This window comes from Aythya marila (genome assembly GCF_965140915.1).
Source record: "Aythya marila genome assembly, chromosome: 25".
Lineage (NCBI taxonomy): Eukaryota > Metazoa > Chordata > Aves > Anseriformes > Anatidae > Aythya > Aythya marila.
The window spans coordinates 3,718,312-3,853,123 of record NC_139066.1 but is presented as its reverse complement, the minus strand read 5'-3'; the positions used below and the strand labels follow the sequence as shown (position 1 = coordinate 3,853,123).

The window sequence follows — 134,812 nt, the reverse complement described above, 5'->3', positions numbered from 1 at the left end:
CCTAAGCCACACATTCCCACCCCAGCCCCGAGCCCTGCCTGCCCAGGACAGCTGGAAGATGCACACCAAGGACCAGCCAGCATGGCTGGCATCCCCCCAGAAGGGGGGGGGGGGGGCACAGCAGCACAGGCTGTGTGTGGACACAGCATGTCTTGAGCAACAAAGCACCTTGTGCTTCGGTTGTGCAGTGGTCTGGGAGATAGCTCTGCCTTAGTCTGAGCTAAGAGCTCAAGTGATGACTAGAAAACAAGCTTCAGGTGTCTTTTAGGTAAGGGACACTATTTCATCTGGTGCTGTCTTCAGCAATGTGTAAGTAAGGCAGCAGCAGGGACTGAAAACACAAGCTTGTGCTATGGGCTCTCATAACTCATCGTAAATTGTTACCAACAAGAGCTATGAGAGAGCAAGAGAAGGCAAGCTGGAATTCCCTTCCAGGGACATCCTTGGGGTTCTTAGCACGAATCTCAAACTTCATCACATCCCTCAAAGCAATTTGGACATAGACACCAAACCCCCAGATGATGCAAAGCTGCTTTCGGGACCGCTCAGGGAGCAACTGAACCAGGTTCCCACTTACCTGGAAGTCCACGGCTCTCTTGGTAGCAAGGTCTGCCTTGTTTCCTGCTAGTGCAATTACAATGTTGGGGCTAGCCTGCCTCTGCAACTCTTTCACCCAGTTCTTGGCTCGTACAAATGTGTCCTGGAAGCAAACAGGAGGCAGTCAGGAAGGGCAGCCTCTTATTAATGCTCCGTGGAGATATGTTTAGAACAAGCCTTTCCTGTAAGAAGCATTCTGCCTCTACAGCACTTTGTAGCAGGATCCTTTATCAGCTCAGACAGCCTTGGTCAGAATCGAGGAAGAGGCTGCTGGTTTTCAAGAAACCCAGTACCTGCAGGCTAGCATTGCCAGGGACCCTACACCCAACACCCCCAGGGGGCCAAGAAGCATCAGGTACAGATGTAGACGCCTCATCCCACCAAACAGGCAGGGCCCTGGTGCAGTACTCACTGTGTTAGTGATGTCGTAGACAACAATGGCTGCCTGGGCACCTCGGTAGTACATGGGTGCCAGGCTGTGATACCGTTCCTGCCCCGCCGTATCCCAGATCTCAAACTTCACCGTTGTGTCATCCAGACAGACCGTCTGCGTTAGGAAGGCAGCTGAAAGAGAAGGGCTGTGTTTGCCTCACCTCCAGCTGGAGAGCCCCTGCAGCGAGAGCCAGCAGCTCAGGGCACTTCTGCTTTTGCACAGGAGCTGGCAGAAGCCCCAGGTGGGCCAGCGCAGTGCCTCTCGCCATGGAAGTTGCAGCTCTGCTGAATTATCGAGCTACTCACACACACAAACCCAAGAGCCATCAAGCAGCCAGCAGGAAGGGGGCTCCGAGAGCCCAGCAAGCAGCAGCCAGCTGAGCAGCGCTGCTCCTCCTTCCCCAGCAGCCAGCACTCAGGTCACACAGTGCTGCTCCAACACCCCCAGAATTAGCTTTGGAGAGCAACCCCACCAAAGCAGGGAAGTCAGCCCAGTTACACCACGCTCCCCAGTTCAGAAACTGGTCATTTTCTAGTTCCAGTAAGCATAATACCACACTGTCATTGCAGTTGTAGCACAACCAGGCTCAGACACAGAGCCTGTACAACAGCAGGCTGCCCACATGGCCCTCCACAGAGCTTTAAGCCCTGCCTGCCCGTAAACTCTACTTTTAGCCCTACTTACCCCCTGCATGGGTTACTACAGACCGAGCCTTCTCATTGCACACCTCCTCACATCACTGCCCAGGGAGCTGGGTGCTGCCTGACCTTTCACTGGTGACACCACGCTAATGATTTTAAGCTGAAGAACCCTAAAAGACCCAAAAGAGCTGTGGAATTACAGTATCAGGCTAGAAACCACCCTGAGAACCCAGCTCCTCATCTGAAAACATAATTAAAGGGCTATAAACCAAGTTGAAGGCCTCGGTTCTAATTAGGAATAGGAATTCAAGTACTGGCAGTAAAGATACCTCAGAGGCAGAGCACTCGTGGTTGCCATAGCACTATTCTCTAACACAGATCTTCACACTACCAAATTGCAGACCAAGAGTTAAAAGTTGATAGCTCCTTGACTATTTATAGTCAAAAACCAGACTGAAGTAGCCATTAATACTCCTGATACCCCTGGGGGTCAGCATCTTGTAAGCACAGCCACTTGGAGCGGGCACTCACCTCCAATCGTGCTCTCCTGGTACTCGTGGAACTGCCCCTTCACGAAGCGCAGGACGAGGCTGGATTTCCCCACTGCTGACTCTCCTAAGAGAACGAGTTTGAACTGGCAGATTTTGTTCCCGGCGGCTGGTCCATTCGGTCGAGCAGCTCCACCTCGACCTGCCATTGTGGTCTAAGTGCAGGAGTGCCAAGAGTTAGGGGGGTGGCTGCAGGTCGGGCGCTGGATCCACCTGGAGGCAGGTTGCAACTGGAAGAGGAGGTCAGAGTTAGCGACACGCTCGGGGAGCAGCCCTGCCAGGTCCAGAGGGTGGTTTTTTTGACCTGCTGCCACCATCAGCACAGGCAGCTGCTGGCTCTTTCCCCCTGTGGAAGGTTATCTGGTAGTTTCCATCCATCAGCAGCGCCTGCAGCAGGATCTGAAGTTGTCTGAAGCCCTCAGAGATGGTAACGCAGCCCTTCCTCCCCTCTGTGTGATGTTCCACACACACCTTGCTAGGGCGAGGCAAGCAGCAATCAGCCAGGATGCCAGGCAGCTTATTAGAGCTCTGTCTGTTAAAAGAATTACTCAGTTCACGGGAGACCTTTAGCAGCTGACCTTTAGCTCCTTCCTCCTCTCCCAGGTTCACAAGATCGCAGCTCCACAGCACCACCGCAGAGCTGTTCAGGAGCTCCACGGACACCGTAACGGGAAGCAGAGCTGGCTGCCAGCCCCCCAGAGCACAGAACAGTCAAAATTTCTACATTCAGCATTGCTCAAAGGCCCTTACTATTAACTTAAAGCCCGTAGCTATCAAACACTGCCTCCTAAGGCAGCCTCGAGGATGCCTGCCCTGAGGGGCTGTGACAGCAGCCGTGCTCCGGGCACAGGCTGCGCTCACAGACAGAAAGCAGCTGCTCCCATCACTGCTGCGGACGGGTCCTTATCACCAAACGCCGTCTAGACAGCGTTATCAGGGTGCAGGGGCAACACCTACACACGGTGCAGCAGCCCCAAGGCTCCGGTGCTGTGCAGGAGCACGGCAGCACCGCAAGCAGCAGGCAGGCTGGTGTGCAGCCAGCTCAGCTCCGGGCATTTCAGTGCTGCCAGCTGGGATCTGCCTGCAGCTGAGGACAGGAATACTCCGGGAGCGCAGGGCGACAGGGATCCAGGCAGATTTCCTGTACCCATCACTACTCCCACTTCCTGTCATTGACAAAATGCTGCAACTGACTGCATCTGCTCCGGATCACCGCCTTCCTTCAGCTCCCGGAGCAAGCTTCTTGTCAAAGACAACTGCAAAAAAAAAAAAAAAGCCCACAAAAAGATAATTCCTCCTCTCATCAAGCTCTGAGCACATCCCCAAGGAAACACTTTCTATGCCTAGAGCAAATTTAGCCAGCAAACACCCGATTTCTGTGAACAGGAAACTTAAAGCACGTTGAACTGGGGCTGAACTGGAAGCAGCTCCGCAATCCAGGCTGACCAGGAGCAGACACCGAGTCCCAAATGCCTGCTCTCAGAGCAAACCCTGCTGGGCTGTGACTGCCAAGAGGCTGCCTGAGCCATCTCGAGTTTCAGCTCGGTCCCACGGTTCGACAGACAGCCTCAAATTCAGCAAATTCAGCCCAAGAGCTCACCCGAGAGCTCACCCAGCTCCACAGCTTCCAAACAGAAGCAGCGCAGAACGCTGCACCTCACAGAGACATTCAACACGAAGCTGCTTTGATCAGGAAGCAAGCCAGAAGCCTGCAGCTGCACCAGTCCCATCCGAGGAAGCGAGCAGATGGGAAAGAAACCTCCAGGAGCAACTTTGAGCACGGCAAGATGTTTGGGAGGCTGAGCCACGAAGCCACTGACTGGAGCAACCCGTCCAGCCCCGTGGTTGAGGCAGTGAAGGCACACATCACCGAGCATCAGGACATCCAGCAACACTTTCGAGTGCAATAAATGCAAAAACCTCCAAAATTTAAGCCCTGCAGACAGATCTGGAGCACCCCGAGTCAGATTTCACTCACTGCCCATGAAGTGCGAAGGAATGAACGCGTTCCCCTCGCAAGGTGAGCGATGGATTGAAAGCCACCACCTGGCACCCTGCTTGCAGCAGCAGTGCCAAGAAGCAAGCGTGCCCAGGAGAGGACGGGGCTCATCTGCATCACCCGGTGCTCGCTGGAGGATGAGGAGCTGCCAGACCCACCTGCAGCTTCAGGAAGAGTCCAACCACCTGGAGGCACGGCTTACTCCCCGCGTGCCTGCGTGGCTGTGGCAGCCCATCAGCACGTTTGCTTTTCTAAACGCTTTTTTATTGCCCCATTTGTCTGAGAAGTGCTATTAGGCTCTGGTATAAAAGGATTACCATAATGAAAAGGGTCATTAAGCGCAGAGCAGTTCATTAGGAGCAGCAAGGAGCCCGGCTCCTGATAAACCAGGCACGCCAGGAGCACCCCTGGCAGGCAGCAGCTGGCAGTACCAGTGCGCCCAGTGGCACCAGTGCGCCCAGTAGGGCTGGGAGGCGCTGGCCAAGCAGCTGAGAGCTGGGGCCCTGCAAGGAACCCACCCCCTCGTCCACAGGAGGCCAAATGTGTTTGGACAGGATGGGAAAGCCTGATAGGAAGCCAAAATGAGCAGCGCTGTGTCCTGCTGGATGGTGAGGAAGCAGCGGGGGCCAGGAGCTGCTTGAGGAGCACCCAGGGGTGAGGGCACAGCAGAAGCCCTCTGCCTGCACCCACCCGAGGAGGTTTCTGCCTCCTGCAGCTCCTCCTCAGCCCCACAGAAAGAAACATCAAAAAAAAAAGGCCACAGAGGAACAGTTTTTGCTCGTTTAACCTTGCACTCGCTCCCCAGGGCAGTCTGTCAGCAGGTGGGGGAGCTCCATCACCATTTGGGCCCAGCCCACAGCACCCAGAGCCACCTGAACCAGCCTCAGCTGAGCTCTGACCTCCCAAAACACAACAGAAAGGATTCCCGGAGCAAAAAAGGGCAAGGAGCCTGCTGACATCCCCAGGTCTCAGCGATTTCAAGCCTGCCTGCACAATCGTGTGGCTTTGTGCCCCCTGAGAAGCTGCCAGATCATCGGGATGCATTCAGGGGACCCTGAGGGTCTCAGGCTAGGGTCTCACGAGCAGCCTGAGCATCCCAGCACCTCCGCTGATGCCCACAACACCCCAAAGCACGGGCCAAGCAGACCAAAACCACCGCAGCAAGGCTCCAACAGCACCAGCAAGCTGCAGCCTACAAGGCCAGGACAAGGAGGGCAGGATGCTCACATAGCCAGGACTCACAGGTAGCTGTTCTCCAAGCCTGTTTCTTGTGGCTGATGAAGCTGAGCAGCTTGAACCTCACCAGATCCTGCAGGGGAAGGAAGGTGCTGCAGTTCCCCTGCCCCACCAGCCCCCAAATCCATACAGAAGTCCTGAGCTTCCTCCAGCAAGCTCCTGGAGCAGCCGGGGTGCTTTAAAAGCAGAGAGAGGTCTCCGTACCCGGTGCTGTCCAGCAACCAGGAGCCCCAGGGTCGCAGTTTCTGCTCCTCAGTGCCCCTCAGGATCTGCTGCGAGGGCTTGGAGGCTCCCGTGAGCGCTGAATTCAGGATTTGGCCTCCCTGAACGAGAAGGCTCCCAGCCCACCCCAGAGCAGGAGCATCATCCGGATGTCAGGATGTTCAAGATCAGCACAGGACTTCACCTCACCAGCCCCACACCACAACCCCAGGCTCTGCAGGGCAATTACAATCACAGCCCTCGTTAACACCCACACCAGCATCACTCCACAAGGCTCCCCAGCACAGGGAAGCTGCAAGTTTAAGGCACCAGGAGGCCCAGAACCTGGTTTTTTTGCCACCTTCACCCAGCAGCGAAGGCTGCTCGGAAAGGCAGCGCCGTTGAGAGGCCGCTCTGAAGGATCCAGTTACCCACTTCACCGGGGATTTGTTGGCTCCGACTCAAAGTACTCGAGACAAAAGCCCCAGTGAAATATTTCTCTGGTTAACCAGCTGACGGCGGTACACAAATTCCTTGGCAGAGGGAGCCCTGAAGGTACCGGGCGCTTTTTTGCTTCACCTGCCCCCAAAGGAGCAGCCAGCTCTGCCAGCAGGAGCCTCCTGCCCCCACTGCAGGGCCACTTTAGGGACCCAGATCCACAGGCTGAAGCCCTAAAAACTTAAATCCAGGCCCAAACCAGCCTAGACAGCGACAGCAGAGCCATTCCCACAGCTCCTCTGCAGCCTCTCACCTGAGCACCCCAAAGACTGGGGCACGTTTGTGTCAGTCTGGAGGTAATTGGGGTTTGTGCAGGAGAATTTGAAGCATTTTTGTTGCTCTCTGCAGCCCCGAACAGGCACAGTAAGCCTGTGACAGCAGCTCCTCTCCCTGCAGACCCAGCTTCAGCACTGGGGATCCCAAAGCTGCAGCCCGGCCACCTCTGAAGCCCCATTGCAGCCTCGCAGGCAAGAAGCCGTCAGCAGCTCTGGGCCTGGCTCCCTGGCCTTGGGTTTTTTTGATCATTAAAAGCTTCCCAGGCGAGCTGCCCTTCCTCCAAGGGGCCCTCTGCCCCCAGCAGCAGCCAGTCACCGTCTCAGCTCCAGCTGAGCAAACTTCAGCTGTGACTCTCACCTTAAAGCCACCTCAAACACCTTTTGTAGCCCCAGCCAGGCACCGAAGCTGCTCCAGACAAACATTAACCCTAAATCCCTCCATCCCCGAGCCCGCAGCGCTGCCGGGCAGTTAATCCCTGCAGCACCAGAGCCTGGGAGTGCTCAGATCCCACACCTGCGGTCCCTCAGCCTCCTTTTAGCCGGTTTAACCCCTTCCAAAAGGCGCTCTCAGCTGAAATAATTCTTCACCAAGGGTTCCTGAAGACACCTAAGGAGGCGAGGAGTCACTCCACACGCTGGTGCTTCCCTCCAGCTGCGGGTTTTGATGCTCCCTGGTGAATCAGGGCCAGCGGGGAGAGCTGTCACCACGCGGGCACAGGCACTGCAGGGAAGTTCCCTGCCTAATCCAGCAGGGTTTGAGCCCTGCAGGAGGACAGAACTAAGTGTTTTAGGGCTGCAGCTCACCAGAGGAACCACGTGCATGAGTAAACTCAGAGCAGCACGATGGAGGAGCCAGGAGCACAAAGCCCCCAGTCCTGCCTCAGCCAAGCTCCTCTCAGGCCAGCTGCAGGGCCAAGGTGCTCGAGAGATGCCCTAAAGGGAGCAGATGAGAGGTGGCAGCATCCTACTGAGCAGAAGTTACAGGACACCACTCCTGGAGGAGTTTTGCATCGCCTTCACCTCACAGAAGCTTCTCCCTGGCTGTAGGGGGTGAATCCTCCACGCCCCAGGCACCAGAACACCCCGTGTGCCCCCCATCGCCTCCCTCCCGCAGCTCCTGCCTGCTTCCCTTTATCCCTGACACCACCAGAACCCAGCCCTGCCCCACAGGAGCTGACGTGCTGCAGTTTTAGGTGCCCACGAGCACAGCCCGGATCAGCACGAAGCAGAACCCAGCATTTTTAATCCTCCAGGCGAGGCTCTCCCTACCTCCCGTGCTCAGTGCGGCCTCAAAAGGCTCGGCTCGAATTTGACCACGGCTCCAGGAAAACAAACCTGCAGACAGCACCTGCTCCACAAACGAGACAAGGAGCTCGTTAACGCGGCCCAGAACGGCCATCCTCGCTGCAACACGGCCCGTGACCTTCATGCTATCTCCTCCAGACTGCGCGGGCATCTCCTGCCTCCAGCAGTTCCTTTTTTTTGGAGCGCCACCAAAGAAAAGCAAACACGAGAAGCGGGGTTTTCTTATCTGTTTGTGTCGGGCTGCTCCAGCAGCTCGGTCCCGTGCTCCGGGGGGGGGGAAGAGAAGCCTTCATTTTGGGGTTAGACCGAGCGTTTTTTGTCCCCCGCTGTCACTTCCAGCGAGGCCTGCTGCTCCCGGTGAGCAGCTGGGACGTTTCCGTGGCGTTTCTCCGACATCTCCACCGGAGTTGCACAAGAGGACTTCAAACTCCGTGTCCCACGGGGAGGGAAGGGCTGACGCTGCCGTTTCTGCCTTCTGCCCTCTTTTAGGGACGCTGACCCAAACGCTCCAGGCTACACCCGCTGTGCTAGAAGCGTTCCCATCTCATTTCCCATCTCGTTTCCTGCCCCCAGCCCTTCCAGGAGGATGCCACCAGCACCCAGCAGCTCCAGGCAGCACCGGGGCAGGGCTGGGGGGCGACTTGAGGGCTGGGCCCCCTTCAGATGCACCAGAACTGGACGGGAAGGAGCTCGTTATAGCCCCCACACCACTCCTCACCCTGAGGTTCAGCCACGGGGCGAGAACACCTCTCGGTTTTGCTCCAGCAAACCCAAACCCAGCTCTGCTCACAGTAAGATCACACAATGTTGTGTTCCCCTACATCCCTGTGTAGGATTTCGCTGCATTCACAGCCAGGCGTGGAGCTGGCTGTCCCCTTGCTGCTCCCTAACCCCAATCCCTCTCCAGAATCCCCTTTTACCTCACTCCCTCACCTCACAGCCCGAGTCCCTGACCCTAAACAAGGACAGCACCAGAACCAGCCCGCAGCACCTCAGAGGGAAGCACACAGCGCCTCGTGGCAGCCTGCTCCCAGCAAAGCTCCTCGCCCTTCTCCACCGTTCCCCTTCTCAGCCAGCAGAACCAACAAACGGACCCCAAACCCGCTTAGAGTCAAAGCAGGAGCGAGCATCAGGGGGATATTCCAGGAGAGCTCGCTCAGCACGGCATGCCGAGCCCGTGGGAATCAGAAATCCCTCCCTTTGTCTCACCAAGCTGCGCGGTTCCACCTTGAGATCACTCTCAGGAGCTGTCACACCACAAGCAGAGCAGCTGAGATGTTTGGGGACCCACCACACGTAAAACTAAGAGAAGGAGATGGGAGTTGTGCCCTTAAAACAGCCCCCCCAATGCCCCTCTTCCCTCTAATTCCTTCATGTTCAGGAGCCATCGAGGTCAGGGCTGCAACAGCCACACGAAGCAACAAGTTGGGGGGAACGGGGACCAGGGGAGCATCAGGTTTGTCCCCTGGGCAGGGCAGAGAGGAGCTGGCATCAAGGGGGCAGAGTCTGGGGCTCCCCCAGCATCGCTGGGGATAACTCGAGCAGCACCCAGGGGACTTCACCAGCCCCCTGCACCCACTCGGTCAGCCTCAGAGGGTCTCAGAGAATCAGGAAGGAACCATTAGGGCTGGAAAAGCCCATTGAGAGCCTCTGGCGGAGCCATCCCCCTGCTACCAACGTCCCCTAATAAATCACATCCCCAAGCACCACATCCAACCTTTTATCCCACAGCAGGAGAGGCCTCGGGGGGCGTGGGGGGGGAGCAGCCTGGCCACAGCCCGACACCTGAGGGGAGGCTGGGACCCCCTCCAGGGCCCCCCCACCCCAATCCCTTCCCAGGGAGCCCACGCAGCTTCCTGACGAGCACAGCCCCCCCCCCAAGGAGCCCCCAGCTTGGGGGTGAAGGCTCAGCCCTCACGGGGCCCCGCTCAGGACCCTCCCGGCCCCACCTCAGCCCCGCACCCCCCTCCCCAGCCCCCAACCCCCCCGGAACCGCCCCAATCATGGCAAAAACCCCAATTACCGACAGCCGGCACCGGGAGCACCGAGCGCAGACCCCCCCCGGGCGGGATAAAACCCCCCAGGCCCAACCCATGGCCCCAGCCCCGCTCCCCCCCCTCAGCCCCTTCCAGGCCCAGCGGCGCCCCCCAAGCCCCGGTGCACCCCCCCCCCGCCGCCGGGCCCATCGGGAACCGGGCCCGTGTGAGGCAGCCGCGGCCCGGAGCGGAGCCGGGGAGCGGCCCGGGGTTATCGGGGCCGGGCAGGAGCCCCCCGGAGCCTCCCCCCCGCCCCTCCTCCAGGCCCGTCCCGGCCCCGCCGCCACTCACCGCCCGCAGCGCCGCTCCCCGCCGCGGCTGCGTCTCGCAGGCCCCGGCCCTCACTTCCGCCTTTACCCGTTCCGCTTCCGGATCCGCCCACCCCTTCCGCTCACGGCTTTATTCTATTGGTCGATCTGGCTGTCGATCATCACCGCCACTCCCTCCCCGCTGGGTCACCGCCCACCTCCCCGCCTAGCCGGGCGCGCCCCTGTCACGGGAGTGAGGGCGGCGTGACGTCACGGCGCGGCCCTCGCGGGGGGTGATGGGAGTTGTAGTCCGAGGGCGGGGAGGGGGTTCCCCAGTAAAGGAGGGGCGGGGGGGGGGGGAAGGGCCTGGCTCAGGGGAGACCCCGCTGTAGGGGGGACCCCGGTACGTGGGGGGGGCCAAATGGGGACCCCTTTTTTTGGGGGGGACCCCATTTTTTGGGGGGGATCCCGGTTTGGGGGGCGAACTCCGATTTGGGGGGACCCCAGTTTTTGGGGTATCCTGGTGCATAGGGGACCCCAGTGCATTGAGGGGGGGGGCAGTTGCCCCCCCCCCGCCGAGCTGTGCCCCCTCCCAAAACTTGGGGGGGCTGTGGTCGCAGCAAAGTTGTAAAAATAGTAAAAATAAAGCTTTTTATTTCCCGTTTCTGTCTGCTTTTTCGTGTTTTTCTTTTTTTTTTTTTTTTTTTTTTTGGGGGGGGGGGCACGGGTAGGAGAGGTCATGCCCGGGGTGGGGGGAGCACCCTCGGGGGACAAAAAATAAGGGGGCAGAAACCACGGAGGGGGGGGACAATGCACAGCTGCCTTCCTTTGGGGAGGGGTCCCAGCCCGGAGACCCCCCCCGGAGAGCTGGGGGGGGTCCTTGACTACCCAACCCCCCCCCCCCATCCCGGCAGAAGCCCCCCGGGGGCTCCCCAGGCAGCACCGGGCACGGGAGGGATGCGCGGCCCCGGGAGGGGGGGGATTTGGGGGGGGTTCGTGGGGGGGGGGCGGATTATTTTTTTTAAAAAAAAAGCCCCCGTGGGTAAAAAAAGTATCAAAAGCGGTATCAAAATCCCTGCTGTGGATTTGGGAGGGGGGGTAAGGCTGGGGGGGTCGGGACCGGCCGACCCCCGACCCGCGGGGGCGGCCTCCGGGGGGGGGTCAACGGGAGCTGGAGGAGCTGGAGAGGGGCTGGGGGCGAGCTGGGGGCCCCCCCCCGGCCGAGCAACCGGGGAAGGAACGGGCGCAGCGGGGCTGGGGGGCGGTGGGGGGGGACGGGCACGGCCCCTCCGTGCCCGGCCGGGGGGGGCCCGGGGGGGCGGAGGAGGCGTGGACCGAGCGGGAGGGGAAGGGCTGGGGCCGGGGGCTGGAGGAGGGGGAGCCCCGGAAGGGGGGGGGCAGAGGGGAGGGGCGGGGGGCGGTGGGCAGCCGGGGGGGGCAGCCGGGGGGGCGGCCCTGGAGCAGCTCCAGCATCCGCTGCAGCTCGTGGCCGAGGTGGGCGAGCTCCTGGGTGAGGCGGCTGACCTGGGGGGGGGGGACAGAAATAAATGAATAAGAGGAAAAGAAAAGAAAAGAAAAGAAAAGAAAAGAAAAGAAAAGAAAAGAAAAGAAAAGAAAAGAAAAGAAAAGAAAAGAAAAGAAAAGAAAAGAAAAGAAAAGAAAAGAAAAGAAAAGAAAAATGAAAATAAATACAAATAAAATAAACTATTAAAATTGAAATAAGAAATTTAAAGAATAAAAATTAAACATAAAAATGAGGAAATGAAATAAAAATAAAAATTGAAACTAAAAAGTGAAAAATGACATTTAAAAATAAAAATTAAGAAATAAAAATTAAAAAAATAAAAAATTAGGGATAAGAAGTAGAGAATTGAAATAAAAAATAAAATAACTGAAATAATAAATTAAAAAATAAAAATAAAGTGAAAAATTAAAAATAAAAATTAGGAAATTAAAAATAAAAAAAAATAAAGATTAAAAATTTTAAAAATTAAAAAATAGAAGGATGAAAATTAAAAATAGTAAATAAGAAATAAAAAAATAAATATTGAAAAAAAATTAAACATGAAAATAAAAAATAATTTAAAAAAAATATGAATCCAAAATAAAATTCCCCCCCCCCCCTCCACAGCCCCGGTCCCTCCGCACCTCGGCGCTGAGCCTCAGGACGCTCCCCTTCGCCTCCTCTGCCTCCACTGCCAGCACCGGGCCTCCCTCCCTGCACCCTGCTGGGAAAACACCGCAGGTCATTGGGGACCCCCCCTTGGGACCCCCCCCAAAACCCCGTTCCCCCCCATTCTGTACCTGGCAGGGGGGAGCCCCTCGGTGCGCTGCATGTGAAGTTTTGGGCTTCCCAGGGCCCCCCAGCATCCTCGATCCCGTCCACCACTCTGGGGTGGGGAAGGGCTGAGGATGGGTCCTCGCCCCCCCCCCATTTTGCCCCCCTCCACCCTCCCGAGACCCCCCGGCCTTACCTGGGGCCGAGCTCGGGGGGTTTGGGGGCGTGCAGGGAGGGGATGAGGAGCTTGGGGGGCTTCTTGGCCCTGCTGCCCCCCACCCCTGGGAGCTGCACCGAGGGGGTCCCCGGCCCCCCCCGGCGTGCGGGGCTGCTCCTGGGGGGGGACAGAAGCGGGCGGTGGGCGGTGGGCGAGCACTGGAAGACCTCATCCTGCCCTTCCTCATCCTCCAGGATGGAGGGAAGGGGCTTCTCCGGGCTGCCACCACTGTCCGGGCGAGGCTGCGGGTACGGGGGGGGGGGGTGTCAGCAGCCCCCTCGACCCCAAAATCTCTGCCTGACCCCCCCCTCCTTCAGCGGGGCCCCTGGTATGTGGGGAGCAGCCACCAGCGGCCCCCGTGCCCGGAACGTGCCCACCTTGGTGCGCAGCCCCCCCCCCCCAGTTCCCCCCCCCCCCGGCCTTTTTACACCTATTTACGCCTCTCCCAAGCTCCGGGTGAGGCCGTTTAGGATTTAGGGAGCCCCCTCCCTGCCTGTAAAGGTCCTGGGGGCGGTGGGTGCCCCCCTGGGGAGGACCCCGGCTGCTCCGTGCCAGCGGTGCGGAGCTATTTCTGCAGCACAACGCCCCCCCCGCAGCCCCCAGCGTGCTGGGGAGGGGGTGCACGCCCTGGCTGCCTTCCCTGGGGGGTCCCCAAATCCTTTAGAGCCCCGTTCCCAAGCCTCCTGCGCTGTGAACGCTTTTGCCTGCAACCTCCATGGGTTGCATGGAGCTGAGAGAAGCCGGGACGTACGTGCACAGCTCGGGGGGGGGCAGAGCCAAAGCCCCCTCCCCAACCCCAGAGCCTCGGGACCACGGAGCGGATAAATCCCCGGCGCTGGGGACGCGAGGTCGGGAAGGGGCCTGGGAGGGAGGCCACGCACCCACCTCCACCCCGCCGCCCTCCCGCAGGTTGAAGGTCAGGTCCCGGCGGATGTCGGCCGTGAACTTGGCGGCGTACTCGGGGTAGAGCCGCAGCACCTCGCGCAGCCCCCCCAGCCCCACGTGCTGCAGGTCGCAGTAGGTCAGCGCCTTCACGTCCGCCTTGCTCTTCATCACCCGCTCCTCGCCGGGCAGCTCGGCGCCGATCAAATCCCCCTTGCCTGCAGGACAAGGGTGGGCTATGGGCTATAGGGTGAGCCCCCACCTCGTGCGAGCGGCACGAGGTGCTCCGGGAGGACTCGGGGGGGGGCAACCCTCACCCAGGATGGCCAGGACCACGTTGTCCTTCAGCACCTCGAGGGAGCCGGAGCAGACGAAGTAGTTGGCCTGCAGCGCGTCGCCCTGGCGCAGGAGGTACTCGCCGGGGGCGCAGAACGAGGTCTTGATGTGCAGCGAGAGGGAGCGCAGGCAGCCCCGGCTGGCCGTCTGGAAGACGGGCAGCTGCAGGATGTCCTTGTTCAGGTGCATGGCCACATCGGCACGCAGCTCGTCGGGGAAGTCGTGCAGCAGCTGCAGGGAGAAGGAGCCGGCGTGCCGGTGGTGCCCGGAGCTGCCGGAGGGCTTCCAGCCCCGGCACGATGGAGCAGCTCGCCGCTCAGCAGCTCTGGGTGGTAAATCCAGCCCAGCTCCGGATGATTTAAGGCTGCCTCTGCTCTATCTGCACGTCCCCGCTCCCCGTGCTGCCAGGAACCTGCCCCAGTCCTGGCTCTGAGCCCTCCAGCAGCAGGGCACGGACACAAGCAAACGTGCACGCTTGCACACCCCCCCCCCTCCATCACCACCAGCTCCGTGAGCAGGGCGGGGGGCAGCGAGGAGGCTGCTCCAGCCCTGCCCAAACCCTCCTACCGACCTCGTTGGCGTCGATGCCGTTGTTCACCGACCAGGTGGTCTGGAAGTACTCCAGCAACCTCTGCTTGAGCTGCTGGGGCAGGCGGTGGACGCGGATGAAGTCCTTGAGGTCCTTCATGCGGGTGTGGTAGAGCGAGCGGCGGGAGTACATGCGCTGGATGATGGCCGTGACGTTGCCGAAGACGACGGCGTGCATCAGCGCTGGGGGCCGGGAGGGCAGTGTCAGACCCAGGGAAGGACCAGCACCCACACGGCCACACGGGGACGAAGCGTGCCAAAAAGGGGCTTCTCCCCCAACCCCACCACCTTTTTCCGCCACGGTTCCCTGCCCGGGGTCCCCGCGTCCCCGCCTCACCCCCGATGAGCATGGTGCAGATGGAGAAGATTTTCTCGGCGTCGGTGTTGGCGCAGACGTTGCCGAAGCCCACGCTGGTCAGGCTGCTGAGGGTGAAGTAGAGGGAGGCGATGTAGGCGCTGCGGATGGAGGGGCCCCCCACCGAGCTGTTGATGTAGGGAGCCTCCAGCCTCTTGCCCAGCTCGTGCAGCCAGCCTGCCAAGCACAGCCGGGGGTCAGCGCCGGTGCTCGGCACGGCCCCCATCCCCTCCCCGATCTCCCGATCTCGCTTCAGGGTCGGGAGCCACCCAAAAATGCTGCACGCCCCCCCTCCAATGCCGCCGTCAGCGGGGACCCCGGCGCTCACCGATGTCCCAGGTGAGCGGGTCGTTGCTCTCCATCTCCGTGCGGCCGATGACGTACCAGACGCAGGCCATCCAGTGGGCCAGCAGGGCGAACATGGAGGTGAGCAGCGTCAGCACCATGGCGCTGTACTGCGAGTAGCGCTCCAGCTTCTGCAGCAGCCGCAGCAGCCGCAGCAGCCGCACCGTCTTCAGCAGGTGAACCAGCGAGGTCTGGGGAGCAGGGCACCGGGGTGAACCCGGCGGTAGGGTCAGGGAGGGGACCCCCAGCAGCCTCCCCCACCGGGGCAGGGACCCTTCGCCACCCGCCACGGCTACGGGACAGGCTGGGCAGCGCTCCCTCCCTGAGCATGGATGAAGTGGATCCTCAAAAAATGGATCCTTGAGGATCCTGGACAAAGAGCCAGACACCCTGGCTTGGGCTGGGTCGGATGCGCAGCGGTGCTGAGCTCCCCTGGGCACTCCCACCGTGCCCAAATCTCTTTCTCTGTCCGTGTATCTCTTCCCAGCACCGCACCAGGTATGAGGAGGAGCCCAGGGAGATGGGACCAGGCAGGGGCATGGGGCAGGAGCTGAGCCATAGCAGACGCTGGGCTCAGACCCTGCTGGGACAGGGACAATGGAGAAAATCCCTGGGCAGCTCAGCTCGGCTGCCTTCAGCCCAGAGGATCCCTCCTGCCAGCTGCAGCCTCAGTTCCTTGTCAGCATTTTTAGGCAACTGCTGCTTGTGCTCTCGCACCGTGGCCTCCCCTCTCAGGGCACCGCTCCCTGCCCAGCCCAGCTGCACCCCGGGCTTGGCCGAGGTCGTTTTCCTTTTTCAGGAGGCTTCCCCCGAGAGCTGTGGTCTCCGTTTTTCCCCCGCTCCCCGAGCTGGCTCCCAGGCAGACCCGGGAGCAGTGGGTTCCTACGGCAGGACCCCCGGCGCTCACCACGGTGACATTGAAGACGTAGAGCAGGTCGAAGGGCAGGGCGGCGATCAGGTCGACGAAGAACCAGGTGGCCACGTAGTGGATGCAGATGGAGCGGGGCTCGTACACCACCTGGCCCGAGTGGCTCACGTACGTCGTCCGGAAATTCAGGGCAATATCTGCCCCGGGGAGAGCAAAACAGCCCTGAGCACCCCGCTACGGCCGGGGCAGCCGGGCTGGGGGGACGGGGACCGACCCCGGTCCCATCCGGGAGCATCCTCGTGCCCCCATGGGTGCTCAGCCCCGTGCTGAGCATCCCTACCCAGGATGAAGAGCATCTCCACCGCGATGTCGCTGACGATGGTGCTGCGGGCGGCCGAGGGGCTGTCCTCCGTGCCGGTGAAGCAGACGTTGTAGGGGACGGTGACGGCCACGTAGAAGGTGGCCAGGAGGATCAGCCAGTCCCACAGGGCCTTGAAGACGCTGCAGTGGAGCAGGATGAAGCGGGCCTTCTGCACCGAGGCCACTTTGTACTCGGGGACGGACGGCTTGCTCTCAAACACGTTCTGGGGGAGCAAACGGCGGCGGTGGCACGGGGACGGCCCCGCGCTGCAGCCCCCATCCCCCTGGTTCCTGCGGGTCTGGGGTGCCCCCGGCTGACCGCCCCGATGCCACGGTGCAGGCTGTGCTGAGGTCACCCACAAAGGCAGGCACAGAGCACTCGCTTACAGCCCATTAATTAATTAATGTCGTGCTAATGCCATTAGCAGGAATCCACCAGCAGCGCCAGCAGCTGCCCAGAACGCTCTCAGGTGCAGATGAGGTTGGGGGCAGAGCCCACCAGCACCCTCTGCATGGGCAGCGATAGCTTTGGTGCCCTCCCAACCCCATCCTCTGAGGCTCGGCCTCTCCTGACTGTGCCGTGGGGACCCCGTGCCAGAGCCCCACAGCCCCAGGAGAGGCTGGAACGGGGATGGTGCCGTGGGGACACCGCTGCTCCTGCTAACGGCGCTCCCCTGGGGCAAGCATGGCCCTGCCGGAGCCTGAGCAGCTGGGTTTCAACACAACTGATCCACGAGAAGAGGAGGAGCTCCCAAAAGCTGCCAAAAGCTCTGCTTGTCCCACGGCACCACCGTCAGGACCTGCTGCAGCCTCAGGGCCGAGGGCGTTTCGGTGCCTCGGGGGGCAGCGGGATGCATGGCACGGGGAGAGCCTCCTGGGGGGAGCAGGCTGTGCTCGCAGCCCCCGGCTCCTTACCCGGTTGATTTTCATCTCGCTGCGGTCGCGCCGGGCGAACTGGGTGCTGAGCCGGTGCAGCACCGTGCGGCCCTGCCGCCGCGCCGCCCGCAGGTGCGAGCTCCTGGGCTTCTTGCTCCTCTGCTTCTCTGCAACGATGAGACGTTGTCCTGGAGCAACAGAGGGGAGCTGGGGACCCCTCCTCGCGTGGGTGGCACCACCGAGCCGGGACACAAAACCAGGCTGGGGCTGGGAACCCCTTCTCCACGTGCCCCCTGCACGCGCTGCTGGTGCTCCCTGCTCCCCGTCCCCATCCCACAGCCACAGCTCACCCTCCTTCTTGTCGCCCGGGTGGCTCTTGCCCCGGCTCTCCGTGATATCCTTGAAGGAGAAGAGGAAGAGCACCACCTCCCCCTTCTCATTCCTGATGGGCATGATGTCCAGCAGGCACCAGAACGCCGCTCCTGGGCGGGAGAGAGGAGAGGAGAGGGAAGGCAGGAGAGCCCCTGCGCTGCCCGGCACGGGGCCGAGCCCCACCAGGAGCCTCCCACAGGTCCCCAGCGCCACTCACCACCCTTCTTGTAGAAGCAGACCTCGGTCTGGCACTCCTGCTTGCTCTCCAGCACCTTCTCGACGCGCTGCAGGACGGCCTCGCTGGTGTCGGCCCCACAGAGGAAGCGGCAGCTGCACTTCTGCTGCATCACCTCGGTGCGGGCGAAGCCGGTCAGCTCGCAGAAGCCGTCGGAGCAGTAGACGATGGGGAAGCCGCGGCGGAGCTGAGCGTTGGCCAGGATGAAGTTGCTGTCTGAAAGGAGACACGGCGACCCCTGAGGGCTCGGGGCTGCACGCATGGGCCCTGCAGCCCAAGGGGGAGCACAGAAATCCCACTCCATCCATGGGTCCACGTGGAAAGAGGAGCCGGGTCTCCATCCTGCCCACAGACCCCGCTCCATCTGTACCAGGGGACCCATGGCCACCAGAGAGGCTTGCCCCATGCCCCCCTGCTCACCCTGTGGGCTAGCAGAGCTGTGGAGGACCATGCCCCATGCTGTGAACTGGGGCTGATCCCTTATCCAAGCCGGGGGATCCCAAAAATGAGCTCGTCCCCCTGCCCTGCCACCCCCAGGACCTGGAGGTCCCCGCTGGGCTGGAAGGGGAAAGACTCCGACACAGCTCCTGGCTCCGTGAGCAACGCCACCGAGCCCCGAATCGGGGCTAAGCCAGGGCAAGAGGTGCAGGGGAAACGCAGCACCCTCGTGTCACAGCACCCCGGAGCTCGCAGCCTCCCTGGAGGCATCACCCAGGAAAGCTTTTGCCAGCCCTGGGCCAGGCGGGGGCTCTGCCAGTGGGGCTGTGGGCTCAGTGCCAGCTGGGCAGATGGTTTTGTGCTTTAGCCCCAGGAAGGGTGTGCAAGGGTGGCAAGGAAGCGGGGGTGCCAGGACCCCGCAGCCTGGGCTGGGAGCTGCACACAGCTCTGGTGTGATGGGAGGCACAGCTCGACCCAGGATTAGCTTGGAGAAGCAAAAATAACTGGGAGCTGTGACTAAGGCCAGATTTTGGCTCTGGGGAGCCAGGATTACCGCGGTGTCCAGGGTGTGGTATTAGAAAAAGGGGGGGGGGGAAAGAAAAAAAGAAAAGGGGCTGGCATGGCTTGCATTTGGGATTGGCTTTGCGGTGAAGGGGGGCACAGCCCCTGCGGCAGCAGCCAGCTCCCCTGGATGAGGGGCCCAGCGGCTGCGTGGGAGAGGCAGGGTTAATTCTCACCACGTATCGCCGTGGCTAAAGCCCCTCTCCATGGCAGATAAAGCCGATAAGAGACGCATCAAACCCGCAAAGCCGGCCGCTATTTAAAAGTGCCCGTCGGAAGCAGGGTGCCGTCAGGATGCAGGATGAAAGCAGGATGCTCTCAGCCACCCTCCGTGTAACCCCCTGGTGTCGGCACACCCCAGGCTCCGAGCATCACCTTCATCCCTCCCAGCACCACAAGGTGATTTGGGGAGGCCCAGGTGATTTGGGGGAGGCCCAGGTGAATTTGGGGAGGCGTGAGGTCAGCGCCGAACACAGCCCCGTCCCCGGGTGGCTGCGTGGTGCTGCCGGAAGCTGGCACGTGGCACCCCCGCATAATCCCCTCTCCAACGTGCCAGGGCTTTAATCCCTGCTGGCCCCAGCACGGGGGCACGGACACGGGGAGGAGCCCAGCTCCCGGGGATGCTCCAGCACCTCCAGCTGTGGGAAGTGGCCCCAAAACCGACAGCGTTGGGCCCCCGTCCCACACACAGCTACCAGTGCCCACCTTTTCCAGGGCTGTAGCTCCAAGCACACAGGACGCTTTGCTCCCTCGTGGTGGGCAGGGCCCTGCTCAGCACCTGAGCTCCAGCAGCAAGGAACCGGTGCCCAGCATGGAGCTGGCTGGGGCAACCCTGGGGTCCCCAGGGGCCATGCTGGTGGCTGCAGTGCCGTGTGCCATGAGTGTGACAAGCACGCGCTGTGCCACCGAGCCATCCCCTGGCACCGAGACCCAGCTCCGGGGGCTGCTCAGGGCAGCACCCAGCCCCTTGCTCCCCTCCCCGGACTGCTCCAGGCCCGGTGCTGACCGTGCTGGGGGTGCCCGGGTGGGGTCTCTCCCCCCGGGGACCCCCGTGCGTCTCTCACCCCGGGGACCCCTCCCGGTGCGCCCAGCACCGCCGGCCGCGCCTCTGTCCCTGGTGCTGAGCGGGACCGGGACCCTCCAGAAGCACCGGCAGCGCGGCACGGGACCCTCCCGGTCACCTCGGGGGCTTCACGGCGCCGGAGAACCGAAGCCGTCCGGGGGATGGAGAGCGCGGAGAGTCGCGTCCCGATGCGCCCCGGGGGGCTCCGGTGCCCCGGGCGCCCCCCGCCGCTTCCCAAACGCCTGCCGCTGCCCGCGCCCCCCCCCCCCCTCCCCGTCGCCGTCCCGGGGCGCAGCCCTACGTGTGCCATCGAAGCGGGTGGCGATGGTGTCCAGGAAGGTGTTCTGCGGAGCCAGCAACCCCTTCATCACCGGCATGGTCCCGCCGGGCCGCCCGCCCGGGGCTGCGCCTACGGGACCGGGCACCGCCGCCGCCGTCCCGGGGCCCCTCCGTGGGTTCGGCCCCAACGCCGCCGGTTAATCCCGGCTCGGCTCGGCCCGGCCCGGTCCAGCCCGCCCCGGGGCTCCCGCTCCGCCCCCCCGCTCCGCCCCGGGCTCTGCGCGCCGCCGGCACCGGGAGGGGCTTCGGCACCGGCAGGCACGGGCGGCACCGGGAGCCGCTCGGTAGAGCCCTGCTCGGCCCCGGGAGGTACCGGGAACCGATGCACCGGGACCTGCTGGGCACCGGGAACCGATGCACCGGGACCTCCTCGGTACCAGGAACTGATGCACCGGGACCTTCCCGGTACCAGTCCACCCGGCACCAGGGGACACCAGTCCCTGCTCGGTCCCGGGACCCGGTGCACCGGGACCTGCTCGATCCAGGCTCTTTGGAAGGGGCAGGATCCGACCCCCCCCCCTTGTCACCGCAGCCCCGGGACGGGACCAGCAGCAGGACGCCAGCCCCGCTCCTGCCACTGCCCCCTGGAGAGCCCAGGGGCTGCAGCCCCTTGGCGACCCCCCCGAGGGGGGGAACCCAGCGGGGACAACCCCCAACCGGAGCCCTCCCCAGGACCCTGTTGGGGGTGGGGGAGCTGGGAGCGTGCAGGCACCCCATGCACCCACCCCGCTGCCTGCCCCAGGCAGAGCTGTGCCCCCGGCCCCCCCCCCAGAGACAAGGCAGAGCCGGGCAACCTCAGGCTACCATTTATTGGAAAAGGCCGGCGGTGCCTGCGGCGCCCTGAGCAGGCTTGGCCAGGGCCCCAAGGAGGTATTTAAAAGTGCTATTTACACCGAGCGCCGGGGCAGCGTGCGTCCCCCCCCAGGGAACCCCTCTCTGCCCCCGCAGCCCCCCCACCCAGCTCAGTAAAAGCTCTTCGCAGCTCCCCGGCTCTTGGTCACCTCCTTCCCAGCGTGTCCCTGGCACTCCCTGGGGCTGGCAGCGGTGCCCCTCAGCGCCGGCGTGGGCTGAGCAGCGGTGCTGGGGTGCTCCCCGCGCTTGCCCATGGTGAGGATGCCGGCGGCGTGGTTGCCGGAGCCGTGCAGCAGGCGGTAGAGGCGGCTCTGGAAGGCCGGTGGGACGCTCTTCCTCTTGCCCAACGTGAGGATGCCGGCGGCGTGGTTGCCCATGCCGTGCAGGAGGTCGTAGATGCGGCACGAGCAGGTTTTCTGCCGGCAGCACTCGGGCAGGTTCTGGCGGGCGGCGGCCAAGGAGCAGAGCAGGAGCAGGAGCAGGAGGCAGGCGGCTCTCTGGAGCTGCCAGGTAACGGTTGGCATCGGCGCAGGGCACCCGCAGAGCCAGCCGGGGCTGCTGCTGTGCCCCCCCCCCGGGCTGCCAGCACCCTGCTGGTGGGCTCAGCTCCCCTCTGCCCCGCTCGCTGCAGGGGCTCAGCCCCGTTCCCGCAGCACCCCCCTTCAGCGCCCCACGGCACGGCCACCACCGCACCCCTGGGCACAAAGGGGACCCCAATGCTCCTCACTTCCCCACCCCAGCCCCCAAATCCACAGCCTCCAGCAGGAGCCATGGGTATCTTCCCCGTGCCACTTACCCCTCTCCGGCACACGGCAGCCCCAGGAGCACCCTCCCCTCATCACCAAGAGCCACGGGATGAGCACCCACGCTTGGCTGACGCTGGAGCAGCGCACAGCACGCACCCAGCTCCCTCCTGAGGAGCCCGGGAGGGGTTGAGCCTCCCCCCCAGCTGCTCCTTGTCAGGTTTGGGGAGCCCCTGGGAGCCCCAAGGAACTGGCCCAGCCCTTGTGCACCCCGAGACCCCAGCCCCACAGCGCCGGCCCCACCTTGGCGTTCGGCACCTCCATCCTTCCCGGCATCTTCAGGTGGCCAAGCAGCACTGGGGCATGTCCTGCCAGGGCCGAGGAGCGCAGCTGCCCTGAGCCGTGCACCCTACAGCGGGGCTTTATAGGGGCTGCCCCCCCCGGCCCCCAGCCCCCGGCACAATAGCATTGCCAAAAATACCAGCGGGAGCAGCGGGGCTGGTGTCTGGGAGACGCGCACCCTTTGTGGCCGGTAGCTCGGAGACGGGCCAGGCCTTTCCCCTCATTTGTGGCTCTGCATTATGAGGGTGCAGCGTGGGGCTGGGGTGCACGGCGCTAATGAGGCCGTAATTACCCGAGGGACCCGCGGCCGGGCCGGCACAAAGCGGCCTGAAGGTCAGCACCGGGGGAAGCGCCGACAACAGGTCCGGTCCCGGTGGCCCCAATTAGGCTAATTACTGCCCCGAACAAAGGGGTGCCAGGCAGCCGCGTGGCTCAGTGACGTGCGGGGCTGGTGCCCCCTGAACCCGGCTGGTGCCGGTGGAAGGAGGTGGCCCCCATCCCACTTCCATCCCCCGTCCTCCTCGGTGACCCCAACCCCGGCGTGGAGAGGGAGCGGAGGGCACGGCGTGGGTCTGGCACACTTTATAAACGCTCCGCAGCCCCGGTCCGACCCCAGACCAACCCCACACTCACCGCCCGCGCCTGGGGCGTGCTCGCCCTTGGGGACAAACCCAGGGCGATTTCCCTGATGCCATAGGACACGTCTGCTGGCAGCTCCGCTCTGCAGCGGCCCCTGCGAGCTGTTCCCCAAGTGCCTGCCCAGCCCCTCTGCACAGCGGGGGGGACACGGGGACACCGGGGAGGGGAGGGGACCCCCTGGAAGCAAATCCTGCAGCCCTGAGAGCAGGACCCCGCACCTGGGGTGGCTTTTTACAAGAGGGGGATCGGGCACAGCAGGCTGGGGGTGCATGCACAAGGCCAGCGGGGTGCCAGCAGCCCCCGACGGCCCCGCAGCACGGCGCCTGCTCTGGAAGCAGATGGGGGAGATGGATGAGACCCCAGGAGCTTGGGGGGGGGGATAGGTGGGAGTAGGGACCCCCCCCAACTCCCTGCCATGCCCAGAGCTGGTCCCCAAGCGGGCACACCGCTGCGCCAACCCCGCTGCACCCTGCCCATTTTCATCCCCGTCCCAAAATGAGCCACGGGCAGGCCGGGGCTCTCTGGTCCTGGTCCCCACAAGCGGGGGCTGCTCCATCGGAGGCCCCCCCATAACCCCAGGCCGGGGGTCAGCAGGATGCCGGGGTCAGCAGGACGCCGTGTCGCCGCCTCCTTCTGCCTCGGGGATGGGTTCCAGCGGGGGGGCGCGCAGCCGGGAGGCCTCGGGCGAGGCTGAGCCGTTCCTGCCGATGCCGCAGGACTGCCCGGCATTGTGGATCTGCCAGAGGTTGTCCAGCGCCTCCGCCTTGGCGTGCTTCAGGAGGTCGGCCTGGCCCTGCCACGGGAGAGAGGGCGTCAGGGGACGTGGCCACGGGCGCACGGGGTCCCCTCGTGCCACCTCCAGCCCCCGTTTGTGCCCCAAAGCCACGGGTCCATGAGGGGCAGAGGGGAATTGCTGGGTCCAGGCGCATCCCCCCGGTGCCGGTGCCCACGTTCTTGGCACAGGGGTGGTGAGGGATGGCGGTGGTGAGGGATGGTGGTGGGGATGGCCACGGTGCCGCCCCCCCCTCACCTTCAGGACGGTGATGTTCCAGGCGAAGCTCTCCAGCGCCTTCTGCAGCTTCCGACCCCGCAGCCCCTCCTTGGCCTCGATGCGGTGCAGCTCCTTGTGGAAGTCCATGCCTGGGCACGGGGCACACAAGGGGGGTCACACGCTCAGGGCCACGGGATACGGGGACAGCCACCACCCGCAGGGGATGGGGACCGGCTGCCTTTCTGCTGTGGCCTCCTGGGCTCCCCAGCTGGCCACCACGGGTGGTCTCGGCAGCCCCGAGCCCCCTCCATTTGGGGAATGGGGTCCCAGCACAGCCCCCACCACCCTCAGCGGGTTTGGATCCCAGGGGACGTGGGGTCTGGACGTTCAGCGGTTACCCCAGGGGGCAGATACACGGCTCCTGCACGCTGCAGCCCACCTGGGGGGGCACAGAGCGGGGACACCACCCCCCCCCCCCACCCCGTGCCGTAGCGCAGGCCCCCGCGCCGTGCACCGCGTGATGTCCTCGTGAGCGGGTGCTATATTTACCCCTCCCTGACGCAGCACCGGCTCCCGGCCCACACGAGGGCTCCCACACACTCCTGCTCGCCCCCGTGCTGTCAATCAGCTCGCCCCCACCCCGCACCCCCAGCCCTGCCACCAGCACCCCCAGATCCCCCCCCCCCCCCCCCGGTACCCAAAACCGTGCCGGCACCACCGAGGCTCATCCGCAGCGCAGCCAGGGGGGGTGAAAGCAGTGAGCAGCGCCCAGGAATGGGGGTCAGGGTGGCAGCCCCCCAACGTGGGGGGGTCGGCAGCGGCAGCAGCACACCCCAAAGACCCCTGCCCTCGTGCAGGACAGGGGGCACGGGGGCAATGCCCACCCCCAACAGCCCAACGGAGGGGTTCCTGCGGCCAAAGCGGTGCCGGCGGGCACAGAGCCCACCCGCAGCCCCCCCAACCTCCCTCTCTGGCGCTCCCCCCCTCGTCGCTGGCAGCGGCGGCGGAGCCGAAAGCCAAATGCTCGGCGAGGTTTCCGGGCTGCCGAGCCGCCAAGGAACAAACAGGGCTGCTGGCAGCGAGGGTTGGCACCCGCTGGGGGTGGCAGAGCGGGGCCCCCTCCTTCCTCCCCGGCCCCTCCAGCTCCTGGCAGCTCTCCCAGCCCCGCGGGGTGCCCACAAGAAGCAGCGGGGGCCGGCAGAACCCCGTGCACCCCGCAAGCATCCAAGGATGCCCCTACAGCACACGGGGTCCCGGTGCACCTTACTGGGAGCACGGGGACGTGCTGGGAGAGGGGTTGGGGTCCTGGGCAGCTGCGGGTGCAGGGGGCAGGATGGGACGGGGGGGGGGGGGACCGGGGCAGGCTGCCAGCAGCACCTGCCTGTGTGGGTTCAGCCATGTGTCTTTGAAGTCATAACATTCAGTTGCCACTTCTACCGTCAGCCCCAGTCTGTTATTTCTGATGCTAATTATATTCCGGCGTTTGGCAGCTAATGACTCTTCTCCGCTTCCTCATCAGCCTCCTCCGCTCCGCTCGCTCCCTCCCCGCCCTGCCCGCGCAGCCCCTGCAGCCCCCCGTCCCCAGCAGTGCTCCCCCAGGGTGGGGGGACACACCACAGCCCCTGCAGCCCCCCATCCCCAGCAGCGCTCCCGCAGCCCCTGCAGCTTCCCACTCCCTGCCCTCTCTCCTTGCAGCGAATCCAGGACGTGGGGAAATCACAAAACTGCCCCCCTCCCGATGGAAATCTCCCCCCACAGCAGCCGGGTGCTGACCTCCACCTGCAGCACGCACCCACCCGGGGCACCCCCACGTGCAGCCCTTGCCCCCCGCCACGCACGGCAGCACGCTTGGCGCTCCCCGTGCACGGATCCGGAGCCTGGTGCTGGATTGCTCCGATCCCTGCGGGGACACCCATCCCCGGGGGGCTCGGTGACATGCCCCCCCCCCATTCCTGGCACCCTTGGGACGTGTTCCAGCTCTGGGGTCACCCCCCCAGCACCCACCTGCCTGCTGCGCCTGGATGAGCTTGCTGTGCACCGCGTCGGCCGACTCGATCAGCGTCCGGCTGGTCTGGATCATCTGGGGACAAGAGGGGCAGCGCGAGGTGCTGAGCACCCCCCCAGCACCCCAAATCCCACCCCACGCACCCTGCCTGTGGAGCAAATGGGGAGAAAAAAGGGGGTGGGAGAGGGGTTGGCTGGGGGTCCCCCTGGCACGGCGCAGCCAGGTGCAGAGCGGCCAGCGCCTGGCGGGCGGCCAGGTCCCCCTGCAACACAAAGGAAGGAAGCGGCTCCGGGCTGCGGCTCTTAATGGGATTCCTCCCCCCCTGGGCGGCCCCGCAGGATGCCCCGCGAGCCAGATGGGGTCTGCGGGGTCCCAGGTTTGTGGGGTCCCAGGTTTGTGGGGTCCCAGGTCTGCGGGGTCCCTCGGGGCATCTCCCAGCCGGTCCCCCCCTGCCCTGCGATGGATCCAGTGATTTTGGGGGGACCCCATCCCGGGGCCGCCCCATGCGCACAGCTGTGGGCGAGGCAGGATGGTGCTACTGGTGCTACTGGTGCTGCTGGTGCCATCGGCCCCGCGGAGCGTCCCTGCGCCCCTGCTTACCGTCTCGTAGGCGGTGAGGACCTTGCGCAGCAGGTCGGGGATGGGGCCCTGCGCCTCCATGGCGGGGTACTGCTCCGCCAGGTTGAGGGTGACGCTGGGCGCGCTGTCGCTGTGCAGCAGCCACGCCGCCACCGTCAGGATGCACTGCTTCATGTTGGCGGCGGGCGTCAGGCCGCACAGCTCCTTGAAGGAGACCAAGGCGTTCTGCGGGCAGAGACCGGCGGTAAGGGATCGGGAGCACCCCCGGGAACCCCTCCCAGCCCTGCACCGGCCTCCTCCCCAAAAACCCGCCGTGCCCCTACCGGCTCCGGTACCTGCACGTTCTCCCGCAGGTCGGTGGCCTCCCGCAGGGGCTGGGTGGCCGTCCGGAAGACCTCGTCGATGGCCTTGATGCCAGTGGCCTTGGTGGAGGTGTATTCCCGCACCCGGCGGCCCCGACGCCCCGCCAGCCCCCGGCGGTGCCCCTTGCCCCCGCCGCGGCGGTCGGTGATGGCCACGTGCACGAAAAGGGTGGCGTGGGGCAAGGGCTCCCCGGCCAGAGACTGGAGGGGGACGTGGCGGTACCCGGGCTGCAGGCACTCGAAGGGGATGGTGTACTGGGCGATGAACTCGTCCCCGATGTAGTCGTCGTCCAGCACGACGAAGCGCAGCACGGCCAGCTCGGGGAGGTTGATCTGGAACTCCAGGCTCTCGTCGAAGACGGGGTTGTCCCCGCTCTGCAGGGCCGTCTTGGTGCGGTGCTCGGCGCAGTCGGCCGGGATGCCGTGGATCTCGGCGCAGACGTAGGGCTCCACCACCTCCCCCTTGGCCCCCGAGCCCTTGGGCTTGGGCAGGTTCTGCCCGCTGATGACCTTGAGGTGCAGGAGCTGGGCGGGCACCCCAGGCAAGGAGTCCTTGGCATTGGCACTGAAGTAGGAGACCTCCTCCCGCATGATGGCGGGGCGCAGGACGTAGCCGCAAGCCCCGTTCTGCCGGAACCAGCCCGCGTTCAGGTCCATCATGAGCCCCGGCGTCTGGTAGTTCATGGCCACCATCTGGCAGCCGCACTTCCAGAAGTCCTGCGGGTTCATGTTGCTGGCGTCGATGCGCATGGGGCTGGGGTAGACGCGGGAGAGGAACCGCTTGTTGTAGCTCACCAGCTCCGCCGGGCACTCGTTGGCGAAGCGGCCGGCCTCCACCTCGCTGAAGGAGCACATCTCCCAGTAGCGCTGCCCGCGCCGCGAGCTCTCGAAGTCCTGGAAGGGGACGGCCTGGCAGAGGCTCACCAGCTCCGACAGCTCCCGGCTGAGCCGCGCTCGCCGCGGGCCCCCTCCCTCCGCCACCTCCCGGTCCTCCTGGCCCAGCCTCCGCGCCAGCTCCCAGCCTTCCTCCTCATCCGACACCTCCCCTTCGCTGTCCTCGCAGCCGGCCGGCAGCTTCTTGCCCTTGATGAGGATGCGGCCCTTGAGCTGCTCCGGGGAGGGCAGGTAGGAGGCGGCGGGGTCGGGGGGCTCCAGGTAGAGCTTCTCGCCCAGCGTCTTGCGCAGGCACTGGGCGGCCAGGCGCTGCTGGGCGGCCGAGCAGCGCACCACCAGGCAGAGGATGAGGGGGTAGGCGGAGGCGGTGAAGGCGTGCTGGTCGATCAGCCCCACCACGGTGCGGAAGGGCACGCAGGAGGCCCCCGAGGGGCTGGTGTAGACCACGGGCTCGCCGTCGGGGCCGTCCCACAGCACCAGCTCGATGCTGCGGCAGCCCAGCCCCAGGGCGCTGATGTAGCCGCTGATGTCCGAGCGGCCCCAGAAGTTGTCCTCCAGCAGGCAGGCGCTGTGGGCAGAGCTGATGTAGTAGTGCGAGAGGGGCTGAGCCATGTCCTGGCACACCTTGCGGTGCTGCGGGTCGAAGATGGAGCAGTCAGAGGAGAGCAGGTAGCGGGTGAAGCCGTCGATGGCCAGGTAGCCCTTCTCCCGGCCCTCCTTGGAGGGCTCGTACTTGCTGACGATCTCCAGGCACTTCTCCTCCGTCACCCCCTCCATGCCCTGCTCCACCTCCAGGAACATCAGCAGGTCCTTGAGGCCCAGGTACTCCTTGTTGCTGGAGAACTGCACCAGCAGGAAGAAGATCTCGGGGCGGGTGCAGAGCTCGCAGTACGCCTCCACGAAGAGGTCGCAGGCCACCTCCGCGCCGGGGCGCTCGCTGGCTTTCTGCAGCTCCTTGAACTTCAGCTCGATGGTGGACACCTTCATGCCCGGGTTGAGCGCCTTGATGAGCTGCACGGCCCGGGCCACGGGGATGCGGCCGGACTTCTCCAGGTCGGCGAGGTCGAAGACGGAGGAGATCCAGGAGGTCCGCAGGCTGGGGTGGCCGGTGCCTGGCGCCTCGGGCGTGTGCTTCCCGTAGGACACCAGGTACCGCAGCCCCATCACCCAGGCGCTCACCACGTCGGCCGAGCTGGCCACCAAGTCCAGGGACTCATAGTTGTCTCCGTAGATGATGGAGAAGGCGCACTCATCGGGGAACTGGTCGGAGAGGCCGTTGCTGCGCAGGATGGGGGTCTTCTTGCCCACCCGCACCTCTTTCACCGACTTGATCTCAATCTTGGCCTTCTCCGAGTCCTTCTTGGAGGGCTCCCAGCGCACGGAGCGCATGTCGGCGTCCAGCACGAAGAAGCGGCTGTACATGCGGGAGTTGGAGCGCACCTTCTTCAGCTCGCAGCCCTCCAGCATGAAGGAGATGCAGGCGGCCGTGCTGTTGATCTTCCGGTCGTTGGGCATGGTGCTGAAGGACACCGTCTTCTTCTTCTGCATGGGGCGCTGCCGGGAGCCGTCCTACCAAGGGGGAGAAGGGGGCAGAGCCATCAGAGCCACGCACCGTGCGCCCACCCGTCCCCCCCGGGCTCCCCATCCCAGCTCCGATGCGCAGCGAGGAGCCTGGGGATGCCCCCACGTCGTGCAAAGCCCAGCCTGGCCCCACTGGAACCTCTCCCCCCTCCATCCCAAAGGCCGGGAGCTGGCTCCAGCCGGGGCCTCCCCCACTGCCGGGCTTATTTTAACTCCATGTTCCTTCCTTCCTTCCTTCCTGCTCCCGGCCGTGAGCCGGATCCTTCCCCACTGCTCGCTCACCCCCTGGGGCACGGCCGTGCACAGGCACGGTCCCCATCGTCATGGGGTCTGGGGACACCGGAGGGGAAAGGGCCTCATGGAAGGACCCCCCCCGTGCCCACACCAGCCCCACACCCACAGAGGGGCACAGCCACGGCCCCCCCCTGCACCCTCGGGACACCAACAGGGGGAAAAAAGGCTCCCCCGAGGCGGGGAAGGGGAGACCCTGTTACCAAAGGGGTCGGAGGAGGCGGGGGATAGGGGGAACAGCAGGGCTGGGAGCATATTATGGGTTGGATTTCATTAAGTAGTGCAGCAGGGAGGAGGTTTAATCCATTTCTTCAAGATTATGGTGAGTCACCTCTAATCTGGTGGTGCCTCCGGCACATGCAGGCTCTTCCCAGCTGCCAGGGCTTGGGGACTGTGGGGTGTCCCCTCCGGCACCCTGAGAGCTTTCACACCTCCATGGTGCAGCTGTCGCAGCCTGGGCTAAGAGCCCAGGCACACATTTCGCGGTGTTTCACCTCAAAAGGTCTGGATTTACCCTGGTGGGGACAAGCAGCAGCCAGGGGCAGTCACACAGGCAGCCAGCTCCAGCCACGGGTGCGCAGGGCGCAGCACCCCAGGGGAAAGGGGCGAAGGGAAGGGGAAACCAGCTCTAGCCCCCAGCCCCATTTTAGAGCTGGCTGGATGCTGCCGGGTCAGAGGGAAACACCACACCGGCCACATCGAGGGACCCAGCCCAGCCTCTGCAGGATGGGGAGACAGGCGCAGGGCAGGGCTCGGGTGGGAAATCCCCCTGGCACGGTCACCCCAGGGCCGAGCCGCCGTGCCGGGTGCGGAGGGTTCAGCAGCAGCCCCGCGAGGATGGACCCGGCGGCTGAGCCATCTGCACCGCCACCACGACGCTTCCTGCGAGCAGCAATCTGAGCGCGCCACTGCCTCGCGGCACCAGACCCGGCCCCGCGCCCGCCCCGCTGGCGGGGTGACCGCTGGCAGCGGGCAGCACGGGGCAGGACCCGCACCCGCACCCCTCCGTGCCCGCACCCCACCCCGGTGCGCACCCCACCCCTGCAGCGGGCCCCAGAGCAGAAAACAGGAAATCCATCCGGAAAGGAAACGCGGGGCGGGGGGCCTGCTCGCACCCAGCGGCCGCCGGGACCTGCCTCCAGCTGTGCCGGAGCCTGCCCTCGCCCACCGCAGCCAGCCGAATCCACCCCTCCCTCCAGCACCGGCTCCTCTCCCACGGCCGGCGAGCCCTCGGCGCGCGCCGCAGTGCCCGAGCATCTCCCGGTGCCTCCTGCGGTTGAACGCGTTCGCACCTCGCCCCTGCAGCCCGCTGGGTTCAGGCAGAGGGAGAGAAAAGCCGCTGCTCGCAGGCAGCCCCTTGTGCTGGCGTGCTCCAGGCTGGCTGCCCCGGGGACGCTCGGCGAGGCGCGGGTGCGAGCGGCGCAGGCAGAGCTCCCCAAGGTGCTAAGTAGGTCAGGAACGGAGGCAGGAGAACGCGGCGCCTGGAGTCGGGAGAGTCCCTGCCGCTGCCCACGGGGAGCACGGAGGGGCCCGGCTGCAGGGCACAGCTCTGGAGAGGGGCACGGTGCACGCTGTGCTGCCGCTCACATCGTGCCCGCGCAGCCCAGCTCGACAGAGGGGCGCTGCCAAACCCCACGCCGCCGGCGATGCTGCCCACCATGCCCACAATGCCTGTGCCAACACCGAGTGCTGGCAGCCGGCTGGGCACAGACGGCGCGTCCTAACCCCGCTCCCTGCACCCTGCCCAGCTCGGCGGCGCGTGCTCAGCGCCACTTTGGCCAATTACCCCCCTGTGATTAGTGCCCTGGCGAGCACGGCAGCCCTAATCCCAGCCGCCGCGTGACCCCGCTCGTTACCCAGCCCACGGGGATGCGCCCATCGGGCCACGGATCTGCCGTGCTGCCCCTCCCTTCCCGGTATCCCCGGGGGGTTCTCCATGGGCGCAGAGGCTTCTGATGGCAGGAGGTAGAGAAACCGAAAGCCTCTGGGGCTGAGGTGCCTTGGAAGGAGCTTTGCTGCCCGGCGGAGGGGAAGAGGACGCTTTGTCCCCACGGGGCTGTTCCCACGTCCCGTGCCCCACTTGTCCCACCAGCTGCCCCGGTCCCAGGGGGAAGAGCTGGGATGTGGGCAGGCAGCAGCGGAGCGGAGGCAGCGGGAGGCCAGGCACAGCCAGGGCTTTTCTACAGTCGTTTGTTCCCTGCCAAGAAGACAGAGAGTGACACATCCACTCCCCGCGGCACCAGCTGCCGCTACCCAGCGAGGGGCTGCTGGAGCCCGGGCCCCGTGCGGAGGCACCGGCTCTGTTCCTGGGGCTCGGGCAGGAAGGGGATGGCCCCACTCATGGGGGGCAGGACAGCAGGGTGCTGGGGAAGGGCCACATCCTGCGGCGGGGAGGGACAGACCCGGTACCCCCCCACCCCCAAGGCCTCCTTCCAGCATCCTCCCTACTCACCAGCCCCCCAAACTCTTCTGCTTCCAGCCTGGAGAAGAAAGCAGGGAACAGGTCCTCAAGCCAGGATGCAGGGACAGCAGCCTCCCCGCTCACCATCCCGCACGAAACCGCTCTCTGCAGTCCCATCGCTGCACGGGGCCAGCTCCAGCACCACCCCGTACTGGTCCCGAGCTCCCCCGGCCCCAGCACGGCCGCTGATTCTACTTTCAGATTCACTCCTCCAGCCTTTTCTGGAAATCCCATAAAATAACAGAGCCTGCAGCTCTTCCCACATGTGCTTCCACTTAGTCAGCAGCCGGTCTCTGCCCGTCCCGCTGCCCCACAGCCCGCAATCTGTGCCCGTGGTCCAAGCTGGGGGCACAGAGTCCCCCCCAGCCCTGATGGGCACAGCGGGGCGACGGCTGCGACGCCGGAGCAGAGCCCCACAGCATGGGAACAGCCTCAGCACCCCCCAGGGATTTGGGGCCAAACAGCTGCTCCCCGAGGTCCTGCCAAGCACAGCCCCTTGGGGGCAAGGACACGGGGTTCTGTGGGAACCCAGACCTCCTGGGGGGCCCCTGGGACCCTTCTCGATGCCACCACCCTCTCGCCAGCTGCTGTGCAGAGCCCTGGATGGGGTTTTGGGGAGGAAGCAGCTCCCTGCTGACCGTCCCCATGAGCTGGGGCAGAGCCAAGGCTTTGGGGTCCCTGCTGCTAACGGGACTGGAGGAGGACAGGCTGTCCCCTGTCCCCGCTGAGGGATGCAGGAGCCTCCCCGGGGACACAAGCAGGACTGCTGCGTCCAAAGGGGAGCGGCAGAGGAGGGCGAGCAGCTGGTGCCCACGCAGTCCCCCGGGCAGCGCGCCCACCTCGCTGTCCCCACAGCCTCACCCGATGGAGGGGCTCAGCCCAGTTGGGGTCCAGGGGAACTCAGGGCTGTGGGATCCAGCACCGTGGAGAGATGGGGACCTGCAGCAGGGAAAGATGAAGCCCAGAGGGTCTCAGAGACGTTCAGTGGACCAGAAGGGGTTGGGGGACACCGTCCCACGTTGGCATCCTCCACCACCAGCACCCTCAACCACCGGCACTTGCTCTGTGCCACCCGACCTTCCCTTAAGGCCAAATCCTGCGGTGATGCACAGCGGGGATGGGGGGAGGCACCCAGCGGAGAGGCAGGCGAAGGGGAGCAGCAGCCCTGCCACATTTGCCTCCAGCCTGCACAGCGCCCTGCAGCCTGCAGTGGAGGCAGAGCCTGGGCTGCAGGGGGGGGACAGGAGACCCCACGAGGTCCCCAAACAAACCGGGCACACACAGCACACTGGCACGGGCTTTTGTGGCTGCAGGAACCCGGGGAGGTCCCCTCAGCATCCCGGTGTGGGGCACAGCCCGGCCACCCCGCAGCGGTTTGCAGCAGGAGCCCCGCCAGGGGTAGGGGGTCCCCAAAAGGCACCCGACGCCCCCCGCCCAGGTCTCTGGGGCACGAGGCCAGGGCTGGGCGAGCAGCAGGGGAACAGCCCCCACGCGGGGTATTAATAGTACCGGAGCTCTACCGGCTTAAAATAGGCTGCCAGGAGTGGGGAGGCGGGTCCCGGGCGGACGCGACCTATTGTGTCAGCGAGCAACGCCGACGTAAGCACAATTAGGGGGGCTGATTTAGAAAAAACACACATGTGACCCCCTGCCCACCAGCATGGGGGGGTCCAGAGACCCCCCCCCAGACCCACAGCACCCTTGGTCCAACCGTGGCTCGGCTCTCGGGAGGTCACAGGAGCTGGGCCCAAGGCTCAGCGCAAGGGAACGCAGGAAGATGCTCAGGAGCAGGCAGCACCCATGGGTGCCCCCACGCAGGAGGGGGTGATGCTGCGATGCGATGCCCATCGCAGGGGCAGCGTGGCCGTGCAGGGAGCCCACAGGGGGGGCAGGGGGGGGTTACGTGGGGGCGATTCCCAGCCGGGCACAGAGGACAGGCCTGGCCTGGGGAGCGCACAAAGGGGTTTGCCCTTGGGGGACCCAGGCTGCCGGCAGGGCGAGGGGACGCGGTGCCAGCGCCGGTGGGAGCAGCACCCAGCACTGCACCAGCACCCAACCGGGTGGCATCCCCGGCCCTAAGCGCCCACCAGCCGGAGGGAACCGGGGGCAGCAGCTCCCCGCCACCGCCCCTGGACCCCCAGGGATGGTGTGGGGGCGCTCCGAGGGCACCGGGGGCTGCGGGAACCGGCGCAAAACCGGCTCCGGGGAACCTCCGCTCGCTCCGGCCGAGCTGGGCTCCGAAACACCGAGCCCCGCGCAGGTGCCGGCGGGTGCCCGGGGTTGGGGGCGAGCAACCGGGGCATCACCCGGGGTAGTGCGGGGAGGGGGGGTGGGGGGAGGTGAACCGGGAGGAACCGGGAGGAACCGGGAGGGCTCGGGGCAGGGCGCGGGCTCTCACCTTCATGATGCTGGCGCGGGGCGCGGCGGGCGCGGGGCTCCGCTCCACCGAGTCCTCGCGGCTGCTGCTGCCCGAGCCCGAACCGGGGCTGCCGCCACCGCCGCCGCCGCCGCCGCCGCCGCCGCTTCGGGGCCCGTTGGGCAGCGGCACGGCGGGGCGGGGCGAGCCCGGCGGCGGGGCGCCCCGGGGCCCCTCCGCCATCCCCGCCGCACCAGGGCAGCGGCCGCCGCGGGGCCCCGGGCGCCCCGGTGCCTGCGCCCGCCGCCGCCGCCGCCGCCGCTGCTGCTGCTGCTGCGGGCTCGGTGGCGGAGCTGGAGGGAGGCGGGGACGGGCCGGGGCCGGGGCCGGAGGCGGAGACGGAGACGGCGCGGTTCCCCCCCCCCTCCTCCTCTTCCTCCTCCTCCTCCTCCTCCTCTTCGTCCTGCCCGCCCCGGGCTGCAGCGGCGCACGGTGGAGAGCGGGGCCGGGCACCGGGCACCGGCACCCCCAGGGCCTCCGCCCAGCGCTGCAGCGCATGGGCTTGGTGGCCGCCCCAAAGCGCCGGGCCCCCGGCCAAGGCTGCACCCGGCAGCTTGGTCCTAAATGAGCCTGCAAGCTGGTACCCAAAGCCAGCCCCGTACCCAAAGCCACCCTGGCATCCTGCAGCCTGGCGCCCAAACCCAGCCCGAATCTTGCAGCCTGGTGCTCAAATCGACCTTGCACCCTGCAGCCTGGTACTTGCATCCTTGCACCCTGGCATCCTGCAGCCCAGTGCCCAAACCCTGCCCTGTCCCCAAACCCAGCCCGAATCTTGCAGCCTGGTGCTCAGACCGACCTTGCACCCTGCAGCAGGGTACCTGAAAGGAGCTTGCAGCCTGGCACCCTGCAGCCTGGCGCCCAAACCCAGCCTGCATCTTGCAGCCTGCTGCTCAGATTGATCTTGCACCCTGCAGCCTGGCACCCAAACCCAGCCCACACCCTGCAGCCTGGGGCTCCGATCGACCTCGCGCCCTGCAGCCTGGCACCTGAAACAACCTCACACCCTGCAGCTCGGTGCAATGCCCACCCCAGCGCCTTGCTCGTCCAAGCAGGGGGGGCTCGAGGCTTTGCTGCAGGGCACAGCAGGGCCCCCAGGAAGGGCTGAGGGCGTGCACGGCACAGGCAGAGGGATGAGCAGCGCCGCGGGGCTCCCCAGGCTGTGCGCTGCTCTCTGCCAGCACCGGGGAGCCAGGAGCACCCCAGAGACCTGCCAGAGCCCAGCTTCACCCCTCTGGCCTTTATCCTGCACCCACCAACCCTGCTTTCCACCAAGCTCTGCCAGCACCAGGCGCACCTGATGCACGCCGGCCCAGCACCAGTGTCCCTGCTAGGGCAGCAACCCCAAACCCTCCCCGGCCACGCCATTTCTCCCCTGCTTGCAACAGGAATTCTGCTCCAGGCTTTTCTTCCAGCAGGGGATGGGAGGGAAGGAGCCTTTGCATGATTCTCCTCCCTGGCAGGGAGGCTTTGGCTGCACCATGGGGGATGCTTCATGCCTGCCTTGTTTAAGACAATGTCTTCTGCCAGAGGCCCTGCTCGCCCCCACCCCGGTAACAGCTGCCTGCACAGCAGGCTCCCTAAGCACCACGGCTCAGAAGCCCTTAAAATAAACCTTAGCGAGCAGGAGAAAGGACCAGTCCCCGCCACGTGTCCCCACCAGACACTCCCAGAGCCCCAGGACAGACGCTGAACTGGTTAAATATTCATGGCTGACCCTTCCCCAGGACCGAGAGCAAACAACGGCAACTTCTCCTCAAAGCGGATGGTCGGGGTCGTCATCAAGAATCTCTTAACGAGGATTAGAAACGTACTATAAAAAAAAAAATCAATCCCAGAGCGCTGCCCTTTGTTTATGTTTGAGAGATAATCCTCCTTTATTTTGCTTCTGTTCTTTAAAAAAAACATTAAAAAAGCCCTCGCTGGAGCTGATTGTTCCCGAAGCAGTGGACAGGGCTGGAGCCAGGCGGAGGGGCTCCTGCTGCCACCGCGTGCCCTGCCTGGGACATCCATGCCAGGGGACAAAATGCCACCGGGCCCCGGGGCTCCCCAGCTCCTGGGGAGGTTTCTGCTCTCACCCCTGTGCTGCCCACGGGCTGTGAGCACCGAGGTGGCCCTCGGGAAAGGCACGGGCACCTGCCCCTCTGAGGGCCAAGCCTGGCACATCCAGAAAGCCCCCGGGGATGCCCACCCATGCCCACGGTCCCCTTCTGTGCTCCCAAAAAGTCCGGAGAAGGGCCAGCAGCGGGCTCCAGAGGTGTGGCAGTGGGCACCGGGTTGAGTTTGCCACCTCCATCTGCTCCGCTCAGCCAAACCCCGTGGGGCTGGGTGCCCTCGCCCCCGCTAGGGATGCGCCCTGGCCCCGATCCCTCCCCGGCGGGCGCACACCAAGCAAACCCCGGGCTGCCCTTAGGAGATAACGGTGCTCTGGATGACCGCCAGCAGCCGCTCCTCCCGCAGGACCCTGGGCATGGGGACAGGGGAGCCCAGGGCCTCCCGCAGCTGGGCGAAAGCCCCAGCCCCCACCAGGTGCAGGCGCAGGGGCCCGATGCTGCCCTTGAAGCGGAACGATTTATAGACGGGGAAATCCTCCTGCAGGCAGTGGTCCAGCTGCAGAGAGACAGGGAGGAGGAGGCCCTCACAGGTCCTAAAACCGTTTTCCCTACAGAGCAGCTGCCACCCTCCCCGTAACACCCTGACCCCCCAGACCTCGCCGCTCCAGGGAAGCAGCCCCTTTGCCAAAAGCCCTCCTGCACAGCCGTGCCCATGCACCCCCCCCCTGCATGCAGCAGCCCCACGGGCACTGCCTGCAGCCTCCTGCAGCCAGCACGGCTCAGCAAAGCTGTTCCCGAGGTGCCCAGGCTGCCGGCGAGCACTGCCACCGCGTGGCTGCGGGGCTGGCAGGGGGCAGGCAGGGAGCAGGCAGCAGGATCTGCAACTGCCTGCAGCCAGCAGAGCCCCCAAAACCCCGAGCCCCCCCTTACCTTGTAGCGCTGCCCCTCCGACAGGTCCCTCAGGCCCTGCAGCTCCACGAACACCTCGTAATGGGGGGCGCAGACCCCCGAGGAGGCGCCTGCAGCAGTGCCACGAGCACGTTAAAGCCACCCGCAGCCCCCAGCCCGGCTTGGGTGGTGCTGGCAACATTTCGGGGTGACCGGTGGGGCATTTTTGGGGGGTGACTCACCCAGCAGGGAGCTCTCCACGCAGACATAGTCGATCAGGCGAGCGCCCGGCCACATGCCCACGGCACGGCACAAGCTCTGGCAGAAGCGCTCCTCGGGGATGCTCTCGCCCCGCACGCTCAGCACTTGGCTCTCCCTGCCAGTTTGGGCACGGGTGGGTGCCCCGTGCCGGGGGTGCCACCAGCACCTGCCCTGCACAGAGACACCCCCCCCCCCCCGGTGAGGGATGCGGAGCTGGGGTGTCCTCACCTGCGCACAGGTTCCACCACGGGACACTGCTTGTTGAAGCCGGCCACCCTCAGCACCTCTCCGGCACGGCACCTGCGCAGGCACGGGGAGCGTGAGGCTGGTGGGGGGTGGCACAGGGCGTGCAGACCCCCCCCCCGGAGCATGGCAGCAGCACCTGTACTCCCCGGGCCGGGCGGTCAGGACCAGCCTGTACTCCCGTCCCTCCCAGAGCTCGCCCAGCAGCACCGTCCTCTGCTCCTCCTCATCCTCAGCCGGGCAGGGCAGGAACTCGCAGAAAGCCCAGTTGGGGCACAGCAAGAAGCGGGGCTCTGGCTCCTCCGGCCATAGGTTGACACCGAGAAGGGCTGGAGACAGGGTGGCACCAGTCAGTGTGACCCCCCCAGACCCCCCTCCCTTCTCACCCCCTCCAAGAAGAGAGCAAGGCACGGCTTTTTTTGGAGAGCTGAGAGATCTCTGTGGGGCAGGACGCTGCACGCAGCGAGGCACCCACCCCTGCCAGGCTTTGCGCTGCCGCACGACAGAGGTCCCCAAATCAACGTCCCCACGGGGACAGCCCTGCTCGGGCTGCACTCACCTCCTGCCGCCCGGTAGAAGGGGCAGTACAACGGCAGCCCCTTGCACTCGGCCTGGCGCAGGGCGTCGAGGTAGAGCCGCTCCCCGCCGTGCGCCGTCCCCACCACCACCACCTGCAGCCGCGGCCACAGGCGCTGCGCGATGCCCTCGAAGCCCCGGGCGCACTCAGCCCGCAGCTCGGCCGCCCGGGCGGCGTCAGGGACCAGCAGCTCCTGCAGCCGGCCCCGCAAATCCTCGGGCAGCCCGTTTTGGGGGCTCAACCTGCCCAACGCCAGGTCCTGGGCCAGCTCGGGCCAGCCGGAGCGCAGGGTCGCCAGCGCATCGTGCAGCTCGGAGGCCAGCCCGGCCTCCAGCACCCGCAGGGAGCGCGCCCGCAGGGCGAAAAGCAGCTGCACCCGCAGGGCTGCCGTCCTCGAAGGCAAAGCCCCCGCCTCGGGGGGCGAGCAGTACAGGGTGGGCAGGGGCCAGCCCGCCGGGGCGCGGGGGCGAGCGGGTGCCCAGCTGAGCAGCGCGGTGCTGCGGGGGGCCAGAGCCTGCGGGAAGGCGGTGTGGAGGGCGTCCAGGTAGAGCAGGGACCCCTGCGTGGGGAAGAGAGGTGAGGGATGCAGGGTGCTGGGCACCGTTCTGGGGGGGGCCGCGCTCCCCTCGGCAGCCCGGCTGCCCCCCTACCTGCAGCGGGGGCTCGCAGCTCCAACAGCCCCGGAGCAAAGCCCAGAGGCTCAGCGGTGCCACCGCGTCCCCCTGCTCCCCATCAGCGCAGCCCCCCGTTAGGGGGTGACGCTCCCGAAAATCATCCGACCCTGCGAACAGACGGGGCGGGCTGAGACGTGCATCCCACAGACCCCCCCCAGAACCCCAAAACCCCAAAACCTCAATTCCCCACTGCTTCTTAACCCCTCCCGGCCCACCCTAGCCCCCCCCCGGGCTCACCCTGTGCCGTGCCGGGGGGCAGCAGCCCCCGGAGCCGCCGCTCCTGGCTGTGGCGCACGTCGGTGCCCAGCACCTCCAGGCGGCGCCGGTGCCACCGCGCGGCGCGGCGGAGCGCGGCCAGGAGCAGGCGGGGGGGTAACGGGGGGGGCCCGGGCAGCACCGCGCACACGGCCACGGCCACGGCCACCGCCAGCAACAACCCGGTAGCCACCGGCAGGAGCAACCCGGGGGCCACCGGCAGCAGCATCCCCGGGACCGTCGCCAACAGCATCCCGGGGGCGCAGCGCAACCGGAGACCCCCCCCCAAAACCCAGCACCGCGCCGCCGCCGCCCCCGGGACCCCCGCCCCTTGTCGCTGTGCTTTCCCCCCCCCTTCCAGCCCCGTATCGGACCCGTTAGCACCGGGTCTGCCCCCCCCCCAACCCCCCCCCGGTGTTTTCCGTCTCCGGCAGAAATGACGGGCAATGAGCGCGACCGGGCCCGCCCGCTGAGTTTGTCCCCCCCCCCCTCGGGGAAATGACCACAGGGCGGCTCCGCCTCCGCGTTAAATGACGGGGTTTATTTCCTTTTGTTTTCTCCTTTCTACAAATTTAAAAAAAAAAAAAAAAAAAAAAAGACACAGCCCCGGCCCCAGCCTCCCTCTCCAGTCCCCCCCCCCCTCCCCACGGGCCAACGCAGGCAGAGAAATAAATCGCGGTGAAAAAAACAAGAGCGAGCCCCTCCCGCCCTCCAAACCCCGGCAAGAGGCGGCTCCTTTGCTTTAAAAAAATAATAAAATAGTGCCATTTGTTTTGCTTTTTCCCTGGGAAAACGCCCCCAGCCCCCCCCCATAAGCTCACCTGGGAGAGCATCACCTGCTGCCCGACCCCCTGGGGTGCAGACGAAGGGCTCCTTCCCCCCCCCCCCCATCCCCAAACCCCCAAATTTATTAGGGCGGGGGCCTGCGCCCTCCCCAAGACACACGTGAAACGCAGCGCTTTTGTGTTACAAAAATATTCCGTGCTTTATTTACTCTGTGGTAGAAAAATAACATCGCCAGGCAACCAGAGTTTCGGGGACACGGATGGGACGAGGCTGGGGTGTGGGGGGGGGAACGGAGGGCTCCCATCCTGCCCCCCCACACCCCACCCCGTGCCCGTCCCCGCCGCCCTCGCTCCGGTTCCCCTCCCGCTCTGCCCCCCCCCTCGCTGCGCTGGTGCTGGAGAGGCCAGAGGGGGACACGGCGGGGCTGGGAGCCGGGGGGGGGGGGGGGGGGCTCCCGAAATCCTTGGGGGGCCAAAGGAGGAGATGAGGTCCAGGAGGGGACCCCCGATGGCGCAGAGCACCAGCACGGGCTATATCCCCCCCCCTCCCGCCCCATGCTCCCCCCCCCTCCCTTGGGGAACAGAGTCAAGGAGCTGAAAACACCAAGGCGCACACGTACATTCCTGGTGACGACTGCAGAAAAGCAAATCCAGGCCCCCCCCCGGCCCCCCCGCCCCGAGCAACCCCACTTTTTTTTTTTTTTTGGGGGGGGGGGGCACAGGACAAGGCTACGGGAAGCGGGGCAGCTCCTGGGGGGGGCCGGTGCTCACAGAAGCAGAAAGCCAAAGCTGGGCCTTTTTGAAAAGGAGCATTGGGGGGGGTGGGTTGGGGGGGGGGGGGGGAACATGCGACAAATCCGCTGCCTTTTATACAAGGGCATAAACACCAAAAAGAGCCGGACACCACCCTGCGTTTCTGGACAGCACAGAGCAAATCTCTGGGGGCGAGACCCCCCCCAACATCGCCGCCTGACCCCCCCCACCCCAGCTGGGCACAGAGACACGAACACAGCACAGTCCCCGCAGCGCCGGGGGGGGGGGGGGGGGGCTGGCATGGGGCCGGGACGCCCAGGGGTCACGACTGGGCGTGGGGGATCCACTGACTGTCCATGGGGCGCCGCAGCAGCTCCTCCACGTGCCTGGCCACGTCCATGGTGTCGTCGAGGTCGAAGTCGCCCTCGGGGTCCAGCACGGCGTCGGGGCTGCGGGAGGCACGGGGGGGGGTGAGGTTTGGGGTTAGGGACAGGTTGCTGGAAGTTGGGAGGGGGACACACACAGACGAGGGAGCCGATACCTACTTCTGGGCATACATGTTGTAATGGGGCTGGGAGCAGACGGCGGGCGAAGGAGCCTGGTCCATGTAGGTGGCCCCCCCGGGGGCAGCGTCGCCTGATGCGCTGACAAACCTGCAGGGACGAGGTGGCACGGGCTGGGACGTGGGTACATCCCAGGAAATACACCCACCTCCCTGCAGGGATCCAGACCCCAAACCCTATCCTTATCCTCATAAAGAGCAGCGACCAACAAGGTCCCAACCCCGCTGGCTGGGGGGGAATTTGGTCTTTTTTGGGGGCACAGCAGCCCCCAGAAAGCCCCTTTGCTTGGCCACGGGCACCGTGCTCTCCTCGCCCCCCAGCGCTGACCCCTAGGGTTGGGGGGGGCAGGGATGCAAAGCCCCCGAGCTGGCTCCCCAGGGATGATCCCACGGGACCGTGCAGCCTCGTACTTACTCTGGCACTACTTGCTTGATCTGTGGCTTCACGTACCCGTCCACGGCTTTAGCTAGAGCAAAAAAAAACAAAAAAAAGGCAGCGCTGAGGCTTGGAGCAGGAGGCGGGTGCTGGGGGCTCACGGCACGGCGAGCTGCAGGGCCCCCCCCCGGGCTGGATGCGGCCCCGGGCAGGGGGTGCCGGCGAGCCCAGGCTCCCCCCCGGTAGGATGCAGAGAGAGGGATGCGTGAGGGGTGAAGGGGCAGCGCTACCTGGCGTGGACTCACAGAGAACCGGCGTGTAGTACTTGGAGAAGACCTCGTCCTTGGGCCGGTCGGGGAACACGTAGATGAGGTAACTGAGGTCCCCGAGGCGGTCGGCCAGGGAGCGGATGGAGAAATCCCTGGTGGTGAAAGGCATCAGGTTCCAGAACATCCTCTCAGCTGGAAAACAAGAGCGAGGACCGCGATGACGCCCGGGGCTCGCCGTGACTGCGAAACCAGCCCAGAAAATCCCAGGTTCCTGCGTTTTATCCTTCCTACAGCATTTAGGGACGAGGTGGGAGCTCAAGGGACCTGGGGGCAGCTGTGTCCTCACAGGGGCACCGTGTGCCCGGCGGTGACGGTGCTGGCACCGAGGGGACACGCAGAAGGTGCCGAAGGAACACCACGAGCCCCACGGACGGGGACGCATCGGTCCCCAAATTGGGAAAGCCAAGCACGGGGTGGGGGAAAAATCGAGGGCTGCGCTCACCGGAGTCGAACTTCCACGCGATGGTGATGCCGCCGATCTCCGAGTCGCTGAAGCGCAGGAGGAAGGTGCCGTCGGGCTTGTTGATGAGCAGGTCGTGCGCCTGCTGCTTGTTGACGAAGCCCAGAATGGCCCTAGGCACAGCGAGGGCGTCAGGGCGGGCAGGGGGGGGGGCACGGGGTGGCACGCACAGGGTGGGGGGGGAAGGCTCTTACCCGTCGTTCCAGTGCGGCTTCAAGTGCTTCTTCAGCACCTCCATCACGCCGTCGAACCACTGCCAGAAGGTGTAATTCCTCCCGGGCAGGTTTTCCTGGTGAAATGCCCAGAAAATGAGCGCTCTTGTCTCCAGACACACAGCTGCTGTCAGACAGCACGAGCCCACACGGAGACCTGGCCCATGGCACGGAGGCTAACGCTGCAAAGCCAGGCACCAGCTGGCCTTGTAGCAGCGCCCAGCCCCACGGCACAGCCCCGGGGGAACCCCAGCAATGCCTCCCCGAGGGCGCAGAGCACGGCTCCAGCCCCCCATAACCTTCCAAGCACGGCAGGCAAAGCCTCTGCCCCGCTGCAGCTGGCTCCTGTTTGGCTTTTGCACCACTCTGACAAAACCCTGGGAGGAACATGCCCCAGCCCATCCCTCGGCACAAGCGCTGGCACCGTGGGCGTAGCAAAGCCTCGGTCCCGGCGCACGGCAGCACCCCGGGGCTCCCCGTACCCCCCTCCCCCGGCACCGAGCCGCCCCCTCACCCGGTTGAACTGGGACCAGGACACCGTGGTGCTGCTGTAATCCTCCAGGTGGGTGCTGGTGCTGTTGAAGAGCTTCTGCGCCAGGAACACCAAGTTCTCCTTCGTCAGCCCGCGGCTGCTCTGCACCTCCGCCTTGAACTTCATGTTGAGCGCCTCGCAGAGCTGCGGCCACTGCACCTTGTCGGGCACCGCGAAGGGGACGCGGCCCTGGGGGGGGGGGACAGGACACGGCACAGGGTCAGCACGGAGCGCTGCTCCCCCTGCCATCACCCAGCCCCACCAGGCGAGCCCTGCTCCCTCCCGCAGCCCCCCAGGGGGGATACGGAGCCTCTCCGGTCCCCCCAACACAGGTGGTGGCACTCACAGGCTCCGCAAAGGCGTTGTCCCAGAGCACGGTGGCCGTGGCGTTGTTGTCCTGGCTGCCATGCACGATCACCACCACGGGCAGGGACAGCGTCTGCCAGGAAGGAGGACAGCGGGACGGGGCTGAGGTGGGAGGGGACGTGGGGCACCGCGGCTGCCCCATGGCCCCAGCCCAGCCCCACAGCGTGGGCACGGTGCCCCGCAGCTCGCCGGGGTTGGTGGCTTTACCTTCACCTGGAAGACCAGCTCGTTGCCACCGACGCTGAACTGGGACTCGAAGAGGATGGTGAACTTCTCCTCCGTCACCGACTCAGCGCCGCGGCGGTCCGAGCGCTTGATCCGCTTCAGGGACTGCAGGGACACGAGGGGTGAGCACGGGGGGGACAGCTGGGGACACAGGGGGACAAGGGACAGCTGGGGACACGAGGGGTGAGCACAGGGAAGGAGAGCTGGGGACACGACCTGCGAACACGGCAGGGATGGCAACACGAAGGGTGACCGCAGGGGGACACGGCACGGATGGGGACACGATGGGACAGGGGACGGGGTGAGCGTTGGGACAGGGGGACGGGGGGGGGGCTCTCACCATGTTGCGGAAGTGGGCGCTGAGCGTGCCGGTGGCCTGGTGATACTCCATCACGCAGCAGTTGTTGAGGATCTCCCCGCTGCTCTCACTGTGTGGAAACACACGGGGTCAGGGGGACCACCAGGACGGGGGGCAGCCCCCCCCCGGGGTCCTGCTGCAGTGTGTCCCCCCCCCAACCCCAGGGCATTACTTGCGGGTGCTCTCGTTCTTCAGCAGGGCCTTGGCTTGCTGCTCGCTGATGATGGTGGCCTTCACCTGGGGGGGGTTCATGTGCACGTTCAGCTTCCCCCCCACCAGGAGCCGCACGGTGGCCGCGAACTTGGTCTGCGTCTTCAGCACCTGGGGGGGCTGCTTCTCGATGATGAAGGTGCTGGGGGGGCACGGGGGTCAGGGGCAGGCGGGCACAGAAGCCCAAGGCCCCCATGCGGCCCCCCTAAACCCCCCCCCCCCCCGAGCCCACGTGGAGGCCGCCTCTACCTGGTGACCAGGGCAGAGATGATGTCGGTGATGGTGCCATTCAGCTCCGACAGCATCTCCTCCACGGGGCCGGGGATGGGCAGCTGCTGGCACAAGTGCTCGGCCCGGCGGATCTGCTGCCGGTTCTGCCAGATGATCTCCGCCAGCTTCTCGCACCTTGGGAGGGAGGCAGCGAGGCTCAGCACCCGCCGTGCGGGGCCTCAGCACCCCCCCCTGCTTCTCCCCCGGCGCACCCACCAGGTCTGCAACACGTCCAGGGTGCCCTCGGGGGGACCCCCGTTCCCCGCCAGCTGCTGCCGGCGCTTCCACTGGATCAGCTCGTCGTCCAGGATGGTCGTTTGCTGCTTGCGCAGCAGCTGCAGCGTCTTCTGGTGCTTCTCGGCCAGCTCCTGCGAGGCGGCACGGTGTCACGGGGCGCGGGGACGGCGGCACAGCCGGCGTGGGGGACGCTCCCCCGGCACTCACCACGCGGTACTGCTGTAGTGTCTGGGCCTCCCGGTGCAGCCAAGCCTCCAGCGACGCCTTCTTCTGCTGCAGCGTCGTCTCCCGCGACAGGCGCTCCTGGGGACCCAGCTGGGAGAGCTGGGAGAACTGGGCTGGGGGACGGGGCGCAGCGTCAGGGCCAGCGCCGCCGGCGCCCGGGTCCCCGCGTCCCTTCCCCGTCCCCAAATCCACCTTGGAGGCGCATGTTCTCCTGGTACTGGATGATGAAGTACTCCTGCGTCTGCTGCAGCTTCTTGAGCTCGTTCTCCGAGTCCTGCGTGATGAGCCGCAGCTCCTCGAAGGTCTGGTTGATCTGCAGGTGCTTCTGCGACATGGCATCCACCAGGGAGCCGGCCGGAGAGGGGCTCTGCACGGGCACCACAAGCGCTCAGCATGGGTTGGGAGACCCTCCCCAACCCACCTGGGTGCTGGGGGGCAATGGGGACCCTCCCCAATACACCTGGGAGCTGGGGGGCAGTGGGGACCCTCCCCAATACACCTGGGAGCTGGGGGGCAGTGGGGACCCTCCCCACCCCACCTGTGTGTCGGGCACCCCCTGCCTCAGTGCTGCTCCCACAGCCCAGGTGACGGAGACCCCCAGCACGCCCCCACCCCACAGGACCCACATCCTTCCCCCCCCCCCCCACCAAATGCTGATGCCCTCAGCCCCCACTCACGTTGTTCGCCTCCCGCACCAGCCTCTGCTCGTGGTAGAGGATGTGCCGGATGCAGCGCACCAGCTCCATGGGGCAGCGGTCGTACGTGTTCTGCAGGGGAGACGCAAATTGAGCCAGGCGTGGGGCAAGGACCCCCCCCACCACCACCACCACCTTTGGCCCCCACCCGCCGCATCTCCCCCGTCCCCACTCGCCTGCAGCTGCGTGGCGTAGTGCCCCAGCTTGATCTTCAGCAGGAAGCCGTCTTCACCCACTTGGTGATCCGCCTTCTTCTGCAGCTCCTGGATCAGCCCCTCCAGCAGCTGCGTCGCCTTCACGTTCTCCTGGGGGTTGTCGAGGTCGATGGAGTCCCTTGAGAGGAGGGGGGGGGGACACAAAGGGACACAGAGCGATGGCATCAGGCCAGCCCGGCCCCACGGGGGGAGCTCGGCACAGCGGGGACCCCCCGGCACGGATGCTGCCGAGGCTGGTGGCGGGGTGGGGGGCAGCAGGATCTGCAGGGACGGGTGCCCCCCCCGACCTACCATGCCTGGCTCTCGATCCACTGCGACAGGTAGTGCCGCACCTCGATGGGGAAGTGCTGCCCGTAGAGAGCCTGCATCTGCCGCAGGGCTTCGCCCTGGAGCTGCTGCGCCTGGATCCACACCGCCATGGCTCACCACCTGCCGGGGACACGCAGAGGGTGGGCATCACGCGGGGGGCGCCAGGCACTGAGCACCCCCCAAATTTGCAGGAGCTTCTCAGCTTCTCCGGCACCGAGCGCTGCCGGTGTCACCGCCAGGGAACAGGGGGACCCCGGCTGCGTGCCACCCGCTGTTTTCTAGGGACAGCCCTCGGAGAGCTCTGCTGCCAAGGCTCTGCTGCCTCGGCCACGCCACGCAGCCTTTGTTTCCCTTTGCAGCGCCGTGGGCGCGCGGCCAGGGAAGCGAGGAGGGATGGAGGGGCTGGAGAGGAGCCCCAGCGGCCAGGAGCAGCCCCCATGGTCACACAGCAGCACAGCCGCCCACCCTGTGCCCCAGCACCGCAGCTTGGGGCTCTACCAAGCACCTTTTGGGGTGGCCCTGGCATCCCCACCGCCCCTCGGGTCAGCACGGGGCAGCCACACACACAGCAGAGGCAGCAGGGAGACGGCACCTCTGAAAAGCCAGAGCTTTCCTCCACACCCTACCCCATGCACAGGAAGAGGAACAATAACCCAGTTGGCTATAAATGATTTTTTCCCCTATAAAAAGCAAGGAACATTTCCACATTCACGGAAAAGGCGCCGAGTTCCAAACCCTTCTGGTAAGGAGGACCTGGGGGAGGCAATAAAAACCGAAAGCGATGAGGGGCAGGGGAAGGGGGGAGGCCGACAGCAGGATGCCTACGGGCAGTCAGCAATTGCGAGCGATTGATAAGAGGCACCGATGGAAAACACTGCTGCTGGCAGAGCTGCAGGGAACGCCAGGAGCATTTTTTTCACTGCACTAGGAACAGATGAAACCCCGGGAGCAGCCCAAGCCCACCGCAGGGGCGTCGGCACGGACGAAACCCAAAGAAACGCTGCTCCTCCTATCCAAAGGGGGTGATGCATTCCCAGCGCACAGCAGCAGAACGCTTCCTATTCCACTTCAGCGGGTTGTTAAGCAACAAGTATTCCTCTGCCGCTGCGGTCAGCTCGCCGTCAGGGCGGACAAAAGGCTGCGGCCTTGGAGCAGGAGCTGTGAACGTTGCTGCTGGGAATGGCCGGGCGCAAACCGAGCCAGCGGCACGCCAGTGATGGTGAGGGGAGCAGGACGGCGGGGACAGCCCCAAAAAGCACTCGAGATGGGCTCCGACACACTCCCTATGTCCAAAAAGCATCACCAATGCATCCGTGGGCACATTTTGGTCTCCTGTGCCTCACCCCCAGACTGGCAAACCTCCCCGGGGAGCCGCAGGGTGCCCGCAGCCAGCCCCTGCCGTCACGAGGGGACCTTCCCCACCACGAGAGCCAGCCACGGCCTCAGCACGATCCCAAAAGGCCCAGCAAGCCCCACAAAGGGCATCCCCACCCCGCAGAGCATCCCGAGCCCGCAGCGTGGCCACACAGCGGCCGAGGTGCCGCGCTTTGCCAGCAGCCCCACGCTCCGGCATCCCCCGGGCAGAGCCGAGAGCAATCGGTGCCTCGGCCGGACCCAGGACCAGCACCGTCCCCCCCGAGCAGCACCCGGGGCCAGCTGCAGCACCCGGCCACATGCACGTTCCAACGATTGCAAGGGACGGGTAATTGCAGTGGTTTGAAGCTGCTTTGCATGTACTTAGTGCTGGCAGCGAGCTGTAATCCCACCCATTACCGCAGCTCGGTTAACCAGCAGCAGCTCAACAAGCCACAGCGACTCGCTCACCGGTGACTTAGCGCCTGCCAGGCTGCGCGCACGGCGGCTGGACAAGGGTCGGGGTCGGGGACGGCAGCCCCCAAGGGGACAGCTCGGGCAGGGGATGCCTGTGAAGAGGATGAGAGATGCAGACGATGCTTCAGTGTCCAGTGGCCCCACTGCCCAATCGGCATTGCCAAAGCGGCTGCAAAATGGGTGGAATTCACCTAAAAGAGTTTTCCCAGCGGGGTAAAGGTGGTGACATGGGGAGGAACAAACGGAAGGATGTGGGATTGCAGGTGGCCAAGGGACACTTGCAGGGCCGGGTTATGGCCAAAGCCCCCCCTTGGCAGCTCCGGAGCCTCCCAGACTTAACAGCGGGCCGGCAGCCAGCTCCGGATCGCGTGCTGCAGGAAAGCCCGAGCCCAGGGGCGAGCAGACAAAAGGAGGGAAATGTCTCACAGGGCGAGGCTGGCGGCGGCGCGTTCCCATGCACAGCGAGCACGGCAAAGCCCCGCCGCGGGCAGCTCCGGCCCCAGGGCTTGCACCTAGGGGCTGCTGCTGCCCCAGCGAGCCGTGGGGTGCTGATGGGATGCTCGTGGCGCAGAGCTGAGGGATGCTCACGGGGCGCTCATGGCACAGCCGTGGGATGCTCACAGGACACTCGTGGCACAGAGCTGAGGGATGCTCATGGCACAGCTGTGGGATGCTCGTGGGGCACTCGTGGCACAGCCATGGGATGCTCGGGGCACCCAGTCATGGGATTCTCGCAGGACACTGCTGGCACAGAGCTGTGGGATGCTCGTGGCACAGCCATGGGATGCTCGTGGGGCACTCGTGGCACAGCCATGGGATGCTTGGGGCACCCAGCCATGGGCTGCGGGATGTTCACGGCATACCCATGGGATGCTCGTGGGGCACTCGTGGCACAGCCATGGCACGCTCCTGACACTCAGCTCACACCCCAGGCTCATCCCCTGCCCTCACCCCAACACCTCCACCGAATGCAGCCCCAGCTCCCTTCCCTCTCCCCGCAGAGCCAGCTAAAGCCCTGGGGGGGGCCCCCCCAAAGGGCTCTGGCTACACCCCCCCAGCACGCCAGCCCCGTGCAGCCCCTCTGCCGCCGTGGCTCCCGCGCTGCCCTTTGCCTGGCGCTCCCCCGGCCCCGCAGAGGGGGGGTTCTGGGTGCAGCTTCCTTCCCGGCGGGGAGCGCGGGGCCCCACCAGCGGCGCCGGCTCCGTCCCGCCGGCACGTAGCAGCCCTGCGCCCGCCGCAGTAAACACAGGGACACGTGGTTTCTCGGCACCTCCGGGAGCCCACGATCGCTTCCAGGTCAGAGCCGGCCTCGCTGGCGGCCGCAGGGCCGGACCCTGAGCTCCCCGCAGGGTTGGTGCCGCTTTGGGGGTGTCTCCGGTCCTGCCCCGGGGGCATCAAGCCTGCCCCCGCCGGGTGGGAACCCGCATCCCCCCCGAGAAGGGCAGCCCCGTGCTGGCTCCCCTCTGGGGCAGGATGCGGCCCCCAGCCCCCAGCCAAGCCCTGGGAATGGTAACGCTGGCAGCCAGCGGTGGCTGCTCGGCACATGGATGGGCTCCAGGACACCCCCAGCCCCCTTGCAGACACCCGCTCATCCCCTGCACGCCACACGTGTGCCTGGGGGATGCACGGAGCCCCCTGGGGCGGCCCCTCTCAGCTCAGCCCCCCCGGGGCTGCCCCAGCTCAGCCCCCTCGCCTCGCACGTGGCCGCTGCGCACCACGTCCTGCCCTGCCCAGAGGCACAAAGGGCTCGGCACGCACCCAAAAGGGCCCAGAGCCCACGGTCAGCCATGCCACAGCCTCCCCACACACAAATTTGGGGTGTTGGATGAGCCCCCGGGTATGGTTCCTGGTTTCTCCACGGCACCAGACCAGCAGCAGCAGCTGGGTGCCCGTCCCGTGGCCGTACTCACCGGGGTCAGCGCTGCTCTGCCCGCTGCGGCCCCCCTACCCGGGGGCCAGCCCGGCCACGGCTCAGGGCAGGCGCTGCCGGCGCAGCCGGGCTCCCGTTGCGGCCGTTTCGCAGGCTGCGAGCTACAGGAAGGAGCCGAGAGCAGCTATTTCCTTCCAAAATGTCAGCTGCCTGCGCAGTCGGGCAGTGCTGGGCTCCGGCAGCTTCCTCCGCTGCCGCCTGCATGGTGCGGCCGGGGGCACGGGGCCGGCGCCCCCTGCTCCTTAACCCCACAGCGGGGCACGGCCTCTCCCCGTGGGGCTGAGTCCCCCCCCCAAGTGCCCCCACACCCGGAGGGCACCCGGGGAAGGACCCAGAGGACTGAGGTGGGAGGGATGCGGGAGGGATGGAGGGCTTGGACTCACCTGCGCCCCACGGCTCCGCTCGCGGCGCACGGCACCGGGGCAAAGCCCCTGGAGAGCAGCCCCCGGGCTCCCCCCTGCCTGCTCCAAGCTCCCCAGCGAGCTGTGGAGGGCAGCCGGTGCTGGAATTGGCGCGGCTCGCCCCTTCTACGCCTGCATGTGGTTTCCAGCTTTCGGTCGAGAGGTGGAGGCAGCGCCGGGCGCAGGAGGCGAGCTCCTTCTAGAAGCGCGGCGCCCTGATGGCTCCTGGTGGCCTCGTGCACCAGAGCGGCGGCGGCCGAGGGCTCGGCCCTGGCAGCATCGAGGGAGGCAGCGGGGTCGGTGCCCTGCCCGCCTCGAGCCTGCAGCCCCCTCTGGAAAGCGTCCGTGCTGGGGCAGGGGAACTGGGGGCTCACGGACGAGGCATCGGCGGCTCTGAAAATTCAATATTTCCTCCCCGGGGCAGGGCCGAGGGCTCTGGGCTCTCCCATCCGGCAGCGGCCCCGTGGGCCGGCGGCTTTGGGAGCCAAAATGGAGAACTTGAGCTCCGACAGGAACAAGGAAACCCCAAACACAGCCTGACGCTGTCCAGGGGGAGAAGCTGGCCGCGCACGTAGGTGGCAGCGTCCCACGTCCCCTGCGCAGCCTCAGCATGGGCAGGGAGCAGCGCTGCCACCCAAAAACCCGCTGCCGGTGACTCAGGGTGGCAGCAGGGACTGCCTTCAGGTGACACTACTCCGAGCCACCGGCGTCGGGTTTGATTTTGCCCTCTGGCATTTGCAGCCTTGGGGAACGCGTGGCTCCCCTCTGCAGATTTTCCCTCGCGACCACAAAGGGCCAGAAACCTGCGTAATAACAAAACCACCGAAATACCCAACGAAATCCCGGCGAAATCCCTCAAATCCAGGGGCCGAGAGACGACAGCTCCCGCCTGCTGCAGGAGCAGCCCCCCGCTGCCCCCCCTGGCTCTCCCCAACCCCGCACGTCTGACTGAGCAGGATATTTTCCCCGACACACCGAGCCCCCAGCCCTGCCCTACACCTCGGGAAGGCAGCGGCTGGGGATGCAGCACCCGTCGGACACGGTGCCAGCCCCTGCTGGCACAGAGGGGACCACCTGGGACCCGTGTCCCCCCCCACCCTGCACCCACGCGCCGCTAATTCCTGCTCAGACCCAGCACAAGCCCCGGAGGGCTGGGCTGATCGGAAGGCTGCGAGGATTAAGCTCATCGCAGCATCGAATTAGTCCCGATTTGGGGCTGGAGACACAATTTCATTTTATCTGCCATGCCTCAGCGAGCGCGCACAATCGGGCTAAGCCAGTTACCTGCCAAGTGGGATTTGCAGCGCGGAGCCCAAACGGGGCAGTGCAAGCACCCGCGGCCCCGCTGCATCCCGGGGGGGTGGACGTGCAGGAGCCACCGCCGGGGGACCCGCAGGGACCCCCCCTCTGCCTCCCCCAGGGGTCCCGGCACAGCTGGCAGCACCTGGGCTCCCTCGGGTGCAGACGAGCAGCCAATTTGCGTGCCCGGTCAGGAGGAAAACTGCCTGCTGGCGATGCCTGCATGCCGAGGCTTCCCGCCCTGCTGCGGCACACCAGGCAGGCACTTTAGGGTATTTTCGGGGAGTTTTTAGGAGCTGAGGTGCAGGTGCCACAACGCAGCCCCGCGGGGAGGTGCTCTGGGAGCGGGTCAGCAGGAGGAGGGGGCATGCAAACACCCAGGGAAGCCGGGAGCAGAGGGAACTCGTCAGAATGGGAACAAAAAGCCAAAACACGGATGTTTGAGGCAACAAAATCCCATTCCTAACAGCACCCCGGGGTCCCTCGCACGATGGCAGCGGGGCTCAGCGTTTGCCTTCACGCTCCCAGTGCCCGGCGCACGCCCCAGCCACCCCGCGGAGCGGCACCGTGGGGATGTGACCCCACAACCACAGGGATCAAAAACCAGCTGGGTCCTGTCCGTGCCGTGCTGTGGCTCCTGCTGGGGGTGTGGGCAGGGCAGCGTGACCCCCCCGGCAGCGTTCAGGAGGCAAAACACAGCCCAGGAGCTGGAGCCGGTGGCTCTCCGTGGGACGGCAGCGCCTGCTCTGCCCGCGGGAGCAGCACCCAGGGGCACCACGACCCCAAATTCAGCGGTGACACTGGCCACAAGAGCGCAGGCTGCGCCGTGAATCCCCCTCCTAAACATTTCTAAGAGGCCTTGGTGACGAATGGGTTTATAAAAGGAGCGTGCCGGGGCCGAGGCAGCTGTGCCGTCGAGCCCCAAAGCGCCAGGGCTGTGCCTGAACAACAAGCAGGCCAGGGATCGTTTTACAGCTGTGTTTGAGCCCCGGCGAGGGGCTGCGATGTGCCACAAGCGAGACCTGCCTCTTTTCCGTGTAAAAGCTTTGCAGACAGACGAACACAAAGCCACACAGGGGCACTCAGCCGCCGGGGCCGCGCAGGCGCTCCCAGCCCCGGCCGAGCACCAGCCTTTTCCCCAATTCCCTCCCCAGGCAGAGCCCTGCCGGAGCCCGGCCTTTACGTAGCGCAACGAGGAGAAGACGCGAGGTCACGGCGAGAAACGGAGAGATTGCAAAACTCACCAGCGAGCGCTTCAGACCGGGGAGCAGCGTCGTGACCATGTCACCCATCGGCTGCGGCATCCCAGGCGGCCGCGCATCGCTCCCGGGCTGCGTGGATGGAGAGCGCGCCCCGGGGCGAGAAGCACGCCCTGCTGCAGGCAGCCGGCGCTCCCGGCCCCTCTGGTGCAGCTAGATGGGTGGATTCTGCTTTATCAGCAACTCGGCTCACCCCTATCGGCCAGGAAGCCGTGTTCACATGTGTGCCTCCCCCTCGACATTTCCCAACGCGGCAGGGAGAAGCAGTTCACGGCAACCGTACCTTTTATCAGCCAGCAGATGTTGCTAGAAACTGTTGCTGCATGTAAAATACGGGGCATGCCCGGCACGGCTTGGATCCCTGCACCGGACACGCGGTGCCAGGGTGAACACCCCCGCCCCCCTTCCTCCCGGGATCAAAACACTTGGGGGTTGCAAAATAGACACCCCCATGAAAGGAAAGGCACGCCACAGAAACATTACAGCTGTCCAGGCTGCTCCTCCTGGAGCATGCTGGAGCCCCGGGGCAGGCTGAGCCCAGCCAGCAGCCGGCACAGCCTCTGGGGCCAGAGCCCAGCCCTGACCCCCAGCACGGCCGGGGGGGGAGCCAGGAGGGGCACCGGCACCCCCAGGAGCCCCTCGGGCAAGGGGACGGTGCCCCTGCAACGCAGGCACCCCCACTCCACCTTCCTGCCGTGCCCGGGGACTGCTGCGAGGCCCCTCGAAGGCTTACAGTAATTCCTTGCAGAGCAAAAAGTCATTTCCCAGCTGACGGGGCCGCTTTACTGTACGCAGCACGGCACAGTCACCGCTCACCGCCCGGCCGCCCACGCGGGGCAGGAGTACAAGGAGCAGGGATTTTTTCGCGAGCAGGGTATCTGGGTTTTGCTATCACTCGAGAGTTGAGCTGGGAAACCCCACGGCGAGGACCTCACAGCCTGTTTGGAGTCAGCACTTCCCCTGCGGCGCGAGGGGAAGGTCCCTGCAGCGGCTCCGTGTCACTCACGGCGCAGAGCATCCCCCGTGGGGCCACAGCCCACCCCGAGGCACCGGCGTCGTGCTGCAGAGGGACAAAACAGGCGCACTGAAGCCGGTGACACAGCTCCCGAGACAGCTGCCAGGGAGCCAGGCACCCCCCGAGGGACCACAGCAGAGGAAAAGCCACAAAACGCAGCGCTGGTGACAGCAGCCCCATCGCTCCCTGCTTCGCTTCCAGTGTGGGGACCCCCAGGGTCAGGCTGTTGACGCCTCTCGGTCTCAGCGGGAGCTCCTCCTCCCACATTGTGCAGCACAGCACAACCAGTCGCCTCCCCAGTGCTGGGGGCAAGCCCCGAGCTGCAGGGATGGTTGCAGAGCCCACGGTGAGGGTCTCCATCCTCGTGGCAAGCACTCGGGAGCCAAAACAAGTCAGGCTGGGATCCTGCCAGCTTTGGAAGCCCCGGAGATTGCTGCAGCTCCCCCATGGGTGCGTGAAGCAGACACCCCTAAAACCTTCACCTCCTGACCCCAGAACAAGGCACCGGGCCCCAAGCACCCTCCCAGCACCTCCAGGTAAGGATTGCTGTGCCAGGCTGCTTCCCCGGTCCCCACGGCACGGGCCAGGCTCTCCAACCACCCCGTGCCAGATGCCCCGTGCAGGAGCCAGCACCAGGGCTTGCACAGCTCCATGCTGCAGCCTCGAGCTCTGCTGGAGGTGCAGGGCTAACAGGGGGGCCAGGGGTGTCCTGCTGCACCAGCACGGCCCACAGCGTGCTGCTGGCGAGAAGCACGCATGCTCGCATCCTCTGGGCTTCCCAAGGACGTCGCCAAGAGCTGATGGCGTGTTGGGGTTTAACCCACCTTCCCCCCGAGCACGGGGGCCGGGCAGCACCGTGGCTCTGCTCCAGTCGCCATCCTCCAAAAGCCCCAGGTGCTCCACAGGCTCCCGGGGACTTTCTGAGCCGTGTCCTGCCACGGGTGAGCCCTGCTGCCCCATGCCATGCTTTGGTTGTGCCATGCCGCAGCACGGCCCATCGATGAGAGCCAAGAGCCGCGGGCAAATTGCCGGGGGTCACCTCCCCTCCCCAAGCCACGGGGCTCTCCTGAGCAAGGTGGGGCACGCGGGGCTCCGACCGCAAGCTCTCAGGAGCCAACGGCCTCAGCTCCGCGCTGCCATCGGAGGTGTTACCGCCGTCAGCAGATCAGGCGGAGGTGCCTGAGCTGGGCCGTGCCCCCGGGGGCACGAGCCCTCAGCCAGGGCTGGGTGCTGGCACCCAGGGGGGCCCTGCAGCGTGGCCAGGAGCACCCGGAGAGCCTTGCCTGGCACGGGCCCGCCGGCTGGCCGGACCCATGCGGGGCCCTGACAGCTCCTATATCCTATCTGACAGGTGGCTCTCGCTCCCGAGGGGTTGTAATTAGCCCTGCTGCTAACGCCGGCCGGCAAACGAGTTGGGTGAAAGGCCACCGGGCGCTGCACGCCAGGGCGCTCTCACCGCTCCCATCTTGGACGAGGGATTTATTTTCCATCCCGCTGAGGCTCTGCCCAGCGGCACGATGCCGCGCTCCGGAGCACCAGCGAGCAGGAGGGGGCTGCCCTGCGCCCCCCCCCCCACGCCCGGAGGGGCACCAGGCTCTCCAGGGTACTGCACAAGCAACCTCCCCAGACGTTATTTGAGCACTTTTCGAGTTTCCTCCCTTGGGGCAGAGCCACTGACAAGTGGCCCCTTCCCACACCACCGCGTCCTCGGTGGCTCCAGCCCTGTAGACGTCGCCCCCCCCCCGGTCCCGTGTGCCCCCTCCCGGTCCCGTTTCCCCCCCTCAATTCCGTGTCCCCCCCCGGGTCCGGGATGCGCCGTGACCCCCGCCGGGCTCCGCGCAAAGTCCGCGCCCCCCGCGGGGGCGTGCGCCCAGCCCGGCCCGCACCTGCCGGGCTCCGGGGGGCGCCGGAGGCACCCGGGGGGGACCGGGGAAGGCGGGGGCCAGGCGCTGCCGCCGCCGGGGCTCTCGGTCCCGGTTCGCCGTCGAAAGAAGCGAGGCCAAGGGCCCTGCGCCGGGCCCCGCCGCGAAGTTGCGTTTGGCCGCCGCGAGTTACGAAACAGCCAAAATATTTACCAAAAGGAGGGGGGAGAGAAAAAAATGTTAAAAAAAAAAAAAAAGCAAAAACCAAAAAACTAAATTTAAAAAAAAAAAAGAAAGAAAGAAACCAAACGGCACCGAAACCCCCGACGGCGCCTTGGCACGGCCGCAGGTGCCCCCCGCATCGCCCCCGGGGCCCCGGGAGCGCGGCGGCGCTGCACGGCACGGCCCGGCTCGGCACGGCTCGGCCCGGCCGCCCCCCGCGCCCTGTTTACGGCCGCGGAAAGCGAAAGCGGGCCCGGCTCGGCACGGCACGGCACGGCACGGCCCCGTTCGGGGGCCCCGCGCTCAGCCCCTACCTGCGGCCGCGGCGGCGGCTGCGGCTCCGCTGGCTCCGGCGGCTCCCGGCGCTCGGCTCCGCCGCCGCTCTGCCCCCTCCGGCCGCCGCCGCCGCCGCCGCCGCTGCCTGCGCCGCCCCCCCCCCGCCGCCGCCCGGCCCGGCCCGGCCCCGCTCGGCCCCGCTCGGCCCGCCCCCGCCGCCCGGCACCGCCCCGCTCGGCACCGCCGCCCCCCCCCCCCGGCACCGGGCACCGGGCTCCAGAATGGGGATTGGGAACCGGCACCGGGCACTGGGTACTGGGAACCAGCACTGGGTATTGGTACTGGTACTAGGTTTGGGCACCGGGCACTGGGTGTTGGTACTGGTACCAGTTTTGGGCACCGGGCACTGGGCACCAGCACCGGGCATCGGTACCGGTACCGGGTTTGGACACCGGGCACTGGGTATTGGCACTGGCACCAGTATCGGTACTGGTACCGGGTTTGGGCACCGGGTGCCAGCATGGGGACTGGGAACCAGGTGTTGGTACCGGTACTGGGCACCGGCCCCAGGCATCAGCACCAGTATCAGGTTCGGGTACTGGGCACTGGGTGTTGCCACTGGCACTGGGCACCTGCATCTGGGCATTGGTATCAGCAGTACTGGTACCAGGCACTGGGGATAAGCAGCTGTACTGGGCACTGCCACTGGTACCGGGTACTGGCACTGGGCACTGGCACTGGTACCCGGCACTGGCACCAGGCTCCGAGTGTTGGCAGCAGCACTGGGTGCTGGTACCAGCACTGGGCACCAGCACCGACACCGGCACCAGGACCAGCACCAGCAGAGCCCCAGGAACTGGGCATTGGCACCGGCACCAAAGGAGCTGCAAGCTTTGGTTCTCGCTACAGGGAGAGAAAAAAACAGCTCCAGGCATTGGCACTGGGTACAAGGGGAGCCCCAAATAGTACTGGGCGTTGGTACTGGGCAGGGGGGTGTCCAAAATGGTACCGAGCATGGGCTCCAGCCTGCACCAGCACTGGGATCTGGCAGCGTGCACGGGATCCTTCTACCAGGGGATCTGCTCCAACACCAGCACCTAACGGGGGAGCCCCCAGCAGCACCGGGCACCGGTCTCCAGTATCCCCCTCACCACCACCCCTGCCCGCAGGACGGGCTCTTCGCCCCTCCACCAGTGCCAGCCGGCCCCTCTGCGCTGCATCCTGCTGGTTTTGGGGCTGTGGCAGAGCTGGGGACGCTGCCTTTAGCCCCAAGAAGTGTTTCTGCCTGGTTTCTTTGTGCTCCGCTGCCTGCAGGCCTGGGCTGCTTCCTGCTCACACGGAGCCTCTCCCCAGCAGGTCTCCTTCGGGGCCGGGGAGGCCGTGGCAGGGTTTGCACGCGAGAAAGGAAATCGCTGCTCAGATGCAGGATGAGTAACTCCAGCACCCCAAATCCCACTGGCTATGCAGACTTCCTTATTTCTGGTAAATCAGCGACGAGCACGTGAGGGCTGCCCCATGCCAGGAGCGTGGTGGGGTTGGGGCTGCTTGGGCGGCAGGGAAAGCTGCAGTTGCGCCAGCCCAAGGAGCTCCGGGGTGACTGAAGCAACCCAAAAGGCAGCACTGGTGGGGACAGCACCGTCCCCAAGTGCCACCAGAGCTGCAGGTCCCATCAGAGCACGGCCAGGTTCAGGCAGTGGCTGAGGCTGGAGCTGCTGCAGGACCAGAGGCCGGCCCTGCACGGCAGCACCTGCAGGGTTTCTCAGCACCCACTCTGCCAGGACACGGTGCCCGGCGTCCCCTCCTCGCTGCTGCAGTACTGGGCGATTGCACTGGGCCCACCACGTGAAATGAGCTCGCCCACCCCGCTGGGATGGCCGTGCCCTCTCCTGCTGCAAATCCCCGGGCTGGCACCATGAGGACCACGGGCACGGCCGGAGGGGGTCAGCTTGGCTCCGCACCGCGGCCGGCAGCAGGTCCCCAACCCTGCCACAACCTCTTGCACCAGCGGGACAAAGAGGATGGGAGCAAGGGCAGGGGAAAATGGGGCACCCAGGGCAATGGGACACCCAAAGGCAAGAAGCCACCCAGGCCAATGGGGCACCCAAGGGTGATGGGGCACCCCGGCAGCAGGGCAGGCTGCTGCGCGGCACAGCGGTGGCGGGGCAGGAAGCAATACGTGCCGTGCTCATTTCTGCTTGAGCGCTCTCGCCAGCCTCATGGGATCTCCTGGGCTTTCACTTTCGTTACCGGTTAATCTTCTGCGGCCTGAAAAAAACTCTGGAGGGAACTTCAGCGGGGCGCACAGGGCTGCGCCCGGCCGGCACCGCGCCGGCCACAGCAGGGAAGCCGGGAGAAAACGGCTCTGCTCTCCTTGCTGCGGTGGTGGGAGTGCTGGGGCAGGATCGTTACCAGCCTGCTTAATGAGCCAGCAATTGCAAATCGCTCTGCAATCGTATAGGAGCATGGCCCCATGTTCTCACCCCTGCGTTTTTATTTTTTGTCTGTTGCTTTTGTGTTTAAGTCTTTCTCTTGCTTTCCGAGGACTGCAGCAGTGGGAGCTGGAACCCAGTGGGATGCTCTGGACTCTCTTGTCCTGCAGCCACAGCTTTGGTGAGCCAAGGAACAGCTTTGCCCTGGCCTCCACAGCCTCCAGGCCCTGTGGCTGGGTTTTGCTGCCCATGCTGACACCCCCAGCCGCAGCCCATCTCCAGTCCCAACTCGCAGCATCCAAAATATCCAAAAAATAAACATCTGCGCAGCGAGCAGGCACCACCCCAACACCTGCTCCATCCAAAACCAGCTGCAAAATGTTGCTTTGCAGCTCATTTTCCCCTGCAGTGGTACTCTGGGTACGCTGGGGAAGCACCTCCTGCACCCGGGGCTGACACATCGCTGCTGAGCTGCTGCCAGCCAGCCCTGGCCGCCTTCCCCAGCACTCCCACTGTGATCCAGACGTCGTGGGGAGGTGAGCCGGGAGCCCAGTGAGCCACAGATGGACTTTTTTTTCCACTAAGACAAAGGAAAAGAGAAGAAATCAGAAGGCTTGCTCTCCCTGCCCTCTCTGCCTTTACTAGGAAAGCTCCTACTCCATGAGTTGCATCACACGGCCAAACGGCTTTCACAATCCCTGGCCTATGAAACCTCCCAGCGCAGTCAGCCAGGCACTGGCTGCTCTGGCCGAGAAAATCAAGGTCGCCGGCACCACCAGCGAGGGACGGGCCCTGGGGCAGCGGCTCCTGGTGCTCAGGAAGGGCACGAGGCACATGGAAAGGCCGGGAGATGAACACAAACCTTTGTGTGTTCACTCTCCTCTGACTTCTTCCACCCCTTTTTAGTAGGGAAAAAAAAAAAAAGGAAGAAATTAATGATGGGAATGAAAGCGGAGTTCCTCTATCCTGAAAGGGCAATGGAATCAAATCACATGAAAGCAAATCCCAGGGAAAACTCTGAGCTGGCTGGCGAAAAAGTTCCAGGAGGGAAATTTTCCTTTCTGGAGGGAGGACAGGACCGGGCACACCGCGCATTGCGAGAGGGCGGCCCCAGCCCGGCCCTGCGGCTGCGCTGGGGGAGGCTCTCCAGGATCCATCCCGGCAGGACGGATCCTGCAAACAGCAGGGGAGGCTCCTGGGGCGTGAGGCTAGCCCTCGGCTCCCACCTCTGCCATTTAGGGCTGGAAGTCACTCAGGGAGACCCCACAGACGGGAGAGGTAGCACTGGGGCTGAGCTTCGGCATCCCCAATGGCGCAGCGGCACAGCGGCGCCTCGGAGAGGGCTGGAGGGGTCATATCCAGCCCACCCCATGCAGCAAAACACCCAGCTCCTCTCACAACGGCCCTCGGGAAGCCTCAAAAAGCATCTGGAAGGTAAACGGTGTCCAGGCAGAGCTGTGGCCGAGCGCTTTGTCATCTCAGATGAGCTCAACAGGATGCCGGGTGATGCTGCGCATTGAGGGGAGAGAGGGAGCACGGGGCTTCGTAATTGATTTCCTAGAAAATTGCCTCTCCTGCCTCCTCTGTTTGGAGCATGAGCGTGAGGAGCACAAGCGCAGCGGCCTTCTCCTCTAAGTGGCATCTCGAGGGTCTTAATTATTTTTCAGGACTGGAAGCATTTATTTAGGCAGCTGCTGGAGAGGTCCCAAGGGGGCCGGCTGCTGCCCTTCCCTCTCTTCCCCAAAAGCCCTCCCAGCACATCTTGTAAGCGAGGCTCCTCTGCAGCCCTCGGTGCCACTCGTGGGATGTGCACGGCACAGGGCTTCATGTTCTGAAGCACAAAGCCCATCAAACGGGGCAGCTGCAGGCTGAGCCCCTGCTCAGCACCCTGGTGCTCATCAGGAGGATTTGCCCAGAAGCGCGGCCTCGCCTCCGCCTGGGCTCCCACCCGGTCCCAGATAGACAAGTCCAGAAAAATACACTGTGATAATCCAGCCCGGGTAACGAAAAACAGATGAATCCCCAAATTAGTCACAGCTTCATGCTTTCCCACTCCAACATCCTTGGTTTAAAATGCTCGGCGAGGACGCAGCCGCGGGGAGGCTGCGCTGGCACTGTGGGGTCCCGCTGCTGCCGGCACAGCGCCCGGGTGCTGCTGCTCTGGGTGCTGCTGCTTCGGGTGCTGCTGCTTTGGGTGCTGCTGCTTTGGGTGCTGCTGCCCTGGCTGCACCCACCTGCAGGCAGGACCCCGCAGTGGGGCTGAACCCTGCGGTGCCCTGCGAGCCCCAAGCATTTCCCACCCCGTGTGGGTTTCCCGGCACTGGAACCTCTTGGTCCTGTCCCCATGCCCCAGCCCTGAGTCACAGCTGATTCCTCCCAGCCCCCTGCACCAAGCAACAGGACCCGGGGACCCGGTGCCACCGATTGCCAGCAGCCCCCTCCTCGCCGTTTCTCCCCGTGCACCCACCCTGCTCACAACAGGCCCCAAAGCTCTCCACGTGCTGCGCTCGGGGTCTGCCTGACCCCGCTGCGGCGCCGGGGGCCACTCTGGCGGGCGAAGCCTGCGGGCTGCTCTCATTTTTTTCGGGCCTCCTCACGCACACACGCACTTGGGAAGGGGCCATTTCCTGCAGCGCCGACTTAGTCATTCTTTGAGGTTCTTCCCACCCAGCCCGTGCCAGCCGCTCTCAGCAGCGATTTCCCCGCCGCGGAGCACTGGGGAGCCGGGCACCTCCACGGCCCTGGGGAGGGACAGGGAATGGGCTCAGCAGGGCACGGAGGGTGGGGATGAACCCGAATGGGGCAGCGAGGGCACCAGGAGCTGCTGCTGGCTTCACCCTGCTGGCTTGGACTCTTCACTGCTCCAACCCTGGCTGTGCAGGAGGAAGATGCTGGAGGACAGCATGTCCCGGGCACAGAACAGCTCTCAGGCCTCCAGATTTAACTAAATTGGGCCATAAATCACCCTCTGGGGAGCAGGGGGGGTACACTCAGTGCTGCCAAAGATGGGGTAGCCGCTAGGCGCAGCCTGGTGGCCCAGGGCATGGCCGTCCCCAGGGACCGGAGCCTGACGCCGTGGGGTCGGTGCTGGGAGCCGCCTGGGTTTATTTCTGCTGTGGCCTCTCCGGGAGCCACATCCTGCCGGCCACCACGGCTGGGAGACGTGCAGGAAGATCTGCTTGGAGGCAAAACCCTGCGGGTGGACAGGGGATGGAGGCCATGAGCTGCTGGTGGAGAGCAGGGGATGGAGCTGGGAGCACGGAGCTGCCGTGCGGGGAGGAGAGCGGGGGGCACCGCCTGGTGCAGCGCCGCAGGCTGGGCCCTGGGGTGCCTCGGAGGAGCTGCTGCAATGGAATACCTGGAAGGGCATTTGGCCCGAGGGGGAATTTCCACAGGAAACCTCTGCTTTCATCCTCCCAGATACGGCTGAAAGCAACCCTAGCGAACTCTTGGGCTCAGCAGCCAGGAAGCGTTGAAGCCCGGGCAGGAGCTCTTTGTTCCCTCGCATCGTTCATCCAGCTGGGGAAAAAAAAAACAAACCAAACCAAACCAAACCAAACAACAAACAGCCAGCTTTCTGCTCACGGAAAAACACAGAGAAACAACAGGCAGCGCGGGGGCCGCAACGCCACCAGGAGCCCTCCACCAGCCCCATAAATGCTGCTGCACTCAGGGGTCCCGTTCAGCACCCCCGGCCCAGCCGGCACCAAGGGCAGGAGCATCTGGCTGGGGGTGTCGGGAGCGGGGGCTCAGCGGGAGCGCTCGGCCCCCACCTCGCCCCGGTGCCGCCGCGCATCCCCGCGCTCCCCAGGTTGCCACAGAAACGGCTCCGGCTCGGCCGGCTCCTGCCGTAAACACGCCACCACCACGGGTCAGCCCGGTTCAGCACCGCCAACCCAGCCCACGGCGAGGCCTCGTGGAGCTGGGGGTGCCCGGTGTGGGGTGCACGCGGTGTGGGGTGCACCCAGTGCGGGATGCACCCGGGCTGAGCATGGTTGCGCTCAGGCCAGGCTGCAGGAACGGGAACCGGGGCCAAGGCGGAAGCAAGAAAAGCAGCAAAAAGCAGGAACCCGAAAGCAAGAGCAGCCCCGAGTCCCCGTCCTCCCCCCTCCCTGGGGACCCAGCGCTGCCCCTGCAGTGGCTGAATCTGGAAGGAGCAGCGCGGGGACAAGCCGAGGTCCCGCTCACCCTCGTGGCGCAGCGGGATGGGGACGGGGGCACAGCCCACGGGACCGGCACCCGCACTGGGGGGGCCACGGTGAGAGCCCAGGGTGGGCGAAGCTCTGGGAGCAGCTCAGGGGTCCCCCATGCTCAGGGAGCAGCTCGCAGCCCCCTTGCCCCACGGACGGGCACGCAGAGGGACGGCCACATGCGGTGGCACTCGGGGACCGCGCTGCGCCCAGCTCTGACCTCCGTCACAGCTGGCAGCGGGCGCCGCCGCCGCCGAGACCTTGCTTGGCTCTGCTCTGCTGCGTATTAAAGTTTGAGCGTGATGCAATGTTTGCCTGTTGCTTTAGGAGGCTGAGGAGGCAGGGATGGCGCTTGGCTCGGGCAGCCGGGGCTCGTGCTCGGCAGCTCAGCACAAAGCCGCCCTTGTGCCTCGAGCTGGCGGCGAGGAGGGAGCTCGGGCGGGCGGCCCCCTGCCCACTCCAGGTTTCCCCTCGATGGGCGACAGAGAAAAAGGATGGAGGAGACGGCAGAGCCTCTCCCCCTTCGCAGGGCAGCAGGTACGGAGCGTTTTGCTCACGCAGAAACCTCGCCGAGCTCGGCAGGGCTGCAGGCTCCGGGACGGGCACAGGCAGCGCAAGCTTCGGCGAGGGGGGCACAGGAGGATGGGGGGAGCTGGGGCCAAGCACTGAGATGTGCACAGAGCCAGGGGCAAGTGTCCCTGTGTCCCTTGGGCACACGGCGCCCCGTGCCAGGGAGGAGCGAGGTGCCCAGGGGAGCTGCTCCTCAACCTCCAGCTGCTCCTCAGCCCGCTGGAGGTGCCCCGGGCTTTGCAATCCGAACCTGAAGCATTTTGGAAACCCCAACGGCACCCCAGGGGTACGGGGACGGGGTCCTCTGGGAGGCCGGCTCCATCGGCCGGAGGAGCAGGAACCCTGCTGGGGCAGCTGCCCCGGGGCCGGGCTGGGCGAGGGGCAGGCTTGTGGTTTTCCTGCCTCATTGGAGCCGCCGGGGTCATTGCAACAGCAGTCAGGGAGCGGAGGTGCACGGCCCAGAGGCCCTGCACGTGCCCTTCTGCTCTCTCCGGGCTCACGCAGGAGCTGGGCACCCCCGGGCAGTGCTGCAGAGAGCACGGCAGGGCCGGCGCTGGCACCTCAAAACAGCCCCCGGCCTCCTCCAGCCCAGTACGGGGTGGGCACAGAAACCCTTTGGGGTGCAGGAAGGGGATGCAGCGTCCCCCCTAAAAACAGCCCTATCGCCCCGACGTCTCCGCCACGCGGTGCTGCCCGCAAGTTTGAGCTTGTAAAAAACAGCCTGGGGATAGCAAAGAGCATGGGGACAGGCAGTGATGGCACTGCAAGAGCACCCCAAATCCCGGTCCCCACCCCCCAGCATGACGGGGACCTCCTGGAGCACGGTGGAGGCTCGGCTCCAGCCGGGACCCCATGGGAGCTGCCGGCCCCGCTGTGCCCACAGCCACTTGCTGCAGGGCTGCCCTGGCAGGTGGCCGCCCATCCCCACGGGGCCACCCCTGTCCCTGTCACGCGAGCGTCTGCAGCCCAAGCAGCTTATCCGCATTTGGAAACCCCTAATCCCTCGATCGACCCAGACGCCGTCCTCGCTCCCACCCCGCTGCGTGGCCAGGGGCCGGAGGGGAGCAAAGCCGCTCCAGTGACCTCAATTCGGAGCCACAAACAACCCCACACCCTACAGCCCGCCCCAACGCTCCCAGGGGACAGAGCCTATCCCCGACCAAACCCCCGGGGTGGTTTCGGGGAGCGGGCTGACCCTAAGGTGAAAAGAGCCCCCTCCAAGCTGAGGTTTGCCGGGTGCTCCCCAAAACCCAAGCCCTGGGGGTTGCAGCAAGCCCTGCCAGACCCCAAATCTCACATTTCATGGTGGCTCTGTGCTGCCACGGCCCCATCCTGTGCCTCTCTTGGGGTCCAGCCCCGTGGCAGAGCAGGTTGAGGCAGGGATGCGGTGGGGCGTGTGGGCACACGGAGATAAGGGAGCTCTTATCTGCTGCGGGGTGGGAGGGGACGCCGCGTTCCTGACCCCCCAACGGTTGGGGCAAGCCCGGGGTTTGCATATCAGGGAGAAAATTCCCTCTTCTGGGGTTTTCCGCCCCATCTGGCAGCTGGGAACAGAGGGGCTGGGTGGTGCAATCCCATATGGGCCAGCTGGGCTGCACCGGGTGCCAGGAACGGGCTCTGGGACCCCAAAGCAGGGGGCTGCGCGGTGACACGAAGGGACAAGGGGGTCCCCAGGGGCACACAGTGGGGTTCATGTCTGCCCCCAAGTTTGGAGCGGGATGCTGCGGGGGGCTGGCAGCTCCAGGGCCCCTCCAGCACCTCAAGGGAGTGCAGGGCGGAGGGGATCGGGGGATTTGAGCGTGACCTGCATGAAAATCCCCTGCTAATCCTGCCCCGACGGAGCACTAATCTCTCCCTCTCGGCCCCACATCCATCCCGCTGCTGCCTCCACCCTCCTGCTCTGCAGGGGACATGGACGGAGATGCAGCAGCTTTGGGGTAAAGCCCTGCAGGAGACTGGGGGGGCTCAGCCCAGTCCTACAAAGCCCTGGCCCCATAAATTCCCCCCCCCCAAGGGCTGCAGCTCCCCGGCGCAGGAGCGCTCGCTGCAGGCTCCGGCACCTCCCCACGAGAGGGCAGGGCAGGCCCACGCTGCAGCCCTGCAGGGCCCCAATGCAGCCACCTTGGGCTAAAAACCCTGCAAAAAGGGGCGGGGGGGGGGGGCCCAACCTCATCCCTCCACCCGCAGCCTCCCCGCCAGCGCTGCGCCCACCCTGGGAAGCGCCCCAAGGCCCGCAGGTTCCCAGCTGCACGGGAGAGGAGGTCGCTTCAGAGCCTTTTATTTTGGAGAAAGTTCAAGCCTGTAGATACAGCAATACAATATACAAAAAAATAAAATTTTTTACAGTATTGAAAGTTGCCCGGGGCTGCGGTGGCTGCGCCAGCAACGGGGACAAGCGGCCGGCATCCCCCGCGTCCCCTCTGAGCACCCACCGACTCCAAAGGGCCCCCGTCCTGGCCCCAAGGGTGGCCACGACCAACCCCGCAGCCCTCTTTCCCCTTTCCCAGGGCACGGGACGGATCCTGCCCTGCCCACGACGCTGCTGTCTGGCTCCCTGCCTGATCCTGACCAGCGCAGCCCCGGCAGAATGGGGTAGAAAAGCCGGAGCCGTGCCCCAAAGCCACCAGAGCGCCCCCCAGCCCCACAGCATGGCCATGGGTACAGCCAGGTGGGCATCTCTCCCCCTACAGAACCAAGACCTGCACACCCCCTCGTGCTGCCACCAGTAAGACATCTCTGCTGGTACCAGCACCTCTGGGTCCCACCGCTCTGCCCCAAAGTGCACGCACCCCCCCTGTGCCACCCCACAGCCCCCGGTACCGCAAGGGGCTCCCAGCTGCTCTCTGGGGGGGGTCAGCAGCTCTCAATCTGCTTCTCCCCCCTCTTTCTTTGCCCCCCAGGCAAGGGGCTGAAACAAAAAGCCTGGGTGGGAAGGGCAGGAGGGCTGCCCCGGGCTTGGGGAGCACGGAGCAGCTTCTCCAAACCCCCCCCCTTCATCCACCCCGCTCCCTTCCACCCTCGCCCCCTCCTAGCCCCACAGCCACAGCCGACCCCAGCCCGAGCACCTCACAAAGCCCCCGAGGAGCTGCAAGCCCCCTGCCCCAGCCACCACGAGCAGTTTTAGAGGGGAAAGGGCCGAGCCCGGCCACCCAGCCCCAGTCCCAAAAGGGACCCGAGATGCAACCACTGCGCGCTCAGGGGCATGCACCGGTGCCGGGACGCTTCGCCCCCCTACCCCAGGGGGCTCTGCCCAGCAGGGAAAACGGCCGTGCCCGGGGCTGCTGCGTCTCACAGCATCTTTCTGCCCACAGCAGGAGGGCAGCAGCAAGCACGGGGAGCTACCAAAGCTCCCTGCTCCCAGCAGAGCCCCCGAGGACGGGGATGGAAAACTGGGCTCAGCGCAGAGCCACTCGTGGGTGTTGGCGGCCACGAGCAGGGGCACAGAGGGAGGCGCAGAGGTGAGCCCCCTCTGCCAGCTCCTGGGGGGCTTTCGGGGGACCTGTTGGAAACCGTTGACCCCCCTGGAGGAGGTTTGGGCTGGTTGGTGCCCTCTCGGCCCCCCAGAGGAGAAATCCAGGCTCGTGCGATGGCCGCGGGCGGTCGGAGAGCAGCGTTCAAGGGCAGGGGCTGCGGAAGCGTTTGTAAGAACCGAGGCTGCGATCGGAGACTAAGAGGCACTTGAATGAGCAAAACAAGGTTAAAAAAAAAAAAAAAACATTACGGAAGGAAATAGAAAAAGTTTTGACCCCCCCCTCCTCGTCCCCCCCCCTCCCACCAGAGAGACAACCAGCACCACCGCCGAGAGGTGGGGGTTTGGGTGGGTCACAGGAGGAGTCGGTGGCAGGGATCACGGCCCCCAGCTCCTCCCGAGAACAGGCCCAGAGAGGACGAGACCTAACGGGGTGAGATTGGGGGACGGTGGGGGCAGGCCGAGCTGGGGGGGGTCCCACGAGCACGGGGCAGCGCGTCACATCGGTGAAGAAGCGCACTCCGGGGTCAGCTCCATGTCGAAGGTCAGCGACTCTGGGGGAAGCAAGGGGATAGGGGGGGAGGTTATGGGGGGCACATCCTAATCCCTCGAGGATCCAGCTGCCGCCAGGTTGCCCCCCCCAGGGGTGCTGGGTGCCCCCCCAGGCTCACCGAACTGGCCGCCCGCGTTGGCCTCGGCTCCCTCGCTGCTGTTACCGAACTGCATGAGCGAGTCCAGGGTGCGCGGGGACATGGGCAGGTCGATGGTGTTGCTGAAGGAGGTGCTGGCAGAAGGAGGGGAAAGCAAAGAAACCACCCGAGTCAGGGCATGGCCGGAGCTCTCCGACACCCCCCTGCTCTCCCCCGGAGGGCCCCAGGGCGCAGGAGCTCTCGGGGAGGAAAGGGGCCCCCGGAGGGGGAGAACGGGCTCCAGGAGCCTGGCTCAGCACCGCTGCCTCTCCCCCTTCCCGGGCAGGGAGCCCCAAGGCACCCGGGGAAAGCAGCTGTGAGAATGAACCCCCCCCCCAGCCCAGCACACAAATGCGTTTAGAGACACCCCCGGGAACACTTACGGGGTGACACAGATGAACTTGGTCTTTAGATAGGGAGCAGCACCTGCAGGGGGAGAGAGCGGCCTCGTCACCAGCTGCTGGAGGAACAGCTCCTGTCCCCAAGAGGGGCACAGCCCTGGGGACAACCCCTGCTCAGTCCTGGATCCTCCCCAGACCACACAGGACCCCCAGACCCTCCCCAGACCCCGCAGGGCCCCCAGACCCTCCCCAGACCCCGCAGGGCCCCCAGACCCTCCTCAGACCCCGCAGGACCCCCGGACCCTCCCCAAACCACCACAGCATCTCCCTGCTGGAGCGGGCTCCTCCACCACAGTGCCGTCCCTGCAGCCACCCCGCGACCCGTCCCAAAAAGCAGGCGGGCACCACGCCGGGCCGCAGAAAGTCAACGACTACCTGAGTCGGTGGCTTCCGAGTGCTCCTGGCTCTCGGAGCGGCAGTACTTCCCAAAAGCCTCCTCCTTGGGGATGTCGGGGTACAGGTACACCAGGGGGGACACCAGGATGTTGGTGGCGTCCATGATCTTGTAGCCCATGATGATCTCGGCGAACGACATGCTGTTCAGCTGCTGCTTGGTGTAAGGCTCCACGGACTGGATCTGGGTTTTCCCTGTACAAGGAGGCTTCAGACACGGGGCAGGACACCTCGGGAGAAGGCAGGGATTTTCCCCGAACACCCCAGGGATGGGACGGAGCAGCCTGGGGAGGCACCCGGCAGGGGCAGGACAGACCCACGCGGAGGTTTCAGCACCACGGGAAACCACAGGGGCACCCAGGAGGCAAAAACCAGCCAAAAAAAAGCCACCCAGGCTCAAATAATTAACCAAGGAAAAGGCCTAGCAGGACGAGGAGAAGGGAAAAGGTCTCATCAGGGGGTCCCGAGCCCCCTTTGGAGGGGCGACGTACCGCTGATGTCCTTCTCCACCCAGGTGAAGGTGATGCCGCCCTCCTTGCTGCTCTCGCTGAACCGCAGCAGGAAGGTGCCCGGGGGCTTGGTGCTGAGGATGGCTCGCTCCCGCTCCTTGCTGATGAAGCCCATGATGTACCTGGGGGCAGGGAGCAATGTGTGGGGGGGTCAGGGCACCGGGGAAGCAGCCCCAGGGCTCGAACCCTGCCGGTTCCCTGCACGGGCAGCAGCCCCCAGCAGAGCCACTGACGTTTAGGGGATGGTTTGGGGATTTTTGCCCTGAAGCAGCCGACAGGGCTCGGGCAGAAAAGGCAGCCCAGGAAAAGCAGCCTGCCCCTGAACCCCCCCCTCAATTCGGACAGGACTCGGGGGTCCCCAGCTGAAGGCGAGCGGATTGATGCTGGCGGAGGCTCACCCCTCGTTCCACAGCGCCAGGATGTATTTCTTCACCAAGTCGATGATGTTGTCCAGCCAGACCCAAAACGAGAAGCCTTTGCCAGCCATGTTCTCCTGGGGGAAGAGAGCGGAGAGGTTGGGAGGACAGCTCGGGGGGGGGGAGAGCGGCCAAGCACCGGGGTTGGGGGGGGGAAGAGGGAATCGCACCTTGCAGAACTTGGCCCAGGTGATCTGACAGCCCGAGTAATTCACACCTGGCCCTGGCAGAGAAGAGGAGCATCAATTTTTGGGTGCCACTCCCCAAATTACCACCTCCAGACAGCAACCAAAAGCTTTACGGCGTTTCGGGGGGATACCAAGCAGCTAAAAGCGACAGCTTCCTTCCCAGCCACCCAAATCTTGCTACTGCACCACGGTTTTTTTTTTGTTTGTTTGTTTGTTTGTTTGTTTTACAGGCAGGGAGCAGGCAGGAGGGGTTACCGAGCAGTTTTTCTGCCAGCGTCGTCAGCTGCTCGATGCTGAGGCCTCGCTTGGTGGTGGAGGAGAACTGCCAGCTCAGCACCTCCGCCACCTGGTCCCACGTCCCGATGGGGGGCTTGGTGAAGAAGTTGACGTTCTGCGGGAGGAAAAACGCAGCCCCTGAGCAGGACGAGGGGGCAGGAGCAGGGCCAGGTCCCGAGCCAGCCCCGCTGATGGGGCTGAGCCATTTTTTCTGCATTTTTTCTGCCTGCCGGGCAGGATGCTGCAGCTCGAAGCAAGCCCTGCTCCTCTGGCAGCCTCCCCCCTGGGGGAGGGCTGAGCCCTACCTTGGGGTTGTTGGTCAGCATGTTGTACCACAGGATGGACGCCCAGGCGTTGGGCATCTGGCAGATGTTGGAGATGACCACCACGGGCAGCGAGTGGGTCTGCAGAGAGGAGACACGGCCACGGGGCTGGGACGTCTCACCGAGCCACAACTTGAGCTCCGTGCTCCATCCCAGCCAGCCCCCCCAGCCCAGAGACATCCAGCAGAAGGAGGCACAGCTCCGGGGAGCCCACGGGCTGCGGATCTGCCTCCTGGGCTTCATTTCTGAGAGGGCTGAGGGTGCCCCAAGCTGTTCCTTCTGCGACTGGGGAACCGGGCGGCTAAACCCCAGGGCTCACCTCCAGGTCGATCTTCAGCCCCTGGTGATACACCTCTGTCTCGAAGGTGATGAGGTGCAGCTCCTCGGTCACGATCAGCGAGGCCTGGGGGGGAGGAGGACACGGTGAGCCCACGGGAGACGCCTGCCCTCAGCCCGAGGCACGGTGCTGAGGGGGGTCCGGGCAGGCAGGGCTGGGCTGGCAGCTGCCAACGTGCCAGAAGGTGCCAAGACCCCCCCTGGGGCAATCCCTGCTCGACTCTGTGCCTAACCACTCCTCAGGGAAGGAGATGCAGCGATGGCTACGGCTGCCCTGAGCCAGCAAAGGGCTCTCCTTGCCAGGACCCTCCCCAAAAAAACCAAAACAACACAACTTACATCGCAGTTGGCTCTGCCTCCGTTCCCGCATCGCTGCTCCCGCAGGGTCTGCAGAGGGAAGGGAGAGGCTGCAGCATCACCAGGAGGGCGCACGGCCCCAGGAGGAGCCCCCCCCGGGGGCTCGAGGCACCTACCAGGTGCTTGAACTCCGCCGAGAGGCTGCCGTTGTTGGACTCCTCCATGTTCATGACCTTGGTGTTCGTCCCCAGGATGTTAAACTTCCGCGACCTCAAAAGAGGAAAAAAAATAAAATAAAATAAACGGTGTGGCCGGCGGCCCCCTCGGGGCGAACGCGCGGGAGGACGTTGGCTGAGGTTAAAAGCAGAAGTAAGAAAGAAAGAAAAGAAAAGAGAAACCATCGCGCTTACCCCCGGAGTGCTGCGACATCACCAGAGTCCCTAGGAAAGGGAAGAGAGAGATGCGGTCACGGCCACGGCCTCCCCACACTGGTGGGGGGGTCGGCGGCACGGCATCGAGTCCCACGACCCCCCCGGGCTGTCCCCACAACCCGGGAGTGGACCTCGGGTACCCACGGCCACCCTGCGCCTTCCCCAGGGGTCACGCCGGCCCGAAGTGCAGGGACGGGGCTTGAGCCGGGGGCAGCAGGAACACGTCCGACCCCAAAAGCTCTACCCAGCGCTTCCAGGGGCACGGGACTCACTTGTCGATGCAGACTTTGATCTTCAGCTGGTAATTCAGCTCGGGGAACTTCACCAACAGCCTGCGGAGCGAGCAGGGTGTGAGCAGCAACATCCAGAACCCGGCAGAGACGCGGCACTGCCCGGCTCCTCCGGCACCCCAAACCCCTCTGCACCCAGGGCTGTGGCACGTCACCCCGACAGCCGTCCCCAAGAGGGGCTGCTGCTCCCCTAAGCCCCCCAAGGGGGGGTTGTTCTGGCTGCTGGCTGCCCAGAGCAGGCAGATTTTGCCCCGAGCAAACCCCATCTGTGCCTCTGCGTGGCTCCCTCGTGCCAAAGAGGGGCACAAAGGGGTGGAGAAGAAGCTCCAGGGGCTCCCTGCAGAGGGACGCAGGCCAGACGAGAGGCATCGGGCCAGGGACAATGTGCTGACACCTCCCACCGGCCACCCCCGCAGCGGGATTTACCAGAACCCTGCCTGCCTCCAGGAACACGGCACAGCCCCGGCCAGCAGCCTCGCTCCCTGCCCAAAATCAGCCAGGCTGTGCTCCAGCTCCAGCAGGACCAGCCTGCGGGGAGCCCTTCCCTCCCGGGGCTGCGTCTGCAGCAGCATCCCCTGGAAGAGAGCCCCCAAATTCCCCCCCCTGCACGGCTCCCGTCCCCCTCCTGCGGCACGCAGCCGGCGACCAACCTGACTTTGGTGGTGAACTGCACGCCGGTTTTGATGACCAGGGGCCGGTCGGGATGCATGGGCATGCAGGGCTGCCTCTCCACCACGAACGCGCTGCAGGAGACGACAAGAAGCACCAGCAAAGCTCAGCACCCTCCCGGCACACCCGGTGCTCGCCCCTCAACGCGTTGCCCAAAATTGAGGAGCTGCCCCTGGTTCCCCCCCACTCCAGCCCCCGGCACCTTTTCATCAGGTTCCTGAAGAGCTCCACGATGCGCTCCTCCAGCATGGGCCGGTGCTGGACGATGGGGTCGCCCTTGTAGGACACTTTCTGTTGCAGCTCTTCCAGCTTCTTGATCTGCTGCCGGGTCTGTAGCTGCGATTCGGCAAGAGAGGTTATCCTAGGGGAGCGGGAAGAACCAGCGTTAGCTCCGGCTGCTGAGCCCTGCACAGCCCCAGCCCGCACAGCCCTGCACCCCTGCGTGGTCCCAGCCTGCAGAGCCCTGCACGGCCCCAACCTAGAGCCCCAATTCTTCCCTTGCTTGTTCAAGAGAGGCTGCTCACCGTACCGAAGCAGCAGAGAGCACAACCTGCCCGCAGCTCCCAGCTCAGGGCATTTTTTTTGGCTGGGCAGCATGAAAAAAAACCCTGCCCGCACCCAGCTCTGCGGGGCACAGCAGCCGAGGGCTCACAAACAGCGGTGCTGGGCTGGGAACTTCTTACACCTTACACCCCAAGAGCCTGGGGCTCACGAGTCCAGCACCACCACGACCACCGAGCAGGGATTGGCGACCTGCAGGCATCGGTGACCACTTTGCCAGGACACCGGCAGAGGCAGAGCTCATTTCCAGCTGGGTTTTCGACCGCTGCCTCCCTGGGGACCTTCATGAGCCCCGGGCAGCTCTCTTACCAGTTCTCCAGCCGGTCTAAGCAGATATTTGGTGGGCCGCCGATGCAAGCGATTTGCTGCCGTCTCTTCCAGTCCGCCAGCTCCTCGTCTGCCAGCATCTTCTGCACGTACTCCATGGCCGACAGCAGGCCAGCCAGCTCGCTCACTATCCCCTGCCAAAAAGGGAAGCAGACCTTCAGTTCCCTCGGACATCCTCCAAAACCTGCAGGTTTCACCCTCCCCACAAACGAAGCGGCCCAAGGCTGCATTTCCAGGGCTGCTCCAGGCACCAACGCCAGCCCCACGCCCCCCCCAATAAAAGCATTTCTGTGCCCCGGGGGGATCTGGGGGGGTCAGGGGCAGGCCGTACCCTTCGCATCTGGTCCAGCGCCGTGAGCATCTGTTCCAGCTGCTGCATCTTCTGCCGTGTCACCGACTGGTTGTTCCCGTTCAGATCCTGCATGTCTGCGCAGAGAGGAGGCAAAGCTTCAGCCGAGCACGCTCCTCCTGCCCTCCCGAAGGTCACACAAAGAAAAAAAAAAAAAGACTCCACGGTTGGCAGTGGAGGAGCAGGCACTCGGCAAGGTGGTGGTGTTTTAGCAGCCGTCTCCTGCTGCCAGCGCTGCCTCCGGGCACCTGGCTGGCGTTCCTGCCCAGCCAGCAGCCCTCCCACCTCCAAACACCATTTTCCCTTGGGGGACAGAGCTCTGCTTCAGCTCCCCCAGAGGCTAAATCAGGGGCAGGAACAAAACCCAAGCTCTCTCCAATTAACACGCAAATGCCCAGAGAGTAAAATGCCCCCAAGCCTGGAGAGGAGGCACCCAGGGCTGGATCGTGCCCCCCAGCGAGGTTCCTTGCAGGAACGCATTTTGGCTTTGCCAGATGCTAACGAGCTTCCATTACCCCCTTGGCTTTTCAAAGTCTTGTAGTTAAAATCAAAGTCATCCTGGAGATTCTCCACCACTTTCATCTTCTGCTCCAGATCCTGCAAGGCGAGAGGCAGGAATTTGCTCCAAGCACTCAGTCCTGGGGGCGGGGAGAGGAGGCGGCTCCGGGCAGCACGCTTACCTGCACCCTCTTCCTCACATCCTGCAGGTGCTGCTCCAGCATCTGCTGCTTTTCTGTCACCACGGCTGCTGTCGGATGCGTCGCCTGTCCCCCTTGCTGCGGAAGGGACAAGGAGGGCGTTAGAAAGGGGCCGTGACCTGGTGCGAGGAGGTTCTGTGGGCGTGAAAACCTTCCCTGCACTAATAAAAGCCAGGGGCAGAGCGGCCAGGAGGCATCCTGGAGAGCTCAGGGTCAGCTGCCCTTCCCTGCAGCTCGCCCATCCCTCTGCACCACCCCTGCTGAAGGCAGCAAGCGGGGGGCTTCATGCTGGAGCTTCCCAGTGGCACCGGCTACCCACCGAGCGCCGTGGGTACAGCAGGATGGGGGTCCCAGGGCACCCCGAGCCCCTCACCTGGGCTGCAGTGGCGGCCGTCTGCAGGAGCCGGGACTCTTCCCAGAGGCAGCGAGCCACGATGCGAGCTATTTCCATCGGCTTCTCCAAGTATCTGCTCTGTAAACCGTTCAAATCCTCAAGGTCAGCCTCCAAAACGCAGCTCCCAGCGTCCCAGCACGCTCCCGAAGAGCTTTGCGAGCTGTGCCCAGGAAGCCGCTGGATATCAACGAAGTGGGGGGGTCTCTGGGTCTCTGCCTCACCTGCAGGAACTGCTTGATGCGCCGCAGGTTGTGCTGGTACAGGACGTTGGACTCCTGCAGGAAGCGGCTGTACTGCTGGTCGATCTCCCCCAGCAGGTTGTGGAACACCAGCGTGGCGTGGGACTCCTTGTTGGCGGCGTACGCCCTGCACGGGGTGGGGGGGGAGAACGGAGAGTCCTGGAGCCCGGGGGCAGGAGCAGGGCAGCACTCGCTGTCCCCCCCGTGGTTTAACACCCCTAAACTACACCGGGACGACAGCCAGAGCAGGCTCAGCACCAACACATGGAGCCAAGCGACCGCTCCTGAGAGCTGGAGGCGCTCCAGATTCGCGCACGGATCTGCACCAGCTCTGCACCGGTCCCCCCAGGGGGATGCGGGAGCTGCTGCTCCATTTCATCCCTCATTCACACCAAAGGGCGAGGGAAAGCAGCCCTGGGGGGGGCACAGCCCTGCTTCGGACCTCCCCCAGCTTGAGCTCTGATGCCTTGCACACAGAACCCCGCTGCTCCCTTTCATGCCACGGGCATCTCGGGGAGGAAAAGCAGCCCAGCCACACCAAGAGGAGCTGGCAGAGCTCCCCGAGGGCTCCTGGGCACCCACCAGCCCCCGAGGCGGGCGTCCCAAGCACCCTCCACACGTCAGAGCCGTCGGCGGTGCCTTACCAGTCCTGGCTCTCAATCCACGGGGCCAGGAACTGCCGCAGCTCCATGGGGAAGCTGTCGCTGTAGAGCTGGTGGAGCTGCTCCAGGTAGCGCGTGTCGAGCTGCTGCAGCTGGTTCCACTGCGCCATCCTGGCCGGCTCCGGAGACCTGGGGGGGGTGCAAGGGGTGGGTCGGTCAGCACGGCCCCCCCTCAGCCTGCAGAAAACCCTTCCGGCACGGCCCCGAGCTCAAAGAGATGGTTGGGACCCGCCGTGAGCCCAAAGGGCTGGGCAGGGGGCTCTGGGGTGCCCCAAACACGAGCAGGAGGGGGCTGCCTGCCTGCCCTCAGCACCCGATGCTCAGCACGAAGCGTCGGGCACCTGGGGGGGCTCGGGCACCGCACACAGCCCCCGGCCATCACCCGGGGAGAGCAGGTCACACACCGGGGCAGAATGGGGAAGTTGGAGGTTTGGCATCGCAGCGTGGGGACCCCAGGCTCTCTTCTCCAGGGAGCCGGAGCTGCCAGCCCCAATGCCCACCTCCTCCTCCCCACCAAGCCCCGGGGGTCCAGCCCCGATGCCCCCCTCCTCGTCCCCACCGAGCCCCGGGGACCGAGCACCCCCGGCTCCGGGTGCAGGCGCCGCTGTCGTCACCAGCGCAGGGCCCTGCGTCGAGAGGAGGCGGAACCACAGACCCAAACCACAGCACCAGCGAGGGCATAATGTGCAAAAAAATGCGTGTTTGGGGGGCGGGGGGGTGGGGAAGCCCTGCTCACACCAGCAGTGTTTGTGTGACAGGTCTTGTTCCCACAGGGAAAACGCAGCAGGGCACCAGGCTGCTCGGCACACAGCAGCACCACGCCAGCTCCGAGGTCTTGGTGTGAAATCCAGCCGAAAATGAGCAGCCGACGCAGGTCCTGCTGCTGCTGGCGAGCTGGAGGAAGCCCAGGGCCTGCCCCCCCTGCGTCTGCACCCCGTGCCAAGGATATCGACCCGAAATAGCTGAGGTCGGAGCAGCCGGCCCCGTGCGCAGAGCTGCGCCCCCACTTCTCCCACTCGGTTTCGGGGCCGTGCAAACCCGGAGGACTTCTACAAACCCGGGCAGGCCCAGGGCCTTGTCTGCGTTTCCTCACCAAAAAAAAAAAAAAAAAAAATCAACAAAACAACCAAAAACCATTTCCCCAAACGCTGCCTTCGGCCAAACTTCCTCCTAGAGAGGCAGCAAAGCTCTCCTACCTTCTCGCCGGGGGGAAGAGGAAGGGTGTTGGGCATGGAGGTGGGCAGCGAGCGGTGCGGGGCTGGGACCCGGTGCCAGACCCTGGCACCCGCCCTCCGGCTGTCCTGCGCCTGCTCCGGCGGGGCAGGGAAAGAGCCCGCAGAGCTTACAGTAAGCACGGAAGGCGGGGACTGCCGGGAAGCCACAGAAACGAGGAAGGAGCAATTCTCCAGCCTGCTGCTGCTCGATGGAAAGCCGAGCGAACCCCAGGAAGCGCCGAGCTCTCCGCCGGGCAAGGCGCTTCCCCGCGGAAAGCCGCTCGGTTTTCCGCACCAGCCCAGCCCGGCGAGCGACACGTCAGCTGGCAGGAGGCCGAGGGGCCGTGCCGCAGCCCAGGAAGCCACCGCCAGCCCTCCCCGAGGGGCAGAGAGGCAGCCGAAGGGACCAGGGACAAGAGGAGCTGTGGCCGCGGTGCTGCCATCGTGCCCGGGGAGGACACGGGAGCGAAGCCCCATCCTGCAAAGCTCCCGGCTCCAGGGTGGGCTGGGAACAGGGGGAGGCAAAGCAGCCAGCCCCCGGGGGCCCTGCCGGGTGGGTTTTTATTAGGAAATAAAGAAATAAGTGGAGCCTGAACACGGCGCCCCCCTAGCTTACCCCCTGTAAGCTCTGGGCATGTGGCCGTGCGCGCTCGCGCACGTTTCTGGCAGCACGAGGGACACGAGGGACACGAGGGACGCTGCCCGCACCCGCAGCTCCGGGCCACCACGTCCCCTCACAGCCCACAGCAGCTGCTAATTGAGCCGGGCTCAATTATCAGCCTCTCCAAGGGGCTCCGATCGCCGTCAGCTGAAATCGATGCCAGCTTTTCGGGCTGCGCACCGCCTTTCCCTATTTATTGTATTTTTTTTTTAACGTGTGCGTGGTTTTTGTAAGAAAAATTGGCAAAATCGTCCCGGGCTGAGACACGGGGAGAGGGCAGGCACCTGACAGGGAGCTAAACCGGTGTCTGCACCTCCTGGCCGGCAGCAGCAGCAGCGGCACTGGCAGGACGTTGCACCACGGGGCTGGGTTCAAGGCTCAAGCCCACGTGAACAACGCCTGGGCTCGGTGCAGCAACAGGCAGGAGGGGGGAGACAGGACGGGGGCAGGAGCTTGGGGGAGAGAGGAGCAAATCCAGCCTGCTGAGCTCCTCCACGCTCAGGGCACGACCCGGCTCTGTTTAACGGGGCCTTCGCAGCCAAAAAAAAAAAGCAGATTTTGGGGTTTCGCATCACAGCTGCTTGCCGGGCACGGCAGCAAAGCCCCCGTTTCGCAGCTCTTGGCTCATCGTTTCCCTGCCTGCAGCAGCTCGGGGAGCTCGCAGCCCCGTCGGATCAGCACTGCCACTACAGCACGAGGCCCGGGGGCGCTGCTCCTGCTGCAGGTGGGAAATAAAACAAAAAAAAAATAAAATAAATCCACAGCCAGGCCCAGCTGGGAACCCGCAGCCCACCCGCACCCGGCGCCTCCTGCCCCAGCAGATATCCCCCGGGGAAGCCCTGACCTGGCACCATGGGGCTGTATTCCGGCCCCGAAACGCCCAGGACCAAAACCCCAAAGCAGAGCCCTTGGGGGCAGCGGGGGGGGGCACAGGCACAGGGCGATCCCTGCCGAAACAGAAGCTGCGTGCGGGGAGAGGCGAGCGGCTCGGCCTTGGCCGAGGGAGCGGAGGAAGTTCTTGCAGGGCGAGGGAAGCGGCCACGGGGGGGATTTGGGGCCACGGGGGGGATTTGGGGCCATGGGGGGGATTTGGGGCAGCAGCAGCCGAGGCCGGGAGCTGTGCTCGTGGGCAGCCCCCCGGGGCTCGCTCTCAGCCCATCCTCGCCCGGAGGGGTTGAGGAGCAGGGGCAGGAGGTGGCGTTGGGTTTTTCCAGCCCAGGAGGCTGAGCCAAAAACCCCCCCCAGGTGCTGCTGCGGGAAGAGAGGGCTGGGAACAGGCTCGGGATGAGGTTTGGGGTCACAGCGAGTGGGCAGGGGCTGATCCAAGGGTAAGGGGATGTGGAAGGGCTGGGAACATCAAGGAGCAGCCGACGGCCTCCCAAAAGGGAGCCCCCCCCGCTTTGGGGCAGCACCCACCTCCAGCCCATGGGGCAGCGGCTGAGGAAAAGGGGCTCCAGGACCCCCCCTCGCTGCCCGGCCGGGCGGCGTTACCAAAAACACCACCTTTTTGGCCCAAAACCTGCCGCAGGATCCCGTCTCCAGCCCGGCCCCGGCAGCGGGAAGCCCCCCCGGAGGAGGATTTTTGCTTTGGGACCATCCCCGGGACCCCCCCCCCCGTTATTTCCAGGGGTCCCGGGGGCAGCGTGTGCAGGGAGGAGACCCCAAAAAACAGGGGGGCAGCGGTGATGGGCCCCATCCACCCCTCCAGGTCCCAAAGGAGCAGCGGCAGCCGAGGGGGGGGGGGTGAAAAACCCACCCCAAGCAGCTAAAAAAAAAAAACAATAAATGCTAAAAACTAATTAACGAAGCAGCCGTTAATTAGTTTTTAGCGGGCAGCCAAGGGCTGGTTTTGGGAAGGATTTGGAGTCAAAATTTGGAGTCAAAATTTGGAGTCAAAATTTGGAGTTTTTTCCTCGGCTCTGCTCCGCCAGCGGGGGGGCTTTGGGAGGGGGTGGATTTGGGGAAGGGGGCGGCAGCAGCGGGCAGGGGGGGCTCGGGGCAGGCTCGCAGCCCCCGCAGCCGTCCCCAGCCGCTCGGGGCCGTGACCCCCGGGGGGATTTCGGGGTGCAGAGCAGGGCCCGGTGCTCCGACACCGGCAGCAGCACCCATGGGTGCTGGGGGGGCCCTTCTGGGAGCCCACCCAGGGCAACCCAGCCTCTGAGGGGGGGGGTCACAGGCCCAGGACCCCCCCCCCCCATCGCTCCCCGTTCCTGCTCCCTGCGGGTTCTCCACACCGACCTCCTCCTCCTCCTCCTCCTCCTTCTCCTCTTCCTCATCTTCCTCCTCCTCCCGGGATGGGCAGCGCTGGCCGAGGCCGTGCGGAGCTGCCCCGGGGGCAGCAGGCGGTCGCCCCGCTCCGGTCCCCGCTCCCCACGGGGCCGGACACCGGGACAAAACCGGGTCTGGGGTCGAAGCCCCCCGGTGGGGGACGCCCAGGGACCCCCGGTGTTGGGGGGGGGACACAGCCGCAGCCCCCCCCCCCGAGGGCACGGAGCCGTTTTCTTACCCCAAACCCAAGGAGCGGCCGCGGGACCCTCGGCTCGGCACCGGGACAGCCCCGGGGGTCGCCTCCTCCGGTGCCCGCCCCCCTCCCCCTCCGGTAACCCCCCCGCCCCCTGGTGACCCCCCCTCTCCGGTAACCCGGGCACCATGAAGCCAGGGGTGGTGGCCGCTCCCCGGTGCTGTCCCGCTGTGCCCGGTGTTGTCCCGACCCGAGCAACGCCGTGGGGCCCCGGTAAGTCCCGGTAAGTCCCGGTCGGTGCCTACGGGGGAGTCCCCCCCGGGATCTGCCCCGTTCTTACCGGATCCCCCCCACAACGGGGCTGTCAGAGCGGGGCGCCGCGTTTACACCCCCGGGCACCGCAGGGCGATAACGGGGAACGGGGCAACCGGGGGACAACCGGGAGGGGGGGGGGCAGCCGGCACCGGGCGGGTGGCAGAGCCCCGGTAACACCGGGACAGCACCCGGGGGTGCTCGGCAGCGCGGGGACCTCGCCCCCGGGGGGGCCAGCACCGAGAAGCGGCACCGGAGCCGCGGTCCCGGTACCCCCCGGTACCCCCCGGTGACCTCCGGTAACCCCTGGTGACCTCCCGGTGACCCCCCCCAGAGCCCGGTACCCTCCCGGTGACCCCCCGGTGACCCCCGGTGACCCCGGTTCCGCCCCCCCGGTGCTCACCGTGGGGCCCGGCCGGGGCGTGGCGGCGGCTCCCGGTGCCGGCGACGATCGCGGCTCCGCTCCCGGCCCCGAGTGACGCCACCGGAGCCGCCGCCCGCCCGGCCCCGCCCCCTCCCGGCACGCGTCACGCCCCTCCCAGCCAATAGCAGCGCGCGGCCCCGCGAGGGACGGGCGGCGGCGAGCCAATCAGCGCCGTCTTCTCCGCGGTGACGTCACGGAGGGGAGGGGGGCTGCCCCGCGGCGGCTGTTCCCGGCTCTGCGCCGCCTCCCGCCGCGGGGTGGCGCTGGGAGGTGAAGGGAGGGAGGAGCGGGGGGGGGAGAGGAGGGTGCCGGGAACGGCCGTGCGGGAAACCCGGCTGAGTTCCGGGCAGCGCCGTGACGTCAGCGCGCGGCCCGCGGCCGCCGCCGCCGCCTCTTAAAGGGGCCGCGCCCTCACCGGGGGGGAGCCCGGGGGGGCCCACAGCGACCCCGCCCGGGGCACCGGGGCAGCACCGGGGTGGGGGAGCCACGAAGCCACGAAGCCACGGGGCCTGGGGGGGGGGGGGAAACCGAGCCTTGACGAGGCTTGGCTGCCCTGCCAGGGCTTCCCAGGGGGGTTTCAGTGGTCCTGGGGGGTGCCCGGTGCCCCCCGGTGGGACGGGAGCCCCCCGGTCCGGTTGCGCAGAGCGAGGCGGGAGGCTGGGGCTCGTAGAAAAGAGCTTTATTAGCGGGGCTGCTCGCCGGGAGGCAGCCGGAGGAAGCGGTTAGAGGCTGCAGCAGCCCCCCTGGGCGAGGGGGGGGGGCACGCGTTAAAAAAAAAAGTAATAAAAGTGTTGAAAAAATAACCAAAAACGCAATAATTGGGGCTTTGGGGAGAGGAGTGTGGTGGTGGCGAACTGCCCGTGGTGGGCACAGCGGGAGCAGCGGCACGCGGGGCTGCCCGTCCTGGTCCCCGGGATGGGGATGATGTGGGACGGGGAGCCGGGGGGGTTGTAGGGCCAGGAGCTGGTTGGGTTGTAGGGCTGAGAGCCAGGTGGTCTGTGGGGTCCGGAACCGGTTGGGTTGTAGGGCCTGGAGCTGGTTGGTTTGTAGGACCGGGAACCTGTGGATTTGTAGGACCGGGAGCCCGTTGATTTGTAGGACCGAGACCCAGTTGATCTGTAGGACCAGGAGCCGGTTGGTCTGTAGGGCCCAGAGCCGGTTGCTTTGCTCCCACTGCCACGGGGGAGCCTTCACCTCGCAGCCCCTGTTCAGCCCACGCACCTTGGCCCCTGCCCGCAGCCGCCCCCCAGCCCCGCATCCCGGGGGTCTCCCGGGGCAGACGCCTCGTCCCCTCAGGGCAGCAGGGCAGGACCCCCCCCTGGGGCTGGGGGCACCGGACAAGAAGAGGGGAAACGATGCGGAGAGGAAAAGCAAGTTTATCTATTTAGTGGGGCCAGCGGCAGCCGTCCCCACTGCACGGGGAGGGGGGGAGCGGGCCGGGAAGGAAGGTGCTGAGCCCGGGGTGCTGAGCACAGCCCCGCACATCCCTCCCCTGCCTGCCGGGAGCAGCCCCGGTGTGTCCGCAGCTCCCCGGGGGCAAAACTGCCGAAGGCGAGCGGCCTCCTGCCCTCCCCGTGGCTCCTACGGGGCCGGGGCGATGCCGTGGTGCTGGCTGCGTGCGTGAGAGCCGGAGCGTGGCAGCCCCGGGGGAGCTGCGGGGTGCGATGCGAGCGCTGCCGTGCTGCGGGGGACGGAGCGAAGCCGGCGGTGGGGAAGCAGGAAACGGGGAGGGAATGAGCCTGAGCCCTGCCGGGACCCCTGGAGGAAGCAGGGGCTGAGAAATCCTCGAGGTGTCGGGGCTGCTCCCTGATGGTCGAGTGCCTCGCGAGGCGCCGGCACACCCCAAACGCCTTCTTGCAACAAATTGCAGCCGCTGCTGGGTTCTCCAGCACCGCCGCCTGCCTTCGCCCTCTCCCCAGCCAGCCAGCAGGCACCTCGCTGCCTGCTGCCACCAAAAAAGAGGGGTACATCGCCCCAGCTCTGCGTGCTCCCTGCCTCGGGGAGGGTTTTGGCAGGCAGCCCATTACCCCAAGCACGGGAGCGTGCGCCCACCCTGCCTCTGCGAGGGCAGCGCTGCAGGGAGCAGCGGCAGGAGGGGTCTGGGGGACGTGGTGGCAGCCGGGCTTCGTGGTGAGCCTGTCCCGGCACCACCACGGGAGGGGAGAGCAGAGCAGACCCGCCTGCGTGCCACGAGGCTCATACAGCTTCGCCCTCGCTCTGCAAACCCCCAGGATTTGCTCGGGTCTCCCCTCCTGCAGCACGGAGCCGTGCTGCCCCCAGAGGTGGCCGCTCAGCCTGGTGGGGGGAGCTGGGGTGTGGTGGGCTGGGCAGGGTGCTTGGCACGAAGCTTTCTTGACGCCAGGGCTTTGCTCTCAGAGGCACTTGGGTTTTCCAGGTGTACAGCCGTTATTATCTTGGTTTTAGCACTCTCTCCAGCTGGGCTGGGTCCCCGTCGCTCAGGGCTCGTCTTCAGGGCCGGTGGCTGGAAGGCTCTCACGCAGGCCTGTGGCAGGAATGGTCTCCGAGGGTGATTTGACGTGTGTAAGAAAAAAAAAAAAAAACAAAAAACAGTCCCATGTTCCTAGTGTTCCTGTGTGCTAAAACTAAAATATAAAATACACCTCGTCCTAGCAGGCAGGGGATTGGCGTCGGCTCTGCGGGGTAGTAAAGAGGCATGGTGTACGCTTTCCCCCGGGGCACCGGGGCAGAGAGATCTCAGAAGGTGACTGGTTCCGTGGTCAGCCGTCCGTCCGCAACCCTTCCGCGCTGCCGCGGGTGCTACTCACTGTCACTCTTGTCCACCAGTACCGCGTCGGACTCCTCGGTGATCTCCAGCAGCGTGTGCATCTCGGGGCTCTCCCCACGCATCAGATCCGAGTTTTCTCCCTCCTCTCCGCCGACCTCCACCAGCTCCGTGGCTTTGACTTCCACCTCGCCCTCTCGTATCTTCTTGACGTGGAAGGTGAAGGGCGGCACTTTGTAGACGGCCGTCTTGGACCTGGCGTAGATGGTGTGGTCGGGGGTGAAGGACTTCCGCAGCTTGTCCCGAGAGGTCTTCATCTTCTCTCTCCTCTCGTTAGTCACAATCTTGGTGCCCAGTTTGTTCATCCTCTTCTCCAGGTTGTGGCGGGTCTTCTCCAAGTTGTGGCGGGTCTTCTCCAGGTTTTCCTTGGTCTTTAGCTTAGTCTTCTCCATCTTCTCCTTTGAGAAGGCCTTCTTAAAGTCATCCACTCTCTTCATGCCGCTCCTTTTGATGCGCTCTGCCCTTGACTCTTCGATAATCTCCTCGATCTCCACCTCCTCATCCGAGGAGAGCTGGATGTGATCCTCCTCCGCGTGGTCCTCGCCAGCCGGCACCTCCTCACCCTCGCCTTCCTTCTCTTGCTTCTCACCCTCCTTCAGGGACTTGCTGATGCTCAGCTTCGATGGGAGCTTCACTTCATCCTGCAAGACACAGAGCGGAGCCAGTGAGACACGCACCCAGCCTCGCCAGCCCCCGCTGCGCTCCGTGGTGCTGCCGAGCACAGCGACAACTCACTGCCGAGCAAACCCAGGCAGCCTCCGACCCGGGCTCATCCTCTCCATCACCTGATAAATGACTCTAAAGAGGATCAGCTCTGTCCCACTGCATCTTACGGCTCTGCTGTATTCCAGCTCCCGTACACCTCTCCGTGCACGCTGGGCTGGTTCCAAACCCATCACTCACCCCGGCTGGGCGAGAGGAGGCAGGCGAGCACCGGGACTGGAGACGTTTCCCTTCCTCCTCTGCCCCTGCCACAGCCCCGTCCCTGCAGCTTCATCCTCGTCCCAGAGCCCCTGAGTCCAACAGGCTCTGGCTGCTGCTCGGATCCCCACACGCAGAGGCTGCTCTGCCCATGGCCCACGCCGCAGCACAGGGACATGGGGAGGACGAGGCAGCAGGACAAGCCACGGAGAATCCCTAACCCTACAAACAGCAGGGCAAAACCAGAGCCTCCCAGTTCCTTCCCGCTGCACGCCATCCCTCTCCCTTGCAAGAAGCAAGAGGGACAGCCCAGGAATCCTGGCTGCTCGCCCCGAAAGCTGCACAAACCTGCAGGCAGGGCAGGGCAGAGCTGCCCTGCAAGGCACATGCTGCTGCTGCTGCTGCGGCTCTGGGGCTGCATCTTCCCCCCCGCCCCAGGGCTCCTGCAGCAAAAGAGGGACGGAGACGGGCAGCAGGAGCCTGGAAGGAACTGCCAGGCATTGTTTGTAGCCCTGCAGCTCACAGCTCAGCGTGCCGGAGCACAGCACACCTCCGCTGTGCACCTAAGAAGCTCCCAGCAATGACACTCGTGCATGGGAGCAGAGACTGGGAGCTGGAGCCATCGAAGCACTGGGAAGCTGTCACGGAAAGCTCCCAAACCCAGGGCTCCTGCCTCATTCCTGCCTTTCCAGCCCTGATCTCTTGGCTGGGACCCCTCCAGGGTGAAGGACGTGAGCTGTGTCTGCCCGGTGGGCATACAGGCTGCAGCCACAGCTCTTACACAAGCTGCTGAAGCATCCTCAGCCCCTCTGCCACGTTGTGCTCCCCTGCGCCTTCCCCTCCCCATCAACCCAAACCCTTCCCACAGCTCATCTTCTCCTCCCAGTTCTCCCAGTGCCCACCCCAGTGCAGTGCTGGGCTGCAGGTGGCAGCACAATCCAGCCCCGGGCACCCGGGCACGTCGCCCAGCCTGGCCTCGACCCCTGGGTCTGCGCTCAGCCTTTCCCAAGGCCTGCAGGGATCCAGATGTGGGGCTGGGCCATCCCCCGGGACGGAGCCTGCAGCCCTGTTTTTCCCATTTCAGCGCTGGGGAGGTCGGCCGGGGCTCTGTCTGAGCCTGGATCCAACGGAGGCAGAAGCAACGGGTCCTGAGGCACAGCGGGGTTACGCGGTCTCTGCTGGGGACAGGAGGCAAATTCATTCAGCTTCTCCGCTCCCCTGGGTCAGCCAAGTCTGTGATCCCCGTGGCAGAGGACAAGCGTGTGCCCAGGAGAGGCACTCGGGCCAGGAGAGGGGCACAGGTCTGGGGCGGGATTGGTTTTCATCCGAGCAGCACATAGCGTGCGGCCCTGCCGCAATGAATCACCTCGGTGTTCCCAGCGCAGGCTGGAAATAGCCCCTCACTGTACAAAGCCTCGCAGCTGCGGGGCTGCAGCCCGCGGCCCAGAAATTTCTTGCCCGAGTTGTTTTAACCTACGGAGCTGGGAGGGCCAGGCGGGGAGCAGTGAGCCGAGCGCTGCCAGAAAGCCAGCAGCAAGGAGGCACGGCCTGCCCTCACCCCCAGCGTGCACGGAGAGGAGTCGGCGGGGTTGAGATCGGGAGAAAACTCAGCGGGGCTGAGATCTGGAGAGGACTCTGATGGATTGAGAGCTGGAGAAGACAACGGGAAAGCAGGACGCCCGGGTGCCACTCGGCTCTGGAGGGGACAGGGGGCCCAGCACAACACCGGCTGTGGCCACTGCACTGCAAGCCAACGAGCCACGCGGATGTCAAGGGCCAGGACATGCCGGTCATCACACATCAAAACAGCCCCAGGGGACAGGTCCCAGACCTGTTTCTGTGCAGGTTTCTTCAGTGCTGTCTCTGCGCCAGCCCGGCGGGCCCGCGGTGGCTGGGGACGTCGCGACCCCTCGTGCGGTGCCAGAAGGGACAGCGTGTTCGCACGCCACGCCGATGGAATGCGAACGTCGGATGTTTTCGGTTGTTTTCTCATTCTTCCCCCAAGAACAGCGCTGCTCCTTGGGCAAGCAGGTCTAGAAATGAGAGGGGATCTGAGGACAAGTGTGTGAACGGTGACAAGTCAGTGCCACGGAGCAGCTGGCTCAGCGAAGGCGAGCGGGGTCGCAGTGTCCGTGGTCAGAGTGCGACGCCTGGGGTCCCGTTCCTGGATTTGATTTGAACAGAAAGCTGCAGTGGACAAGGCTCTTCACCCCCCGAAACCTCGGCTCAGGTCTCAGCTGCTTTCTGGAGGTTAAGGTGACGCAGCCAACATGTGTTTTCTCCATTTGGTTCGCCGCTCCAGGAGAAAACAATGCCCATGCTCTCCAGAGAGCCGGGTCAGGCCGGAGTAAATTCCCACCGCTAGGAAGCAGGGACCACGTCCTCCACAACAACACCTGCTGGAGCAATCCCCGAGACTCGCGCAGCCCCTGGCCCCACGGAGCCAAGAACATCAGGAACTCCAGCACTTCCTTCCCTCCGTGTCAACACAATGAGCCAGAACAAAGGCATCCCCTGCTCCCCCTGGCACGACTGTCACTGGAAATGGGCCATATCCTGCGCGCTGCGATGCCTATCGGCCCCTTGTTAGCTCCAGAGCATGTGCGTCCAAAAAGAAACAGCAGCACAAAGCCCCCACGCCTGCCACGTAAGATAACCGCCTTCCTTGGTGTTGGGACCATCCAATTTTGTCTTCTCACTGAATTTTTCCGATGGACGGGTTGCAGAGGCAGCTGTGATGTCCCTCCGAACACCCACCTCAAGCTGCTCCCCTCACAGCCTTGGCGGTTCCCCCTGGGCAGCCTCGCTCCGGAGCTGGGGTGAAGGTGCCGCTCTCGGCAGCCCATCCCATTGCACTCTGAGAAGAGCAGCTGCTTGATTCCCTAATTTGACCTTAATTCCCCCAGACCGTACCCATTTACAGCCCAGAGGCGCTGCGGACTCAGCCTCCGCACCTCTCTCGGGGCACCCTCCTGCTCAGTCTCCGCACAACTCTCTCCGTAAGGAGGATCCCACACCCCAACCCCAACCCCGGGCCGTTTCCTAGAGCTCACCTCCAGCTGTGTTTGGGGAACCCTTTGCAATTCTCCCCCGTTCCCTTTCCAGCAGGGCCTGAAAATGAAGCCAGGGTGGCCAGGGGGCACCGTGCCCACTGCAGGGCCTTCAGGCCAGCTTGAAGGCTAGGGACAGCACCTCTCTTTTTTATGATTTCTGGTACAATTCCTACATTTCTTCCCCTTTCTCTTCTTCAGCCTGACCATGTTCCTAGTGGTAGATAACCAGCTGGAGGACAGCTGCTGGATTCTCAGCAGCGTTTCGTTTGGGTCGCTTTCCCGACTCGGCATCCCCCTGCTCCACGCCATGACAGCAGCGAGGGACAATGGGGATCTGCAGGAACAATCAGGAACCATCCCGGGTCCATGGGTGGCTGCCACGCAAATCCCTGCTCAGGGCAAGGCTCTGTGCTGCGTGCGCTTTGCTGCGCTCATGACCCATCCAGACGAGCCACATTTTTAACAGCAGGCATTCCAACCGCTCTATTTTTACTGGGAAAACGCTGACCCTTGAAGTGGGCGAGCCCAAAGCCCTGGCTCTTGGCATCCCTGCGTGGTGGGGTGTTCGAACGCCCCCTCCCCATCGCCAGATGCAAACCAACCCTGGTCTCTGAGGCAGCCTGAGGCCAGCTGGCACAAGGACAGCGGGTAAACAAGATTTCGCAGCAGATTTTTCTCCCGAGACAACAGAAATCTTCCCGCTCTGTGCACGCAGCACGGGTACGCCCAGCACCGTGCGCCTGTGCATGTGCTGAACCGAGCACCGAGCTCCTTCCAACCCGACGTGCTCCATGGAAAGGTTCAGCTCCGGCTCCGGTTTACCCGTTCCACTTTACTTGCCCCCTTTTACAGCCTGCCACCCTGAATCTGATGTGTGGCCGCACTGTCCCTTTGGCACGGAGCTCCCCGGGGAAGCAGCTCGCTTCGGGACGCTCCCTGCCCGCTTGCACAGCCCGTGGGACCGGCAGCCTGCCCGCCTGGAGACCCGGGGGCACCCAGGAGGGGCTCGTGCACCGACCCCAGCTGGCTGCCAGCTGGCAGGGGGCTGCAGCGCTCCGTGTTGGTTCTGCTTCAAGCAGTTCAAAGCTGCTCGATCTCCGCTCTGCTCCGCTAAGTGGGCTTTTTTATCTGACTCGGTTTTGGAGCCCCGAGTTCCCTCGCAGTGAGTCAGCCGCCGGGCCGTTCGGGCCCTGCACATTCCTCCTGGTTGCCACAACACAAGTAAACACTGCCCTTGTCACCCGCGGGGCAATGAGACACAAAGCTGAGCTGTATTCCCAGCCCTGCAGAGCTCCTGAAGGGCTGCGGAATCGCCAGCAGACCTGGGGAATGCTCCCGAAGCTCCTGAAGGGCCCCTGGATTGCTGTTGGATAGAGGCTCGTTTTATCAGCATGTAAAAAAATAATAAAAAAAAAAGAGCCCCAGCACTCCCAGCCGGTCCGATCTCCAGTTTGGAGGTTTAATGGAAGGACTGAGGCATTTTTCACACGCGCATGCTAATCACATCTGCAACTCATTTCGCTCAGCTATTTTTACACAACTGCAAGAGCACACGGGGTTGGGTTTGGTCGACATGCAGCTGGAACATGCAGAACACGACCCGCTCGCATCCCCCCCATCCTCCTGTGACCAAAAGGGGCCGATCCTGGCTGGCGGTGGCTGAGCCTGGGCTTTCTGCACCCCCTGCGCCCTTCCCCTGCCCACCCAGGGCAGGGCAGACAAGCTGTGGCCCGGGGGAGGCTGCGGGAGGAATTACAAGCATCTGGGCAGAAGGCAGGCTTCCAGGTCAGGCTGAGCCCTGCCAGAGAAGGACAAGTTGTGCGCTCCCACAGCCGCGCGACCTGCTTCCTCTGAGGATGCTCTGCTGGGCTGACCTGCCACCAGCATCCAGGGAAGGGGGATTCGGGTATTGCTGCGTATCAGCAATGCCTGATGGCCACCTAGGAGAGCTCGGGGACCTAAAGATGCCCTGCGTGGAAGAGAGGAAGGCTGGGCTTTCTTCTTTCGGCACCTTGCTGGTAAAGGCTTTTACGTGGGAGACAATTGCGTTCAGACTCCTGTTGTATCACTAACGATAACTGCGGGGTTTTGTTTGCTTCTCAGTTTAGATATCTTGTCTTGAAAAGGAAAAGTTTTCCCTGGCAGCTTCTGCCAGATCCCCAGATTGCTGCGCTGAGTTCACCTTTGCCTGGCTCCCTTTCTGGTCCTTTTCCCTAGAACGCAGTGGCCGTACAATACAGCCCTCTGAGAGGACGGTGTGTCACACAACAGTGAGAAACACAACATTTCACCCCCAGTGCAGGCAGCTGGATGTTGAGATGTTCTCTCCAGCAGCCACACAACAAAAAGAAGCACAGCAGGGCACTGCACCACCACCAGCCGACTCCAAACCATTTCACAAACACCCATAAAAAACCTTACGGCGAGTCTGAGGAGGTCGGTATGATCAGGTCTGGATTTCAGAGGGAGAAACCAAGGCTCAGAAAACGGGAAGGATTTGCCCAGCCCCTGCACGACTAACGGGGCCAACAGCACCTGGCTGCCAGTCCTCTGTGCAAGCCGTCCGGCAGTGCCTCCCTCCCTGACGGCAGAGGTAGCATGAGAGAAGTCCTGTAATGCCTGAGAGAAAACGACAGCTCCTCAGCTCCCGTCCTAACACTGGCAGCAGCATGCAGCGAACAGCGAGCGGATTAGTCGACAAGCAGAGGCACTTCTGGCAGCTGCAAGGATCAGCCTTGCGGGTCTACGGGCTTGCAGCAGCCTCAGCTAGGCGGGGAAGGCGAAAGCGCTGGAATTAGCAGCTTGCAGAGGTTCAGGAGAGGTTCAAAACAATCTTCAGGGGTTCTCCTCCGAGGCCCTAAGACTGCTGCCTCCTCCCATGTCTTCTGCTGGGTTGGGCCACGGCACTTTGGGCAGCGCGGGCGGAGGGAAGAGTTCCTGGAGAGGGCTCAGAGGGCAGTCCCTGGCGCAGGCTCGCAGGGCACGCTCTGCATCTTCGCGGGCTGAGGTGAGGAAAACGGCATTTCAATGGCCGGTGGAAAGGAACCACAGTGGAAAAACTTACTGTCTCCCCGCTGGCCAATCTGGTTAGGAATATTGCCAACAAACGTAACCCCGTTAGTGTAAGCGCAGGCAGAAAGGAAAGACACGGCGGGATTTAGCAAAGGGAGAAGGCAGGCAGCAAAATGTGACAGAAAAGACAGTCAGCAAAGATTTATGAGAAGAGTATCTTTCTCTACCTCACAACAAGCCCTAGGAAACACAGAATCCCTGCTGTGATTTCGCACGAATTGTGTGATTAAATGCTGCTTTCAGGTCAGATTCTGGTCTTTTTTCACACTGCTGTTTAGAGTGGTTTGAGGTAAGTTATGCTGGCGACATCCCCACTTTGTTGGGGTGTAGCCGAAACCAGAGTGTGTTTCGATGTGTGAGATTCTGAAAAGACAGAGGCTGTAAAAGCCTGTAGTTGTTAACTCAAACACACGGGCTGGAGAGATGGAAAAAGCCGTGTGTGCTTCCAGAATCATCCACCCGGCTTTGTCAGAGCACTGACAATGCCCTGAACCAACTGGACAATGCCCAGCAGCTCAGCCAGCTCCGCTCAGCGACGCAGCAAACACGCTCCCCGCAACATCGGAACCTCTCTCGTTTGCTAAGCACATCCTGGGGACAGCGGGTGGCAACTCAGCAGCCCTGGGAGCAGCTGGCATGTGAAATAAACCCCTCCAAAATGCAACGAGCTTGGCTTTGACTCTTACGTTCCAAAAGTCGGATGGATTTTATCTCCAATAGTGTCGCAAGAGGTCCAGAAAAAGAGAAGCTTTGAATCCTTTGCAAGAAGACAACTGAGCGCTGCAGTGAGAAGTTACCAGAACGATGCTGCTGAGACCAAGGAAAAGCTCTAAAATATGAGGGGAAACAGCAAAATAGGTTGAGATTAGATAAGTGTTAAAGGGACAAACTAGTTCCTTCTCAAGCAGCATCCCCCTGACTGGCAGAAGCCGTTCTACCCTCTGTAATTCTGGGCATTGTGCAATCTTTCTGGCACCATTTTCGAGCGAGCATCTCTAGTTACGCTGTGTCCTAGAAGTTATCTCTTAAAAGGCCGTATCTTCTTCATTAGCTGGTGAGAGCGAGCAGCTTGGTACAGGCGCTGGAGCAAGCTCAAACTTGATGGTGAAGAGCCAGGGAGGAACGGTGCAGGGAGTCCTCGCTGCGAAGGAGGCTGTGTTTGGAAAAAATGCTTTTGCCTAACAGTGAGTCAGAAGAAAGGCAGGTCTGTAGGAAACAGCCAAATAAATAGACTGCGGAGAGAAAAGGCTTTTTTTTTTTCCTCCCTGTCAGAAGAAAAACGTTTTGATTCTATTATCAGTCTGTTTGCACAACTGGCTCCTCCCGGATAAACCTGTCCCAGCTGATTAATAACTCCAGACCTATTTCTGAACAGCAAACCAATAAAGATGGGGCTTGCCTTGCAGATGATAGGCAGATGGATCGGTGCTGATACTGACATTTGCATCCTCACGTGCCAGGTACAGACTAAACATCCTGAGACTTTTTGTTCCAAATATCTGATTTTCCCTAACTGACACGGAGCATCTTTGTCTCTGGTCTTTGTCTTATCTCACAGCCGGACAGCGCTGGGCAGGATTCCTCAGATACTTCATAACTTGTAGAAAATCTTCCAGAACTAAGAGGACAACGTTATCCTAAACAGGAAAAAGAAGGCTGAGCGTGTTGCCTCAAAGCCTAGGAGGCAGTACCATGCTTTACGCCGGTCACAGACGCATCAGAGTGGAAACTGCATCCATCTCTACTCACTGCTTGGTTACAAACAGCATTTTGTGCTTCTGGACAGTGCAGCAGAGCAAGAAGCAGCTTCCATGAAGAGGCAGGAAAAACCCCCAATGAGCTTTTTGGAAAAATGGCTCTGTTGGAGCTTAGCCTCTCGCTCCTTGCACCCGCAGAGCCCTGCAGAAAGGAGCGTGCCCTGCCTGGAGCTGGGCTGGAGCGAGCGCGCTCTGACTCAGCCGCGAGCAGCTCAGAGCCTGTCTGTGAGTAATGCTGGAGGACGCAGGGGAAGCCTGCCAACTAGCACGTCGTGCTTACTCCAAAGCATGAGAGCAACTAAAATGGGAGAAACGGAGATAATATGCGGGAACACTGCTTCGTGCATGATGCTCGCATCCCTTCCAGTGTCCTGCAGGGCCCGTTGCACCAAGCAGCCTCCACCACCCGCTGGTCGGACTCCCTTCCAGGGAGGTGGCGCAGGCTGAGCACAGGCCAGCTTCTTGAACCCTTTTGACTTCTAATCCCAGACCTGCAAACTGGGTTACACGTGGCCTCGATGGGTTGATTTGTGTCTGCTAAACGCTCTCATCTAGCTTACGACTGGGAAAATGAACCGCGATCTCACTGGAAATGAGCACACCGGCCACCTTGCCCAGTGAGCACTGCGGGCAAATTCTGCTCTGGGTTATTCTGCTGAGTGCAGTGGCCCTGTTGGCATCACAGACACGGTGACAAATGCTCAGATCCACTGCTGGAAGGCACAAGAGACGCCTGCGAGAGGAATATGTGATTAGAAGGAACATTACCTTTGGTTTTATTTTTATGAGCCACTGAAAATCAAATCTAACCCTATCTCAACTGGCTGAGAAACCTCTGGCCCTTTGCTCTGAGATGATTTATTGCTGCACAGCTCAATGTGTGACTGTAGTGCTGAAAAGGTTTCAGCAAAACAAACAGCCCTGGCACTAGCTGCTTATAAATAATACCTGAATGATGAAATATTAATGAGGTTGATTCCGAGCTGCAACAGGGGAACCCATGATCCAGAGCTGTCTTTTGGTAGAAAGAATGACAATTTGCACTGAGGAGAACCCTGGAAATGAGAGCCATTAACATCCTGAAATCCTTCAGAGGCACAGTCTCCTCTGAACTATTATCTTGGGACTCTTATAATTCAGCAACACACAGAGAATATGCAGGCATCGTTGCCCATCAGGATGCCAACACGGTGCCCTTACCGTGGAGAGAGAACACAGCTGAATTCGGGGCTGCAGCCCAGAGGAAATGACTGGAACAATATTTCCCCCCTTCCCGTGGGCTGGCATTTTTTCACCTCTCATTTTGCTGCTTTCGTGGGCAAAAGCAGAACAAAAGTGAAGATACAACAGCTTTCTGGGCTGATATTCGCACAGCAAAGATGCCGGTAGTTGGGCAAACTGCACTGAATCCAAGCTCTGTCAGGCACACGGGCTGTTATTTGGGACGGCAAATTGCTCCAGTTATCACAAACTGTCTGCTGTCCTTAGCCTCATACAGCTTTCATTTCGGAACAACTAATTTGAAACAAAACCGTGGCTGGGGGTAGCCGAAATGCTGCTGAGGATGGGGAGAAAAGCAGCAGCCCCGGGGAAGTTGGGTGCAGCTGCTGCAGAGGCAGGAGCTGCCTGTGCTGCCGTGGCTCTCCTCACCAAACCCCAAGCCCCACGCTCTGCTTTGGGGATCGCAGCCCCCAAAAAGCTCAGATCTGGCTTCCGAATCCTCCACAGCAAGGCGTGGGTTTGAAATTCATCCCTCCTCCCTGGGATCCTACTGCTGCCGTCCGTATAAGGCCCACAGGAGGCACAAAAAGCCAAGCTGTGCTATTTATACCTCCCCGTGCAGCCCTACCTACCCTGCTCATTGTGCCGCCGGCGGTCACTTTCGGCCCTGCTGCAGCAACCACCCGGCCCTTCCCCGGGAAACTCTGCTCCTTGCGGGGCTCCGAGGAGCTGCTGGGTTCAAACAATGAGCAGAGAAGTCCTGCAGGAGCTTCCGACCCTGCGAAACCATCAGGAATTTCTATTTCATATAAACGAAGCTGTACATCAGGAGCCAGACTCTCCCTAGAGCTCAGCTCCCACATAAGCCTCAAAATAAAGGACCGGCACATTTCAGAAACTCAACACCTAATGCGTGTGCCGAGGGCTGCAAGCAGTCAGACGTCTGGCTGTAAGAAAAGCAGGCCCTCGACATTTACAGGAATAGGTTTAATTGTCAAAAAAAAAAAACATTTGGAGGAAAAATCCCGTGCTTACATAACTGCTGACACGTGCTGCTCGTCAGATGAATGAGGCACAGCCTGGCCTGAGCGCACGGCTTTGTGCCTTAGGCTCCCATTATTTCACTGTGAACTGCAGTAACCAGCCCAGTTTCTTCTGTCTAAACCCAGGATATTTGGGATGAAGTCACTCCGTTTTGTTTTCATTAGCAGCCACTCTAACCGGATTTGATACTTTGGTGTCCCAATTTCTCTGCAAGGCAGGAGCCTGGGACAGGAGGCACAAAAGGAGTCCTGAGGAGCTCTGTACGTGCTGCTAACAAACACACGCAGTCATCCGACAGCAAACGTTTTAGGAAGGAAAGTCCTGATCCTGATAAGAATGCTGAACTTCTGTTTACATGAGTGTTGTCACCTTTTTTCAGTAGCCTCATTTTCAGAACCAGAAGATGTGGCAACTTGGAGGAGTTTTGTTGTTTTTTTTTTTTTTTTTTCCCAGTTTCATTCTCAAGGATCTAATTGCCCAAGATAAGTCCGTAGGAAAAGTCTTACCTCGGCAGAGATCAGAGCAGCCCCTGACAAAACCAGGCCAGAGTGCATTTCAGAAAACGGGCAAAGGCGAGTGTGCCTCCATCTGTCGCTGCAGGCGATGTCTGTAACCGTTCTGTTTAATGCCTGGCATTAAACATTCTGTTTAAGGCCTTAGCAGGCCCCCGCGGATGGGATTTTCAGTACTGTACTTTTTGCCCCAAAGTCTGAAACGAACGCAGACGCGCTTTAGGCTCATCTCCACAGGTCAAGCCAAACACAATTTGATTTTCACTTCTTCCTAAGCTAACAGCTAGCAAAATCTAACACTTGCATACAGTTTGACCTCTTCTCTCAAGGTGCCAAAAGGTCTTATTTGCACTCCTGAAATAGTCCCTTCCATAGCTGCTGGAGACTCAGCATTCATCGCTGAGAGAAGAACCAAAAATCTATAACCTGGAAAGAGCTGATTTGTCTGTAACACCTTTTATTTCTTCAGACCTTAGAATTGTGCAATATTAGATCTGTTTAGAGCATGACGACTGTTCTGCTCAGCCACCTTGCTTGAAAATAGCCGTCGCTGTTTTTATGTAATATCTGGTGTCTCGAGTTTGTCTCGTTGTCCGAAAGAGAAGACTAATAAATCTTTGCATTTTTATCCACAGCAACTGACAATGCAATTACGCAGGGAAGTTAATCACAGCTTTCCAAAGACATTTTTTTCTGAGTTAGAAAGTAGTAATAACGTTGTTCCCCATGACAGAACTAATTAAATTACCAGGAGACTATATAATTTGAACTTTGAAAGGTGGTTGGATCTTAAGAAGCGAAACGCTGAATTAGACAAAAGTTATTTTGTACTTTGGCAGTTTCTTTGTTTTTATGATAGACATGGTTAAGGAAAAAATGCAATTTCCACATTTAAACCCCCAGGGTGGAGCCCACTGCAAAGTGTTGGTTTTATAATACTGTTAATACACTGCAAATATTTCATTATTAAGACTGAAACACAGGGGGATATTAGTAAATGGGTAATCTGGGCATAATCAGTAAGGCTTCTTGCAACAAACAGCATCGTCTGATATCAGTAAAGCAGCACAACGTCATCCTTGGTTTGAGAAATGCCTCTACGATGTATACACAAAAACTACCACGTCTATCCTTGTCGAGTTTTGCTATTTAAATGCACTAGAATAATCTGTTCTGCATAATTCCAGACAAAGTACCACTCTTGTCATTGATATGCCTAGAATTACTGGCAGTAATAAAATGTACAGATGAATAAATCAATACACAAAATTGTAACCTGTTGTTTTGGCAAATCCCTGCAATTCCCAGTCAGCCTGTGTTAGAAATTTCTGAAGATTGGCATCTCCATAACCACAGTAAGATGCAAACTCTACAAACGCTGTTGTCCCAGGAAAAAACAAGGTAGGATAAATCTCCCCAAAGCCTAAAACAAAACTTCCCAAATCCCCCCAAATGTTTAACTTCCATAGAATAGAAGGTTTCCACCAGTAAGAGCGACTCTTACATCCAACAGATGATTTTTCCTTACACTGAGCCACACCGTCTGGGTTTCCGTACAATGAAAATCTCGTAGTGACCTTTTTATGGAGTTCAATCTACAGATTAATGCAGCTATGAAAAATAAATCAGTTTTCTATATGAGAAATAATCATCGTAGCTCTGAGACAGGCTGTAGACTGATGTAGTTTAGGAATATTTTCCTAAATTCTGTGTTTCTGTTGTATGCAGAGAGCAGTGGTTACACTGCAGAGGACTGCAAGAACACATCACAGTTGCTGAAGGGATTCCCTGTGGTCCTAATCCTGCAATCAAAATACTCGGTGCATGGGTCTGCCTTTGTCACAGCAACACAGCACAAGAGTACTCTAGATAACGGCATTTGTTACTCAGTCACATTAATATTCTTATTGCCTAGCTCTTTCTAGTATTCACACATCAAAAACCCATCGTGGATTTTATTATAAAATCCCTGCTGCAGTTCCCCCTCAACTGATTCCCTCAGAAGTTGTTCTGGCCTCATTGCATCAGTGTCAGTTTTGCCCCTGGTTTCCTTTAGAAGCTGTTTTTTGTTTTTTTGTTTTTTTAAATTCGAAGACAAATTTTACTCTACATTGATGAGCAACTCCAAACCAAAATGAACAGCTCACAAAATGACGATCTGCCAATATTTAGGATGCTTCCAAAGGACCCAGGAGCTTGCCAACTTCCTACCTATTTCCATAACCACAAGGAATGTTTTGTTTAAACAATTCCCTTCACTCTTCTCATTTTGTAACGTTTGTGGCTTCTGCAGGACATTTAGAGTTCTATCATATTTTTCCACGGTTAGGTCGGTCTTCCCAAGAAAGCCTTTAAAGAGCTTGCAATAAATGCAGCTATAAAGCTGGTTAGGTTGCCCGCAGGATCTGAATATGCTCGCGTGTTTCAGCCTTTCAGGCACGATAAAACTACAAATGCTTAAGCTCTGATTCAGCGAGTTACACAGGCCCCACACTTGTTAGATTCCTGAGCCTATTATGATCAGCTCTCCCTTCAAACACTGTAGTGAGAAATGTTTTCCATTTTTTTTTTCTGGTTTTCTTCTCTCTCTTCCCGGGATCAGCACCAGACACTTCTCTATTTGTCCCTGTCGCTGTCTAGTACTAACCCCGAGGCTTCTAGCTGAACCATTAACTATTTCACTCACTTTTCTTTCATGACCAATACGAGAATTTGCTCTGACAAGGATGACTAACTTCAAACAGGAAAGGAGAGAAACATATTCCTCCTTCTCCTCTTGTTTAATATTAAAGGAAAAACCCAACCCTTAACACGGGGGATGAACATGAAGCAAATTAAAGCTGTTACAGTAATTAGACAATAAGGGGACTCCAGATGTGCAGGTTACAGTAACGAGAACATGGAAATAGTTCAAACACAATGGCAAAGGCAGACCCAAGAACTAATGAGCTCATGCAATTGTTCTGTATTTTCTCTAATGGCTCTGTCCTAGCCAGCGAGATTAACCCCGGTGCCGGGGTTACTCTGTCTTGTTGTTATGAAATGCATGTCCCAAATCTGAAATATTACCGCTCTCCACGTAGCACTACACATGGTGCCCCTCAGTAGAAAAGACGTTAGTGGACAGATTTACCACAGACCCCCCCCGAAACCAGTGCATTCCTGCTTTTTTTTTTTGTCTCTTTGTTTGTTTTTTCAGTTAAGCAGCAAATCGGGTTATTTTGATACTCCTAGTCCCTTGCAAGAAGTGCTTAGGGCCGTTCTCGCTGCTTTCATTAAAATTCCTGTTAAATGCAGCAACTCTGTCTTAGGACACACAGACGGCACTGAAACATGAATGGGAGCTATTTCAGACCCACCTCCCTTTGGAACAGCAGCCAGTCAGGGGAACTGGGGCGAGTAGTGGACCGTGCAGTGTGTCAGAGCCATCGGGAATGAAAACACCCACTGCCAGAACATACAGAAGTCACGGAATAGCTCCTTACCTGGTAGATCATGACTTTGAAATTCCTGCGTTTCAAGAGCTCCGCTTCGTTGGCCTCCAGCTTCTTTATCTGCCCAGCTTGCTTCTCCAGGTTCTGCCGAACCGTCTTCACGTTGACGCTCACCTTGCGCACTTTTTCCAGCATCTTGTTCACGGTGTTACTGGTGGTGGTGTGCGCCTTCGTCAGCTTGGTTAGCTCTCCTTGGATGCTGGTCACTGCGCTATCCATCTCTTGCTGTCTCTCCTCCAACTGGGTTTGGGTCAGCTGGATCTGATCCACTGCCCCGATGATCTTGTCCAGAAGGGTCAGCACCATCACGCCGTTGATCTGGTCTGATTTGATGGGTTCTTCGGGCGTTTGCTCCTCCGAGGCCTCGGAAGCGGTTGGTGGTTCGATGATCTGCAAAGTAGTATCCTCCATGATCGCTCGGCTAGCACAGCCCGGGGACGCTGTCACTGCAGGGAGAGAGAGGAGGGAAAACTAAACCCGAGCCTCAGCTAAACTCTGTGCTGGGAGACACGCCAGAAATGGAGAGCACAGTGTGCGGAGGTCTGTGCTGAAATTCAAATGGCACAGCTCTGCAAAGCTGTCCAGTGAAACTGCCCTGCAAAATTTTCCAGGCTTGCAGGTCATTGGCTGACTCCACCTCGGCTATATAAAAGGAGCCCGCTGCCAAATGCCTGATGACCCACCCTTTCTGAAATGATTAAAATAGTTGGAGGGGAGGCGATGGCTTTGCATGCAAACACAGGCACGGCTCAGCAAGGAATGCAAAGCTCTGGAACTCAAAAACCTCTTCTTTACCCTTAGTCTAGAGGCATGATAAGCAATGGGAGGAAAAAACAAAAAGCTTGAGCAAACGGCTCGGGAAGCTGCTGAAAAGAAAGAAACACCACAGCTGTATATGTTAAAGGAAGGCTGGGTTAAACAACTGCACGCGTTCAAGTTCAGCTGGAGAACTCAGATCTTTTGCCAACAGTTAGCATTTTTTCCAGGATTTTGAGAGCCTGATTTTCAACACTCTGTAAAAAAGCTGTAATTTGGATTGAGTAGTTACGGCACATAACTCCTGGGTCATAAAAACGCACGCTCCAGTGTGTGTGAATATAACAGCAGGAGTGCCCCCGGTGCAGGCAGAGTGCACCACAACTCCGAGCAGATTTAACGCAAAAGGAGTAAGAATAATTCACTCCTGAAGTGCAGCAGCTGGCCGCTCCTGCCTCAGAGCTGCGATCTCAGCTCTGCAACCCTCAGTCATCGACAAATCTAGTCACCAGCCCTAAATGCAGGGCACGCTCCAGCGTATGCCATACAAAAATTTACCTGTAAGTGCTCAAATACATCGTGCTACACAGGGCTTTATTGGTTGAACAAACAAACAAACAAAAACAAAACAAAACAAAACAATCTATTTGTTTCATAAATTAATAGAGCACAGAACACTTTGGAAAACAAAGGGAAGGAATAACCCTTATTTTACTGACTTTTAACCTCGGGGCTGGTATGAGGTATGTTCTAGTCTCTGACACGGCAGAAATTCACAGCTGGTGGGACCAGCATTGCCTGGGGACAACGGGGCAAGGAGACGCTCGGGAGGAGCTCCTGGTGTCCACAACCCACTAAGACCAAGCACGGGATCACGAAGAAGGAAACCTCATGTCTCGGGAGTGATCCTGGGTGGGATCACATCACTGCTCCTGTCTTGGCTCAGCCAAGGGAACACGGCCACCCCTGGGTGGACCGAGCTGCTGCCCAGGGCAGCAGAAACCCTCCCAGGCTCCGAGGGATCTCAGAAGGGCTGCAGGCACGCTGGCAAGGCTGCAGTTTCCCTCTTGCCTTGACAATACATCCTGCCTTGGGTTGGGGTCCAGCCTGCCCTTGTCTTTTGCCCCAGGCTGGCAAATAAAATAAATGCCCGACAATTTTTGTCCTTTCCAGACTCACAGCCTCCCTCAACCAGCACTGGAAGGAGTCCTCAATTCCAGGCATACAAGCTGGGGAACCCACTACGCACAACCAGATGTATAGGGACATTGTTTCGTGAGGAATGCTCGCTGCACTCAGCACTTTCCGTGCCCCCGTGCTCTCTGTCGTGTGACAGCTTGCTTTTTAAGGCCGTTGTACCCACACCACGCCGTTGATCTAGGCTGGGTTTTAGTAAGCTGTACTGTGCTGCCTCCACTATGGAATTATGTCACGCATTAAAAATAGCTTGCTTGTCTACACCCTGTTTTTTCCTGGAGGGACCTTTTTTTTCCTGAGCGTTTATTTCCAGTGTTTGGTGCTGATGAGTCAGTTCCATGTAGAAAAACACCCCCCCTGCCAGAGCGTGTTATTTCTCACTGGGGATCTCTCTTTAGAGTGGATTCCCACAGCTGGCTGCTGGGAAGTTCCACGGGCAGGCCGGGACCACACCGCTCTCTTCCCAGCTCTGCCCTGTGTGACTTCGGTGCAATCGCCGTGCCTCAGTTTCCCCAGCTGGGAATAAAACCACCAGCACCAGACCGAGCGCATCCATCTAAACAGAGAAAGAGAAATGGTCGGAGCAGGAATTTGGTTTCGGTCTTGATGCTCGGTGGAACACACCAAGAGCCACATTCTGTGCTCCCTGAGCACGCAGCAGTCACACCCCACGCTGAAACGCGATGAGTAATTTTCTATCTTAAGCCTAATTTCATTTCAGCCATTTTCTGCAGCGGAGACATACCGGGAAGAGCCAACAGGTGGCAAACTGCAGCCTTCCCTTCGGAGCCTCGCGCTGCCTCTATCCCAAAGGGCAAGTGAAATGTCTCAACCTCTTGTAGCACGAACGCTGTCTTGGTGCTCTCACTGCACAGAAACAGTTTGAGCCTTGGATCTTCCATGCCTAGGCTGTGCCACAGGTGCTCAGATATCCCAGAAATATCTCAGATCATTTGAACATCCCAGCAATTTCGTGGCACCACTGTGGACTCTCTATATAGGCAGGGGACAGACAGTCCTAACAAAACTTAGAGTAACTCGGGTTCAAAGCAAAGCTGCCAGATGTACGCAGGACAACAAAGGAAAGCAAAGCGCAGCATCTGCTTCCACAGCAGCCTGTGGAAGTTCCTGTGACTAGAGGAAACTGCTCAGCTCGCTGACTGCAGAAATAGCAAGACCCAGCTGCCCAGGGCCTGCAGGAACAAGAAATACCCACAGCTTGCAGCGGAGCTCTGTATGAAACATTCTCCAATTTGTATCTTTAGCTTAAGTGCAGAGGAAAGGGCTGGACAGAGAAGAAAATGTCCAGCCGTTCCTCTCTGTCCTCCCAAGAAGAAAATGTGCATGGAAGCGTGGTGGATTTTAACTTCAGACAAACTCCTCTGTGATTTCTGGCTTCCTTCCCCATGAACCGTGTTTCCAGTAACCGCCTGCTGTAGGAAACCCCTGACAGGCCGCAAGGTCTCTGGCATTTCACTGGGTTTCTGTGTCACAGGGCTGGAACCCGCGGGTCAGCCTCCAGGCTCCCGGAGGGAACCCCCTGCCCAGCAGGACGTGCTTCTTCAGCACCTGGATCTGGCTCAGATGAGCTCTGGGTTTTGCTCTTTTTCTCCTTTTTTTTTTTTTTTAACCCCGTAATTCCAGCTAAATAACGCCTGTTCCAGGGCAGGGTGGACTGTTCCAACTGGGTGGACTGGGAGGCTGCAAGGGCTGGGTATGGGCGCGTGAAGAGAGCACAGAGTGTGTGGGAAGGGCTGGAAGGGCACTGGGGGGTCGTGGGGGGGGGCTGAGGGAGGGGAATTTGGGGGGAGCGCCTCAAGGGGTCCCTGGGGGGGGGAGGTCCTCGGGAGGGGCTTTGAGGAGGGGGAGTTCGGGGGGGGGGGGCTCTAAGGAGGAGGTCTCAGGGGGGGCTCTGAGGGAAGGGGGCTCAGGGGAACTCTGGGGGGGGGCCTGGGGGTTCTGAGAGGGGGGCTCTGAGGGTCTGGAATTTGAGGGGGGGGCTCTGAGGGAGGGAAGCTCTGGGGACAGGGGGCCCTGGGGTGGTTCTGAGGGGGGGCTCTGAGGAGGGGGGAATTTTGGGGGGGGGCTCTGAGGGAGAGGATCTTCGGGGGGGGGGGAAGATCTGAGAAGGGGGCTTCTGAGGAGGGGGGGCCCTAAGGGAGGGGGCTCTGAGGGGGGGGCGCTCAGCCCCCAGGCCCCTCCTTCCCTCCAGCCCCTTGTCGTCACTTCCGCTGCGGCAGCGGCGCGTGCGTCGTTGCTAGGAGACGTGCGCGGTGACGTCAGGGGCGGGCGCCGCGGTCGATCAGCTGGTGGCGGAGTTGCGGGGCCGCGGCGGCGGCAGGTACCGGGGCCTTACCGGGGCCTACCGGGCCTTACCGGGGCCTAGTGGGGCCTGGCGAGGCTTACCGAGGCCTACCGGGTCTTACCGGGGCCTACCGGGGCCTGGCGAGGCTTACCGGGTCTTACTGGGTCTTATCGGGGCCGGGGCTCGCCCCCCGCAGCCGCCACCGGTGCCGTGAGGGGGCTGGCTCCGGCCTGTCAGCCCCCCCGCCCCCTCCTCCCTTCTCCCCGTTTGTCCCCTCAGGGACCCCGGCGGCGCCATGGGGGAGCTGTTCCGCAGCGAGGAGATGACCCTGGCGCAGCTCTTCCTGCAGTCCGAGGCCGCCTACTGCTGTGTCAGCGAGCTGGGCGAGCTGGGGAAGGTGCAGTTCCGCGACGTGAGTAGCTGCTGCCGCCGGGAAGCCTCCTGGAGCCACTCAAGGGCGGCCCCGGCACCCTCCGGCCCGGTGCCGCCCTTACAAAGGCCCCGGGGGACTCCCCCCCAGTGCCCCTTGGCTTCCCCTTGGCGCTGCTCCTCTCGTGGGCACCTTTGTGCTTGGGTATCGCTGAGGAAATGTGTCTCTGTTTTGGCAGCTGAACCCGGACGTGAACGTGTTCCAACGTAAATTCGTTAACGAAGTCAGGAGGTGCGAAGAAATGGACCGCAAGCTGAGTACGTGTCACTGGGTTTTGATGTGCCCATAACTCTGGGGCTTTTACAGGAAGAAATTAACGCGGGTTAAACCTGCAGCACCCTGTTAAAAGGCAAAGTGCAGAGCAGAGAAGTGAAGGTTGCCTTCCTTCTGCTTAGCAGCCCATCAGACTGCTTCCAAGGATTCATTTCCTTGTTTAAAGATAACTCTACCCACATTAGATCATGTTGGAATAGGAGGTGAAAGGGTACGTGGCTATTAATCAGCCTAGGTGTGGGTTAGCATGGTGAGATTTGGCATTGAAGTATCTCTTCAGTTAACATTAACAGTGCTATCTCTTCAGGGTTCGTTGAGAAGGAGATTAAAAAGGCAAATATTCCTATCATGGACACTGGTGAAAACCCAGAGGTGCCTTTTCCACGTGACATGATTGACTTGGAGGTAATAATGCGTCTTAAGACTCAAGTAGTGTTTGATAATAGGTGACGTTAGCTCCATTGATAGATACAGAGTGAATTTCATGGTACAGATGTCCCCAGGGGTCACTTGAGATGCTAGCTGTGCTGGTTCACAGCAGTTTGATTTTGATTCACAAGCACTGTTTTGCTTGCAAACTTGTCCAAATATGATTAGAAGTGAAAGCTTGTATTTTGGCTCACTTGAACAGGTGAAATTCCTCCAAAATTGTTGGGCTTGCATGATTTGTGTTGGGTCTGCGTTGCAGTCATTAAGGGTTTCTAATGATTTGAAGATCAATATATAAGTCCTGTCTAAAATAGAGTGGTTGAGAATGAAGTGTTTCAAGTTGCCTGAAGAGAATGTTTGGAGATAGTGTCTTTATTTGTATGCAAACTGCATGTAAATTATTTTGATAGGCTTAACAGCACACATTTATATAATTGTGTTGTTTTTTTCTCCATCTTGCAGGCAAACTTTGAGAAAATTGAAAATGAGCTTAAAGAAATCAACACAAACCAGGAAGCCCTGAAGAGAAACTTCTTGGAGCTGACAGAGTTAAAATTTATACTGCGTAAAACTCAGCAATTTTTTGATGAGGTCAGAATACCGGGAGTGGGGTTAGCACTTGGGTAGCAGGTTTTTCCTCTCACAAATTACCATTGTTACTCTCAAATATATTTTCAGTTGCTGTTTCAGACAGCAAGGTCATTCTTCTGCTTTATTTATGAAAGCTTCTCAAATGATATTCCATTTTTCATGCAGTACACATAGCTGCCCATGGTTTGCCTCTTACGATGTCTTTTTTTTTTTTTTAACTTAAGCAACGGTTTCACTAAAAACTGTTGACAATAAATAAGGTACTAGTAGTTCTTAAAGAACATCAACAGACCCAAAATGTTGTGCTACAGTGAGCACTTTCTTCACTGGATAAGAGTTTTATTTATTTGTTGAGTCTTTGATCAAACCCCCAAAATTTTCAGAGGCAAGTACAAGAGCAAAAACAACATTTAAAATAGCCAGTGTTTTGTCAAATAAGACCCAGTCTGCAAACTGGTACCTGTTTCTTTTTCTGATGTCATTCACCATACAGTGGCATAAAGTCCAAATGAGAGAAGAGTTAATGCTTCATCCTAAAGGTTAAATATTTCAGAGTCTGGAGAGTTTTCTTAAAGAGCTCTTGTATGTTTTTTGGAATGGTAAGGGTATGGTTTTTGCTGAGCACATGTTCAGTTTCCTCTAATCAAGTATTTTCTTGAAGACTTCTTAATGGACATGGCTTCTAGTACTTATAAAAGCTGTGGTCAAGTGGAGCTGGGCTCCTGCAATCTTCAGTTTATCTAACAGTTCTTTTTTTTGGCACAGGATGCTGCCTGTTCAGGCATTAAGGTTGTTCCCGTGCCAACATAAGCCTTAGCTGCTGCTAACATAGATACTGCTGATATGATCAGTTGATTGGTCATGGGGTTGGTTTCAGTACAAAAAGACTCATCTTCGAGTGTTGAATGTCCACTTAGAAGCTGCTGAGAGTCTCTTTGGACTAGCAGCATTAACATGATAATCTATGACCTAGCTACATTAAGTAGCTAATTAGCTTGCCTGTTCAGGCTGAATATTGACTAAAATAAAGTACAGCTAGTGCTGTGCGCTTTCTTCATTAATTGTTGTTATCTGGTGAGAGCAACCTTCTGCTTTTCTTCAAGTACAGTGTGAACATGCGAAATTGGAAGATAAAGTTAATTTTCTACTGAAACAATCCATGTCAGGGCACCCCCAGAAGGAGTCCTTGTGTCAGGCTTCAGTGAACGGGCCAGAGAAGGTTTAGATGCATTTCTGCTCCCGTTTGATAACTGTTCTCTGTAATAATAAATATGACACACTGCTATATGTAAAAGCAAACTGAACAGTTCGTGTGTGAAGTTCAGTGCAAGATAAGTGTCAAAACCAGGTCTCACTTCACACTGCAAGCAGCTAACGGCTCTGCCTGAGAGATCCTGGCTAGCCCAGGACTTGTGAGCCTCGCGCAGTCCTACCCTGAAGTACTGAATGCTTCATTTTGTCATGCTGTCATCTGCACAGTACCTTCAACACTTGAAGACCTTAATAACTTGTAATTAAGATTTTGCTGTTCATAGTAGTGAGTTGCACAAGAAATGGCTTACTCCTCGCTCTTATATTTGGCATTTGCTCTGCTGCCTGGAGTTCCTGCACTGGGGGAGGGGAGGGTGAAATTCTTTAGTTCTTTTTATGACCATTCTAGTCGCAGTAGCCATTTCTTGTTTCAACACACCATGTTGATGATTATGCTCCTTTTCTCAGTCTTCTTGTCTTTGCTTATGAAGAGCAGTAAGAGCTGGAGAGATTTCTCTGAAAGTTTTGCCATAAGCATCCTAGAGTGTGAGCGTAAAAGAAGACTGGAAAAGTAATGGTTAATGGCATGCAGTCCCCTGTCTTTCTTCCCTCTAACTCTCCTCACCATCTGCTTTTTTTCTGTTTATTTTGCATCTGTCATTTCTGTCTGGGCTCTGGGTTAATAGCTTAGATGGTGAAATGAATCCTTTTTAGTTCTTGTGAAAACCGGTGTTCGTTCTGATTGTGGACTGGAAGGGGCTTGAATTGTATGGTGCTGTGGGGAGCAATCCAGGGCCAGCACAGAGCAGAGCCTTAATCAAGAGCAAGGGAAATTAAACTTTTTCCAGGCCTTGAGATTAAGGTGCTGATTTGGGTGAACAATGAGCAGTTTTAAAAAATATTTGATAACAAAAGGGGCATGTTCTAATTACTGACGTGTGAATGCTTGCGTTTTTCTAAACCTGAATGACCTGATGTTGCAAAAAAAAAAAAAAAAAAAAAGACAACAAACAACTTCACAATAATTTTATGATGTTATACTAACTACTAGGGAAAACACTTATTCAAAGTAGATTTTCTAGAGTCTTGTCTTTCTGCATTGTAAATGAACAGCACTTTCATTCCCTTAGTCTTTTTTTTTTATTTCTATTAAATTTTCTAACACTGCACACATCCTTCCAGAGCTGAGCTGATGTTCCTACGCCATTTCCTTTCTAGAAAGGGCGTGATCATAAAATTAAAGTGATTGAGAGATGAATTTAAAGAACATGCTGTTGTTATTATTTTTACACAAATAATTTTTCTGTATTGAATTCTAATTCTTTGTTAGTAAAATGAGTCTAGCTAGATTTTTTTTCTAAGGTGTTTTGTAATTTCAGCTCCTCTAAGTGGGGCTTTTTGTTTTACATGGTGTCCCAAACAAAGGACACACAGCCCCAAGAGAGTCAGGGGTACCATCAAACACTTGTAAGAGCTACTCTCTCAAGTGAGGTGGATCCAAAGTTTTCATGTGCTAACCTTTTTATGTTTTATATGCTAAAATGTGGTGATTAGAAGCTGTGCTTCAACTACTCTAACGTTTGCTTCGTAAAAATTATCAGAAAGAATCTTGCTTCCTGATAAATGCAATACAAGCCTCTTAAAACTTTAATGGTCTTGTTGTTTTTCAACATCTTGAATCTTAAATAATCACTGGCGTGTTTGGTGTGTATTTTTTGTTTTGGGGTACCAAACTTGTTTTGCTGTGTTCTCTGTGAAACAAAATTTTGATTCTGTTCACTTGATATTGCAACAAGTTGGCTTAAGGTGGAAAGGACCAGAACTTGTTGTCTTTCCAAAGTAAATTAAAGGCCCCCTTATTTTGGTAGCATCTATAAGCTAATACAAATGTGTGGACAAAAAAATTGAGCTGGATTTGATGTCAGCCTTGCAAAAAAAAAAAAAAATCTTCCTTACTGGAAAGGGAAGATTTTATTTGGCATGCAAGTAAAATGGTGCAGAGTTGTCACTAAAAATATCATGCAACCATGGTGAGAATAAAGAAATCATGGCTGGGTTGTTACACTTGCCATTTACTTTTGCAAGGCTGCGTTGCTTGCATGCATGCGTTTTATGTGTTGTGCAGTCAAACTCTACCTTCCAATGTATTGTAGCAAGTTCCCCGACAGCACAGTGGGGAAGGCCTCCTGTGTACCACAGAGGGTAGAATTTGGCCCTTTGCTTGTGCTAAAGAGTTCTGTCAATCTCTTTGTTTCATTATATAAGCTGCAGAGGTAGAAATAACTGACACTGGGTTGTGAATGAAGTTTGAGGATGGTGCCCAAGAGGATGTCATTTGAGCATCCTTCCTGACTCAAATTGCTGATGCTTACAAGCTGTATTCCCAAGAATTTCAGTCTGCAATTCAGATGCAGTGAAGGACTGTATAAGCTGCTTCATGCTTTAATGCCTAGCTAGTCAGAAATTAAGTAACCTTGTCAGACAGCCCTAAGCAATACATTGTATGCAACTGGCAAGAATAAACAGTGAATAGGAGAATAAATGCAGAATAAATGGATTTAAGCAGCAAGTGTGCCCTTAAGCTGGAAGTACTGTGGTTTTCCTGGAGGGAGAGCTTCTTTTACAGTCAGTAAAGAGAATTCATATCCATTCAGTCTGGATTTTGTTGCTTATTCTGACCGTATCCATGCTGATGTAGCAAAGTAACATGGAATTAATCAAACCATTGTCACCTAATTCCAAAAGGAGTAAGGTATTGCTTTGTCTTTGAAGTATGGCAGAAGCCCGATGTAGAGGATGTGCAGGTCTCACAGAGCTGGGCTGTAGGGTTACAATCTTGTGAAGTTATAAGGTCAGTTAAACTGTCTGTGGAAGACTTAACCTGCACAGCACTCTTCTGTCTGTGCACCAGAGTATTTTACATGTGTAATTTCACAGGCACCTCTTAGAAATGCATTCTGCATCTTTATTAATATGCAGAAAATGCACAAATAGGGCAAGAGTGAATCAGCCTCTGCTTTCACTCTATTTTCCATTTAAGATCTAGGGGAAGATATGAGTAAGGTGTGTCACAGTTTTGTGCTGTTAAAAATGGTTCTTGGGAACATCACTTGTATTTAAAACTGTGTAAATTTCTTGGAATTCTGCCTTTCTTCAGACTTATATATCCCACAGCCCCTCTGTTCTGTTGCAGCAAACTTTGGGCTATTCTTATGTGGGAGCTTTGAGCCATTCCACTTTCCCTCTTGTTTTTTTCCTCCTTGTGTGATTCTCGCTGTCTTTTCTATCATTTGGTTCCTCTTTCCGCTGTTTTATGTTCTTTCTTTTTTTTCTTTTCTTGTCTCCCCCAACTATCTCCTGGTTCCTCGTTCCCTGCATGCCACTAACTAGTTTCATTAGATATTAATTGATTTGTGAATTCAGGCTGAATTGCATCATCAGCAGATGGCGGATCCAGACCTGTTGGAGGAATCCTCTTCACTCCTGGAGCCAAGCGAGATGGGAAGAGGTGCCCCGCTACGGCTTGGGTAATGGCAGTTTGTGCTTTTGTCTGTCTTGCGTTAGGGTTGCTGGCTTATGTTTATCATTTATATGGAGTCCGTGGTGATTTGAGCACAATTGTTGCAGAACTGGCACTTGAAGCAGCTCAAAGCTGATCTAAATCTAGCTGTTGGTTTCCATTCTTGTCCCATGCGCATCAACTTTCCAGTTCACATTTGTGCTTTGTACGTTTCTCTCCACACACAAAAAATGTACTAGTTTATTCTTTATAAATCTGTTCTGTTTGCTTTTTCAGACACCGAGCTCTCTCAACTTTGTTGAAACCAGTAACTGTGAGCACCTAATGCTCTGAAAAATCTGTATAGTTCTATATCTTCTGTACTAACTGCTTCCAGGCTGTATCCATACGTGTGTAATTCTTTGTCTGGATGTAGGCATTTGAGTCAGTGAGGTCTCCTGAAGCATCTGCCTAGAACATAGTCAGTGGTAGCCTTGACTGCTAAATGCTTGGTGTGTAACGTACCATGAGCCTGTTGAAACAAACAGTAGCAGGTATAGAAACTGTATGTCTAAATACATTCTTCTTCTCCTTTTTTTTTTTTTGGTAGACAATTTTCTGTTAAAAGTCTTAGCTTTTGGTATAGTGCCATTGTTTTTGTTGTAGTTTTATCTCTGTGTATGTAGAGAATTTTCATTTTGTGTAAGGAACTTGTTTCAAAGCGAGGTTTTTGTTGTTTTCAACCTGATGCTAAACTCCAGCTTGTGTCAGTGCTTTGGGTGCTGGGCTGTGTTTTCTTGTAGGTGCAGAGCTCACGCTCGTACTGTCTCCTCTGCAGGTTTGTGGCTGGTGTGATCAACCGCGAGCGAATCCCCATGTTTGAGCGCATGCTGTGGCGAGTGTGCCGAGGGAACGTGTTCCTGCGTCAGGCAGAGATTGAAAACCCCCTGGAGGATCCTGTAACGGTAAAGGAAACCATCATTTACAGCAGCAAGTCTTAGATTCATGAAAGGATCTGCTGTATAGATCTAAGCCTGTATCCTTCCGTGAGCTCCATGCAGGCAAACATTGGAGTTGCATCTCTTCACAGTACCTGTGTGCAGCGCCTGAGGCTCTAAAGGCCAATATTTTTCTGCTCTTTTTTTAAAAAAAAAAAAAAAAAAAAGTGAGATGGGTAACGGATGCTGTCAAAAGGGGAAATACAACTCTGAATTTGGACTGCAGCAGGGCATAGCTGCTTCTCTGGCAAAAATGTGCAAACACAACTCCGTCGTGCAGTTCTGAATAAGAGTTAAACCTCCTTGAAAGAGAGGCTTCTGTGGACATCAGCGTGACACCAGTAGCTCACTTAGTCTGAGCTTGAACCTTTCACTTTTTCTTAATTTGTTACCCAGAAATCTAAACGTCCACTTGAGAATTTTTGGCTTTATTATGAATATAAACAGTAAATGTTGTGATTGGGCCTGGTTTTATGTACGATGTCCTCTTTGCTCAAGTCAGTGGACAACGCCCAAGTTTTTGGAACTGCTGATCTTAACGTGTGAAAAGAAGGGCTGTATGTAAGCTGCACTGGAACAAAAAAATAGCCATGTTGAAAGGCAGTGACTGCTTCTTTCTCAGAAGGCTGACTTGTTCTCTTGTCCCACCAGCCACTGGTAGTTGACCTGTTGAATTATCTGTCAGCATGGAGACACTTTGTTCTTATTGTGCAACACTTCCTTAAACTGAGGTTACACCTAATGTAATTATTCTTGAAACATTATGGTAAGGTTTCCTAAGTAAGGTAGAACAATAACTTATCAACAAATGCAGGAAAGGGGAACTAGCTACCAGCATGAAAACAGCTGTACAAAGAATGTGCTGTTGGCCTCCCGTGAGAATCAAAGTTGCTAAACTCCATCGTACTTTAATTCACTCTTCAGCTTTTTGTTTGATTCTGTAGGCGGGCTGCCTTCAGTTAGTGATGATATATATGTTTCATTGCATCTCTGTTCTTATGACAATTTTTCTCAGATCTTCATGTCTATTTTTTGCCATAGAATAGGTAATAGGATGATCTAGAATTTTACTTCAGTAAACATGAGTCCAGCATTAGTGTCCTATACTGTGTCTAAGGAAAGTGCTTTTCTTGTGACTGAGTGCAGAGGTGCATTCTTGACTTGCTATGCAAATATGAACCCTATATGTACAGGCTTCAGCAAAGAGAAAGTAGAACTCTGTTGTAATTTGCTGTAATGCTGATTTCTGCAGACAGCTGGGCTATTACAACACACCCTTTCTTCTTTTCTAGGGGGATTATGTGCACAAGTCTGTGTTCATCATCTTTTTCCAAGGTGACCAGTTAAAGAACAGAGTCAAGAAGATATGTGAAGGGTATGCAAGTTACTTGAAAGTCTTACAGCTAGACAACTCACTTGAGCATTTGAAATACACTGAAGTAGCTTAATGTCTGTAGTTTTCAGCTACTAGTTTCATGATGACTGTAGTTTGGCAGCAAATAAATCCTCCAGTAACCAGGTGAATCATGTTTGACAGTCAAACTGGCTGCTCCCTAAGCCTATAATGCTCAACATAGGTGATTGCTTTTTGTTTGAGAATACCTTAAACAGCAAAGTAAATGTTGAATTCAGACCTGTTGGGATGTCAGCAGGCAGTATTGTCACGGGGGAGACCAACAATAACTACGTCTGGCAGCTGCTGCATTGGCGTGATAACAGCACCCTGACCTGGGCTGGCTAATCAACTGCACAACAGTGCCTTTGAAATGCCATCAATGCAGGGAACAGAGGAATTTCTTCTGCTTCACTTTTTTCTAAACGTTTAGCTTCTGTTTTGGCCTTAAACAAACTTCTGCACCCATTTGATTTAGCAACTGAAACTGCTTGGCAGGTTTGCTGAACAGAAACTGCTTTAAAGGTGCTTCTTGCCTTATTTTTGTGTTCAGTCTCAGCCATCTGTTTCCCTGACTGGTTTATTCCTTCCATATTTGTTATTAAGGAGACTTGCATGTATTTCAGATTCCGTGCCTCCCTCTACCCGTGTCCAGAAACACCACAGGAGCGGAAGGAAATGGCTTCTGGTGTCAATACCAGAATTGATGATCTTCAGATGGTAAAACAAATCGGGTCAATGCTTTTTTGTTTGTTAATTGATATTTGGATTACTCTGTGGATCCTATTAAAAGAGGAGAAACGTTGGCCCTATTAGGTCACCATATTTTCAGCGGAGGCTAGCTTGAGACCAACAGCTCAGCAGTGCATGAAAGGTGTTCAGAGGCTTTCTGTTCTGCTGTTTTGTTTTTCAGCGCTTAGGGTGGTGAGGTGGTTTGAACTTTCCAGAGGGCTGAGTAGTTAATTATATACATGTAAAAGCAGTGTTAATATAGAGCTGTATGCCAGGGAGCAGAGAAGAATATTCATGTGTAAGAAGATACCGTGCTTCCAATTCTGAAAATATGCTTGTGTAATTGTCTGTTTCATCTGCAAGAACTTAGTTAAAATAAATTCAGACATAGTATTGTTATCTCAACTTGGAAGTAATTTTAACTTAGCTATTTTTCCTGCCTGTCTTCATATTTTCATGTTGTGTTGTCCTGAAGAGTTTCTGCCTTGGAACTAAGCTCTTGTGCAGTAGCCTGAATGTTGATAAAAAGCAATGAGCACACAAAACTGCTGGGTGCCAGCTCCAAAATATTTGATGCTTGCTTCAAGGAAGAAAGGCAGTATGTCACAATGCAGAAAAATATAAGGGATCCAAGATGAAAATAAGGAACAAGTTCAGGAGCTAGAAGAAGAAATTAATTTGACCACCTTATCTTATACAGAACCTCTCTCAAGCTGGAAGTTGTGTGGTGCAGCTGTTTCATAATTCTAAAGAATGCAGAAGCAATTTGACTGTCAGAATGCAAAGCTGCATGTGATAGCTGTGCCCCGTGTCCTCACTTTCCCTTGAGTATCAGACTTTCCAGGCTGGGAGTCTGACTTGGCCTGAGTTAGACTTGTTCCAGTTGGAAAACACCCTTAGTAGAAAACACTTTCTCCTTTCCATTTTTTTTAAAGTCTGTTGTAGTGTTTTTCTGTTTTCTTAAGGCAGCGTACACCTCACTTGTAGAACTCTTCTCTGCTCTTTTAACCTGGGTGGAGGAAAAAATTTTTGTGATCACAAAACAGTTCATTGTTTGAAGTAACCACTGACTTGGAGTTGGAGGAGGAAAGTATTCAAAGGCTATACCTGGAAGGAAACCCTAAAATCTGCTAGCAGAACATATTAATATGGAGAGTAAAGCATATACTGCAGACATGTGGCAGTCTTGTGCATGGGACGGGGGTCAGGGCTCAGGCATCCGTTCTCTGGTGGGTAAGCCCTACTTCACTGCACTTCTGTGTGCTGCAGGTTTTGGCTACTGATCTTGCCTCATATTTGTCCCGCTTCTCTGTGAAAGGTGCTGAACCAAACAGAGGATCATCGCCAAAGGGTTCTGCAGGCAGCTGCTAAAAATATCCGTGTCTGGTTCATCAAAGTACGCAAGATGAAGGCCATCTACCATACCCTGAACCTGTGCAATATCGATGTGACACAGAAGTGCTTGATTGCTGAAGTCTGGTGTCCTGTTGCTGACCTCGATTCTATCCAGTTTGCTCTCAGGAGAGGCACTGTGAGTATCTGCTGCACTGCTCCTATCTGCTTCTGTTCAGGCAAACTATCAACTGTCAGCAAGCGCAACATGGATTAATTGATTTTTCTGGAAACCATCCCTTTGGGCTGTTTGAGTCAGTCCTCACAGAGGACAGCTTATTTAACATGCAGGAGTCATGGCTTATAGCTATAATGCTGTGTACCTTATAAATACACTGTGTAAGCCTTGAAGTTCAGGAAAATGCTGTGATCAGGTGTTTTTCCATGTTGGAGCTGTTTGGTTAACAGAACTGTGCGTTGTAGTCCGGCTGTTTTTATATACAGTGCAGCTTCCTGAAGGGAGCTATCCAGGACATTAGCAAGCTTGCCTTCTGCTCAGGTGGATAATGAAAAATCAGGTGTCTTTTCATTTGCTGTTTTATAAAATAATGAAATAAAATGCTCCTCCATACTAACAGTGTTTCTCCTCCTGAAATATGAAGTGGAGAGCAGAGGAATCTTGGCAGCCTTCTTCAGCTGCTCAAGTATACTTCTTCATTACACAAGCGGGCTATAAAAATGCAAGCTTGCAGTTTAACAAATACTAACAAGAAAGTAATGTTTTACTCTGTCCTCCCTTGCTCTGAGGATGTTTTCTAGTCCTGATTTTTTATTTTTTTAAAAACAGGAGCACAGTGGATCCACTGTCCCATCCATTTTAAATAGGATGCAAACTAATCAGACCCCACCAACATACAACAAAACTAACAAGTTTACTTGTGGCTTTCAAAACATTGTTGATGCTTATGGCATTGGAACTTATCGGGAAATAAATCCAGGTAAATCCATACTTATAAATGTAACTTCTTTTAGTTGTAGCGTTTCTCAGTGTTGACTGTCCTGTGTGAAAATTTCTATTGGTGAACTTAACTCCGGTCAGAAGCAGGGAACATCCCTGGGAATTGTATTGCATGTAAATTGTACTGTAGTGAGGCTGGGCTTACTCAGATGCAGTGCATTAGGAGTGTCATTCTTCTCCTACAGCACCGTACACAATCATTACCTTCCCGTTTCTGTTTGCTGTGATGTTTGGAGATTTTGGCCATGGAATCCTGATGACTCTGATTGCTGTCTGGATGGTGTTCAGGGAAAGTCGTATTCTGTCACAGAAAAGTGACAATGAGGTAAAGAGACGTGGCATGCTCGGCTTTGCATCTAAAGCAGAGTTGCAACTTGATTTACTTGCATCTTCCCCCTCTTCAATTGAAAATACCTGTTACTCCTTGCATTTGAAATTTGTGAAGCACGCAAGCAGACTGACAAGTCTGTAGACCACAGACTGAGTAGCATCATCCTGTGATTTTCCTTTCAGATGATTGGAGGAAATTATTCCTTTCAGATGTTTAAAGGAAATTGTTTATCAAGTGCAGCTGGACAGCTAAGCAGTTGTAAATGGATCACCCCAGAACCTGGTTGGGTTATAAAGGGATTCAGTCACTGGAAAATTCCTGGTGTCTGTGTGCACCCAAGCACGTGTATCTACACGATTCTTCCTTTTACTGGTCTAGGCTTAGGCTGACAGGAGGCAAATCAGAGTGCAGGTGCATTGACAGAGCATGGAGAAAGCTGGACTGGGGTCAGCACTGCTTAGTTCCAAAGCAATGCTGCCAGCTGGGGGTTTGCATCACTGGGTGGAGTGCAATTTATCCTCTTCAGCTAATTCCAGATTCTTTACACGCAGTCACACCACCAACTTATCCTGTGTTTGGGTTCTGTTCTTGCAGCGTTACCTCTTGCACCCTTAGTCCCCACCACATGGGAATAAAGAGTGTGGTTTTAGTCCATTTGGCCAGTGTTGCTTGTTCTGCAACTGACTGATGTTACTGCTTTGTCCGTATGAGAGACTTCCCTTGTTCTCATGGACCTTCTTTTCTCTTTTTTTTTATGTCAGATGTTCAACACTGTTTTTAGCGGCCGATACATCATTCTACTGATGGGACTGTTCTCCACCTACACAGGCCTCATCTATAACGACTGCTTCTCCAAGTCTCTTAATATGTTCGGCTCATCATGGAGCGTTCGGCCGATGTTCACAAAAGGCAATTGGTCGTGAGTAAACAGTTGGTAATTACATAACTAACAAGTGATAGTGTCAAGTAGGTGATATTATCCATCATCCTCCCATGTCAGGAAAGCAAAAAATTCTGAACTCAGGCTTGAGTAGAATTGGAAGAGAGGGTGTAAATGTAACGCCCAATGAGTTTCAAACCAGCTTGTTTTCAGAGAATTAATACAGAAGCACTTTAACACTGTTCTTCTCATAGATTCACTAGATTCAGGCAAGATTCCTGTCTCCTGAATCTTTTTTCCTTGTGGCACTGAATAACAAGTCAGAAAAAAGATTTGTTACTCATTTGGCAAATCTCTAGGGCCACATGGGAACCTTAAAGTTCTCTCAATTTGAGCTATTTCTTGCTCTCACAAGGGAAGAATGCTATTACTTTTATAAAGAGGTCAGCATTGCTTGTGCTAATGTTTATATAATCTACTTATACCCAAACAGAGATGCTCTTCTGGAGACTACTCCTCTGCTTCAGCTGAACCCTGCTATTCCAGGGGTGTTTGGTGGTCCGTATCCCTTTGGCATTGACCCAGTAAGAGCCCTTCCTTTCTATGCTGTCCTTTATGAACATCTTGTGTAAACAGAAAAGTGTCTGTCCAGTTCACCGTGAAAGATTTCCCCCTCCCAGCTATTCCATTAGCAGTCCTTATCAGTGTTGGAAACAGTCCTGAATGATGAAAATGTTCCTAAGAGGTGCTAAATAGAGGATAGAAAGACTTGGGGCCACAAAAGGCTTTTTTCTCATCCTTTCTAACCTACAGCTTTTTAATCAAATCTGGCATGAGACATAGAAATCATTTTACGAAATTACTTTTTCTTTTTTTCCACTTTGGAAAAAGTTAGTTATCTGTCTTTCCAATCAGTCTTGGAAATGTAAGTTTCTGAGTAATCCTGACATTTTGTAGCTGCTTATATCAAGAGCGCTGCTCCTTGTACTTAGAATATTTGACAAAAATATTGTGTGTTCCACATCAAAGAGGAAGTGCAGAAAATCAGAACTTCAATGTGTAATTGCTCATTGAAATGGATAAACATTTTTTTTTCCTGTCAAGGTAGTAGCCTCTGTACTCTTTTCCTGCAACTTTTGCCTCCCATAAGAATAAGCAAGGCTTGATTCCTGCTCTGATAGTGGGATCAGTTGCTTTAAGTGCTCTTATCAGAAAGATTGTCTGCTTGTTTCCTGAATAGGTATCTGCATGACAAACAGCTTTGTTAAAAACCAAACAAATAGAACCTTGCCCTTAGAGCCTGATACTTTCTGGATGGTTAATACTGTTTAGCTTAGAGAGAACACTTTCATTCTTCTCTGTTTTCCTTTTACTCAGTGCTTGGCTGACTTAATGGTGTTTTTTCACAGATCTGGAATATCGCCAGCAATAAGCTGGCCTTCCTCAATTCATTTAAGATGAAAATGTCTGTGATTCTTGGCATTATCCACATGCTCTTTGGTGTCACGCTGAGTCTTCTCAACCACATGTAAGTGCTTTGTTCTGCTTTCTTGATGGGGGAGGGAGGAAAACTTCTCCGGGTATAATGTGTGTATCTGTTTAAGATGCAGGAGTCTATCAGACTTCAACTGAAAGGTATAATACAGTTATTTCTGTGTACATATCACCATGCATGTTAAGTAGCTAACTGTGTTAAGTCCTAACTATTATAGAAGTGTGTAGCCTCTGCAGTTTTGTTCCAGAGGTGCTTTTCCCCTTCTCTTAAAAAAATTTTGCCCTACACATGCCTAATGTGAACTAAATATAATTTCAAACTCTCCTTTTTTCTTTTTTTCTGTAGATATTTTAAGAAGCCACTGAACATATACCTTGGATTTATTCCAGAAATTATTTTCATGTCCTCACTGTTTGGATACCTTGTTATTCTCATTTTCTACAAATGGACAGCCTACGATGCTCACACATCAAAGGATGCACCAAGCCTTTTAATACATTTTATCAATATGTTTCTGTTCTCCTATGGCGATACCAGTAACAAGATGCTTTACAAAGGGCAGGTGCGTGCTCTTGCTAGAATAGTAAGATCATGGATGATTCATGATATTAATCTTTCTAATATAACCTTATACTAATTGTAAAATCAGGCATTAAACAGTTTCTTCCTGACAGAGAAGAAATGTAGCATCATTTCCAAAGCCTGACACTATGTAATCTTGAAGAAAGAAGGAATAATTCCTTTGCAGAGAATTTATATCAGACTGAACATAAGTCAGCTGTGCCCCAGCATATCTGGATCCAGATTAATAGTGAAAAGTCATTAGAAATATTGCCCTGCATCTGCAGTGCGGTGCCTTGAAGCTTAGCTAAGGTGCTAATGCAATTTCCCCACAGCACTCGGATATCTGCCAAGTTGTCATTCCTTGCAGAATCCTTTGTCTTTTTCCCGAATCTAAACCACTATCAGTGTACACAGCACGTGTACAGTCAGGCAAGTTGCAGTCAGTTATCAAGGACAGCTCATGTTGCTGTTCCTGGGGGGGAGAGAGAGTGTGTGAAGCATCCACATGCTCTGGGAATTCAGTCGTTCAGTGTCATGTGAGACCTCTTGAAAGGTTTGGGTTGGTTTTTTTTTTGAGTGTGGACTGCCACTAAATCATCTGAGACTTGTTTCTGTTGCAGCAAGGGCTCCAGTGTTTCCTCGTGGTGGTGGCGTTACTGTGCGTGCCGTGGATGCTGGTAGCTAAACCTCTGGTCCTTCGCCATCAGTATTTAAGGAGAAAGCACTTGGTGGGTGACTACCTTGTATATTTTCAATATGAGAACTTATTACGGTTGAAAAGCTTTGTTCTCCACCTGGATACATGAGTTCATGCTCCCCTGTGACCTGTAAAGCCTCTTTGCATATTCCTAGTCAGAGAGGCCGCTGGGTTTTACTCCAGATGAGGTATTGCCTGCCTGCTTAGCAGATCTGGATCCAGCATCAAGTCAACCTTTAAAAACCCTACCTGTTGGTAATGACAAAAGCAATATGACTGCTTTGAGCATTGTCAGCTGGTTTGGGAACAGTTTTATTGGTTGCCGGATGCATTTCTGTGCTTTTGCTAGGGTGACAGTTTAAAAACAAAGTAAACTTCATGGCTGACAAACTTAATGGCCATAATTCTTAAAGCATTTCGGATGGTTAAAAGTAACGGTGATTGCAGAACTCTGTTTTTTTCACTTTTACATGAGAGGTTATCTCCTGGGGTACTCTGTAGGTTTCCACCTGTGCTGTAAAGTATCTTTATATAAAATGCAGGGACCTGGCACGTGTGCACTGGGGATACTTGAAATTTTCCCTGCATGTATGGCAGACAGCTTTTAGGATGTTAAGTTGAGTCAAAGATCAGTTCAGTTAAAGACACTCCCTCTCCCTTCTCTGACCATCTTTCATCCTCCCATGTCCCCTCCATTCGTCTCCCTTTCTCTTTTTGTTTTCTTCCTCCTCCCTTTCTTTTCTTCCATTCACTATCAGGAAGGGCAGCCCGTGGAGGCCCAAGTCAGCACAGTCCCGAACGAGCAGGCACTAGAGGCAGCAGCGGCTGCAACAGTGAGTGGATTTAAAAAATCACGTGATGGATTTATATCTAATTATCAAGAGAGCATGGAATGTATCTGAATTTCATAAGTGAATGACAACTGCACCTTTAGGGTGAAAGACACTTTGTCTTGGACACTTTGTCTTGGAAAGAGCAAAGTTCAGCATAACTGATACATTCTGGAAGAACTCCCAGGCTGGTGGACAATAGTTCCATATGCACAGAATGCAGAGACGCTTTGCAGGAGTGCTGCTGAAATCAAAACCTGCAGAGCAGCACAAGAATACCTTGCTACCACATCCCCCCAGGTTAAGTTCCCCTTTTTTCCTTTTCTTGCATATTTGTTTAAGCTAGATTAGGATTCTTCTCAGTGAAGCGTTTTTGTTTGCATTGTGTGTTCCCAAACATCGTGTTTATGTGACGGCCTCCCAGCAAGTTCATACCAGTATTTACTGGATTTTTAACATCTGTGCCCTTGTAGACACTTGGACTTGAAAACTACCATAAAATGGTTAAGCAGAAATAAGCAGTTATTTCTGCTTATTTGTGTCCAAACCTATAGCCAACCCTTCCATGTGAAAGCTTTCTGGTGGAATGAAGATTACAGCAGCTCCTAGAACTTCTATCTCTTTCTCTGTACTGCATATTCCAAATTGGTTTTAGTTATGAATGCTGCCTAACTAGGAAGCTTAAATCTCATGAACAGTGAAACAAATTGTGTGCTTTATGTGCTAAAGATGCTTTGAGGATAACTTCTTAGCTGTTGGCCTATGCTTCTATCATGAAATTTTCAATAGCCTCACAGAAACATCAGAAATAACAATAGATTTTTTTGTGCATAATCCATCCCACATACTGAGTGCCTCTTAGTAAAAGAAGCTGTGAGTGAAGATCTCTGGGTGAGGTGTGGCTGGAGTATAAAGGAAATGGTTGGAGCTGTTGGAGCTGTGTTTAGTTTGGACTCTACAGAGAACAGATGCAAGTTGGGTGTGAGGGAAAAGCTGCAAAAGTACAAATTCTTCCAGGCTAGGAGTGTAGAAATGGAGTGCTGATACTATTCAACAGTAACTTAAAGTGTTACAAAGATGCTCAAAACTCAAAGCATTGCCTTACATATTCTAACTTTTTTCATCTTATTTCTATTTTCAAAGCAAAAACAGCTACCTAATCTGTTTTTGGAAACAACTTGACAAAATCCATAATTCGTGTCTGGTAGTTTTAGCAAATTTATAATCTGGCATAAAGTAAAAGTAGGCTTCTAAGAACAAATTGGTTGAAAGAACACTGAGAGACTGTTCTGCTCGTACACGTATGCCAGAGCGATGAGCTGTGAAAGCCACGAAATCTTAAGCCTCCTCGGTTTGTGTTGTCATCCCTAAACTTCTAAAGTATTAATGTTGCTAGTTAGCCTGTTTACATTCCGTGTTACAAATGACCCTGGTACAGTCCGAAAGCTGAACGCAGGGCTTTTATTTCCATTTGTGGCATTTCAGTCCACCTCCTTAGGTGGGTCAGACTCAGAGGTCTTCATGTACAGTCCCTCAGATCAGACACGAGCGTTTTCTGTCTTTGGAACATCTGGAAGGAAGTAGAAATCCTGCTTTACAGTGCCCGTAGCTGCTTGCTGAAGAGAAATCCAAAACGAGAGATCTGCAAGTTAGACCTTCATTGTCTAATACACATTTACAACACATCAAAGCTCTGCTCGAGGTCACTGTCAGATGTTGAACAGTTCTCTGCGTCCTTTCTTGGTGGTGGTGAGACAGCATGGAGGAGGAAGCCTGCCGTAACTGTGCAATGAGTGCAGTCATCAAGTGATCCTATCAGAGGAAAGTTTCAACTTGCTTTGTGGATTATTCTTTCCTATTCAGAGAGCAGTAGATTTATGAGCGTCAGACGCTGAGTGTCAGAACCAATGCCTATAAAAGGAACTGCTTGCACAACACCGAATTTCCAAGTAAGGGAACGTCTGATTTCCCACGTGTGTCGGGATGCCTGGCACTGGTGGGGAGCGAGTGTGTGTGTGCACAGATCTGTGTCAGTCAGTCCTGCTCTGAGGTGCCACTGTGCGACTTGTTTCACTTCCAGCAGTGGTGCTTCAGTCCTTCTGAGTGCTTGTTCAACAGCTGCTGGGCAAAACGTTGGTCTGTTGCACATCAGTTATAGCAAATGTTCTTGTGAGAGATGTGGCATTTATTGGGATTGCAATTACTTTAGAGAAATGTATCAAGTATTCATGCAGGAAGACTCTTTTTTTTTGTCCCCCAACCCTAGCAGGAATCAGCATCTTTCCCATCCAAGCTGGGAAACAGAATTGTACAGCTGGTTTAACCCGGGCCTTAATGTCTTGTCTTCTTCTGTGAGCTACTGCTGCTGCACTTGGAGTCGTAAGAAGCACCCACTCTTGTAATAAAGCACCAACAACGCTTTGTTCTTTCTTTTTCTGCATGTATTAGGGGACACACAACTTTGGTGGGATCCGGGTGGGCAATGGACCAACTGAGGAGGATGCTGAGATCATTCAACATGACCAGCTATCTACCCACTCTGAGGAGGGGGAAGAGGTAAGAACCTGGCCAGCCTCTGTCTGAGGTCAATGAAGTTGGTAGCAGAATGTGCTAGCTTTTTGGACTACATTTACTGATTTCCAAGCTGTTTAAATAGCAACATTTTCAGTAAAGTGTTTTCATAGCAGTAAAGTACCACGGACCATCTTTTGGTCATTCCCAGGAGTTTGGGAAAAAAAAAAAAAAAGGCAGCATAATTTGCAGATAAAGGGAAAAGTGGCCTTGTTTGTCCTCCTTACAAGGAGCCATCATCTTAGAGGCTACACAGAGCTGCAGAGTGCTCCCAGATGGTATATTCAGCTTGTCTCTGGCTGAAGTGCAGTGCATTTGTGCTGCTTGCCAAAGGCCAAGGGCTGTGTTTCTGCAATAGTGAGATCTCAGTTTATGTTCATTTTGACTGGTGGGGGTTACTTTAGCTGCTTTGCCTTACTTCTGATAGAGGAGAAAAAGGAGACAGTCTCTTAATTTGGGAGTTTTTTGACTCCTCTTAACAGTTCTCCAGCTTCCATAGTGCATGTAGTGAGTAACTGCTTTACTGGGTCATGCTTAGGAGGGAATTATTGAATGTGCTCGTGATTAATGTGATTGAGACACCTCACTAAATGTAAACTTGTGTTTTCAAGCCTACAGAGGATGAGGTGGTAAGACTACAGCCAGCTTTGCATTCATGTGTATCTGGAATGTTTCCCATTGGCATAAACCACACACCGAATTAAACATGTTATGTCGTGGCATCTTCTCTTCCAAAAGATCTAGCTGTTTACGTATTACGGGCCATTTTTAATTCTTCATACAACGTCATACCCATTAACAGACCTTTAATTACGTCATCTATTTAGCTTGTGTCTTATCCCCTGTCTGCAGATCTTCTCTTAGTTTACCTGAAAAGCTGCTGAGCCAGAGGTCTGAAACGGAAAAGATTTTGCTTCTAAAGTTTAAGTCTCGTTTGCCTTATGTTGTGTCGTTGGTAACTCTGCACTGCAACAAACACCATCTTGAAATGTTTTTTCCCAAACTGACTTTAATTTTAAGGATGATATCAGTTGTTGCCAGTGAGTAAATACAGCAAAAGCAGTCTGGTTTCATACAGCTCAAAAACTTACCCAGCCAGGATCTTGCTGTAGAAGAGAGGCTCTGTTTTGAGAAACTGCTCGTTCATAAACACTTGTAACAAGAATGAGTATTAAAGAAGTGGTTTTTAGGAACTCTCATGCTGAATTGATTGTAGGTTTCAGGCTATCAGGTAACCGCTTATTTATTTATTTTACAAAATAAAAGCATAAATGCCATGAAATTAGAGTAGCTTTGCAACAACGAGGTCGTAAATTACGCTAAAAGTGGTTCTGTTATGTGGAAAGTGGTCCTATTATGTCTGGGTCCGTGTGGAATTGGTGGGGTGGAGGGGATCAGCACGCTGCTGTACTGTTAACTCTGTATATCAGTAACACTGAAAAATGTGTAGAACTGCCAATGCCCTGCCAAAGCAACCCTGCTGATTCTTCTGCTCCTTAGCATAGTGGTGACTCTCTCCATAGCAGTGACTCCAGCAGTTGCATGTGGCTGTAAATTGTCATTGTTTAAATATTTGTCACGTTCCACTTATTGCACGCTGACGTGCCATCTGTGCTGGGAGGTGGTACTGTTTGCTAGGGCAGTCTTTATTAAAGAACTTTGCAGTTCACGTTCTGTGGAGAAGAAATTAGGCTTTTGACAGCTAATTTAGCTTTGTTGTTTGAAATATTTCTTGCTCTGGATGTACCAAGGGAGAAATAAGAATATAAATAGCTTGCTCTGCATGCCTAGAACACTAGTCACTCGATGTCTTTAAAGTATCATGTTGACTTAACTTAAATATGAGCAGTTTCTGAAGCATGGATTAAATCCAGAATGTAGGGAATGCTTTCCCAAGCTGCACAGTAAAAAACTGCCCTTCATGGCAGATTTTCTTGAGTTCCTTATTTATTATAAAAAAAAAAAAAAAAAGACTTTGCCAAAGAATTGTGCACACATGACTTTTTCTAGACTGTTTTGTGCCCCCTTTTTGCTTTCAAAGAGGGAAAGTTCCCATCTTGTAAAATGTTTTTGTTGATCCTGTAGCAAAGGTACATGCACAGTATCGACTTGGAATCCCGTCTCCTTTTTTGTAGAAATCCATGCAGTTTACCAGTGAATTCATATGAATACCATATTGTTGCTGAACAGTCTTTTCCTGGCAAAGTCCATGGCTGAATTTACAGCGTCTTGCTTTCATATGATAGAGCATGAAAGCAATAATACTCAAGCAGTGAGCTATTACTCTGCAAAACCTACTAAGACAAGAGAATTCATTTTTAATTTATAAAACTGACATGCTAAACCAGGAGAAGACAGTATCAGTGTCTAACTTCAAACACGCTGTCCTTGGTAATAGCACCAGGCAGTGTGCTCATTTTCCCCAGCCAGCCACTCTCTCATGCTTCCAAGTCTTGCAGCTTTGGTAATTTTCTGTGTTTGCTTTGCAGTTCGACTTTGCCGACACAGTGGTGTACCAGGCAATCCACACCATTGAGTATTGCTTGGGGTGCATCTCAAACACCGCGTCCTACTTGAGACTCTGGGCTCTCAGCTTAGCCCACGCACGTGAGTACTCTTTTTCTGGAGCAGAAGGTTGGATCAGTGTCACAATCAACCTGGACCAAAGACAGGAATGCAAGCAGCTTCCCCAGAGCTCTCTCCAGCAGTGTCAAGCACTGCTGCTTTAGGACAGAGCTGTGTGTGTTAGATGGTGATGATCAAGTCTAAACACCAATATCTGCTTGCATAGCGCTCTGCTAGAAGTTGTCAGGGATGGATGGAAATTAAAACCCTGAATAAAGCAAAAATCAGCTGTGCAGGTGGTCTGCCCTGCACTGCTTGCAACAGCTGGGGGCAACATCCTGGTTTACTTGCCTGCAAAAACCGTTGTTCCTCTGAATTTTCCCACCTTGTCATGATGGGAATTTGCTTGACTTCATTTTTTTGCTATGTAAATAAACCGTGACCTTGTTGAATGCTCTGAAAGTCCTCTCCTCTCCCTTCTCCTGGCAGAGCTCTCGGAGGTGCTCTGGACCATGGTGATCCACGTTGGCCTCAGTGTGAGGAGTCTGGGTGGAAGCTTCGGCCTCTTCTTCATATTTGCTGCTTTTGCTACCTTGACGGTAGCAATTCTCCTGGTCATGGAGGGCCTGTCTGCTTTTCTCCATGCTCTTCGCTTGCACTGGTGAGTTACAGGAATGCTCAGAAACCGCAGAGCTCTTTGTGGTAAGGAAATTGATGTCACCTGGACTACCTGGAAAAATACCATCTTCCAGCAGATTGAGTTGGCTGTTACACAGTAAAACTAAAGCTATAAAATGAGGGTAATAGTGGATAAGACTGAGTTGAGATCAGTAATGTTCAGAAGTGCTAGAGTACCATGGATCTTATCTAAACATCTAATCGCCCTATAGCAGATGTGCTCTGGCAGCAGAAAGCCTTTAATAGGACCAGGGATTTTCACTCTCGTTTCTAGTAATACACTTCTTTCCTGATTGTATGCATAAACTTAGAAATTATGAGGAATAACTGATCTGCAATTAAAAATAAATCGGAGTGAAGCTTTGTGAGCAATGGGATTGGAAGGTTGTGCTCGATGGATGAGTGTGCTTTTGGCTTTCAGAAGGATTTTTTGTTCTGTCCTTTGCTCTGTTGCTTGGTCCCAGTGTTTGTTTTCCTTGATGTGCTGTGATAGCTGCTGATTGCAGTTCCCTTCACATCTGGTCTGCTCTATGATGAAAGCTTTGTGCCATTGGACTGTTTGAATAGGAAGTGTGAAGTGACAGGCAGTAAAATAACAAATCAGTGCATCTGGGCTGCAGATATTTACAGGGATGCTACCCTGTAAATATCACTACTAATAGATTTTTTTTTAATGTGGTAATCTGTTCTAAATAGACTTTTCTGTAGCATATTTTGCTGACTTACAGGGAAGCAAAATCTAGGACTAGAAGCTCAAAGATCAGCTCAAATTGAGCTCTTTTGTCTTTAAAATCTCTCGGCCGTGAACTGTTGTGTGCACGTGGTATTGTAGCTGTAGCTCAGCGTGGTGCATGTGACTTTGCTCATCTTCCTGAGACCTTAGATAGAACACGGCAGCTTTGTCTGTCTGCATTTTGGGGTGCCGTGGAGTATGAGGAATATTTCTTACTGCTGTTGTTTATTTACTAATGCTTCCTTAGTCTCTTTTGCGTGATTCTTAAGTTCCTCTTTATGCAGCCAGACAGCAAACAAGAAGGAATTAGTCAAGTGCTCATCACTTTCTCTGCACCCAAGTATGGAAAGTGTTCAAGAGCTTTCTCTAATCCGTGTTTAAGAGCACCTTTTGTTCCACTTCAGATTCCCTGTTTGGCATGCCAGTAGAATCAAAAGAGCAGCATGGGGATGGGTTGTGCTCTCTGCTAGGGTTCTCTTCAGGCTAAAGTGTAGACGAGTGAGTCTGTGCCTCTTCTCTGGAGAGTTCTGGTTGCTGCCACCTCTTATGGTCATTTCTCTCCTGGTAGTTTGAAAGTGAAGTCACATGAAGTTCACAAGGAGAATTCTGTTTTGCTTAGGTGGGAGAAAAAGGCTGTTCTGAGCACTTTTTAAAAATAGTCTCATAAGTGGAAAAGGAAGCCAGTGCCTTTTAGAAACAAACAAGCAGAAGTCTCTCTGCACTCTTCCCCATCTCCTGGGGAATGAAAACTTTGTCCCCTTGTGTTCTCCGTTGACAAGTGTGCTTCAGTGCACACTGAAACATCACAGGGTGCCTGGGCTCTGTAGCTCGAGTGAGTTGGGATTCTCCCAGGAGTTCAGAGGTGTCTCCATCTTGTGCTGAGGGAGCCTCTCGTGGGGGGGCTGCTCCTGCAAATGGCTGCTGGATGGTGCTTCTGTTTTTCCTGGCATCCAGCCTAGAAATCATCATACCAGTCACTTGAGATCTTCTTGTTGACTGGCTGGTGTTTCCTCATCCTCACACTGCTGTCACTGTATGCACGGTTGCATCAGTGTGAAGAGGGAGCTCTGCACACCCAGCTCGACATTAGTGCTAACAGCACAGAGCAACCAGCACTCTGACTCTGCGTGGTGTTCCTCATCTTCAGTGGCTTGTGAGTTAGTGGATTTTCAAAATCTTGCTTGCCTGGACTGCAGTGCTTTGTGGCACGCTTCTGAATAACAGTACGTGAACGGCTCTGAATGCCTCTTCTTTTTCACTCTAGTTAAGCAAGCATGTTTTTCTGCAGATACTTATCATGTGATGATAATCACAGACCACACTTAGGGATACTGCTGACAGAGCACCTGAAACAAGGGTGAACTAGAGTTTACAGCTCAGCAGAGAGGTGGCTTTTCACATTACCAAGCTGTTTCTCAAGTATGATTAAAATATGGTCTAGAAATGTTTAAAGGGAAGATGCGTGTCACTGAAATGGCAGGCAAAGAGAAAAATCCAGCTGAGCAATAGCAGTAGGCACGTGGATCACGGGTGCCACGCAGAGCAGTGCCAGGCACCTGCTGGAGAACTGCAGGACTGAGGTTCTAAATTGGGATATTTGCCCTGAACATATGTTTCAAACTTCTATGAGAATGTAAATAAAAGTTTTTATGAAAAATCTGCTCGAGCTTAGGGTCTAAAAAGCATCAATTTCACACTGCAGGTGACATGCTGGAATTATTTTGGGTTTGTTGGGTTTTCGTTATCACAATGGAAAGGAAGGCACCTGCAGTTGTTCAAAACAACATGCTCTTCACATTCCTTTTTGCTTCTGAACGTGGAATCAGTATGTTTCCAGTGGTAGGTGTTTCCTTTTCAGAGAGTGGGGGGTGGAGGATCAAATGCAGCTGTCCTGGGAAGAGCAGATCATATTTTGTGGCTCTGGGAGAAGAGTCACCTATCTGGAATTCTGAAGGTGTGGGTGGCTCAGCCTTCCTGGAAAGGAGGAGTCATTCAGTGGGAAGAACAGATTCTTCCATGAGCTCTGCCCCTCAGTCCCAAATGAGGAGGATTTGCTGCGTGCTTTTTCAGAAAGCGAGCATTTTTTCTGCAGGCTGGGTTTTTCTGAAGTGTTTTGAGGTGGAGGAAAGCACTCACAGTGCTGCCAAGATCGCAGTCTCCTTTATCAGAGGTCTGCTGGAACTCGGTAGCTGTCTGAGCTACGCCCCATGCCATGTGGTTAATTCCTTGCATTGTAACATCCCGGTTCTGAAACACAAAATGTGTTTGCTTTGCGGTGATGGAGCTTGACATCTCTGTTTACGTTATCGTACCTCACTTCTTTATAAGCTGGTCAGCAGTTCTAATGGAAGCAAACATAGACTTTGCCCAAAAAGAGACTATTGTATCTGGATGCAGAGCCAGCTCACAGCACCAGTAGTTGATGCAGAAATGTTGTTTTGGTGGAGCTGCCTGTTTAAAGCAAGGTTTTAGGCTTGGTTTAGAGCTGGAAGCTCTTTTCCTTAGAATATATCCCGAGAGCAGGCCATTGCTGCAAAGAATGGATAGCAGCAGGCATAATGCAAAGCAAATCAGGTTAATTCAGAGCAGCAAAGAGCGGGGCTCGCGGGGCTCTGCAGGAGGCAGGTAAGTGATAAAAGATGACTGTGATGTGGAGGCTCAGTTCCAGGGTTGGGAGTTTTTACCCTTGCCAATGCCACGGCCAAACCATTGTCCAGGCTTGGCTCTAATCACCCCAGTGCGTGTCTCAGCTCCCACACCTCAGCCCACGTCCATCAGCATGGAGAGAGTGGTTCCCAGTCACATGTGAGTGTGGGTTTGGCAAACACGGAGGACTGTCTGCTGGTACTAAGGGTTGGAGTCTGGTTTTTCCTTCCTGAGTGCATGAGCAGCTTCTCTGGGAGGTGTGTGCACTTCACCATGTACTTGAGACAGGTATAAATGTGATTTTTCTTTGCCATGCGTTGCCTAAGCTGTTTGCCACAGGTTCATGGACATTCAGAGGATGAGCTGAGTCCCTTGGAGGCAGCGAAACAGATCCCAAGCATTCCTCCTGGTCGCACAACGTTAGGTGCAGCTGCAGGTGGGAAGCTCACACAAAGCCCGTGTTGTTCCAAAGGCTGTGGGGCTGCCCAGTGCCACCAAAATAGGTTTCAAACACAAGCGTGTCCAGCCTCAACCAACCGGGTGGAGTAAATAAAAAGCAGCAGTTCTGTGGTGCCTTGCAGATGGCTGTGCTCAGCTGTAAGCTGAGAAGAGAGGCAGGCCCTGCCCTGCCCTGGCATTGCTCCTGGCCTGCAGCCACCGAGGGGGAGTGCTGCTTTCGGAGAGGCGTGGGCGTGCTGGAGCTGCATCCCACTTGCAATCTAGCCAGCGGACGTGGGAGTAGTAAAGCCCAGCTCCCCACCCACTCGCCAGAAATGTATTTATTTTCCTTCATAAAGGTCATAAGCCAGGGTATGTCTGTAGTGTGACCATCGCAGCGCGGTACTGCTCTAAAAGGCCATCTGCCCCATGCGTAGGATGGAATGATCCCGCAGCATGTGAAGCTGCTGTCCTTCTGGGGAAAGAGAGGCTACAGCCACCTCTGCACAAACACCCTGCTGGCTTTGCACCCGCAAGGTGCACTGCAGGCTGCCCTCGGAGTCGCTGCCAGCTCAGGCATCGACGTGTTCCTTAAGGATATAAATACCAAGCAGGAATTTGCACTTGAGCTAACTGAAAGTTAGGTTTCCTGTTCAACAGATGTCTCTGCAGTTGCTTCCCGACGGGATGGGGAGCTGCCTGGTTTTCCAAACAGTTTGGTTATTCTGTGACCAGCAGGTTGGAAAATCCCTGCAACTTCAGTCCGGCAAACACTTAACTATTCCTACAGAAAGAAAAAAAGCTGAAAAGAGGGTTTTCTTGAATACAAACCACCAGAAAGCTTTTTTCTGGTCTGTTTATTTACTTTGCACTGCTGTCTAGTAAATTCTTCTGCAGAACTTGATCACTGAGAGACAGTACAAAGTGTAGCAGTAAAGCTAGCATGCATGAGAGTGAGTGACCCTGGGAACAACAATTTCTAATGTCTGAGAAGGACCTTGGGTTCTGGGCATTACTCTGTAGACAATTGCAGGAAAAACACACAGTTCAAGCTGTGGAACGTAGTTAAACTTTTTCACTGGTTTTCTAACCTTACAACAGCCTCTCCTTGAGCTTCGGGCATCCAGTTGTGGCCAGTTGTAACTGAGTCTGTCCAAAAGGAGCTTTTGGGTGTCAGGGCCAGCTGGAACAGTTAATCATCGGGGTTAAAATTTCATTTACAGTGGGTTCTGTGTGAGTCAGATACCCAACCGGCTGCCTCTTATTTCCCTTTGCTTACAGAACAGCCACTTAGTCACAGGATACTTATGGAGATTATCAGGGTTCCTGAAAAACTGGAGCGTGTTGGCAAGGAGCCCTTCCTCCCCCACGGAAAATCCTGTTCATCCTAGGGATTCCTCTGCAGGGAACTCTCTGCTTATCGGCATGAACAGGCAGCAGAACATATGAGCAAAAAGCTCTTTTTATGAGTTTCACTCCTGACTCCTGAGCTCTGCTGAGAAACCGCTTTTTGCCAGACGCAACACCATCAGCTTTGGGCTTTGCCATGGTTCTCAAACTTGGAAAAAATAATTAGAGTGAGATTTTTCTGCATTTATTCTGAACTGTGCTAGAATAGCTGTACAATCTGCTGCCTCTTGATTCCTGCAGAGACTTAAGTTTTTTAGTGGGCCACGCAGTGGAAAGTGTTGCTCATGAGGCTCCTTGAAACACTGTGCTTGTTTTTATTGTGAATCATGGGATTATTTTTTTTATCTCCCTATTTAGCTGTTGCTGACCATTGGACAGTTCTCGAGCATAATTCTTTTTTTAAACCGAGTTTATTAGGGGAAGCAGGCAAACAAGGCGAAGTTAATGTTCAGCTTCAGGCAGCAGGCACATCTCTAGCTCGGGAGAAGGAGTCATGTGGGCAAAAACCAAATATGCTTAAGTAAATAAACAGAAGCAACCGATGGAGGAAGTCAGAGCGCAGCACCGTGCGACTGAGCTTTGTTGTGGTGAAAATGTGAACTTCAGTAACATGGTCTTATAGGTAACGTGATCTTATAGGAAATGCTGGGTGCTTTTAGGTGCTTCTAAGTGACACCACGGTTCAGGAGTTCTTATTTTTGTTGCCCTTATTGCCTGTGGTGCTGGGATCAGTACCTTGACAGTTTTCCTCTGCTCCAAAAACGTCAAACAAACTGGGTTTTGTGCCAGCAGCTGAGCTACATCATAATCCTACTTCTTCCTCTTTAAAGGCTTCTTTTTATGGTCCATAAACAGCTCCTTTTTAATGGAGTTCCTGCTAATCTCCAGCTCTCGTGAGAGACCTGCCTTTCTAATGAGTGCTCGCTCTGTTCTCTTGCAGGATTGAGTTCCAGAACAAGTTCTACACTGGCACTGGGTTCAAGTTCCTCCCCTTCTCGTTCGATACCATCCGCGAAGGGAAGTTTGACGATTAGAGATCCCTCTGCTCCAGCAGTGTTACCCACCTGTGATCTATGCCTAGTACTGTCCCGTGTGTCTGAGTTGCATGTACTCCTCCCCTAGTGAAAATAACTTATTGCAGCAGCCTCGAGTGTTATCGTGGAATTTCCAAGCCGAGAGCTTTGGCATTCTCGGGTACTGAGTGACACTGGATCAAAGAAACTGCTCCTTCCTTAAGTTTACTGCTGAAGATATGAAGTGCATGAAGTGTCAGTGTGGTGTGTAATAGTGTCCTTCTCGTGTTGTGAGCTTCCTGGCAGGCTTATCAGGGCAGCATGAGAAAAACGCAGCTACAGCTGAGTGGGCATAAAGGCACACGGGGAAGAAAAGGCAACTTCAGCTTGCGTAAAGCTTGCTGCTCAGGAAAAGAGATTTTTTACAGGGAGCTTTGCATGTGGATCTGCGTGTCTCTGCCTCTGATTAAATTATGAGCAATGGGCAGTTCAGGGTGTGCTTCTCCTACCTCCAGTGCTTCCACATGTGCAATGTTTTTTAATCTGGCAAAAACAACCTCTTACCCTTTGAGATTCAGCTCTTCTCTGACCTCTGGACAAGGCTTGAGGTGCTGGGATGAAGGGGCACAGCTCAAGGGGCCTCAGCTAAGTGTGGGGTGGTTCTCTTTGTGCCCTAGTGATAGAGAAACACCTGGCCTTTGCCTGGCTTGTCCTTGGAGAAAAAAAAAAAAAAAAAAAAAGCCGGTTTCTCTCCTTCATGGAGAGAAGATGCTCCTTTAACCAAGCATCTGCATGCTCAAATATCCCAGGCAAAGCTCTGTGCCTGGTTCTGCTGCTTGTTTCTGGAGTCTGGTGAGCACGGGGACTTTGCTGCTGCTAGCCCAGGCCTGTGTGCAGGTGCCTTGGGGCCAGCCTGCACAGCTCAGCCTAAAAACATGACTGGAAAGATGGACAGAGAGAGACTGGGTGTTTTTGGGACAGACGTGGGGTACATTGGGAAGTGCTCTGGTGTTCCTTACAGGTACCACATGTCCCCAGTGCGCGGGGCTGCCTGTGCGCCTCATGGACATGGTCCAGCTGTAAGATACCTACACGTGCCAGTTGGACTGTCGTGGCTGTCTCATTTAAAAACAAAGCCCCGAGGCTGCAAAGCCCTCAGAGGTGCTGGCCCATCCAGCTGACCCCTTGTGCATGACGGCAGCGGGAGCAGCTTTTGCAGGAGCAGAGGTCCCGGTGCCTATGCCGTTGTGGCAAGGGTACGCTCATGGTCTAAGAGGCCCATCAAGGGAGAAGAGAGGCTGAGTCTTCCCCAAAGGGTCTTCCCCCCAAAAAAAAGTCTCCGTGGCAGTGGAGTCTCTGCCGTATTTCCCCACTGCAGCCGTTGCTTTTTCTCCTGTGCAAGGTGAGCTCTGTTTTGCCCTCCTCACCGTGACGTAGCTGTAGGAGCAGTGAGCTGTGTGTGTGTCTGTGTCGTGTGTGAACGTGTTGTCGTTAATTGTCGCAGTGGATCTGGAGTATTTATGTATGGACAGCGTAGAACAATAACAAGAATCATCGTAACCTGGATCTGAAGCAGAAATGCCACGCAGCTGGGGGAAAAAGGGGAAAGGTGTGTGTGCACTTGGTGCAGATGGTGTCACGCGTGCGTGCGGAGCTGCACTTCGTCACCTTCTGGGCCACTGCTGTGTTTACAGGCAGACCTTGCTGTATGTTTACAAGGGTGTTTGCAGAAAGACAACATCAAAATGCAGCTGGAGCAGCGACCGCAGTCCTGCCCAGGTGGAACGTGTTGCTGATGGTCACTATAAATTAAACTAACTGCACTACCTCTGGTGTGGCCTCTCCTTCTTTCCTCCCCCTGATGCTGGGGAGGCTTCGGGGGAGAGCGGGGCCCTTAAAAACCTTCCTGCTCTGCGTTTTTCTGTCACCTTGGTGGCTGCTAAGAGGAAAGGGGATGAGAGAGCAGGCCTGTAAAATGAGAGCAGCGTGCCCGTGCCCCTGCTGGAATGTCTCCGTGCTTATAGCCCCGCTGCCCAGCCTGAACCCAGGCCAGCTGGGGCACAGCAGGGCTGCCTCGGCTGCTCCCTGCGAGAAGCACACACGCAGGAATTACAAACTAAACCTTGATTAAACCCAGTTTTTGCGGATGCCCTTTCCACGGGGCTGAGGCAAACAGAGCCCCCCGGGCCGTGTTTACTCAGGCCTTTCCTGCAGGCTTGGAGCTGCCTGCGGGTTTTTTTTCCAAATGCGCAGGAGGAGCGGAAGGGAGGTTGCCGTGGGCTTTGGGGTTGATTGTGTTTTCCAAGCTGCTCCAGCTTTGCTGTGCTTCCGTCTCCTAACGTATTGGTCGAGGAGCGGGGTTGGACAGCCTGAATTTGGCCGTGTCCCTGGAGCTGGAGGCTCCTGCCCCACGCAGGGACGTGGTTCCCCCGCTGCTCTGGGTGCCAGCTGTGGCCAGGGGCTGCTCTCCCCTTTCACCCCTTCCCCTGCTCCCTTGCACCACTCCCCCAGCGAGCTCTTGGTGCGCAATCCAAATATTTCTGCCCGTTTCCATAGCTCTGCTGGGCGGCTTTCAGGGCTGGCAGCGGAGGGGAGGCTGCGGGGAGCCCTGGCCTCATTTCGGAGGAGCCCCGAGCTCGCCCTCCTCCAGCAGCGGGGGTCGGGGCTGTCCCTCGAGCCAGGCTCTGCCCTGGGCAATGCCCCCGGGGGGGTGAGGTGGGTGCCCTCCCACAGCCCCCCCGAGGGAGATGGGTGCCCCAGGAGGGCGCCCCGCACCATCTCCCAGCACGGGTTCCCCTTTGTGCTCCTGGGGGGGGGGGCTCAGCTCTGTGCTTCTCCCCCGGGGATCCCTGCGGGGGGGGGTCCAGGAGCGCCGGGGCTGCCTTTGCTCGCCGTTTTCATTCCGGGGGGGCTACACTGGAGCCCCCTCCACTTCCACCGATGGAGACCAAGCCCAGGGCCGTGGCCCCGTCTCCTCCCCGGGTAGGGCAGCGGGGGCGGCCCCGGTTCCCCTCCCGGCGGCTCCGGGGCTCGGGGGGGGGGAGGGCTCGGGCCGCTTCTTCCCCCGGTTCCGCCGCCGCTGCCCGGTCTCGCAGTGCCCTCTGCAGGCTGGAGCTGCCCCTGCTCGGGACCGGGACCCCCCCCCCCTTAACCCCCGGCCGCCGGTCCCGGTCCCGGTGCCTCCCCCGAGGCTGTGCCCAGCAGCGCAGCAAGCGAAGCCCCGAGCCCCCCACCCCGAACCCCCTCCTCGGGGC

At 58.6% G+C, this 134,812-nt stretch overlaps 7 protein-coding genes across 18 annotated transcripts in view; 1 reads left to right on the top strand and 6 right to left on the bottom strand.

Moving 5' to 3' along the window:
- RAB5C (RAB5C, member RAS oncogene family) overlaps positions 1–10,119 on the bottom strand; it is an 11,449-nt gene extending 1,330 nt beyond the window's left edge. Inside the window, exons 1-4 of the mRNA XM_082779091.1 lie at positions 10,061–10,119; positions 2,203–2,449; positions 1,010–1,161; positions 578–700 (exon numbers count right to left, since the gene is read on the bottom strand). Of these exons, the coding sequence (XP_082635217.1) occupies positions 578–700; positions 1,010–1,161; positions 2,203–2,368 (441 nt within the window). The 5' untranslated portion in view covers positions 2,369–2,449; positions 10,061–10,119. The remainder of the gene's footprint in view (positions 1–577; positions 701–1,009; positions 1,162–2,202; positions 2,450–10,060) is intronic.
- Positions 10,120–12,487: 2,368 nt separating this feature from the next.
- KCNH4 (potassium voltage-gated channel subfamily H member 4) lies at positions 12,488–20,168 on the bottom strand (the record flags this gene model as incomplete). The annotated part of the gene is made up of 12 exons (XM_082778982.1): positions 12,488–12,769; positions 13,398–13,612; positions 13,712–13,961; positions 14,302–14,501; positions 14,656–14,850; positions 15,002–15,209; positions 15,926–16,083; positions 16,227–16,470; positions 17,162–17,289; positions 17,473–17,604; positions 17,712–17,945; positions 20,093–20,168. 12 exons carry the CDS (start codon positions 20,166–20,168, stop codon positions 12,488–12,490), a joined length of 2,322 nt encoding a protein of 773 aa, XP_082635108.1.
- A 924-nt stretch (positions 20,169–21,092) lies between these two features.
- GHDC (GH3 domain containing) lies at positions 21,093–39,532 on the bottom strand (the record flags this gene model as incomplete). Its single annotated transcript, XM_082779093.1, has 12 exons — positions 39,218–39,532; positions 38,957–39,087; positions 38,289–38,865; positions 37,869–38,058; positions 37,715–37,786; positions 37,468–37,601; positions 37,268–37,356; positions 26,617–29,106; positions 26,303–26,506; positions 25,702–25,777; positions 23,737–23,846; positions 21,093–21,485 (listed from the first exon to the last, which is right to left on the bottom strand). Exons 1-12 carry the CDS (start codon positions 39,486–39,488, stop codon positions 21,093–21,095), a joined length of 4,737 nt encoding a protein of 1,578 aa, XP_082635219.1. The 5' UTR covers positions 39,489–39,532.
- Positions 39,533–40,471: 939 nt separating this feature from the next.
- LOC309887399 (signal transducer and activator of transcription 5B) lies at positions 40,472–56,616 on the bottom strand. 6 transcript variants are annotated; one of them, XM_082779079.1, is made up of 19 exons: positions 56,487–56,616; positions 46,337–46,474; positions 46,007–46,163; positions 45,813–45,902; positions 45,328–45,502; positions 45,118–45,248; positions 44,890–45,041; positions 44,653–44,808; positions 44,366–44,545; positions 44,176–44,263; positions 43,818–43,940; positions 43,591–43,683; positions 43,227–43,433; positions 42,695–42,789; positions 42,483–42,613; positions 42,002–42,172; positions 41,751–41,802; positions 41,319–41,426; positions 40,472–41,222 (listed from the first exon to the last, which is right to left on the bottom strand). In XM_082779079.1, the coding sequence occupies exons 2-19, from the start codon at positions 46,462–46,464 to the stop codon at positions 41,096–41,098; spliced, it is 2,364 nt and encodes a 787-aa protein (XP_082635205.1). In that variant the 5' UTR covers positions 46,465–46,474; positions 56,487–56,616; the 3' UTR covers positions 40,472–41,095. The 6 variants fall into 6 exon arrangements, with proteins under 6 accessions (XP_082635205.1, XP_082635210.1, XP_082635209.1 ...); XM_082779084.1 differs by having other exon boundaries at positions 42,017–42,172; XM_082779083.1 differs by lacking the exon at positions 56,487–56,616 and adding an exon at positions 53,059–53,079.
- A 9,283-nt stretch (positions 56,617–65,899) lies between these two features.
- Positions 65,900–80,717, bottom strand: STAT3 (signal transducer and activator of transcription 3). 5 transcript variants are annotated; one of them, XM_082779076.1, is made up of 24 exons: positions 80,606–80,717; positions 75,537–75,683; positions 74,875–75,019; positions 74,633–74,731; positions 74,242–74,337; positions 74,077–74,158; positions 73,544–73,638; positions 73,195–73,346; positions 72,527–72,685; positions 72,306–72,398; positions 71,638–71,697; positions 71,345–71,374; positions 71,111–71,204; positions 70,977–71,024; positions 70,621–70,704; positions 70,284–70,382; positions 69,958–70,093; positions 69,685–69,737; positions 69,497–69,591; positions 69,081–69,220; positions 68,569–68,784; positions 68,179–68,221; positions 67,778–67,890; positions 65,900–67,660 (listed from the first exon to the last, which is right to left on the bottom strand). In XM_082779076.1, the coding sequence occupies exons 2-24, from the start codon at positions 75,662–75,664 to the stop codon at positions 67,605–67,607; spliced, it is 2,316 nt and encodes a 771-aa protein (XP_082635202.1). In that variant the 5' UTR covers positions 75,665–75,683; positions 80,606–80,717; the 3' UTR covers positions 65,900–67,604. The 5 variants fall into 5 exon arrangements, with proteins under 5 accessions (XP_082635202.1, XP_082635203.1, XP_082635204.1 ...); XM_082779077.1 differs by having other exon boundaries at positions 68,572–68,784; XM_082779078.1 differs by lacking the exon at positions 80,606–80,717 and adding an exon at positions 76,751–76,887.
- Positions 80,718–81,290: 573 nt separating this feature from the next.
- On the bottom strand, positions 81,291–99,112 carry CAVIN1 (caveolae associated protein 1). Its single transcript, XM_082779087.1, has 2 exons — positions 98,495–99,112; positions 81,291–84,070 (listed from the first exon to the last, which is right to left on the bottom strand). Exons 1-2 carry the CDS (start codon positions 98,912–98,914, stop codon positions 83,405–83,407), a joined length of 1,086 nt encoding a protein of 361 aa, XP_082635213.1. The 5' UTR covers positions 98,915–99,112; the 3' UTR covers positions 81,291–83,404.
- Positions 99,113–102,662: 3,550 nt separating this feature from the next.
- Positions 102,663–133,382, top strand: ATP6V0A1 (ATPase H+ transporting V0 subunit a1). 3 transcript variants are annotated; one of them, XM_082779061.1, is made up of 21 exons: positions 102,663–102,797; positions 103,041–103,173; positions 103,370–103,448; positions 103,772–103,869; positions 104,356–104,484; positions 109,180–109,262; positions 110,073–110,199; positions 111,525–111,607; positions 112,252–112,345; positions 113,676–113,888; positions 114,537–114,687; positions 114,893–115,032; positions 115,800–115,957; positions 116,412–116,502; positions 117,328–117,446; positions 117,759–117,975; positions 118,598–118,705; positions 121,953–122,060; positions 124,565–124,682; positions 125,130–125,301; positions 131,486–133,382. In XM_082779061.1, exons 2-21 carry the CDS (start codon positions 103,057–103,059, stop codon positions 131,577–131,579), a joined length of 2,499 nt encoding a protein of 832 aa, XP_082635187.1. In that variant the 5' UTR covers positions 102,663–102,797; positions 103,041–103,056; the 3' UTR covers positions 131,580–133,382. The 3 variants fall into 3 exon arrangements, with proteins under 3 accessions (XP_082635187.1, XP_082635186.1, XP_082635188.1); XM_082779060.1 differs by having other exon boundaries at positions 109,159–109,262; XM_082779062.1 differs by lacking the exon at positions 102,663–102,797 and adding an exon at positions 119,433–119,507 and having other exon boundaries at positions 102,820–103,173; positions 109,159–109,262.
- Positions 133,383–134,812: the final 1,430 nt, after the last annotated feature.

Bases quoted from the DNA above. Each gene is read 5' to 3' on its own strand.
- LOC309887399 (XM_082779079.1), bottom strand. From the start codon at position 46,464: ATGGCGGTGTGGATCCAGGCGCAGCAGCTCCAGGGCGAAGCCCTGCGG. The intron at 43,684-43,817 runs GTAAAGCCACCA...CCTTCCTGGCAG, and splicing joins AGCTGGTCTTCCAGGTGAAG to ACGCTGTCCCTGCCCGTGGT. The intron at 41,803-42,001 runs GTAGCGCTGCCC...TTTTTGCTCTAG, and splicing joins TCTCTGTGAGTCCACGCCAG to CTAAAGCCGTGGACGGGTAC.
- CAVIN1 (XM_082779087.1), bottom strand. From the start codon at position 98,914: ATGGAGGATACTACTTTGCAGATCATCGAACCACCAACCGCTTCCGAG. The intron at 84,071-98,494 runs GTAAGGAGCTAT...TGTGTCTTGCAG, and splicing joins TCAAAGTCATGATCTACCAG to GATGAAGTGAAGCTCCCATC.
- STAT3 (XM_082779074.1), bottom strand. From the start codon at position 75,664: ATGGCGCAGTGGAACCAGCTGCAGCAGCTCGACACGCGCTACCTGGAG. The intron at 74,338-74,632 runs GTGAGGGGCTCG...TCCCTTCCGCAG, and splicing joins CGGCCGCCACTGCAGCCCAG to CAAGGGGGACAGGCGACGCA. The intron at 70,094-70,283 runs GTAGGGCTCAGC...TTCCTCCCGCAG, and splicing joins TGCTGACCAACAACCCCAAG to AACGTCAACTTCTTCACCAA.
- ATP6V0A1 (XM_082779062.1), top strand. From the start codon at position 103,057: ATGGGGGAGCTGTTCCGCAGCGAGGAGATGACCCTGGCGCAGCTCTTC. The intron at 116,503-117,327 runs GTAAGAGCCCTT...GTTTTTTCACAG, and splicing joins ATCCCTTTGGCATTGACCCA to ATCTGGAATATCGCCAGCAA. The intron at 122,061-124,564 runs GTAAGAACCTGG...TTTGCTTTGCAG, and splicing joins ACTCTGAGGAGGGGGAAGAG to TTCGACTTTGCCGACACAGT.